The sequence below is a fragment of the Mesoplodon bidens genome, assembly GCF_964165515.1.
Source record: "Mesoplodon bidens genome assembly, chromosome: 16".
NCBI lineage: Eukaryota > Metazoa > Chordata > Mammalia > Artiodactyla > Ziphiidae > Mesoplodon > Mesoplodon bidens.
In genome coordinates this window covers 56,504,482-56,648,660 of record NC_138173.1, presented here as the reverse complement: position 1 = coordinate 56,648,660, position 144,179 = coordinate 56,504,482, and positions in this window count along the sequence as shown.

The following is a 144,179-nucleotide window of genomic DNA, read 5'->3' as shown; positions in this document are numbered from 1 at the left end:
GTACATTTATAATAATAATAATACCAAACGACAGATTTTTTTTGTACCAATTACTGGTACCAAAAAGGACTTAGAGCTGTATTATCTCAAAGGTGGGTATTTTTAATCTACATCAGTGTGAATATTGCAGCTCTGAGAGGTTTAAGATCACACAGCCAAGAAGAAGCAGAAATGGGCTTTGAGTTCAGGTTTATCTGAGAACCAAGTTCCCGGCAGGCTCTCATCTGCTGGGTACGCTATTTCCTGGTAATAGAGTGAAACATTTTGGTTAGTGTGATTTCCTTACTATTGTCCTTCCTAAAGTATAATCATGCTTCTGGTAGATATAACTATACTTCTCTAAATATTAATTAGTTGTATATTTATTAATTAAATTACTTGGCTCTGCATACTGAGGGAGGTTATTTTTTATGTTATTAAGGAGAATAAATTTATTATATTGTTACAGGGAGGAAAGAAAAAATATTACGCACCTAAAAGTGCAATTGGGAAGAAAAACTTGGAGCTAAATATAATATTTGTCTTGGGATCCAAAGCAATGAAAGAAGTTTTATACAAAGCAAAGTAAGAAATTGATTCTTGGATACATTTCTTTCCCATGCATCTGAAAAGTATCAAAAAGAGCATCTACAAAACAGTCACAAAATCATGAATGATTCCTTAATATTAGATCGAGCTTCTATTTCAGAAAGATTTTTTTTTTTTATGCAGGAGTGGACGTTTGGATTATTTCTAGTCTTTGGCCATTAAAAGTAAAGCTGCTATGAACATTCATATACATGATATTATCAGGTTTTAAAATTTTTTTGGATTATTCATAGTTATTTTATAGAAACCCAACTGGTTTTTGAGTGTTGATTTTGTGCCCTTTAATGTTGCTTAATTTATTTATTAATTTCACAGGATTTTTTGTGGAACCTTTCGGGTTTTCTATGTATAGGAGTACGTCACATGTGAACAAAATATTTTTTACTTCTTTCTTTCCAAATTGGATGTCTCTTGTTTCTTTTTCTTACCTAAGTGCTCTGGCTAAAACTTCCAATACTGTGCTGAATGGAAATGGTAAAACTGGGCATGTTTGTCTTATTCCTGATCTTAGAGAAAAAGCTTTCGGTGTTTCAACACTAAGAATGATATTAGTGGGACTTCCCCGGTGGTCCAGTGGTTAAGACTCTGCACTTCCACTGCAGGGGCCATGGGTTCAATCCCTGGTTCCTGAGGGAGGCTATTTAGATGAGGATGCCCTGTTGTATTTGGCAGAGGACATCCAGACCCAGGAACCCAAATATCACTTCGTAAAATGTGATTAGATCTTGGGCCAATGAGGCAATGCAGGCCGTATATCTAGGGAGGAAAACTTTGGTGACCAGAACAAATATAAGAAGATGTCTTAATTCATGACTGACAATGTGATGATGTAACTTGAGAATGTTTTATGGAGAGTTTTCTCTCTTGTTGAAGTTTGGTTCAGCTCAGTATGATGTTGGGTCAAATTTCAGTATGAGGGCTTCCCTGGTGGCACAGTGGTTGAGAGTCCGCCTGCAGATGCAGGGGACGCAGGTTCGTGCCCCGGTCCGGGAAGATCCCACATGCCACGGAGCGGCTAGGCCTGTGAGCCATGGCCGCTGAGCCTGCGCGTCCGGAGCCTGTGCTCCACAACGAGAGAGGCCACAACAGTGAGAGGCCCGCATCCTGCAAAAAAAAAAAAAAAGAAAAAAAATTTCAGTATGAGATGTGGAATGATATGGTGAAGAAGAGTGGGGAGTCCAGGGTAAAACTGCCCGAGTTTGAATTTCAGTTCCATTATTTACTAGTTGAGCATGTTCCTTCAACTCTCTGTCTCGGTTTCCTCATCTGTAGAATGTGGATAATGTCCAACTCATAGAGTAATTGGGAAGATAAAAGTGAGATGATCTTGGTGGATATTTTTGCCTAACAGAGGAAGTACTCAACAAAAGTTGATAATAATTGTTAAAACTACATTTCTTTATTATTATAGTTACAGAGAGTGTTGGATGAATATGGTGATTCCAAGTCAGCTGGATGTTTCTAAGCATTTTCTTCAGCAGGTGTAGAAAGCTTAACAAATGGTTTTTCTCCACTATAGAGAAACGTCAAAGAACAAGAGTCTGGCATGGAGTTCCCACTTCTTTTGCAGGAGCTAAAAAATAGACCCATTGTGTCTTGCATTCGCATTTTCTGAGAGGTTGAGTGTGTTGGGAACTACATCTTCCTGTGTTTCTCCCTTCCTCTCCTGCTACGACCAAACTCACAACCTTTCTAACATCAGATGGGTAGGGTTTTTTTTCTCACACCGAGCAATTCTCTCTGATAGCAGCTGGTGTCCTCCAAGTCAGTTCAATCCTGACATTGACTGGAGTTAGTGCAGACCCCACAAGTGAAGGGCTCAGCCCCATGAGACTGCCCCCCACTTCAGATACCAATCGCAAGTTGTAGGTCCCCAGGTTACCCACCACTTCTGTTCAACTTGGCTAAAAGTTTGAGGTGCCTATGACCCACCTCCTTGAATTTGATCACAATCTTCCCTCAACTTCTGCAAGGGATTGTTTCTAGGACCCCCAGTGGATACCAAAATCTGTGGATGCTCAAGTAGCTTACATAAAATGGCCTGGTACTTTCATGTAATCTAGGCACATCCTCTCCTATACTTTATTTTTTTTTTCGCGGTACGCGGGCCTCTCACTGTTGTGGCCTCCCCCGCTGCGGAGCACAGGCTCCAGACGCGCAGGCTCAGCGGCCATGGCTTACAGGCCCAGCCGCTCCGCGGCACGTGGGATCCTCCCGGACTGGGGCAAGAACCCATGTCCCCTGCATCGGCAGGCGGACTCTCAGCCACTGCTCCACCAGGGAAGCACCCTCTCCTATACTTTAAATTGTCTCTAGATTACTTTTCAATGTAAATACTATGTAAATAGTTGTAAATACAATGTAAATAGTTGCCAGCACGTGGCAAATTCAAGTTTTGCTTTTTTGAACTTTGGAATTTTTTTTTCCCCTGAGTAATTTTGGCCAGTAGCTGGTTGAATCTGTGGATGCTGAGCCCATGGATGCAGAACCCATGGATCAAAAGGGCCAACTGTATTTGCTAGAACAGCTCATAGAACTCAGAGAAACACTTATTTTCACCAGTTTACTGTATAATAAAGGATATGATAAAGGACAGAGATGAACAGCTAGATGAGGAGATACCCCGGGCAAGGTCTGGAAGGGTCCCAGCACAGGAGCTTCTGTCTCCATGGAGTTGGGGTATGCCATCATTGGGTGTGTTCACCCATCTGGAAGCCCCTTGTACCCCATACTATTGGGATTTTTATGGAGGCTTCATCACATAGGTGAGAAGGATTATTATCTCAATTCCCACTCCTCTTCCATCTCTGGAGAATGGGGGTGTAGGGCTGAAAATTCCAAGCTTCCAGTTATGGCTTGGTCTTTCTGGTGACTAGCCCCCATCCAAGAGCCCACCAAGCCCACCTCATTAGAACAAAACACACTGTTATCACCCAGGAAATTCCAAGGGATTTAGGAGCTCTGTCCCAGGAACCAGAGTCAAAGAATTCATCATCCTTTTTCCAACTCTCCATTGCCCACCCCACCTCACATTGCCATTGCCATGCTGTTGTGCCTCCAGTTCATTGTATGTGTATTTTCATTCTCAGTGGTGTCAGATATTTGTTCCTTTCTGACACCAACCTTGGCACACACCTTACTTTGGATCTATAATGACTACAGGTCATGTGTTACAAAAAGGCTTATTGCATGGTCAGAGAAGTTGCTTTGGTAACTTAATTGTTTCCCGTATTTTTCATAACCTAGTTTAATACTGTATTAAAGATGCTTTATTTACTTTACTATGTCAAGATGCTTTCTTTCTCTCATGCTCAAATCCATTTTAGGGTTATTTTATGCATTTTGGGGGGCGATACTTTTTAAAATGTTCAGTAGAATTTCATTTATTTTGATTCTTTGAAAGTTGAGCAACAGTAGTTCTTCAGCCATTTCCAGATTTGCAGAGGTATTTAAAAATAATAAGTTAATTTTTCTAAAAGTACTTTATAATTTGGAACTTTCTAGTTCATACATGGTTCCTTTCCTTTTTTCCCCTTCATTTGAGTTAGTGTAATTTATTTTATATATGCTTTGATAACAGACACATATATGTTAAAAGATATTATTATTATATTATTACTCCATATATTGTGTTAGTGTTGATCATTACTAATAATAATCACCAACATTTATATGTAAGATATAGCTTGCAATTGCATCTGCCTATGATGTTATTATTTCCATTTAGCAGATTGGGAAATGACGTTAAGTGAGAGATGACTAGCAAATGGCAGGGTAGTCATGTCAAGCTGGACCTTCTAATTCCAAAATGCATTCTTTTTGCAAAATACCACATTGTTGGGTTTTTTTTGAGAGTTACTGTACTTACGTATAGGTAAAAATAAGTGAATCTTATGGGGAACTGTGAAATCAAGATTACCCATTATCTGACTCATTCTTTCATAAAAATGTAATATGCATTTCTGGGCTCACATTTCATATTGTGCCAAGTATGTACACGCTTATCTTCTACAAGGGTTTTAACCTTGCTTTTCTAGTCTTAAGATTAAGTGCTTCTTAATTTCTCCTCCCCCTTCCTTTGGTTTTCATATAGTGGAGATCTGAGGAACTGTAATCTGTGATCTGTGACCTTGAGCAATTTTCATAACTTTTCTGAGCTTGTTTTCCTCTTTGGATATAATACCACAGTGAGTATCTGTGAGGATTTGATACAATATGTAAAATACTTTGGAATGTGCCATACAAAAGTCATTTAATATTATTGTTGCATTCATATTCTATATTATTTACCGGGTTGATTTATAAGAGTTATGGAATTAACAATTTTTATGTTAATCGCAGAATAATTCATTGCATCGCTCCAAGTTCAAACATCATTCCGGAGCTTTTGATCATTGGCTGAAAGGGATCAGAGAGGCCATTCAGTGAGCTAATTAATTCGTTGACTAATCCCTTAAAAACTGTCATCCATACTTTAGTTGAAATGAAGAAACCAAGCTCAGAGAAGTGGTGAATGATTTGAAGTCACAGAGCAAGTTAAATGAGAGAAAACAAACAAACTTAGGTCTTCTGATTCCAAACTGTTGGGCAGCATCCTTAGTGAAATAGCATGGATCTGGAAAGCACATGTATCCTGGTTCAGAGGCAACTCAATTAACATGTTCACATTCAGGCATTTTACACCTATTCCCAGGGTGGGGGACTCACAAGTGTCCCACATGTAAGGTTGTTTCTTTAGAGACTAAAACAACTTCCCAGATATATTAACCTGGACACCCTGGTCCACTCTTAGCTGTTGTAACTACTTCCTGAGAATCAATTCCTGGTATCAAAGGCTTTCCTAAACCTAGACACCAATTATCTAAAGACAGTGTAAGCAGTGCTAGCACCTTTCTCTTCATATTTAGGATAGAAAAGTGGTTTTACATAGAATTCATAAAATTAGCCTGAAGTAAATATTTGGATTCGTCCATGAAAGTTCACCCATGCATTGAAACTGTTTATGCAGGTGACCTAGGGATTTGACGCAAATAGCTTTAAGGGTCACAATACAGAAACTCTCATGCATGATTAGCTGTCCTCAATGTTTTAGACAAATAAATAGAAAATAATGCCAATTTGCTTCTGTTTACTTTGAGGCCAAACTGATAAACTTCATAAGGAGGAAGAACGGATTTATTTAATAACGTTCAGGAGTTTGGTGCTGTTTCATCAAAGTTGTGTAACACTTTTCCCTTGTCGTAATATTTGTTTGTATATTGGGGGACCTCTTTTCAGCATTCTTGGAAGCCGATTCTGTTACTGGAACACTTAACTCCTTTAATTATGTTGATGAATGCTCATTCATGACGTCCATCACTGGCTTTAAAATTCTCGTAAGAGGTGCATTTTGTACTGTATACGTGTCTTTAACAAGATTGAATGCAAGAGGCATACAGAGTAAGGGTGATAGACTTTTAAAATCATGATTACTGTGAATGGCTTCAGTCTTTTAGATAGTTCTCTAAAGGGTTTTTCTGTGACAGGTGAAATTCCAATCAAGTGAAAAGGTGATCTTTTAACTCAGCTACTGTGGGACATATCTTAAAGGTTTTTTTGTTTTTTTTTTCCCTCCACAAATCTTTACAAAGCTTGTGAATCTGCATAGGGGAGAAACATTTCCATGGAAAACTTGTTCAAATGACAGATTTTTATGGTCTAGACATTCCAGAATTTCATAAGATTTACAAGTCTCCAGTAAAATGTGGTAGAAAAACTTATAAAACTCCAGTGGCTTGACATGAAACATTTTCATGGAGTGGAAATCAACCTGCTTTGATTAAAACACAGTTCAAAGGAGGTAAACCAATGTCATGTAACAGATTTAGTTAAAATAGTGCCTTTTCATCATCCTCCACCATCCCTTTCCATTTCCTTCTCATCAGTGGAAAATGGTGTATTACAAAGAAGTTACTAATTATTTATTTATTATTTCCATGATCCTGCAACTGTGTCCTTGTTAGGTATACTAGGAAGGAATGTTGCTTCCCTGAAATAGTATCTTGTCAAGCACATACCTGTGCACACACATGCACCTTTTAGACTTTCACTTGGGAGAGAAGCAATGTATAGATCTCACTCTAATTTAGGGAAGTGCATTTATGCCCAATTTAAATGTAGTTTCCACGTTGGGTCATAGGGGCGTTCTCAGCCAAGATGAATCCTTTCCCAGTGTGTGCTGTGAGTTTGGAAACAGGTGTAGGAGATACAGTTGGTTTCTGTTCTTCTTGGTCAAAGTCATAAAAATTTTCTTCTGGGGGATGGGTGTGTGGGGGTGGTGGCACTGGTGGTGAGATGTAGATCTTTCAGTCTTTATGTCTGTACCCTTGGTTGATTTTTTTCTTGTTTTTTGCATTTCGGCAGAGAAGATGTTGTGGCTAAGAGGCTGAACCGAGAGAGGTGCCATCAAGAGTTTTAGTAGGTTGAGAAGGAAGCTTGTCATTAAAGTTAAGGTTGTCAGGCTCTTAGAATTTTTCCTACAGTAATAAAGATTTCAAGAAATTATGGTGTGCCAAAATGCCAATTATTTAGGGAGTGATATATAGTTTTCTAGTAAGCAGATTTCTCTTGAATACTAGCCACACCACCCTTTTCCAGGATCATGGCACCTGTCAAATCAAGTCAGTCATCTCAAGGTTACTTCTTTTTTTTTTTTTGCGGTACACGGGCCTCCCACTGCTGTGGCCTCTCCCGTTGTGGAGCACAGGCTCCGGACGCACAGGCTCCGCGGCACGTGGGATCTTCCCGGACCGGGGCACGAACCCGTGTTCCCTGCATCGGCAGGCGGACTCTCAACCACTGAGCCACCAGGGAAGCCCTTTCAAGGTTACTTCTGAGCACAGAATCAGAGCACTGAAATATGGATGGTCTACTGTGGTTCTGTGTTTAATTTTTTTGCTTTTTCTTCTTCCAGTTTTATTGAGATATAATTGACATACAGCACTGGGTAAGTTGAAGTACAGCATAATGATTTGACTCACGTACATTATAAAATAATTACCATAATAAGCTTCATGAACATCCATCATCTCATATAGATACAAAATTAAAGAAATAGAAAAAAATGTTTTCCTTGTGATGAGAAGGATTTACTCTTAGCAACTTTCATGCATGTAAAACATCTGGCATACACCGTGATTCTTACACTTTAGTGTGTCTGAGAATCACCTAGAAGGCTTGTAAAACACAGATCAGTGGACCTCATCCCCAGAGTTTCTGCTTTAGTAGGATGGGAGTGGAGCCCAAGAATTTGCATTTCCGACAAGTTCCCAGGTGGTGTTGATACTGTGCTCTGGAGGTCCATTTTAAGGACTACTATTTTACAGCAGTAATGTGTTGCTCAAGTTGTATTACAGCTTTGTGACTCATGTCTCCTTTGTCATAGAGTATAATTCTCCAATGACTAGGATACTTCTGTCCACCAAATGAAATTATTTCTCACCTCAGATGATATTTGATAAGCACCAACAATCTCTTTTTTTTTAACATCTTTATTGGAGTATAATTGCTTTACAATGTTGTGTTAGTTTCTGCTGTATAACAAAGTGAATCAGCTATATGTATACCTATATCCTCATATCCCCTCCCTCTTGCATCTCCCTCCCACCCTCCCTATCCCACCCCTCTAGGTGGTCACAAAGCACCGAGCTGATCTCCCTGTGCTATGCAGCTGCTTCCCACTAGCTAGCTATCTTACACTTGGTAGTGTATATATGTCAGTGCTACTCTCTCACTTCGTCCCAGCTTACTCTTCCCCCTCCCCGTGTCCTCAAGTCCATTCTCTATGCCTGCATCTTTATTCCTGTCCTGCCCCTAGGTTCATCAGAACCTTTTTTTTTTTTTAGATTCTGTATATATGTGTTAGCATATGGTATTTATTTTTCTCTTTCTGACTTACTTCACTCTGTATGACAGACTCTAGATCCATCCACCTCATTACAAATAACTCAATTTTGTTTCTTTTTATGGCTGAGTAATATTCCATTGTATACGTGTGCCACATCTTCTTTATCCATTCATCTGTCGATGGACAGAGGTTGCTTCCATGTCCTGGCTATTGTAAATAGAGCTGCAGTGAACATTGTGGTACATGACTCTTTTTGAATTATGTTTTTCTCAGGGTATATGCCCAATAGTGGGAGTGCTGGATTATATGGTAGTTCTATTTTTAGTTTTTTAAGGAACCTCCATACTGTTCTCCAAGCACCAACAAACTCTTATTAACCAATACCTTTCCTATATCCGCCATCAAATATAATATTATTGAGAGACTCTACTTCCTCGATACATTACAGTGTAATTAAGATGATTAAAACTTTCTTTAATAATTATTAGATGTCAATTATGTTCTTCTAAGCACATCTCTTTGGTGCTTTGCTTTGGTTGGTAACTGGATTTCCTAGGTAGACGTTTGGGAATCTGCTTTTTCTCATTAGCAAACAGCTTACAAACCATCTCCTTAAGATGAGGCTATTTCTCTGATAAGCAATCTCTTCTATAAGGGGTTCTTTCACTTACTTCAATTCCAGAAAGTGGCCTTTTTTTCTGACCCTGTCCCCCAAATCAAATGCGGTGAAGTCTTTGTAGTTTCTAATGTGCATTTATGATGAGTAATGATATCTCACAATTATTTAGGGCTTATTATGTGTCAAAAGTTACTCTAGACACCTTGCACATCTTAACTCATTTAATCTTCACCACAACCAAATGAGGAATGCACTTTTATTATCCCTACGTTAAAGATGAGAAGATGAAGCCAAAGAGAGGTGAAGTAGTTTGCTATGGGTCTCACTGATAATACATGGACCACCCAGGATTTGAACCTCAGGGTTAGATATTTGTTTGTTGGTTGTGGTTGGTCCTCCCCAATGTGGGTGTTGAGGAGGGGAGCTTCTCCTCAGTCATTCTCCATAGTGTTGGGCCTCCATTGCTGCTCTGCAAGTTGGTCCTGCACAAAGGAAGCAGGACAAGAGGTTGAGAGCAGCTGAAACTGTGCTGTTCTCAGGTCACCAAGTCGTGTCCACTCTGGTGTGGGCTCTACCATCGGGAGTGGGCCTTCTCCAGCTTCACACATAGTATCTGTATAGGTTAGTGCTGATTAGAAAGGAACTCTTGCTCTGCTTTCCTGGGAGGGAAACCAATGAGAACAACATTTTGGGTCCCTTTCTGGCCTTCATTTCTCTGTAGAAGACATTTTAGTACATCCTTGCTGGTGTCCGGCTGTTCCCGTGACGGGGGAGGTGGTGACGAAGTTAAATTCAGGGTGTGTGTACGGGTGGTGGAATTAGAAAGCCTAATTGTGGCCTCACATCTAAGCAAAGTGTCTTAGGTTGGGTTCTCCAGAAGAAGAGCCTAGGAGAGATGTGAGTGCATGTGGTTTATTGAGAAAGTGTTCTCCAGGGAAACGCATCAGGGAGCAAGGGAAGCAGCATAGGCAACGGGGAAGACTTGAGCAAGGAAGAATGTGGCCTCGGGTCAAGTTTACCTGATCCACAGGGGAAGACCCTAGCGCACAGAGACCACTGCAGAGCTACTTCTCCTTGAGACAAAGGGGTGGAAGGGCCGCCGGGGTGGGGAGGGAGGAGGGAGTGGTGGGCTCGTAACTTCCCAGGTGAAGTGACCCCGTCAACTGAGGACAGCTCTTCAGATTAGGGGGGCATCTATGCAACACTCACAGCAACTGAGGGTGGGTGTACTGGGCCCTGAAGGGGATCTGGGTGTGGTAGCAAGCTCTGTTTGTAAATTTAGCTTTAATAGAAATAAATATCTGGATTGTCTTCTGTTTGACTCGTATATCTACTCTACAGATATAGGAGGGAAAGAGTTGTGATTATCACTCTAAAACTCCAGCAGTAGGCCACCAAGCTTCACTCTGCATTAATACCAGCTTGAGATGGCTTAGTTATAGATAAATCACACATTTACTGAAGCTTTTCATTATAGCACTGTAGGATTGAGTTTGTCTAGAAGAAAGAAATGAAAATAATAATTCGTTTGCTTTGATTATTTTTTTCTAACTAATGAAGGGTATGGCTTCTAGTTGCACGTTGTAAAAAAGAGAACAAGAGAAGTCAAAGTAGATATATAAATGGTACTTTTGGCTACTGTTGTTGAGATTGCTCTAGCCATGAAGCCTCCATGAAGACCTCACAACATATTAGAGAATATCCAGTCTTTAGAGAAGAACAGAGATAGATTTAAATGGACATTCAGATTCCACTTAGGAAAAGTACTTAATCTCTGAGATTCATTCTCTTCATTCATAAGATTGTTGGGAGACGCAATAAGATGTTGTATATGAAGCTTCTCTTACAGTCCCTGGCACATAGTAGGTGCATAAAACATAAAAAACACTTGTTCAATAAAGATTTATTGCCTGGACTACGATAATACATGCTGAGCAATGCACTAGGCACTGGGGCTGTCAGCGTGAATACAACACAGTCCTTTGTCCCCAAGTCTAGTGAAGGAAAAAGACACATGAGTAAATAATTACATTAAGTGGGACAAAAGAGGTGTAGCTTGGGGAGACCAGATGAGGAAGTAATTGCCTGAGGGAAGTCCAGGAAATCTTTGCAGGGGAGAAAAAAATTGAGTTGGATTTCACAAGATGGGAACAAGCTTGCTAAAAGGTAGAGGAAACTGTAGAAGGCATGGATGTGTGGAAAGTTATGTGGTATTTGAACACTATATAAAGGGTCCCCAACAAATAAATATACAATAAGAGTTTCTCAGAACTCTGTTTGGGGTCAACCTGATGCTCATACCTCTTGCTATAAACCAATACCCACATTCCATTTTGGTCCTATAAACTTTTGAACTGAATGATTGTTTACTTATGACACATTATTTCCATCCCCAAACATGATTTCTGTAGGTATCAACGGTCATGATGATAAAGATTGATGATAAAGATTATGAAGATATATATAATTTAATATGGGTGTATTGGATACAGCAAAAGTGCATCAAAAAATTGATATGTGTATTTTGTTTAATTTGTGTTCATTGAAATGCAGCTTCCATGATTTGGAGACCCCATGTTTATATAAATATGGAGTTGGAACATTTAAGAAAAGGCTTTTTTTGTATTATATAGCATTCCTAATATATCTATATAAATCAGTACCTCCTGTTTTGGGATAATTTAATTTGAGAAGATTATGGCTTTAAGATCTTTTAATCACTAAGGTGGAACAAATATGTATCAAGCACGTAACATGTGTTAGGTGTATCACAGTATCATTCAAGCTTTTCAACATTCTTGACAGATATAATGAGCAGTCATTACTGTTTGCCTACCTACCTCTACACTCATTGCTAACAATACTCTGATTTGTTCAGATGTGTGGTGGAGTAGATCCCTTTCCTAGCCATTGGGGATGAACAATGATACAGCCATAGTGCCATGTCTCTTTACCAGTGATTGGTTTAGAGGTGGACATACAACCCAGTTCTGGCCAGTGGGACCTGAATTGACATCTGCTGGGTGCTTCTAGGTAACATTTTCCTCTTGGTGGGAAGACAAAACTGCATAAGGGAAGTGCTTCTCACCTTGTTCCAGCTTTGGACATTTTCATACGAAAATATAATTCTTGGAACCACTTTAGCCATCTTGAGATCATGAGGAGGAAGCCAAGGCAATTGCAGAGACCAACTCAATTTCAGAATACTTTAGCTGCAGAATCAACCCTGGAGCTTACCATCTTTGGACTGTGTGATATATTAGAAAAATAAGCCACAATTGTGTGAGCCAGTTGTAGTCAGGTAATCCGTTACTTGCAGCCCAAAGCATCCTAATTATATATTCCCATTTTACAGGTTATGTCACTGAGGTGTAGGAGGCCAAATCATTTATTCAAGATCTTACTGATATTGAGCAGGGAAGAAAAACCAGGTCTGTTGAAATCCAAAGCCCGGTCTCTGTGTCTTGTAAGAAAAAAGAACTTAAGTTAAAAAAAAAGTCTTTTCTTTTCCTCACATATTGAACTCTATTTCATTCATTTTTTTCCCCTGAGGAATTTTCAGCAAGTACCTCTTGTCAAACACCAGGATAATGAAGCAGTTCAAAAACACATGGATGTTCCATTAAACAGCTTTACTATAGAATAGCTAATAATTACAATTTATTGACAGTTTGATATATGCTTTGTGCAAAGTGCTTTCCATGCATCATTTTATTCTTGCAACAACCTTGTGAGGTAGGTTGTTTCAGATGAGGAAGATGCATTTCTGCAAGGTTAAACTACGTGCCCAAAGTCACACAGCTCACAGAGGCAGAGCCAGGATACAAACCCACTTTTACCAGTGTGTTTAACCACTGTGCTATACTTTGCATAGCCCTATAATTCTGCTTGACCTAAGCTATCTGAAAATCTTGAGAAGAAAATAAACAGTTTTCCCAGCTTGTTTCCTGCTTTTACAAGGCAACCACGCTGCCAATAGACATTTCTGCAAGAATACATTTTACTTTTGCCAGGACAAAAAAGGAATTAACGTAATGTGGTGCCCAGCTGTTTGCCAATAAATTATAGCATCTTAGGTTGGAAGAGATTGTAGCAGCCATCTTGTTCAGGTTTTCTTTCCCAGACTGGCCTCCCCAAGCAGAGGTTATTCAACCTTTGTAGAGAAACTTCCACTGATCTTGTAATGGCTCACCTCGGCATTGCTCCAATTGTTAGAGAACTCTTCCTTTTTATTGATTTTCTTTTTTTTTTTTTGTAACATCATTTTAGCAATTCTAGGTCTATCTTCTGTAGAAGTAGAAGCTTTGACATCACAGAGATCTGGGATGATATCCTCCTGACTGGAATATTGTTTATCCTTGCCCAGTTCGAGTTTGCCTCTTATTAAGATGAACAAGAGCATCTCTAATACTATAGGGTCAAAGTAAGAATTAAAAGAAAGGCTCACAGCTCTAGTACAAATTCCCAAGGGAATCTAAGTGATTTGGTTAGACGCTATTACTTTTTTTTTTTTTTTTTTTTTTTTTTTTGCGGTATGCGGGCCTCTCACTGTTGTGGCCTCTCCCGTTGCGGAGCACAGGCTCTGGACACGCAGGCCCAGAGGCCATGGCTCACGGGCCCAGCCGCTCCGCGGCATATGGGATCCTCCCAGACCGGGGCACGAACCCGTATCCCCTGCATCGGCAGGCGGACTCTCAACCACTGCGCCACCAGGGAGGCCCTATTACTTTTTTTTTTTTACAACTTTATTGGAGTATAATTGCTTCACAATGGTGTATTAGTTTCTGCTTTATAACAAAGTGAATCAGTTATACATATACATCTGTTCCCATATCCCTTCCCTCTTGCATCTCCCTCCCTCCTAGCCTCCCTATCCCACCCCTCCAGGTGGTGACAAAGCACCGATCTGATCTCCCTGTGCTATGTGGCTGCTTCCCACTAGCTATCTACCTTACGTTTGGTAGTGTGTATATGTCCATGCCTCTCTCTCTCTTTGTCACAGCTTACCCTTCCCCCTCCCCATATCCTCAAGTCCATTCTCAAGTAGGTCTGTGTCTTTATTCCTGTTTAGGGGTAAAACTTTTGAAGCAAGTGACCTCATAGGTCACTCACTGGATAGGAGATAGTTTGCCTATCTTTGTATTGGGTGCCTTGTTGTGCTCAAGGACCAAGTGTCACATGATAGAATGTCCTATTTTAAGAGTATGTCATGGATGTACCTCATCAGAGACTTCACGTCTTTTAGTTACCTTCTGTAGAGGGCCTCAGACATTGCCGTAACAGAGCGTAGAGTCCCGTCTGGTACCCACACTTAGTTTGGTATATAAGTGCTCAATAAATGTTAGTTCATTTGACTCTTTCTTATTCCACTAGCCAGGCTTTCAAGTTCTTAGAGACGGCGCTCACTCAATTCAATTCAGCAAATACTCACTGAATGTACTGGTTTGAATTAGTTTCCTAACTCTGCTGCAATTCCCCCGATTCAGGGATGCATCTTCCAATTCTTTAGTCTTATTCTGTAGCCCTTAGATAATGACAGATTCCAAAGGGGACAAGCCTTCAACATTTGACAGCCACCCCAGTTGATTCCAATATACCATTACACTGAAATTTTCATTCTTCAATGAGGGAAGCAGAATTATGTCACTAAGTTATTTTTGGGCCTCCACAATTTCTAATAGCCTTCATTGGATGATGAATGGCTGAAACTTTTAAATCTAGTAGAGGTTGCATTGGGATACTCTGGAGGCTTTTGACTGGCTTTCTACCCTTCTACATTTTCTGTTGCCATAGTTGAGACCTGTGTCCTAAGCTAGCTCAGCTTCTAGTCTAATTGTCAAAGTTTAGTACATATAAGAATGGGGACATTTTGCAGATTCCCAGACTTCATCCCCCAAGGATTCTGATTTATATGGAGCCTCAGAGTTGACTTTTTAAAATAATAATCCCCAGGTTATATCATCATTTTTGAGAAGCATAGAGCTAGGGTAAATATAAGAACCCTTAGATTGTCAGCTCAGTGATTTTCCATGAAAGTAACCTTGCTATGGGCTCAGCAGTGATCATCTTCCTGGATTCAGATTCTGGCCTCTTATTTCTTCCTTGTGAGAAAATACTTGCTTTTTGCCCCAATGTTGACCCTTGTCTTGTAACTACTTCCCCCCCAACACACACCTCTCAGAAACTGGGAACTTGGCACTGAATCCCAGTCCATTATGATTAGGTTCATATTCTCTGTACTCACTTAAGATATGGGGTTCTGGACCCAGAATAAAGTAAAGAGCAGGTAATTGATTAGATGAAGATGCAAAGGCAGAATGTCTGACTTGGTGTGGCATCTCCGGTGTGATAAAATTGAACCAGAAACAAAGTAATTGAACCACTGGCACCATCCCTGCAAGTTGTTTTCCTTGAATTTTTCTTCATTACTCAAATTGCTCTTTGGGTTGCTAGCTCATTTGACCCTTATTTTTGGTTTTATGGCTCTGTTTTTTGAGTGTGTAAACTCCCTGACTCTCTGGCCTGACCCTGTACCACATCTAGACTATGTCCTAGTTTAATGTTCTATCATGTATTCCTATTGAAAACTGATATAATGATAATAATTATGGTGGTCCTGCTACTAATACTACTAAATATCTATAGGGTACATATTATCAATATATGTTTTACATTCACAGCAAATATCTGAAGTAAGTCCTATTTTTATTCCAAACTTTAAATAAAGAAACTGAGGTTAGAGTTATACAGCTGTTAAGTGTTTGAGCCAGAAAGGATATGCAGGCGGTCTCACTCCCGGAGCTGTGCTCTCATCAAGCACATTACGTTGTTCATTTCCATCACTACTATACCTGCCATTCCTCACTAAGTGACAAAGCAGTCTCCAAAAATCTTCCTTTTTCTTTAATGTATATGGTAAATGGAGATAGGGGATGAAAGTTCCCAATAATTCCTTTTTGGAACTCCTTGAGCACCACTGAATTTCAACAAAATTTTTCCCCCAAAGAGCATTTTTGAAACCATGACATTCCCTGTTATCTCTCCTAACTAGTGAGATCATCCCAATGATTCTGGGGGGGCTTCATTGCATTTTATCAGTGGCGCCTTTGTTGTACAATTTCCACTTTTGCTCTTGAAGATACAATAAAAGATTTATGTCTGATGGACTATGATGTGGTTTGCATCTAAGAGAAAAACAATTCCTTCCAAAAAAATACCATATCCCCAAATGATTTCATAATTGCAAACAGTGTTGACGAGCTCTTTGGCTTAAATCAGTTTATAACATATTTGCTGTGTTTTTGTGTAGATATGTTTTGATGTGCTTGCTAAGGAAAAATAATTAAAACCCCTCTGCCATTTCTAATTGAGAAGAAAGAAATGTAACCCATTAGTTGATGTCTACCATAATAAGATTTTTTTCTCCCTCATTTCATTCCAGATTTGTTTCAAGGATTAACTTGCATTAAATGGTTTCAGGTCTGAACGTCAACCATGTTTCTCATTATTGGAGATCAAAATGGCTTAATTCCCTTTGTGTGTTGGTGCCACTAAAACACAAGGGAATCTTAAAAGTACAAACTTCTGATAGAAGCACCACATTTTCCTCGTCAATCTGCCCAGCAGAGCTTGTGTTTTTCCTCCATTTACTGCTGGAAAAATGCTGCGTACTGACAAGTTTTGGTGTTCTGGTGTCGTGCACAGGATAGGCAAGACTTACTTTGAATCTAGTTACTGTTGTATTTTCAAATATGTTGATGTGAACTTTGCTTTCTAATGCTCCTTGAGTCAACTATTGTCCTTGATCTTTAAACAGAATGTGGCCTTCCATCTAGTGGGATGGTAAGGACTAGCATCTAGGTTAATCCAGGCTCTGGATTTAAACAGACCTGACTTTAAGTTCTGATTCCACCACTAGCTATATAACCTGGGTCAGTTTTGAAAACTTGCCTTGTCTGTAAAATGGAGCTAATGATAGTACCTATTTATTGGCTGTAGAGTGGCATACAAGAGCGAATGCATGTTAAAACATTGCTGAGCAAAGGAGAACGTGTTAAGTGACCAGTTAGTTCTATTGTTATGTTACCCTATTGTAGAGACTATTACCCAGAGTGTTGTATTACCCAGGATGAGTTGGAGTCTCATTCCCTGTCCTGGTATCTGGGTTGGCCTCCGTGACTTGATTAGCCAACAGAATGTGGCAAAAGGGACATTCTGGGACTTCTAAAGCTGAGTAATAAGAAGCCTGGCAGCTTTTGTCTGGGTGTCTTGGAATGCTTGCTCTGGGGAAAATCAGCTGCGTGCTGTGAGAAGCTCAAGCCACATAGAAAGGCCATTGATAGGAGCTCAGGTTGACAGCCCCAGCTGAGCTCCTGGTTGTCAGGCCAGCCATGTGAGTGAGTCATCTTGGATGTGCAGCCTTGAAAAGGCAAGAGTTGATTTCAAGGCTTTTGGAGATTCTCTTTCAGTTCTAGCATTTCCTTGTGACCTTGCTAAACTTGGTTATCTGGTTGATTCAAGCTAAACAATTAGACAAAAAGAGAGAATTTGGGGGGCACAGGAGCATAAGGGCAATAAAGAGTACCCCTTTCCTCTGCTCAAGATCAGAACCAATGGAGAGAGAAGACCAAGGAGTAAGGGAGATGGAGACCGAAATATCGCTTTTATGAGAGTGAAGACCGGGCATGTGTCTATGGTTTCCTCATGAAGAACCCCAGAAGGAACTAGGTTTATCTTTTCAACTGGCCCGGGGCACTGACCTCACTCTAGAGGAGCAAAGAACCTGACAGCCTGCTCTCAAGAGGAGATGTCTGGGGTCTTTATGCTCATCTCAGACTCACCAGTCAAGGGGAAGGGGCTGAGGTGTGGAGTGGAGCCAGGAGCATCATACTGATGATCGCCCTCCACCTGGAAGGAAACATCAGGAATGGAATGGGTGCTCCTCTGACAGGACTGTCTACCTCAGTATCTATTGAGTTCAAGAAATAAGTGACCCAGGTTTTACTTTGTGAAGACACAGTTTTTGGTGACAGATTCAGACTGAGGCGTTTCACTTTACTTGTAGGTTAAACTGGTTTGTATCAATGATCTCATTCTTTTCTGCTAAGGCCAGAGAGTCCTGGTAACATCAAGTCCCATGTATTTACAAAGATGGAATTAAGTAAAGACCCTTCCTTCAATCATTCTCTCTTCCATCTTTTCCTAACTACTTTCAATTTATGACCCTAACAATGAATCTTAAATAAACTGCTTCAAAGTCTTCAGCCTAAAGGAACCGATGGGATGGTATTAGCAATCACACCGTTGATCATGAAGTTAAGGACGAAGGTTCAATTTTAGCATGCTTTAGCTTCAAATGGAGGTAAGTTGTTTTATTATTACAAGCCTTGGCACCCTTGCCCTTGTCCGGCTATTTAACAAATGTGTGTCCTTGGTTACCAGTGGAACCCAACTAGGGGGTATAGATAGCTGAGTGTGAGCCTCAATGACTACTCTTCAAACAACTCCAAGCACGTGTCCTATTGACTGGGTGTGGAGAACGCAGGCAGAGCAATCAGGATGCAGATGTTCTGAGGTGTGTTTTCAAGTTATACTTTGCAGGAGGTCTGAGCCACATGCACACACACACACACACACACACACACACACACTTTCAGAGTCTTAGAATCTCACATGTATTAATTCCTTCCTTTCTATGCCTTCACTTGGAGGATCTTCTCAAGATTAGGAGTTCTTGCCTCTGTGCTAAGACTCTTCTCTTACTACTTTTGTTAGAGCACTGATATTGTTGCTTTTTACTTTTGAAAAATTTGTTTCGAATGTCGTACTAGGCTCTGAAGTCTACGGAAGCAGGGTTGAGGCTATCTCATTCAGAGTTGTATATAGCACCTAGTACAGTGTCTGACCCCTGGAGGGGCTCAGCAAATATCTCCTTGAATTGAATTGAATGACAGCTTGCTTCCCAAGGCAGAGGAGTGCAGGCATCCTGGGTTGAGGTTCTGCTTCTAACCATAATCTGCAGACTCAAATACCGTTTTCAGTGGCTCCTAAGATCCCTGAGGAATTAATCACACTAAGCTTCTTGTTTGGAATAACTTCACTGCCAATACACAAGAGCTACCTAGACTTGAGGCTCTCAATACCCCAATGTAAAAAGTCTCATTACATCATTCCTTGAAGTCTCTGTTATGTCCATCTATGTGACTGGTGCCCAGTCCTTCAAGGAAGACTGTAACTGGGACTTGGGCACAAAATGCAAGTGGCACCCAACAAACTCAGTCATCAGGATAAATAATATCTCAATGCTATAGTTTGAAAAATCAAAATTAATGCAAACATTTCATAAAAAACAAAATATCAAAAATCTAAATCAAGACCATTTCAGTATTCTTGATTTTTCTTTTGCCTCTGAAAGGCATTAATTTGTTGCCTCACTCCTCTTGTCTAATCTTGGCCCTGGAGCAGACAGAACCAAAGGGAAATCTCCTTGGACACGACTTTCCTGATTTTCACCCCTTGATTTTGTTTGTTTGTTTGTTTGTTTTTGTGATACGCAGGCCTCCCACCGCTGTGGCCTCCCCCGTTGCGGAGCACAGGCTCCGGACGCACAGGCCCAGCGTCCATAGCTCACGGGCCCAACTGCTCTGCGGCATGTGGGATCCTCCCAGAACGGGGCACGAACCCGCGTCCCCTGCATCGGCAGGCGGACTCTCAACCAGTGCGCCACCAGGGAAGCCCTTGATTTTTTTTTAGCTATATGGGGTGGGGGGAGATGGTATGGGTTTCAGGTAAGTACTAAAAGATAAATGCATAAACAAAGTCATAAATGTAAGAAGTCAAATCTGAACTGTGTGTAGGAGAAAAGATTTAGCAGGACATGTTGCATAGTTAATAATTGAATAACAAAAGGCTGAAATAAATAAAATTTTTAACAACGCTCAGCAATAAGGCTGCAATATTTATTTCTCAGATGAATTTGTATGGCTCCATTTTTATTTGGAATCGATTTTTAAAGGGCTTTTTCTTAAATTCTTCTGAATTCCCATTAAGCAGTACATGAAAAGTTACTTTAAGTGAGAGCAAATGTGGATGAAATCAGCCAGAGCTCCAACTGTGCCTTCATCCCTACTGGAAGAGCTTTCTTCATTTACATAGGAGAATGTGGAGCCAGAAAAGGGGAAAATACAAACATGAAATCTCCAAGAGCCTTTTGGAAACACAGCAGAAAAACACATTGCTTAAGTGGAGAAGCCAAGTGGTTTTCGAGTTTCCTGCAAAGCAGCAGCTTTAGGGGGAGAGTGACCTTCTGGGGAACGCAGTGGCCCTGGCTGGAAGATTAGGGGCTGACGTTTTGCAGGCTGTGGATGGGGGTGGAGAGATTGTGTAACTGTAGTAAAGCGTCTTGAAACTTTTCAACAGGAAAACAAAGTGGGGAAGAAGCCTTAAAGAGAAGGGAAAGCCTCAGGCAGGTTTTTTGGTTTTTTTGGTTTTTTCCCTGTGGAGGCACAGCTGCGGCTGTATCACAGTATTTCCCAAGTGTTTCCTTTGGATCTCTTTACCTGGTGCCAACCCTGTACAACGGAAGTAGAAGAGAGCTGCTTGATAGCAATCGAATCCCAGTCAAAACGCTGAGTTTTCTCCTGGCTACTTTCTGGAGCACAGGGTGGGTCTGATTTGCTTAGAAATGCAAGGGACCTTCCCTGTCTGCCTCCCATCTTCCAGTTCTGGAGGGACAGGCTGCAGGCAAGCTTTCCTGCTGCACCAGTGGTGGGAAGGTGGAAAATCTTGGCTTTCTGAGTCTGAAATGAGATGCAAGTGGACCCAGTACCACAGATCAAATTTTCTATTTTTGGCCTTTCAGCCACAGAAATGCACAGCTATGCCAGAGTAACCTTTTCTCTGGAGGAATCGTCTCATGGCTTGTTGCACATTAAAATCATCTAGGGAGCTTTAAAAATACTGATGCCAAGGGCCCACTTCAATCCTATTAAATTAGATGCCCTAAGGGTGGGAATCATGCATCCAAAATTTTTTTTGAGCTCCCCAGGTGATTGTAATTTGCAACCAGGGTTGAGAAATCGTGACCCAGAGCTCTTGAGCCCACAGACAGCCCTTTTCTGTCCTCTGGGTCCACTCTCCACCCAAAGAGCTCTGTGATCTCCATCAGTGGAAGCTAAGACTCTTTTAGTAGTTTAATTCAGTTCAATTAAAAACAATTCAATTCAATAAATACTTATTCAACTGCTTTCTTACCCTTCATTTCTGATTGTGTCTCCCATGAGAGTGGTGAGAACCATGTTTCTCAAATAAGAGGATGGAGATACTTGAGTTTATCTCATTTTTTGGAGCCATATTTTTTTTTTTTTAAAAACTGTTAAACACGGATTACAAATTTTTAAAAATTATGCATTGGATTTGGATTTTTTTTCTGACACACCACTCTGAACAGCATATGTTTGTACGTATGTAAAACATTGTTTTTAAAACATTTCTTAATTTAAAAAAAATATTTATTTTATTTATTTTTGGCTGCATTGGGTCTTCATTGCTGTGCGCAGGCTTTCTCTAGTTGCGGTGAGTGGGGACTACTCTGTTGACGTGCGCGGGCCTCTCATCGCAGTGGCTTCTCTTGTTGTGGAGCACAGGCTCTAGGCGCATGGGCTCAGTAGTCTCGCAGGCTGTAGAGCACAGGCTCAGTAGTTGTGGTGCACTGGCTGTGTTGCTCTGCAGCATGTGGGCTCTTCTGGGACCAGGGCTTGAACCCGTGTCCCCTGCATTGGCAGGCGGATTCTTACCCACTGTGCCACCAGGGAAGCCCTAAAACATCCATCTTTTAATGTGTTTCTGTATTCAGTGCATGTTCTAAAACGTTGATGTGCTGAGATAAATAAGACAGAGTATTTAGCTTCTGAAGAGCTCCCAGGCTGGTGGGAGACCTGAGATGGGAACAAGAAATTAAAGGATTGTGAACTGCTGTAGCTAAAAGAGGTATGTATAAAAGGATGTTTCAGATGAATTCAGAAGAAGGAATTGTGCCTGGCAAGGCAGAAAGGCTCACAGAGGCAGTAGAGGGGAGTAGCCATTCTCCACGAAGGATTCAGGCAACGGGAGGAGGACGTGCACATTTTGAAGGTGAGAATTAAATGTTTGGCTAAAGGCTACACAGGAAACATAGGAGGAGAAGATAGGGGAGGAACTTGAGGCCTCCCAACTGTCTGTTGAGCTTTATCTGTTGAAGCATTTCTAAACCATTCTTGCCTCAGGGCTGACTTTTAGATTCATAAATTTGCAGCTACACTTGGGTGTGCTGTGGTGGACAGAACACACTAGGTGGATGAGACCATAGCTGGTCTGCTTCTGGAAAGTGATGGACAAGCCTTTGAGGAGGCTCTAGAAATGGATTGACGTGGATTTCATACACTAACTGTGGAACCTTGGACAAATTCCCGAACCCCCTGTAAAGTGGAGATTCTCCTGCTCACCTCATAGGGTTTTTTGTTTGTGTTTTTGTTTTGAATGAAGACTCAGTGTATTAGGTGTTGTGTAAAGTGCTAAACAAACTGCCTGAACATAGGACATGTCAATGAAATGTTGCTCTCCCTGTTGAGATATTGAATTTGTAGTTCCCTTTAATTTTTCTTTGTGTATATTCGGCCTTCCCATTACACCTTCTTCCCAGGTACGTACTCAGAGAGACCATCACCCTGGTTGATGATGAGAAGGGCATGACTTTGGACAAACAATATAAAATGTGTTTTAGGGAGTAGTTACTAAATCACCAGCAAGGAACAACACAGTTCTAGAAGGTTCTCTAATAAGCTCATCAAGTCTCTTTTACTGATAAGTCCATTCTGCTGTCCATTGTGTGTCTGCTTCCAAAATTAAAACCACCACAAAAATGACCAGGCTCAGTCCATCTGCAGCATCACATCTGATCTCTCCATGGCTTACTCATCATTCTTCCTTACACTTTAAGACATGATGAGGAGGATGATATTTGAGAAAGAACTTGAAGAATGCATGGAATGGCTTATGGTTGAGAATAGGCATTCCAGGTGGTCAGATTAAAATAAGTAATGGTATAGAAATATATGTAGGAACAAAAAGTAGTAAAATAGTTGTTTTGCTGGAACCCAAGTTGTATTTACAGGAAAAGCAGAGGAATAGACCTCAAAATTGAAGCTGAGGCTACAAGGATCCTCCGTAGAGATTCTGCCTTGAGAATGAAAATTCAGAAAATTTATGTACATGCTATAAAATAGCTGACATCTCTTAAATAACTTGGCTCCAAATTTGTTTAAAATAATTTACCTCACCTTGTATTCTGTTCTTTTCCTTTCTTTGTATTTATTTATTTCTTCCCTTGTGTCTTATCGAGGGCATTTGGGGTGAGGTCCCAGTCCTGGCTTGCTGAGAGTTCATCTGCTTCCAATGCCTGTTCTTGCTCCACGTAAAGTCACAATCTGTTCCTGGGAGAACATATTCATTTGCACAATAACCAATTGTAATGTGAAAAAGGAAGGATTATAACGTCAGTTGGGCTATGAGTGGCTGGCATGGAAGAAGTCCAGCAAGGCGCAGATCCTGTTTCTGTACATATGTCCTTAATAATAATGAAGAAGTAGGGGGTAAATTATGCCAGAAGGGAGCGGAGTCATTTCTGAATAACTGGTTTTCTGAGGGAGTACATATGATGTCAGCAATTAATTAAGGCCTCAATTCTGTTTTCCTATAAAAATCCTATTTTAGTTGCGGTATCTTTGATGCATCTGCTGGCATAAGCAGGATACAGGCCATAAATAAAAATTCAAAAATATCTCTTTCTTGTAGAACTTGGAAACAGACATTCTGAAATTGAAGGAAACCTACATAGTATCCAGAAGGATCCCGAGATCCTTTCTAAGATGAAGGGCCGTGAAGTCCATGCTAAATCCAGGCCCTGAGGGATTTGACTGGGAGGGAAGACAACTCTGACTGCAAGCAGGTCCAGGATTTATAACTGGACAATTTCAAATCCATGTTGGATGATACGTCAGTGGCAAAGGCATTTCTGGAAGAAATGTTAAGCAGTGTCCAAAAGCGAAGAATTTACCCAATGATGACAGTAAAAAACTTTAAAGTTTCAAGATACTGGTAACAGAGGATGGAAGGTTGACAGGACCAGGCATCACAAAGTCCTTTTCTGGCAACTTTACCTAAAATGAGGACCAATGGGTTGTCATTAGAACTCAGGTGTCCTCTTTAAAAAATAAGCAAAGATACATCCAGAGCGATAGATTATTTGAGCTGAGAGCGACTTGATTGCACATTGAAGCCGACCTCCTATTTTGCGAGGCAATTCATGTCCAGTGATCACTCAGCTAATTTCTATCATAACCAGGGGCAGAATTATGGTCTTGTAAGAACTTTGTCCATGTCATTTTAACGCCCAGCACTCTCTTTATACATGATCCCAAGAGCATCCTAAATTTTGCTGGGTGAGTCCCAAGGTAGGCGTAAGGAGGAATGGGTATGTTACATGACCACTGTGGAAAATCTGACATGTCAGTGTAAACTACTGGGAAGAGCGAGTAGCCAAAAATCACAAAGAGAGTCCAAACGGCGCTGTGGCCAATTCAATCCAGTTTTTCTGGTCAGCTTCATGATTTTGGGGAAACAAAATAGCGATTTTTGTTTGGAAATGTAGAATGGAGTCGAGAATTTCCTCAAAAGCAGAGGAGGGAGATCCTTCTAAGTCAAGGCAGTAGGAATGAAGAGGAGGGGACCCAGATACCCAGGAAGGGAGTCCAGGAAAAAAGGTGGGGAAGTGGGTCCCAGGCCAGCCGGTGGCTCTGGAAGGCAGGTGGTGGTTGTAGTGATGGTGGTAGTGGTGGAAGAGCATTTGAGAAACTCTGGATACTTGTGAATCTCAGGAAGAAGGGGGACAGGCAGAGCCATCCGGGGGTGGGGTGGGGTGTGGAAGCAGGAGGCTTCCTCTGTTGCTGACAGAGCATCCCAAACTCCAGCCGTCAGTCACGTCACTGATGGGATATGAACTCGCTTATGGGATACAAACCCAATGATGTCTTACTGATTCCAGGAGAGGAAAAAAAGATCAAGTTGTTAGAGGTCAGAATTCTTTTTATTATAAAGTAACTCCTCAAAGGTCCATAAATGAATTCTGTTCAGTGAGGGAGACACATCAAGGAAGTATAGAGCTGGAGACTTCCTTTTTTCTCACTATTAATATTGATACATACATACATTTTAAAAAATGTGTCTTCTAGAGCTTCCCTGGTGGTGCAGTGGTTGAAAGTCCGCCTGCCATTGCAGGGGACACGGGATCGTGCCCTGGTCCGGGAGGATCCCACATGCCGCGGAGCAGTTGGGCCTGTGAACCATGGCCGCTGAGCCTGTGCGTCCAGAACCTGTGCTCTGCAACGGGAGAGGCCACAGCAGTGAGAGGCCCGCGTACCGCAAAAAAAAAAAAAAAAAAAAAAAAAAAAAAAAAAAGTCTTCTAGTTCTAAGGCCGAATATAAGGATCAAAAAGTGGTCAGTGGCCCAATTCCTGGAAATCCCCCCCCCTTCCTGAAACAGCTGGAATACTCCTCCCACTCATTAGCCTATGAAATTACCCACCCCTATAAAAACTGACAGCCCCATACCCTGGTGCTGCTCTCGCCTTCTGAGACGGCCCACACTCTGTCTATAGAGTGTGTTTCTCTTGAAATAAATCCACTTACCTTAAAAAAAAAAAAGTTGTCTTCTGATATACTTGCTTCACCATAATAACAAACTATCTTAATATATAATAATAATAATAATCTGCAGGCATCCATGTATCAAAATTATTTTCAGAGAATATGCTGGTGGAGAGGCTCTCCACAAAAAATATTAATAATGAAGAGCCTGAGTTCTAGAACGGTGGTTTTTATGAAGATCCTGTTTACTTAAGTTCTAACCTCTGCCTAGTTACAGAAAGACTGAGAATTCTCAGCAGTTAGTGTTCTTGGCAATGATCTGGGGAAGTACAAATGCAGCATGGGTCAGCACAGAAGGTAGACAGGAAGGAGGTAGTGACCAGTAGGCAGCATCCATGAAGGATATAAAGAGAAATATGACCTGGACTCAAAGAGTTGCCACCACCTTATGCTAAGGGCTCATAGTGAAGGCTAATAAGATAAAAACATACCTATACTGTATGGTTTCTCTGAAGGATTTGTTAGTATTATTAAACACATATATAAACAGTTAATTGACTAATAAATAATATTTATTTCTTAAGTAGTTTCTTTTTATCTCCTCAGTGAACACTTTTGGTTGTTGACATCAAACTCTGAGTTATAAGAACTCCTGTCAAAGGCCTGTTGGAAAGTTCCTTGAGACCAGGTGGATCGGACTGGCCCTTTAGTCCAGTTGTAGATGCCCACGGTGGGCAGACTGAAGAAGTGACCCTCTTACCAGGATGTGCTTGAACAAGGCCCAGGACATTAAAAAAAAAAAAAAAATCTTGCAATTACACTTTTCTACCACTAGATGATATGCACGTATAAGCAAGATGAAAACCCTCTTACCTTTCCTTTCTGCATCAGTCAGTGGCCACAGTGGTGATAGGTAAGTTAAGGTATCCAGAATTCAATTCCAGATGTTACTAAGAAAGAGAAACACAATATGAACATGAAGAACTGTCAACACTGATTAGGTAATAAGTGTGATCATACCAAACTTATCAAACACGTATCCTTTCATCTAGGGGCCATCAAAGTTTACCACCTGCCTATGGGCCAAATCCAGTTTACCACCTCTCTTTGTAAATAAAGTTTTATTGGAACACAGCCATGCTCATTTGTCTGGGACTGATTTTGCTCCACAATGACAGAGGTGAGTATTGAGACAGAGACTGCCTGACTTGTAAAACTTAAAAATATTTCTATAGGGTCCTTTACAGAGAAGTTTTCCAAGGCCTGGTCTAAATACATATAGGTCATACTAACTCATTTAATCTTTACAAATCTATGGTTGTGGGTATGTGTTATTACAATTTTTTTTAATTTAAAATTTTTATTGGAGTAGAGTTGATTTACAGTGTTGTGTTAGTTTCAGGTGTATAGCGAAGTGAATCAGTTATCCACATACATATATCCACTCTTTTTTAGATTCTTTTCCCATATAGGTCATTACAGAGTATTGAATAGAGTTCCCTGTGCTGTACAGTAGGTCCTTATTAGTTATCTATTTTATATATAATAGTGTGTGTATGTCAATCCCAGTCTCCGAATTTGTCCCTCCCCACCTTACTCCCTGGTAACCATAAGTGTGTTGTCTACATCTGTAACCCTATTACTGTTTTGTAGATAAGTACCCTTTTTAGATTCCACATATAAGTGATATTGTATGATATTTGTCTTTCTCTTTCTGACTTACTTCACTCAGTATGACAATCTCTAGGTCCATCCATGTTGCTGCAAACTATTTGTTTTACAGATAAAGAAAGTGATTAAGGACACAATGAATCTTGGCACATACGTTTAATGACTGTAGCAGACATACATGACAAAGGCTATAAGTATTGATGTACACCATGCTTGATACTCTTGGGTTTGTGTAAACAAGATGAATAACAGTTGGCTTCAAAGTTGTGGGGAACCAAGAAAGAAGAAATTAAAATTATTGCAAGGTCAAGCCAGACTTCTGTGTGATCCACAGGTAGAAATGTATCTGGAATTGAGTAGCTGCCCGTGAGCACTTTTTCCCGACATGACACTTATTCTGAACATATTGTAAGAAACTCTTTTGACACAATAATTCATAAGACTGAAGATGACTCATCAAATGAAAACAGTGCTTAACTTGTGATTGCAACATCCATGGTCAAGTGGAGAGACACAGAAAGAAGGCAGTCAAAGGAAGTCTTCTTCTTAATGTCTTAGTTTTCCCCCAATCAAAGGGGGTCTTTGCTCCTTCAGTGCTGGGTATACTTGGGCCCTCAGGATATCTGCTGGGGATGGTGGAAGCTGGGAGTGGGGCTGGGGAGCAGGGTGGTATTCAGCTTTATAATTTCCTAGATTCCTAGTCATCCTCAGGAAGGTCTTTCCCAATAGTTTATAATATGCAGTGAAGTATTGGGATAACCCCTGATGGTTCGTTCCACATTTGTGATTACTGATCTTTCTTCCTTTTTTTTTTCCTCCTGAAGAGTTTAGGTAACTAACTGCCTCAGAGTCATACACCATGAGGCGGAGAGGGGAGAATCAGGAACTGGGTGAACCTACTTAATGCTTTGCCCCACATGAGAGATGGGACCATATTGCCTAGATTCCAAGGGTTTTCCACATGGACATGCCCCAAGCTCCTTCTCTCCCCTCCCTTTGCTCCAAGAAGACTTCTTCTATTATTCGTCCACATTTTGATGTCCTCTTTTCTTAGGATAGATACCCCATCATCCCTACAGAAAAGGAAGGTGCACTGGACTGTTCCTTCCACTCAATCTTTGTTGACTCTAAGAAAGGGTAGGTGCTAATGTTTGGTGTCTCCTTGGGGTGAGCTGGGGGTGCGAGTGGTGGAGGGTCAGGGAGGGGAGCAGGAAGGAGACACTCTGAAGCCTGGCAGAGGGAAGTGGGGAAAGAGCAAAGGCTTCTGTATCAGGGAGCTACTGTTTTCTCCTAAAGAGTCTGAAATAAACAAAGCTTCCTGTAATAATAATTAATTTTCTTCTAAAGAGTATCCTATCTGAGTTACACGAGAAATTTATATTCCTCCTAATGACATAGCTGGGAACCCCTCCCCCTTCCTGTTTTTGTAAAATGATAATCCCAACCTCATTACCCCAATGGAGCTTTTGCCCCAGTTTTCATTACAGAATGAATGTCCCAAGTCCAGCTCTCTTTTCTTTAATATACAGGTATGTATATATGTAGGTTCAAATGTATGTATGTATTTACATATTTACAGTTGAATTTTGGTCAGGACAGGGTATGTGGGGTAGTGTTAAGCTGAAAATTGATCAAGATAATCCGGGCTTTTGGAATTTAGGAAAAGGGAAAAGGCTGAGTGATCAGACACGGTCTTGTGACAGGTAAGTGAGTTAGGTTCTGAGGGAATTTGGATATATAAAGGAAGGGGCATTTTAGACTATGTGGTGGAGAGGCAGGGGTATGGGCTTGCGTGTGGGCACTTTGGGAGAAGATAATTCTGGTAAGGACTGAATTTAGGAGTTTAGAGCTATCAGGTTAAAGTTTGAACTGGATCTCACAGTCCTGGAAAGAACCAGGACTTTTGAATAGAGAATTATCACTGACTATGAACATTTCAAGGGTAAAACCATCATGTTTACCTTTTCTTGTCAGTTTTTAGCTAAGGGACCACTGACGTGTGGTCAGGTTTCAGCCAATTTCAAGCGAATAAATGCACAGCAGTGATATTTTAGGAAAAGTAATCTGGGGACTAGGTATGGGATGGATTGGAGAGGACAGACAGAAAATAGAGAAAGAACAAGAGTGAGTGCAAAGACATACACATATTACTTTCCTTCACCAAACGGTCCATGTAAAATGATCAAATTTTAAATCTCATTGCTAGTACCACAACTGTAGTTGGAAATGGCTGAACACGAATCAATCATCACAACAGTAACTGTAACCAGAAATAGGAAATGTTTCATAAAAAGTCTATCTGTTTCACTTTTGACTACGTGGCCATGTCTTACTGTGCCCAGTTTAGGATATTTCACAAGTGCATCATGATGAAAAAAATTAATCGGGAAAGTAGATTTTGTGTTTGCCTCAATCACAATCATTTTCTAATTAGTGTGAGGAGTAGCTTATTTAATAAATATTATTTCTTTTTATTCTTACCATCTTCAGATCTATATCTGAGACAGAAATTTTTTTTTAATTTACTTGTTTATTCAATGAAAGCCAGATAAGAAGACAGGGTTAAGTCTGAGTTATCAAAATAAGTTTTCTTCAATTCTTAATTCCTTATTCTGCCCCTGGTACTAGGTTGATGTGTTTAACTAGAAGGACTGACTTTCAAAATCTCTGTGTTATTGGGTGGAGAAATAAGGGCCCAAGTCCATCCCTGGTTACGTCAAGTGGTGTCAAATTTGGCTTGCAATTCTCACTTCCTGTTGACTCCAAGAGAAAGGCTGCAGTTGGCGTCTAAAAGTGAAAAACATGAAGCTCTGAGACCGGTCTGAATTACTAATCACTACATGTCCTGTTCAGTCTAACCACTCTCCAAGCGATTAAATGAACCGGCCAGGTCAGTGACTCAGCTTCTGAGGGGGTGGCCAGCAGTCCGAGCTGATCTGCACATCCCTGGTTTCACTTCCCAAGGTTTGATCCAGAGCTGCCTCGGAAGGGTGATTTCCCCTTGGAGCCTGTCTCTTTGGGGACAGAAGGACAGACACTGATGATGAAGTGTATAGTCTGCTGGAGAAGGGCCATCTCACCAGGAGTCTTTGGCGGGAAAGAGTTGTAAGAATGTCGTCTTTCATCAGCTGGTGTCACTCTTTGGAACCAGTCACAAGTAGCTGGGTGTGGTAGGGTGAAGTTGTCTGAAGTCTGAACGAAGAAAAATATATTGAGTAGGAAACATGAACTTTTTTTCTTTTTTGGCTTAACTGTCAGTAGATACAGTATTCCCTTGTTTGTTTCAGTAACTACCAAAGGTTCTTGAAGACGTCACCATTTTAGAGTAGTGTATTCATTCGCCTGGTTTTCTAAGTGATTAGCTGAACTTTGCTGCTTTTATGAAGCTTAATGTCCAGTTACCATAAAAAAGCAGCACATGGTCAGTGGTGGAAATAGGGGTGGGATTGTAAGGGCCACATGGGAGTGCAATTCCAGGAACTCCCGGCCTCCTATGCAAATTAGATTAAGCTGCTCTGCTGGCCTGGGCTCCCAGAGCAAAGAATTCCCATTCCCACCTCTTTTTTTTTTTTTAGCATTGTCTCCTGTGGGAATTAGGAAATCACTTTCAATTTATTTCAGCTACTGCCTGTTTTAAAAAAGGACATCACAGGCCTGAGTTTGTCCACCTTGCTTAAGAAAACTCCTTACCAGGTAACCTCTTAAATATTTAAAAAGAAAGAAAAAGATTTTGAGATCCTTAGGAGAAAATACTGTAAGTAAATCTCAAAGTCCTATTTTCTCCGAAAGGAAGTTGAGTCTTTTGACTGGCTGGTGCCACCATCTTCTTCAGGCGATTTTCATACTTGGCATAAAACTTTTAGTCGTTTCTCATATTACCTTTGTTTGGATTAGTTAAAGCATGATAACTTGACAACCCTCAAATGTGAGAACTTGAGAAAGGGAGGGTGGCGGGGAGGAAAGAAGCCCTCCAGCCAGCAAAGCTTTCTTTAAAACTTTTTTTAAAAAACACGAATATTTCTCAAATACAGGGACTGAAGGTGAACTTGAAGAATACATGCAAAACCACAACCTAGATTCTCTGAAAGTGGCCATTTCAGAGCTCTCTGGAAGGAATGTGTGAGCATGTGCACACCAGAGAGCAAACATGCAAATCAATTCTTTCCCAGGACACCCCAGTGCTGCTGCTTTATCTGCACAGATGTGCTGTGAGCCTCGCAGATAGCATCTGTTTGTTCTATTTATGGGGGAAAAAAAGCATGTATTTGTGAGCTTGGCAGGAGCACAATTTTCTTTTTGGATCTTTGATTCCATTAGAATTTTTGAAATTTCACATTTTGGAACAAAAGAATTTGAGTCGTTGGCCATTCTAGGTGCTGTGTAATTTCCTCTCCCATTTATTTCTTACCTGCTTCTCCTGCCTCCCAATTTCATAGAGGTAAAATCAGGGTAGGGGAGATGAAGAGACTTGCACAAGCACATAGAACATTTATTCTTAGTTTCATTCATCATGATTTGTTTAGTCATTAACCAGATATTTATTGAGCATCTGTTATATCCCAGGCACTGTGCAACATTCTAGGACCCAGTGGTGAGCAAAAATGTCACTGTTCTTGTCCTCATGCATTTTATAGTTTACTGGGGGAAATGTACAGAAATAAGAATAATCACACACAAATATACATCTTCTTCTGTGACAAGTGCTAATTATTGCCCTAAGAGCCTAAAATAGGCACGTTTGAGATGGTCCAAGAGGTAACAGAAGGTTTCCTTGAAGAAATGATGATGCTTCTTAAGCGACCCTTAAGAAGGATGAGTATGACCTAAGGAGGCATATAAAGGAAGGGTCTTCCTGGCAGAGGGAAGGCTGAGAAAAGACCCTGCAATGGATGGAAACATGAGAGTATGAGAACCAGAAAGACGGTCAACGTGGCTGAAGTGACGAGGGAGGGAGAGCAGGAAGGAGATGGGCTGAGCTCTGAGTCAGAGCCAGACATCACAGCACACTGTGGCTCATTTTGAGCTTTGTTTTAGGAGTATTGGGAAGCCCAAGTAGTGAGCAATGGGAGGAGGGTAAGACTGGGTGAGGAAGACCATGGGGGGCTACTGCAGTAGTCCAGGCAACAGGTAACAGAAGCTTGGTCTAAAGTAGTGAGTGGTGGAAGAGAGGGGAAAGGAGTAGATGCATTCAAGAGGTATTTATAATGTAAAAATGATAAGATATGGGGAGGGAGGGAGTAAGCAGGGGCAAGGATGACCCTAGGCTTCTGAGTGGGACAAATGGATGGATGGTGGTATCATTCAGCAAGACAAGGAGAGCTAGAAGGTGGGGGTAAAGGCATCATGATAAGTTTATTTTAGGAAGTGTTGAAGTTAGATGGGAAGTTTTAGGTTGACTATATGGGTCTGGCCCTCAAAGACAAGGTCTGGGCTGGAGATAAAATATTTGTGAATGAGTTGTTTAAAGTTTTGACACTGATGTGATTTATTCCTCTTGAGTATCTTTCCAGAACAACATGTCTGTAAGTAGGGATAAATCAAATGGTTTTGGACACCAGGCTAAGTGAATTGTTGAACAACTTATTTTATATGACAGGGATTTGAAGGACTGTTGGGAGGTAGGTCTACTGTGGATGAATTAGGAGATGTATGGTTTCAAGTATATCAAAAGCTACCCCTGAGCCCAAATACCCATCTTTTTCCCCTTGACCTGCCAGAGGGCCTAATATTGCTAGCGATCATGTTACTCTTTAAGGAATTCTCATTTTATTTGGCTTAGAGTGATAAAACTTTAGTAAAAGTTGTCTACACCAAACTTCTCACTCAAAATGAGTCTGCTTTACAAAATCTCTAGACATAGGGCCTCGGCTTGAACGTGTATGTCTGTGATGGGGAATCCAATATTTGGCAAGACAGTGCCGATTTTTAGGTCTGTTCCAAAAATTCTTCCCTGTATTGATCTTCTCATCTAGCATGACACAGAACAGTTCTCCTTTTCCCCAGAGCAGACAATCAAGTGGTGTTAACCCATCCATCATCACTATTCTCAGCTCAGCTGCCAAGAGATGAATGAGTTAGATTCAACTGTCACTGAAGCCCTTCGATAGACATCACCTCACTTAGAGGTCACAACAACCCTTTGAGGTATGTATTATTCATCTAGAAAGAGAGGAGGAAACTGATTCTCAGAGTTAAATGACTTACCCAGTGATGTCACACAAGTAAAAAGCAGAGCCAGGTTGTAAATCCAAATATTCTGACTCCCAGTCCAGAGCCCTATGCAAGCTGCCTTGATAATTTGGGTTTGGGCTCTGTGCTGACTTCTAAAGGTAACACATTAGGAAGGACCAGTGACTGATCAGCTGATAGCACTGAGGTGGTGCTTACCCACCTGACCCTTGTGGACTGAATGATGCCTGCCCGGTACTTGACCTTATAACCTTATGTATCTTTAAGAACTGGATAGAATGCTCATCTTCACTTTTTTTTTTCAGATTTCACTCCGTATTAGTTAAAAACAATGATCATGTATCCCAAATATATTTATATGTGTATCTTTGGATTCAGTACAAATATGAACATAACTTTTTTTTTTTTTTTTGCGGTATGCGGGCCTCTCACTGTTGTGGCTTCTCCCGTTGCGGAGCACAGGCTCCGGACTCGCAGGCTCAGTGGCCATGGCTCACGGGTCCAGCGGCTCTGCGGCATGTGGGATCCTCCCGGACCGGGGCACGAACCTGCGTCCCTGCATCGGCAGGTGGACTCCCAACCACTGCGCCACCAGGGAAGCCCTATAACTATTTTTTTTAATTAATTTTTATTGGAGTATAGTTGCTTTACAATGCTGCATTGTTTCTACTGCACAGCAAAATAAATCAGCCATACATATACATATATCCCCTCCCTTTTGGATTTCCCTCCTATTTAGGACACCACAGTGCATTAAGTAGAGTTCCCTGTGTTATACAGTATGTTCCCCTCAGTTGTCTATTTTATACATAGTATCGAATATAAGTTTAAAAAACATAAAAATATAAATGGAAGTCATAATATTTTCTTTTTTCACCCCAGTGAATCATCTTCATGGATCATCTCTGTCTGCTCCCCCTTGAGGGACCACTGAAATGGATTCGGGGGACAGGACAGGAGAAGAGCCCAGTGTGACAGGCCATGGCTAGTTGGAGTACACCACCTGGGGAACGTCTGGAAACATTTCAGATGTGCTGACGGCGAGCTTTCCTCTCTGTGCTGCCCAGCTTCAGCTCGGTTTCTGCTAAGATCTCTCTGGAGGTTCACAGTGGGTGAAGGGCCCATTGCCCTGGTCTGTGTTGTTTGTCCTTGGCTTTAATTGCCACTTGTGTCCTGAGCTATGTGGTAATAGCACTAATAGCTAACATTTGTTGACTGCTTACTATGTGCTACTGTGTGAAGAGATTTACGCACATTACCTTCATTGATCTTGTTACAACCCTGTGAAGTTTTGCTATCCTCGTTTCACAAATGGGAAAACTGAGGTGCGGAAAGCTGTGACTTACCCACAGGGGTATGTCTAATCAGTGGTCCAGCTGGGATTTGAACCCAAGTCTGTTCTCCACCAAATCACTCATTCTTATCTGCCGTTCTGTACTGCCAGTAGGATTAGGGTTGAGATTCCTGATAGTGATCTGGAAGGATTTCCAGCACGAAAAGTGACTCAAATGGGAAGACTCATCAGTTGCACAGACCAAAAGGTTGGTCTCCCATCAGGTGTGGATAAATGAGAGGAAGCCGTCAGCTTTACGGAAGTGCAAATGTGCCAGTGCAGTTACAAATGAACGTCTCCAGTCAAATCTGAGTCCTTTGTTTCGAGATAATCTGGCTCTCATTGTAACCCCCAGCTTCAGGTAGCAAATATATGCTGAATACTTTTCTGGATGAGACCACTGGAGGCTGTAGTTGTTGTTTAAGGCACCTGAGTTCCATTACAGACTATACATGGTTTAACCTAACATTTAAGTGTTTGAATGTGTGTGAGAGAGGTGTCAAGGGGGGTCCAGGAGTTTTCTTCATTATCTGCCAGAAGGCTTCAGCCTAGTGGAGTCAGACATGGGTTCGAATCCTCACTCTGGTATATACAAGCCGCGAGAACTTTGGCAAATTATCGTTCTTCCAGTCTTAATTTCTTCATCTTTAAAGAGGAGATAATAGTACCTGCTTCAAGGTGGTACTGTGAGAATTAAATCCTATACATACACAGTGCTTGGAGCACAGTAAGTGCTCAAAAATTGGTAGCAGGTATTGTTCTCGGTGACCCTGCTTTGTCTAAGAAGAAGCACTGATGGATTGTTGGTGGCGTTAAGTCCATGTCCTCTGCTGTGTTGGTGATGTCCTATTTGAAAATGAAAAGGAATTTTTTTCTGAATCTCCTCAGCATCTTGCTGCCACAGAAAAAGAAATCTGTTTCCAGAAAGAGAAGCAAGAGCTGGAGACACTGGAAGTTTATGGACTGGAGAAGGCGGCTCCGAGAAGAAGAGCATTCTGGTGATCAGCGACGCGCTCCTGAGCCGCCCAGATGTGGGCCAGATGCTGCAAATCTGTAGAGACACGTCGGGCTCAGTGACTTGTGACATGACTTTCATCCATGTGGGCATGGAGGATATTGACTGATCTCACTCCGATTATTAAGAGTGACTTCAGGGCTCTGGAAACATGGGTGTAGGAGGCTGGGACTCGAGGGGTAGTCTTGACAATCCTCCCAGTTGAGCAGAAGGGTTTCTGGAGTTGACAGCCCTGCTCTGGGGATACATGTCTACTTCACATTCCTCGCCCCACACCACCCATAGAAGAGGGCTCAGCAGGAAACACTGAGGGTACTTCAATGGGAAGTGATTTGCAATGTCTGCCTTTGCAGAAATCATCTCTAGTGACTTTTATTTGGTGTTATTAAAGATGATTTTGATGTGATCTTAACTATAGTGATTCTCCCTATAATCACTTTCTCTTTAATCAGCCTGTATGGCCCCTTTTCTAGCTGGAATTTCACTACACTGCTCAGCCTTCCATTCCATGCTTTTTAAAAAATATGAATACTTTATTTATTTGTGTAATTGAACTATAGTTGATTTACAATATTATGTTAGTTTCAAGTATGTAGCATAGTGATTCAGTGTTTGGCAGATTATACTCCATTATAGGTTTATTACAAAACAATGGCTATAATTCTCTGTACTATATAGTATACCCTTGTTGCTTATCTATTTTATATATAGTAGTTTGTATCTGTTTATCCCATACCCCTAATTTGCCCCTCCCCCTTCCTTCTCCCCTTTGATAAACACAAGTTTTTTTTCTATATCTGTAATTCTGTTTCTGTTTTGCATATATATTCATTTGTATTACTCTTTAGATTCCACATATAAGTGATAATATACAGTATTTGTCTTTGACATGTCACTAAGCATAATATTTTCTAGGTCCATCCACGTTGCTGCAAATGGCATTATTTCATTCTTTCTCATGGCTGAGTAATATTCCACTATATATATATATACACTACATTTTTGTTTTGATAAGCATATTTTGTTCTTCTAAATGGATAAGGATGGTGAAAATTTCTCTTTTTATGTTTGGCATTAGTAGAGACACATTAATATACCTCTTTTTAACTAAGGGCTAAATGCAGGAGCTGAAACCTGGACACAGAAAACAAAGAGTTGATCGTAACTGCTTCCCTGCCTTCAGTTTTGCCCTCTCTGTTCCCTGGCCAGTTCTCTCTACTGCAGCCATAGTGACATTTCTACTTTCATCCCTACTGTGTTCATTATTTATTGCTGCTGTAACAAATTACCACAGACTCAGTGGTTTAAGAGAGCACACATTCATTCTCTCACAGGTTTGTAGGTCAGAAGCCTGACATGAGTCTCAATGGGCTAAAATCATCATGTTTGCTGAGCTATGTTGCTTTCTGGAAGCTCTAGGGGAGAATCCTTTTCTTTGCCCTTTCCAGCTTCTAGTGCATATTCTTTGGCTCATAACCCCTTCTTGCATCTTCAAAGCCAGCAATGTTGCATCTCTCTGGCCATGCTTTCATGTTCCCATCTCCCTCTGCCCAGAGCTGGGAAAGGATCTCTGTTTTTAAGGATCTATATAATCAGATTGACCCAACCAGTTAATCCAGGATAATCTTCCACCTCAAGGTCTTTAACTTAATAACATCTGGAGAGATAACTTTGCCATGTAAGGTGACATATTCACAGGTTCCTGGGATTAGGATGTGATACATTTAGGTTTTATTCTACCTACAACACCTACCAGTCTGCTCCAAGCCCATCATCTCTCTCCTGGACAACTGCAACTTCTTCTTAAGTGGTTTCGTTTTGTACAACCTGTTTTGCACCTTCACCTTTTGTTATTTCTCTTCCCATTCACTCTGATATAAAACCATACTGGCCTCCTTGCTGTTCCTTGAACACATCAAGCACAGTTCTGCCCCAGGGCCTTTGCACTTGCTTTTCTCTCTGTCACAAAGACATTTTCATGACTGCCTCCCTCAGGATTCTGTTCAAATGTCACCTCTTTGGGGAGGAGGTCTTTTCCTGGACAACTTATATAAGTGAGCATCCTTTCCCCCCACTTTCATCAGACTATTCTTTGTCTCATGTTCTAACCTATTGACTCATGGCAGATGATATATATTTTTTTCTCTTTTCCTTCAAGTCTTTATTTCACTTTCATTTTGAAAGATAGTTTCACTGATTATGGAGTTCTAGGGTGACAGTTTTTTTCCAATATTTTATAGATATAACTACACTGTTTTCTGGATTGTATTATTTCTGATGAGAAGTCTGTTATTTTTAATATTTTTCCTTCCAATATAATTTTTTTTTTTTTTGTCGTATGCGGGCCTCTCACTGTTGTGGCCTCTCCCGTTGCGGAGCACAGGCTCCAGACGTGCAGGCTCAGCGGCCATGGCTTGCAGGGCTAGCCTCTCCGCGGCATGTGGGATCTTCCTGGACCGGAGCACGAACCCGTGTCCCCTGCATCGGCAGGCGGACTCTCAACCACTGCACCACCAGGGAAGCCCCCTTCCAATATAATTTTATGCTTCTCTTTGGTATTAATTTTCAGAGATTTAATTATCATTTGCCTTGATGTGGCTTTTTTTATGTTTCTTTTGCTTGAAGTCACTCAGTTGCTTGGATCTGTGGGTTTATAGTTTTCATCAAAGTCTGACATTATTTCGTCAAATATTTTTACTGCCTCCCCCTTCTGAGATTCCATTTATACATATGTTAGTTCACTTAATATTATATCACAGTTCCCTATTCATTCCTTTCCCCCATGGTATCTTTTCTCTTTTATTTCATGTTGTATAGTTTTATGGCTCTATTTTATATCCTCTACTTCTGCCATATCTAATCTGCTGTTAATCCCACCTGGGTTATTTTTCAACTCAGATATTGCTATTTTTATTTCTATAAGTTTCATTTGTATCTTTTCATATTTTCCACACCATCCTGATCATACTTAAATTTTCTCTACTTCTTGAAACATAAGAAGTCCATTTATTATAGTTGATTAGCCTCCTTGATTTTTACTAAGTCTATCATTTGTCATTTCTGGGTCTGTTTATATTGATTGATATACCTCCTCATTATGAGTCATATTTTTCTGTTTCTTTGCATGACTAGTAATTTTTGATTAGTAGATTTTGTGAATTTTATATTGTTAGCTGCTGGATTTTTTTTATCCCTTTAAATAATTTGGGACTTCTTTCTAGAACACAGTTATTTGTTGACAGTTTTGTTAAGGGAAACCTAGAGCAGCCTTTAGTCTAGGTTTAATTTGGCCCTACTCCTGAGAAAATATTCTCTAAGGACTCTATTTAATGCCGTGTGTGTTAGGAGTTCTTTCTATTCTGGCTGGTGAAAGTAGTAACTCTTTTTCACACTGTATTTTCCCTGAAGATTATTTTAAATGCTCCCTTTCTTTCTTTGGCCTTTATAGTTTTCTCACACGTATGTGCTAATCAGTAGTTAGCCAAAGACTCCAGGGTCACTCTCTGCCACTGTGCAGAGCTTTTTGAGTGAAGCTCTCCCCTCCCCAGTACTCTGTATCCAGAATATTATCCACCTGGGGCTCTCTGAATCCCAAACTCTATCTATACAACTCAGGGAGACTGCTCAGCTCTGTCTGGGTGCCCAGTCCCTATGCTGTGGCCAGTATGTGCTCCCCAGGTATTAAGATGGGTCCCTTGTAGGGCTTATCTTGTTTGTTTCACTTCTCTCAGACATGACTATCCTACAGTACCAGTTGTCCAGTTTCTGAAAACTGTTGATTCTCCTATTTTATCTGATTTTTTAGTTGTTTAAGCTGTTTAATTTTTTTGTCTTTTATTATATTTATTTATTTAATTTTATTTTTTTATACAGCAGGTTCTTATTAGTTATCTATTTTAGACATATTAGTGTATACATGTCAATCCCAATCTCCCAGTTCATCTCACCCGACTCCCCCCCACCACTTTCCCCCCTTGGTGTCCATACATTTGTTCTCTACATCTGTGTCTCTATTTCTGCCTTGCAAACTGGTTCATCTGTACCATTATTATAGATTCAACATATATGCATTAACGTATGGTATTTGTTTTTCTCTTTCTGACATACTTCAATCTGTATGGCAGTCTCTAGGCCCATCCGTGTCTCTACAAAAGACCCAACTTCATTCCTTTTATGGCTGAGTAATATTCCATTGCATATATGTATCATGTCTTCTTTATCCGTTCTTCTGTTGATGGGCATTTAGGTTGCTTCCATGACCTGGCTATTGTAAATAGTGCTGCGGTGAACATTGGGGTGCATGTGTCTTTCTGAATTATGGTTTTCTCTGGGTATATGCCCAGTAGTGGGATTGCTGGGTCATATGGTAATTCTACTTTCAGTTTTTTAAGAAACCTCCATACTGTTCTCCATAGTGGCTATATCAATTTACATTCCCACCAACAGTGCAAGAGGGTTCCCTTTTCTCCACATGCTTTCTAGCATTTCTTGTTTGTAGATTTTTCTGATGATACCCATTCTAACTGGTGTAAGGTGATACCTCATTGTAGTTTTGATTTGTTTGTTTGTTTGTTTGTTTTTTTAATGTTAGCTTGCTTCCATGTCCTGCAATGAACACTGTGGTACATGGCTCTTTTTGAGTTATGGATTTCTCAGGGTATATGCTCAGTAGTAGTATTGCTGGGTCATATGGTAGTTCTATTTTTAATTTTTTAGGGGACCTCCATACTGTTCTCCATAGTGGCTGTATCAATTTATTTTTCCACCAACAGAGTAGGAGGGTTCACTTTTCTCCACACCCTCTCCAGCATTTATTGTTTGTAGATTTTTTTGATGATGGCCATTTTGATTGGTGTGAGGTGATACCTCACTGTAGTTTTGATTTGCATTTCTCTAATGATTAGTGATGTTGAGCATCCTTTCATGTGTTTGTTGGTAATCTGTATATCTTCTTTGGAGAAATGTCTATTTAGGTCTTCTGCCCATTTTTGGATTGGGTTGTTTGTTTTTTTTGATATTGAGCTGCATGAGCTGCTTGTATATTTTGCGGATTAATCCCTTGTCAGTTGCTTCATTTGCAAATATTTTCTGCCATTCTGAGGGTTGTCTTTTCGTCTTGTTTATGGTTTCCTTTGCTGTGCAAAAGCTTTTAAGTTTCGTTAGGTCCCATTTGTTTATTTATTTATTTTTAATTTCCATTTCTCTAGGATGTTGGTCAAAAAGTCTCTTGCTGTGATTTATGTCATAGAGTGTTCTGCCTATGATTTCCTCTAAGAGTTTGGTAATGTCTGGCCTTACGTTTAGGTCTTTAATCCACTTTGAGTTTATTTTTGTGTATGGTGTTAGGGAGTGTTCTAATTTCATTCTTTTACATGTAGCTGTACAGTTTTCCCAGCACCACTTTTCTCCATTGTATATCTTTGCTTCCTTGTCATAGATTAGTTGACCATAGGTGTGTGAGCTTATCTCTGGGCTTTCCATCCTGTTCCATTGATCTATATTTCTGTTTTTCTGCCAGCACCATATTGTCTTGATGACTGTAGCTTTTAATATAGTCTGAAGTCAGGGAGTCTGATTGCTCCAATTCTGTTTTTTTTCCCTCAAGATTGCTTTTGGCTATTCGGGGTCTTTTTTCTCTCCATACAAACTTTAAGATTTTTTGTTCTAGTTCTGTAAAAAATGCCATTGGTAATTCGATAGGGATTGCATTGAATTTGTAGATTGCTTTGGGTAGTGTAGGCATTTTCACAGTATTGATTCTACCAATCCAAGAACATGGTATATCTCTCCATCTGTCTGTATCATCTTTGATTACTTTCATCAGTGTCTTATAGTTTTCTGAGTAGAGGTCTTTTACCTCCTTAGGTAGGTTTATTCCTAGGTATTTTATTCTTTTAGTTGCAATGGTGAATGGGATTATTTCCTTAATTTCTCTTTCTGATCTTTCGTTGCTGGTGTATAGGAATGCCAGAGATTTTTGTGCATTAATTTTGTATCCTGCAAGTTTACCAAATTCATTGATTAGCTCTAGGAGTTTTCTGGTAGCATCTTTAGGATTCTCTATGTATAGCATCATGTCATCTGCAAACAGTGACTCTTTTATTTCTTTTCCAATTTGTATTCATTTTATTTCCTTTTCTTCTCTGATTTCTGTGGCTAGGCCTTCCAAAACTATGTTGAATAATAGTGGTGAGAGTGGATATCATTGTCTCCTTCCTGACCTTAGAGGAAATGCTTTCAGTTTTTCACCATTGGGAATGACGTTTGTTTTGGGTTTGTCGTATATGGCCTTTATTATGTTGAGATAGGTTCCCTCTATGTCCACTTTCTGGAGAGTTCTTATCATAAATGGGTTTTGAATTTTGTCAGCAAAATTGTCTGCATCTACTGAAATGATCAAATGGTTTTTATTCTTCAGTTTGTAATATGGTGTATCACAGATTGATTGATTTGTGTATATTGAAGAGTCCTTGCATCCCTGGGATAAATCCCACTTGATTATAGTGTATGATACCTTTAATGTGCTTTTGGATTCTGTTTGCTAGTATTTTATTGAGGATTTTTGCATCTATATTCATCAGTGATATTGATCTGTAATTTTCTTTTTTTGCAGTATCTTTGTTTTTTTTTTTTTTTTTTTTTTTTTTTTTTGTATCAGGGTGATGGTGGCCTTGTAGAATGAGTTTGGGAGTGTTCCTTCCTCTGTAATTTTTTGGAAGATTTTGAGAAGAATGGGTGTTGGCTTCTCTAAATGTTTGATAAAATTGACCTGTGAAGCCATCTGGTCCTGGACTTTTGTCTGTTGGAAGATTTTTAATTACAGTTTCAATTTCATTACTTGTGATTGGTCTATTCATATTTTCTATTTATTCCTGGTTCAGTCTTGGAAGTTTATACCTTTCTAAGAATTTGTCCATCTCTTCCAGGTTGTCCATTTTATTGGCATAGAGTTGCTTGTAGTAGTCTCTTAGAATGCTTTGTATTTCTGCGGTGTCTGTTGTAACTTCTCCTTTTCCATTTCTAATTTTATTGATTTGAGTCCTTGCCCTCTTTTTCTTGATGAGTCTGGCTAAAGATTTATCAATTTTGTTTATCTTCTCAAAGAACCAGCTTTTAGTTTTATTGATCTTTGCTATTGTGTTCTTTGTTTCTATTTCATCTATTTCTGCTCTGATCTTTATGATATCTTTCCTTCTACTAACTTTGGGTTTTGTTTGTTCTTCTTTCTCTAGTTCTTTTAGGTGTATAGTTAGATTGTTTATTTGAATTTTTCTTGTTTCTTGAGGTAGGATTGTACTGCTATAAACTTCCTCTTAAAACTGCTTTTACTGCATCCCATAGGTTTTGGATCATCATGTTTCTGTGGTCAATTGTCTCTAGGTATTTTTTGATTTCTTCTTTGATTTCTTCAGTGATCTCTTGGTTATTTAGTAACATATTGTTTAACCTCCATATGTTTGAGTTTTTTACTTTTTCTTTCCCTTAATTTATTTCTAATCTCATAGCATTGTGGTTGGAAATGTTGCTTGATATATTTTCAATTTTCTTAAATTTACCGAGGCTTGATTTGTGACCCAAGATGTGATCCAGGAGAACTTTCCATGTGCACTTGAGAAGAAAGTGTAATCTGCTGTTTTGGGATGGAATGTCCTATAAGTATCAATTAAATCTGTCTGGTCTATTGTGTCATTTAAAGCTTGTGTTTCCTTATTAATTTTCTGTCTGGATGATCTGTCCATTGGTGTAAGTGAGGTGTTAAAGTCCCCCACTATTATTGTGTTACTGTCAGTTTCCTCTTTTATAGCTGTTAACATTTGCCTTATGTATCGAAGTGCTCCTTTGTTAGGTGCATATATATTTATAATTGTTATATCTTCTTCTTGGATTGATCCCTTGATCACTATGTAGTGTCCCTCTTTGTCTCTTGTAACATTCTTTATTTTAAAGTCTATTTTATCTGATATGAGTATTGCTACTCCAGCTTTCTTTTGATTTCCATTTGCATGGAATATCTTTTTCCATCCCGTCACTTCCAGTCTGTATGTGTCCCTAGGTCTTAAGTGGGTCTCTTGTAGACAGCATATATACGGGTCTTGTTTTTTATCCATTCAGTGAGCCTGTGTCTTTTGGTTGGAACATTTAGTCCATTCACGTTTAAGGTAATTATCGATATGTATGGTCCTAATACCATTTTCTTAATTGTTTTAGTAGGTCCTTTTCTTCTCTTGTGTTTCCCACTTAGAGAAGTTCCTTTAGCATTTGTTGTAGAGCTGGTTTGGTGGTTCTGAATTCTCTTAGTTTTGGCTTGTCTGTGAAACTTGATTTCTCCATCAAATCTGAATGAGATCCTTGCCATGTAGAGTAATCTTGGTTGTAGTTTCTTCCCTTTCATCACTTTAAATATATCATGCCACTTCCTTCTGGCTTGTAGAGTTTTTGCTGAGAAATTAGCTGTTAACCTTATGGGAGTTCCCATGTATATTACTTGTTGTTTTTCCCTTGTTGCTTTTAATAATTTTTCTTTGTCTTTAATTTTTGTCAATTTGATTACTATGTGTCTCGTTGTGTTTCTCCTTTGGTTTATCCTGCTTGGGACTCTCTGCACTCCCTGGACTTATATGGCTATTTCCTTTCCCTTGTTAGGGAAGTTTTTGACTATAATCTCTTCAAATATTTTCTCTGGTCCTTTCTCTCTGTCTCTTCTCCTTCTGGGACCCCTATAATATGATTATTGGTGCATTTGATGTTGTCCCAGAGGTCTGTTAGGCTGTCTTCATTTCTTTTCATTCTTTTTTCTTTATTCTGTTCTGTGGCAGTGAATTCCACCATTCTGTCTTCCAGGTCACTTATCCATTCTTCTGCCTCAGTCATTCTGCTATTGATTCCTTCTAGTGTATTTTTCATTTCAGCTATTGTATTGTTCATCTCTGTTCGTTTGTTCTTTCACTTTTCTAGGTGTGTGTCCTTTAATTCTTCTAGGTCTTTGTTAAACATTTCTTGCATCTTCTCAACCTTTGCCTCCATTCTTTTTCTGAGGTCCTGGATCATCTTCCCTATCATTATTCTGAATACTTTTTCTGGAAGATTGCCTATCTCCTCTTCTTTTATTTGTTTTTCTGCGGTTTTATCTTCTTCTTTCATCTGGTACAGAGTCCTCTGCCTTTTCATTTTGTCTATCTTTCTGTGAATGTGGTTTTCGTTCCACAGGCTGCAGGATTGTAGTTCTTCTTGCTTGTGCTGGCTGCTCTCTGGTGGATGAGGCTATCTAAGAGGCTTGTGCAAGCTTCCTGATGAAAGGGACTGGTGGTGGATAGAGCTGGCTGTTGCTCTTTTGGGCAGAGCTCAGTAAAACTTTAATCTGCTTGTGTGCTGATGGGTGGGGCTGACTTCCCTCCCTGTTGGTTGTTTGGCCTGAGGTGACCCAGCACTGGAGCCTATAGGCCTTTTGCTGGGGCTAATGTCGGACTCTGGGAGGGCTTATGCCAAGAAGTACTTCCCAGAACCTCTGCAGCCACTGTCCTTGTCCCCACAGTGAGCCACAGCCACCCCCTGCCTCTGCAGGAGACCCTCCAACACTAGCAGGTAGGTCTGGTTCAGTTTCCTATGGGGGTCACTGCTCCTTCCCACTGGCTCCTGATGCACACACTACTTTTTGTTTGCCCTTCAAGAGTGGAGTCCATTTCCTCCAGACCTGTTGAAGTCCTGCAGTCAAATCCTGCTAGCCTTCAAAGTCTGATTCTCTAGGAATTCCTCCTTCCATTGCCAGACCCCCAGGTTGGGAAGCCTGACGTGGGGCTCAGAACCTTCACTCCAGTGGGTGGACTTCTGTGGTATAAGTGTTCCCCAGTTTGTGAGTCACCCACCCAGTGGTTATGGGATTTGATTTTATTGTGATTGCGCCCCTCCTACTGTCTCACTGCGGCTTCTCCTTTGTCTTTGGATGTGGGGTATCTTTTCTGGTGAGTTCCAGTGTCTTCCTGTCAATGATTGTTCAGCAGTTTGTTGTGATTCTGGTGCTCTCACAAGAGGGAGTGAGCGTATATCCTTCTACTCGCCACCTTCAATCTGTTTAATTCTTAATTAGAAAACCCTGGATCATTTGCTGTGGGCAGAATTTGGGCAATTGTTCATTATAAAAAATCTGAAATGGAAATTTTGGTTTGATTTTTATTTCTCTGACTACTAGTGAGGCTGAGTTTTCCCCAAACATGTTTTGTTTTTATTTCTTCTTTCCTGTGTAGACACTACCCATTCTCTACTTTCTATTGGTTTTTCTCTGTCCCAGAGGCCTCCACAGTGAAAACTTTTGTTTCTTCTGTAGTTTGGATAGATTTATGGGACAATTTTTCATGCTTAATTTCCAGTGCTCCCTCTGTCTAGCAAATGGGGATCTCCTTTCAGATGAAGGACTTTTATGCCTTGAAGTCTTCTTAGAGAGGTTTTTGTTTTAGTTTGAAATACTTACGGGTAGAAAAAAGCATCAGTTATTGGTTTTTCTTCCCATCAAGATCAAATGCCAGGAACAATGCCTAATCACTGAACTTGATTTCTTTTAATTAATTTTGGTTCTGAAAGTATTTTGGCAACTAAGTCTAAATGAAAGGGAGATGAAAATATATCATGTAATGCATCCAACATGTTAGAGAGTGATTAATGAATGCTCTGCTATTGAAGCCTTTTGGGAAGAACTGATGGATGAACTGAGGACAACTGGGAACTTTACTAACTGTAGTTTCACAATTTAAGCACTGGCCTAAATCTTATCTGAGGGATGTTAGTGGATTTATTGATATAGAACAAGTCATTGAGTTACCATTACTCAAAACTGCCCTTGATTTTGCTGTATATGAAATTATCATCGTTATAATGACTTTTAAATTTACTATCATATTAGGGTCAGTCACTAAATTTTTGTTACACAATGATTTGAACTCCTGATAGATTTTGATCATATCTGTAACACACAATTTAACTGTCTCTTCCGTAAGTCCAGAAATTATATTTTCCCTTTTTAATGTCTCTACAAAATGAAATTATATTCTAAGAGAACAGTTGGGGTAATGCAATTTTCCCAGCTTGTATGGTGGCTTCATATTAACGTCAAGATTGGACAACTTGTAATTTTCTTCATCTATGTAATAGAGAACAGTTCCTTAGTGATGCCTTATTTTCACTGATACTTTATATGTTGTTTATTTATTTTTATTTTTGAGGGGGAGAGCAAAGTGTCAGGATATAACACACTTTTCTTATCTTTCCAGTTGGAGAGTTAGATCTGGTAGCAAGATAGATGGAGATCAGTGGATTGTGTCAGTTCTTTTACTGATAAAGTAAGTTGGAGTACATGACCTGTATGCCTTGGCCAAGGGAGTTTGCTAATAGATCAACCCTGAATAGACAAACTACATCCACTTCCCCTTCAGTCTATGACACAGCAGGAAAAGTTCAGGTCTTCCCCAAATTGTAGCTTCTTACATTTGGTAGGAAGATATTTAGGAAGAGAGGAGATAGGAAAGGGCTAAGAGAAGCATGCCCTAGTTTTCATCCCAGAGCTACTAATTACCATTGATTACTTAACCTCCATAGCCTGTTTCCTTATCTGTGAAACAGGATAATACTACCTGCTCATCTTATCTGATTGATATGAAAATTCAGTATGATAACACATATGAATGTGCTTTTTGTTTTTTTCCTTTGTGGTATGCGGGCCTCTCACTGTTGTGGCCTCTCCCGTTGCGGAGCACAGGCTCCAGACGCGCAGGCTCAGTGGCAATGGCTCACGGGCCTAGCCACTCCGCGGCATGTGAGATCTTCCTGGACCGGGGCACGAACCCGCGTTCCCTGCATCGGCAGGTGGACTCTCAACCACTGCGCCACCAGGGAAGCCCGAATGTGCTTTTTAAAAAGTAAGTTATTCCTAAATGTGTTTCTGGTGGCCAGTTGTTGCTAAATGACAAAAATCTGCTTGAAGAATATAATAGCAATGTAAATAATATCAGCTACCCTTTATGTATGCCTTTTCATATCAAGCCACTGTGCTAAGGGCTTGACATGCATTCTCTCTACATTCTCTTAACACATATTCTCTTTAAATGTTTTTTTCTATTTTCTGTATAAATTCACCATAAAAATTATAACTGCAAGTTATTCTTATTCTCAGTTTACAACTTGAGAGGACTGCTTCTTCTCAAATAAATGTTAAGTTTTTGCTTTAACTCCTTGCAAAGCTTTCCAAGAGTTTGTTGCTTTTACTTCTTGGAAAAGGAAATCTTAACACCTCAGAACTCCTCCACAAGAGAAAATGGGGGCAGAATCTTGCCTTAAGTCTTCTCATCACTAAGGTTTCCACTGAAGACAAAAGTGCCTGTAAGGGGTATAAGAAGTGGACTTTGGGAGTGAGATGACTGAAGGAGAGAAGTCATGTCCTGTGTGTCAGCATATGCTCAGTGAAAGCAAAGAAATCTCTCCCCTCCCATCTAGCTCCTTTGCTGTTTCTTTGCCCTCTCTCCCTCTCTTCCACCGGGTTTGCATGGGCAATGGTCCTGGCTCTAGTCCCCTGAAGGTGGAAGGATGTGCTGAGCCTTGGCTATACTCAGCTTCTGGCTGGTCTCACTCTGCATCTTCTTTGTTCCCCTCCCTGCTCTCTCCCCAGATTTGGGCCCCAAGTTACACTGCCCATAAGGGCAGGACGACCTCTTTCTTCTTCTCCATTGTGCTTGGGGGAATTAACCACAGTAGATGCACTCCGTTTTGGCTTTGCCTCATTAAGAGGTCTCTATGGATTAATTCCCGAGAGATCAAGTCTCATTACTTTACTGTGGCAAAGTGAAATTAGTGCAAAGTAACAAGGATCCAGATTAATGTGACCCCAGGAAATAATCCATAAAAAACTTATGAGGCCTTTAGCAGGCTGTAAATTGGATTTCAGACAGGGTCAGGGGAGGGGAAAGAAACATGTTAAAACACAATCAGTTTTAATGAATAGAGCTAATATTTTATCACTTCCAAATAGAAGAAAACACCAGAGTAAATAACTCTGAGAACCCAATGGCAATATTTTCTAATGTGTAAATAATTGAAATTGTGATTATAATCCTAACTGAATTTTTCTTGCTTTATGGCTGCTAGGAAGTGTATTGTTCATTAAGCATCACAGAACTCTAAATCAAAAGAACAAAAGAGAAGGGGAAGGCAAAAGAAAGAAATGAAAAAGAAAAATATCTTGTCTGGGTGATCAGTTGTCTGGCTTAGTCTATAGGCAGGAGAATATGTGGTCTTCAGCTTTTTGCAACAAAGCAGTCAGGCTGTTGCAAAGATATATCCCTTCACAGGTCATAGCAGTTGTAGCAGAGCCTTAAAAGCAAATAAACAACTCATTAGTTGTCCATATAATGTTTTTCTGGGATAAAGAAACTGACTTTGAAAGAGGGGGAAAATTGTTTGGAGACTGATAGGATACCAATTTCTTCCTTTCCTTTCCTTTCCATTATTTTCTTTCCTTTTTAGCAATAACAGGAATGGTGATGTGACAGGCACTTTGTAGTGGTACCCAGAAATCCTGTGTCATCGGGTGGTTAAGAAAGGGTGTCTTGGATATTTTACAGAAATAGTAAACATAATTCTAAAATTCATTTGGAACTGCAAAAGACTCCAAGCTGCCAAAGTAATCTTTAGCAAGAAGACCAAAGCTGAAGGCACCACACTTCTGGATTTCAAAGTATATTACAAAGCTATAGTATTCAAAATAGTATGGTACTGGCATAAGAACAGACATATAGAGCAATGAAACAGAATAGAGTCCAGAAATAAATCTGTGCATATATCGTCAATTAATCTTCTACAAAAGCAGCAAGAATGCACAATGAGAAAAGAACAATATCTTTAAAAATGATGTTGAGAAAACGGAATACCTACATGCAAAAGAATGAAATTGGATTCTTCACATCATAAACAAAAATCAACTCATAATGGATTAAAGGCTTGAATTTAAGACCTGAAACTGTAAAACTCTGGGAAAAAGCTGCTTGACATTGGTCTTGGCTATGATGTCTCAGATATGACACCAAAACCACAGGCAACAAAAGCAAAAGTAAACAAATAGGATTACATTAAACTAAAAAGTTTCTGTGCAACAAAGGAAACAATTAACAAAATGGAAAAGCAACCTATGGAATGGAAAAAAAATTGTAAACCATACATCTGATAAGGGGTTAATATCTAAAATATATAAGGAATAAAACTCAATAGCAAAAAAACAAATAACCTGATTAAAAAGCAAGCAAAGGATCTGAATAAACATTTCTCCAAAGAAGATATTCAAATGCATGAAAAGGTGCTTAATGTTACTAATTATCAAGGAAATTAAAATCAAAGCCACAATGAACTATCACCTCTTACCTGTTAGGATGACTATTATTAAGAAAAAAAAGATAGCTAGTGTTGATAAGGATGTGGAGGAAAGGGAACCCTTGCACACCATTGGTGGGAATGTAGATTGGTACAGCTATGATGGAAAGCAGTATGGAGGTTTCTCACAAAGTTAAAAAAAGACCTACCATATGATCCAGCTATCCCATTTCTGGATATTTATCCAAAGGAATCGAAATCAGGATCTTGAAGAGATATCTCCACTTCCATGTTCACTGCAGCATTATTTACAATAGCCAAGATATGGAAACAACTTAAATGTCCATTGATGGATGATTAGATAAAGAAAATGTGATATACAGATGCAATGCAATATTGTTTAACCTTTTAAAAAAGGAAATCTTGCCATATATGACAACGTGGATGGACCTGAGTAACATTGCTAAGTGAAATAAGCCAGACACAGAAAAATGCACTGTATGATTTCACTTATGTGTAGAATCTAAAATAGTCAAACTCATAGAAATGGAGGATAGAATGATGGTTGCCAGGGTCTAGAGGGAAGAGGAAATGGGGGAAATGATGGTTAAAGGATACAATTTCAGTTATGTGAGTTAAATGAGTTCTGGAGATGTACTCTATAGCATGAGCCTATAGCCAACAATACTGTACTGTATACTAAAAATCTGCTAAGAGAGAAGACCTCAAGGGGGGACAGCGGGAGGAAAATTTGGGAGGGGATGGATGCACTTATAACTTTGATGATGGTGATGGTTTCGTAGGTGTATACTTATCCCCAAACTCATCAAGTTGTATACATTCAATATGTACAGCTTTTTATATGTCAATTATACCTAAATAGTTAAAAAAAAAAAAAGGATGCCATGGTAAGCCTTGTGTGTCATGTGCCCTGAGACCTTTGAGTCTATACAAATTATTGCACCTCTGTGTTTCCCTAGAGCCTAACTCTTACTCCCTTTGAAGTCTGCCCACACAGTGAACTGGCTCAGGGTCAGGTGGTCTCAGGCATCCTTGTGGAGATGAAAGGGTGCAGCAAGAAGAAACCTGGGTGGGTTGGTTTGGCCACCAGGAAACCAGGCCCATCTAAGGAGGATACAGATGACCTCGGGTCAGGGGAGCACTGTAATGAGTTTGAAGTTTCAGGGCACCCAGGCACGAAGGCCAAGGGTGAAGGGTTTGCCCTGTAGGCTCCCACGATCCTGCGTGAACTGCAGACAGGAGCTGTCAGTGCCACATGTTAATCCAAAAAGAGTCTGGGCAGGGAACGAGAGGCAGGTTTCTAGTGTCTAAAGGGACAGAGAAGTTCAGGCCCAGCTGCTCAGCCCTACCTGCCTGGGCAGTCATTTCAGGTTAAATGAGGATTTATACCTTCCCTTGATTATTAGTTTAATGCAATACTTTAATATAATTCTAATCTTTGATGGAATTAAGAAAAGTCTCTGAAAATACCTGGAATAGTGAACAGGTAAGAATAGCTAAGGCAGTTTTGAAAACCAAGAGTAATGAGGGATAGTTATTCTGAAAGTTAACAAAACATATTATAAAACTATAATAAGTAAAGCAATATGGTAGACAGAAAAATAGATTACAATGGAATGTTTGAATCCAAATTACAGAATATTTGAACACTTAATATGTGGTAAAGCAGAAAACCCAAATTATAGGGAAGGGAATCATTTAATTAAAATATTGTTGGGAGGAAATTGCTTTGTCATTTAGAAAAAAAAGTTAGTTGAGATTCTCAGCCCTTATACAGAGCAATTTCCGAGACAGCATATGAGTTTGTGTACGTTTATATGTTATGGATTGACTTGTGTCCTCCCAAAAGATATAACTTTGTTTACAGCAGCCCTAGGAAGCTAACACTATGTATTTAAATATATGTATGTATATAATTATAGTATTTTTAAGGTTGATTTGCATATTGAAGTGCTAAAACTAGCTAATATAATTTGATGAGGAAGCTTGAATGGTACTTTGCCTTAACAGGTTTTTTTTTTTTTTTTTAAATTATTTGTTTAATTTTTGGCTGCATTGGGTCTTCGTTGCTGTACGCAGGTTTTCTCTAGTTGTGGCGAGCAGGGGCTACTCTTCCTTGCGGTGCGTGGGCTTCTCATTGTGGTGGCTTCTCTTGTTGCAGAGCATGGGCTCTAGATGCGTGGGCTTCAGCAGTTGTGGCTCGAGGGCTCTAGAGTGCAGCCTCAGTAGTTGCAGTGCATGGGCTTAGTTGCTCCGTCGCATGTGAGATCTTCCCGGACCAGGGCTCGAACCTGTGTCCCCTGCATTGGCAGATGGATTCTTAACCACTACACCACCAGGGAAGCCCCCACCTTAACAGCTTTTAAAACATTTTCTAAAGCAGTGATGATTAAAGCAAAAAGACTAATAGATCATTAGAATAGAATGGAAATTTAATGTATAAAACTATAGGAGGAGAGTAAGGATGTGAACAAGCAACTCAGTCTTTTCCATGTGGACTTACCCAGGCTACTTCAGAATGTGGTGTCTGGGTTCTGTGAGCATCCTGAGAGAATAAGGCGGAAGTGTGTGACATTTTTTGACTTAGCCTCAGAAGTCATACAGTACCTTTTCTGACACACTCCATTGGTCACTGTAGTCACAAAGACCTGCCCAGGCTCAAAGCAACAGAGCATAGACTCACCTCCTTTATTTTTAAACCTATTTTATTGCAGTATAGTTGATTTACAATGTTGTATTAATTTCTGTTGTACAGCAAAGTGATTCAGTTATATATATATATACATATATATATATATATACATTCTTTTTCATATTCTTTTCCATTATGGTTTATTACAGAATACTGAATATAGTTCCCTGTGCTATACAGTAAGCCCTTGTTGTTTATCCATTCTATATATAATAGTTTGTGTCTGCTAACCCCAAACTTCCAATCCAACCCTGCCCCACCCTCACCTCCCCCTTGGCAACCACAAGTCTGTTCTCTATGTCTGTGACAGACTTCATCTCTTGATGGGAGAATGGCAAAGTTCTAGGAAAGCATGTGCAATGGGAAATATTGTCGCTACTGTCATAGGAAAATAGTCGGCCACAATTTGGGACTTGGGAAATCCTTGCCCTCTCCATATGTAAACTGTATTGACTATAATTGACTTTGCTCTCTGGGTTTCTTGGATTGGTTCTCACATTTGCTTCCCTGAACTCTCACTGCACCCTTTGCTTCCCTATCATTATCTTGGGGCAAAATTCCTGGACACTGGTGATAATTTTATTTTGTGAGGCATTTTGGGAAAAAATTTGAACTTAATTTCCAACAGGGTTAAAGTGGTTGTAGAATTAGACCCAAATATAACAGCACAAAACCTCAAATGTAAGGCACTGAGTTTTTGGTAGTTTCAGATGATACAAATGTGAGGAATTGTCAAAGAAATTGTGAGTATGCACACAGCCATACATGCAACCTTCCAGGTATTCCTAGGTGTGGAATGGCCACAAGAATCTTGATCTCTCACCACATTATTTTGGGGGTTCAAGTCAAGCTTGGCTTCACAAAACATATTTCAGGGCCATGTTAAACCTGTCGACTAGAAATTGACAGCTCTATGGCTTTAGCATTGAGAAATTCCTTCTGTTCTTTGTCCTGGGACTCCCTCTTCCTCCCCCACTCCAATCCCTACATCCTGTCACCTATAGCCTCTCTAGGGTCCTCAGATAATGTAGAAGAATAAAAGATAAGTCTGTCTTATAGAATTTGAAGAAGTTGCTGACTTCAAAACTCAGCCCTGTATCATGAGAATCAGTTAGATCACGTACAGCCTCAAGTTAAGTTCAAAGAAGCAAACTTCGACAGAAGTTTATGTAAAGAATTTTCATTGTTCCTACATCACCATAGCAACCATATCCTATAACAAATAGCTGATGTTATCCGAAATGAACCTGCAAAAATAACCTTAACTTCTAAGTGGGGTTCTGATAATCTCATATAAGTGATTTCATAGCCCATGATACCCATGGGCTAATTAGCACTTGATAACTGTTATTTGGATGGAGGTCAGCAAATCTTTGATACCAGAGGTATTGCTCAGTCCTTTCTATGCCTTAATACCAATAAATACAGTCAACTCAGCCAATGTGGAGATGGCATAGAATTTCAGTTTTATTTATCTTATGCTTCAATAAAAAATAAATGAAAATAGAGGTACTACAACATTTTAGATAATGGAAGAACCACTATCCAAAGGGGAAAGGTGTGTGTGGCTAGGTGGGTGCTAGCATGGTCTCAGGACTCAGTGCCTGCACCTATAGAGGATCAATATACATTCACTGAATAATGAAATGAAGGAAGGAAGGAATTGGGATTATGTTAATAATTAACTAGATTATGTTAAATAACGAACTAGAAGAATAGAGTGCAATAATGCATTATTGCATTCTATGCTTCAGTTGGTATTTTGAAGGAAGAGTCCGTTTGGAATCCTTTCCTCCTTGAGTTCACTATATTGGATAGATCAATTTGTTCTAAAAAGACTGCAAATTCTGTTTGTGGTTTAACTTTGAAAAATTCTCCTTTTTGGTTTAGAAGCACCTGGATGACGTTTTGGAGTTTGTTCTTTTTTTGCATCTGATGCCTCCATGACTGATTCCAGGTAGGCTTAGCAAACACATTTCAGAATTGAGTGAAGGAAGTTGTTAAGATTATATTCAACTCATATCTAAACAGAGGGTGAGGAAATGCAATTGCAGGAATAATAAAAATGATGAAAAAGTCCTTACACAGGACTTTCCCAAGGCACTTGGGACACCGAAGATAATCATTAATGCTTATTAAAGTCCTATGGGGTTAGGAATGGGGCAAAGAGTATTAACTTGTTTTATAGGGGAAATGAAGCAAGAGAGCTTTAATGAACTCCCTCATATCAAGCAGTAATTATGTAAAAAAAATAAAGTGTAAAGCACCAAACTCCTTTTTCTCAAGCCCTTGCTCACCAAAGCATAAGACTGCTCCTGAATTGCGGTCTCAAGTAAATTTCAGCAAGCTTCAGACTTATCTTTTTTTTTTCTTTTTTTAAAAAACATCTTTATTGGAGTATAATTGCTTTACAATGGTGTGTTGGTTTCTGCTTTATAACAGAGTGAATCAGCTATACATATCCATATATCCCCATATCTCCTCCCTCTTGCATCTCCCTCCCTCCCACCCTCCCTATCCCACCCCTCTAGGTGGTCACAAAGCACCAAGCTGATCTCCCTGTGCTTCGCGGCTGCTTCCCACTAGCTATCTATTTTACATTTGGTAGTGTATACATGTCCATGCCACTTTCAGTTTGTCACAGCTTGCCCTTCCTCCTCCCCGTGTCCTCAAGTCCATTCTCTAGTAGGTCTGCGTCTTTATTCCCGTCCTACCCCTAGGTTCTTCATGACTTACCTCTTTTACCTTCATACCTTGTGCCTCAGATCAGGTGTTCTAAGCCCTTTTTCCACTGTGCAAACCCCAGCCCTCTACTTCCTTCTCTCTCAACAGAGGAAGTTACTTCCTACTTCACAGAGATCCTTCCGTGAACTCTCAACCTACTTCCTCTCTGACTAAAAATTTGTTTTTATCTTCACCCATTTTCTGCTCATTCCTCTTCCTTGTTTCAGTCTCATCGCCTTTCACAGTCAAGTGCATCCATTCCCCTCTGGATTCCATGCATTACAGCCATCTGGCGGGGGGTGGAGGGCAGCAGGGGCTTTTCTGCCACCCGCCACCCCACCCCTACTTCTTGCCTCCTGTCTTAATCGCTCCTCCTCCCTTAGCTCTTTCCTGTTAAGCTGAGATCAGGCTCAAAGCTCTCCTTCCCTGAAAATACTTTTCCTTGGCCCTGCTTTTCTTTCACGTGACTTCTCCATCTCTCTCTCTACCTGGGATTGCTAAATTTCTGAAAAGAGCAGCCTGTTCTTATGGGTTTCTTTGCAGTGATCATTTGGGCTGCTCTTGTTTTCCCAGGGGCGGGGGGCCAGCAGGAGCTTTGGAATCAGACTGCCTGGGTTCAATCCCAATGAGAGGAAGACTGGCCTTATCACTACTCTGCTGTTGACTGGGAAAAAGTGATCATTCCTTTAATACTGCCTTTTCAAGCACCAATTTATACTGCTCTGCACTTTACAGGAGCTCTACTTGGAGAGATAAATTGTTTGATTTTATTTTCAAATTTGAGCTCCTGTCTGATAAAAAGACTTGCCTTTCCTATAAAATCAAGCATGTATATTGTTAAGGAGAAGCACATTTTTTAAATTTAGATTTTTATTTTAATTGGAAATGAGGAAAAGAAGAAGAACAACTACCATGCATAGTGAAAAATATCTGTGCATAATGGTTGGTTACCATTCACAGCTCTTCAGCCTTTTCTATTAAAAATCTCTATACAAACAGTATGGGATGGTCACTTCAGTCTGTGGGAAAGCAATTTTCTGTAGACTTCATGGTAAGGGTAAGGCAATCTTACTTCAGTACTTACCTGCAGGTCTTACAAGCATTTCTTTCCTACGCATGGTTTAAAATCACTGATTTGATAGGTAAGAGAGGTCTAAATGTATCAGGGAGATTGTTGTAGAAAAAAACATGTGCTCTAAGTGAGGGGAGAGGGAAAAAAGAGCAAAGGGCTAAGAACAGTTACTGGTAGTAGTTCTTTGGGTAAATAAAGCACTGTGATGCTAAAAATGAAACTTGATATCACTTATAACAAGAGACTGTCAATCTAAAGATACCAAAAAATGGAAGAGGACTTCAACTGCTGCCTCTAGCTGGTGGCCACCAGACAGACATCCATTTCATTCATACAACAAACATTTATGGAACACTTTCTAAAGTAAACACTTGGAAGGCAGGAGTGAACAACAGAGTTTTTGTGCTGAATGAGTGCATGATGTAGGGCATGAGACAGATAAATATCAATAGTTTATGGTGATAAATGCAGTGATCCAGGTTTCCCTGCAGGTGTGATGAACTGATACAGACACAAGAAACAGGGCAAGTATCCTGGTGGAGGTGCTGACTGGGCTGTACTTGGAGGAGTAACCCTATCATGGAGGGGTGGGAGTGGAAAGGCATTGCGGAGAGACAGAAGGGAGAAATTGGGGAGCAAAGAGTCAGAAGAGTGGAGGGCGCAAGATAGGGATCAGAATTTAAACGATGTTGAAATAACACCAGTGGCAATAAAAAATGGGGGTAAAAATACAAATAAAGAATTAAACTTTGCAAATAAAAGATTATAGCTGGGAATGGGAAATGTAAACCATGACTTAAAAACCCCTGGGAAGAGGATTGTAAACCAGACTGTGTGTGGGTCTGAGTGACCTTGACCAAGCACAGTAATTCTAAGAGCCCAAAACTCTTTAAAAGGTCTCTCAGGCTCCAGATCTCAACTATACCATGTACTTGTGTTTCACGGGAAACCACTTTCTACCTATGTTTATTTTCATCTTTGTTCCTCGTGCCCTACCGCAGGGCAACAAAGACTAGATATGCCTAGTGAAGAGTGAGTTTGGTTTGGTCTCTAGATATTCCTTCTAGTCACAAGGATAGATGTGGAATGCGCTAGGCTGTGTTTGCTTTTTAGGTAGAAGTCTGGAGTGGCTCTATTTCCACCATGCCCCTTGAATTTTTCCTGCAGAAGTTATGACTCGTGGAAATGATACCTGATGCTTTCATGATCTCATGTGGCTCACCTTTGTAAAAGAATTCTCATAGTGAAGCTGGCAGTTTTATGAAGAAATAGACAGTGTGGATAAAGAAACAAAGAACTACTTTTTTTTTTTTTTTTTTTTTTTTTTTTACCAGTTTTACAGGATGTGGAACAACTTATACAATGCTTGGCAAATATTTTTAAACATGGCACTGAAAATGAAAAAAAATCCAGCTTCTGAGAGGGTTATTTCTTTTCTTTTCTTTTTCTGTTGTGTATTTGCTCTGTTGAAAGAAAGACTTAAGAGCAAAACTGAGAGAAGAAGCTGTATTTCCTCAGCCCTTGTTATGTTCTACTTGTTTTCACATATGTTATTTCACATATGTAACATATCCAGTGAGGCAGCAAGTAGTATTATTCCCATTTTCTAGAGGAGGAACCCCCCAAACCAAAAAGATCAAATAATTTGTAGAAGAGTAAAAGAGCTGGGATTGTAGGTCTTGCCTACCTGAGCCTAAAGCTTCAACTTTCCCTACTGTACCAAGTTACAGCAGTTTGGGCCTCCTTTTATGCTCATAGGACCCTATCCTTCCTCCTTTGTCAATAAAAACGTTGTACTTTTCATTGAAGTAAAATATGCCCCCAGAAAAGTGCACATGTACCTTAGGGGTATAGTTTAATGGATTTTTCACAGACTGACACATCCGTGAATTAGCTCCCAGATCAAGACACAAAGGATCACCAGCATCCCCCAAAGTCCCCTCATGTCCCAGCCCAGTTGGGAATTCCCATATCCAGAGTAATCACTATCCTGACTTCATCATAGAGAGATTTCGCCTCTCTCTACTTTATACACATGGACTCATGTAGTCTTCTGATTCTGGCTTCTTTCCCTCACATTGTTTGTGAGATTCACGCACAAGATTCCAAGTCATTGACAACTGTTTGTTCTCATTGCTGTGTAGTATTCCATCGTGCAGTCACACCCCTATTACCCACTCCTTTGTTGCTGGGAAATTGAGAACTTTCCTGTGTGGCGTTTGCAGTACACAGAATAATGATTCCCCCAAAGATGTCCACATCCTAATCCCTAAGGGTATGCTACTTGTGGCAAAAGGGACTTCGCAGAGGTGATTAAGTTAAAGAACTTGAGAGGGGGACGTTTCTTGGGTTATCCAGGTGGGCCCAATGTAAGCACAAAGGTCCTTTATAAGCGGGAGGCAGGGGAGGCATGTCAGAGACGAGATGCAAAGATGGAAGCGAAGGTTGGAGTGGGACGCATTTCTTCCTTTTTAACAGAGCCGGAGCCGAGGCTTTGCCTGCGCCCCGCCCACCCGCTGCAGCCGCTGCTGCCTCCGCTCTGGCTTCCGCCCTTGTCCCCGCCCCCCCGCCGGGCGCAGGTGAAAGGTCAGTCAGAGCGGCGCCCCGCGCGACCTTACGCTGTGGCGTCTCCCGGCAGCCACCGCGGTGACTGGGCGGCAGGTTCCTCGCGCCTGGAGCTTCACGTTCTCAGCTCTCTCCAGCCCGCCCGCCCTCCGTGGTCACTCGTGGGATACATTTTGAAGATGTGTTTTGAAGGTGCAATCTAAGGATGGCAGTTGGCCTCCGGAAGCTGGAAAAGGCAAGGCAACAGACTTACCCTTAACTCCTCCAGAGCTTGACGCCTTGATTTTTTTACGCCATAAGACCCCTTTAGACTTCTGCCCTAGAGGACTATACGATAGTACATTGGTGGTGTTTTAACCCGTGAAGTTCATGGTAATTTGTTACGGAAGTAATAGGAAATGAATACAGGGCTATTATGGGTAGAATCACTATGAACATTCTAGTACATGTATTTTTGTGAACATACAAACACATTATTGTTGAGTATATATCCCCAGGAAGGAGATTGCCAGTCACAGGATATGCATGTTTCAGCTTTAGTCGATAATGTCAAATGTGTTTCCAAAGTGATTATACCAATATATACTCCCCACTAGAAGTGAGGAGAGTTCTGGTTACTTCATACCTTTGCCAACACTTGGAGTTTGCTTTTTTCATTTTGGAAAATTTGGGAATGTGCAGTGGTATCTCTTTGCGGCTTTCATCTGCATTTCCCTGATGACTGATGAGGTTTAGTACTCTTTCATGTATTTCTTGGACATTTGAATTTTTTGTGAAGCGTTTGTTCAAGTCTTTCGCCCATTTTTTCTTCCTACTGTCTGATTATTTTGGCTGCAGAATTCTATTCATCTCTGCTTTCCTGAAACCATACTCAATGCTTCATAATTCTCTTTCCCTGGTCTTTCCCATTTTTCTAACTCTCATTTATTTAGTTGCCCCAAGAGAAATGCATCATAAGCTGATTCAGACCTAGTCATGATTCACTGTTAAAAGTTTGTGAATATCTCTTTTAGAGCTTTATGATTTCAAAAGAGGAGTTTGGGTCTTGTCTGTGCCAGCATCTATGCAGCCTCTTAACCTAGGCCTGCATGATAAGGCCTAGCAACTCAGCATTTAGACCACTTGGGGCTTTCCACCAAAAAGCAAAGTCTGACACACAGCCTCTCTTCTCTGTAGCCAAATTTGACTGTTAGCAAGGAGTTAGAAAAAAGCTCAATGGTTTATGGAATTCAGGTTTTGTGGGTGACACTAACATAATTGTTGTCTTTCAGTTGCTTGTGTTGCCTTTCAAGAAGGAAAGTTTAAGACATTCCGTATTTGGCATTTAATATATACATTGCCATTCATAGGTGCATGCTTTTAAATTAATTTTAAATTGACAAAGAACATTGACTCTTTTTGGTGTACAGTTCTTTGATTCTTAACACATGTATAGATTCATGTAAGCATTGCCACAGTTAGGACAGGGTGGAGATCCATTACCCCAGACAACTTGCTTGTGTTATCCCTTAAAATGACATCCTCCTCCCACCTGTAACCTGGCAACCATTGATTTGTTATCCATCTCTATAGTTTTTGTCTTTTTGAGAATGTCATAAAATGGAATTTTACAGTATGTAATCTTTTGAAACTGGTTTCTTTAATGTAGCATACTCCCTTTGCAATTCTTCCAAGTTATTGCATGCTTTTTATTGATCCTTTTATTATTCCTTTCTGTTTTTCTATTTCATTGTACAGATGTACCAACAGTTTATCTATTTACCAGTTGATGGACACTTGTGTTCTTTCCAGTTTTTGGTAGTTATACTGCTCTCAACTTTTCAGCACAGGTTGTTGTGTGAATATAGCTCTCGTTTCTCTAGGGTAAATGCCCAGGATGAGTGTACTAACTTTATAAGAAACTGTCAAGCTGCACAATTTGCACTTCCGCCAGTAACACATGAGTGTTCTAGTTACTCTGTATCCTAATCAGCGCTTGATATTGTCAGTATTTTTTATTTTAACCATTCTAATAAGTGGGTTTTAATTTGAATTTTCCTAATGGCTAATGATGTTGAGCATCTTTTTTGTATCGTCATTTGCCATTTTTATATCTTCTGTTCATTTTGGTGAAATGTCTGTTCATTTTGCCTATTTTTTAAAAAAATGAATTGTCTGCTTTCTTAGTAAGTTTTGAGAATTCTTTATGTATTCAGGATACAAGTCCCTTGTCAGATATATATGACTTATAAATATTTTCTTCCAGTCTGTTATTTGTCTTTTAATCCTCTTAAAAGTGTCTTTCACAAAGAAAATATTTTAATTTTGATGAAAACAAATTTATCATTAAAAAAATTGGATAGTGCTTTTGGTGTCATACTTTAAGGCTCTTTGCCTATGTCCAGGCCATAAAGAGTTTGTCCTGGAAGTTTTATAGATTTACATTTTATTTAGATGTATAATCCATTTTGAGTTAATTTTTGGATAACATGTGAATAAACTTGTGTTTTTAAATTTTTTGCTCATAGATGCTCAATTGTTCCAAGACCATTTGTTGAAAAGACTTTTTTTTTTTCATTGAAATGTTTCTGCACCTTTGTTGGAACAGACCATATTTATGTGAGTCTATTTCTGAACTCTCCATTTTTTTCCCATTGATATAATCCTTTAATCCTTTCACCAATACCATACTCTCTTGCTTATCGTGGCTTTATAGTGAATCATAAAATCTGTGTAACATATTCTTCTTTCTTTATTCTTCTTTTTCAAAATTATTTTAGCTATTCTAATTCCTTTGCCTTACTATATAGATTTTAAAGTCAACTTGTCTATATGTAAAAAAAAATCCTGCTGAGATTTTGATTAGAATTGACTTAAATCTATAATTTAATCTGAGGAGAATTGATATCTTTCTATGTTGAGTCTTCCAGTCCATGAGCATGGTGTGACTATTTATTTTGGTCTTCTCTGATTTGTCTTATCATCATTTTGTAATTTCTAGTGTAAAGACACTTTATGTGTCTTGTTAAATTTATTCCTAAGTATTTTATTTTTTGGAGTTGTTATAAAGGGTGTTTAAATTTTTTTGTTTTCCAATTTTACATTGGTAGTATACAGAAATAGGATCAGTTTTTGAGTATTAATCTTGCAGCCTGTGACCTTGATAAATTCACTTATTAATTTTAGGAGTTTCTGTTGATTCCTTGAGATTTTCTATTTGGATAATTATGTATTTCATCTGTGACTAGAAAGAGTTTTATTTCTCTCTTTCCAATCTGTATGCCCTTTATTTCTTTTTCTTGCATTACTGCACTGGCTGGGACTTCCAGGATAGTGTTGAATAGGAATGATAAGAGTGCAAATCCTTCTCTTATTCTTGTTCCTGATCTAAGAAGAAAAGTACTCAATCTTTCATCTTTAAGTATAATGTTAGCTCTCAGTTTCTTATACATCCTATTATCAGGTTAAGGAAGTTCCCTTTTGTTCCTAGTGTGTCGAGAGATTTTATCATTAAGGGATGTAAAAACACCCAAAGTGTTTTCTATCTTGGTGAATGTTCCCTGCGAACTTGGGGAAAGAAGTCTATTTTTGAAGACATTTTTGGATAGATTATCAGCTGCTGTTGGGTGGAGTTCTACACACAACTAGATCCAGTTGGTTGATGGTGTAGTTCAGTTCTATATCCTTGCTGATCTTCTACCTGCTAGTTCTATCTACAGAAAGAAGAGTATCAAAGTCTCCAGGTATAATTGTGGATTTTCCTATTTCTCCTTTTCCTTCTGCCAGTTTTTGCTTCATGTACTTTGAAGTTCTGTTGCTAGAGACATGCACATTTTAAAATTGTTATGTCTTCTTGATGAACTAACACATTTATCATTATGTAATGTCTCTGTAGGTGCATGGTTTCACTTAACCTTTTCATCTGTATATGGAATCTGAGAAGAATGTCTAGGGCATCGTGGATTCTTGAACGTAGACTTAGTCCTGATTATGTTGTGCTCTTTCTGTAAAGCTAATTTGTAAAGGTCTTGACTCTTTTTTTTTTTTTTTTGCTGTACGCGGGCCTCTCACTGTTGTGGCCTCTCCCGTTGCGGAGCACAGGCTCCAGACGCGCAGGCTTAGCGGCCATGGCTCACGGGCTTAGCCGCTCTGCAGCATGTGGGATCTTCCCAGACCAGGGCACGAACCCGTGTCCCCTGCATCGGCAGGCGGACTCTCAATCACTGCGCCACCAGGGAAGCTCAGGTCTTGACTCTTTTCATGTTAGTTGAGCCAATAGCACCTGCTTGGCTATGTCTTAAATATAGAAAGGTTAGAAGAGCTTGTCAATGAGAATCTTTTAGTATAGTGAAGTCACAGACATTTGTTAGGACAAATGGGTTACTGCTTTTTCTCAAAAACTGTAGGGTAGGAATTATCTGTTTTTGAAAGACTTAAGTTTCATTTTTCAGATTGAAAAATGGATGAGTGGATGAAGACTACTCCCAGGATCCTTGTCCAAGGGTTTTCTCCTTTGGTTTTCCTGCATCTCTGCCTGAGAAGACAGGCAGAGTTTCTAGGAAAGAGAAAATATCTATCTGTGAAGTGAGGGAAGCCAAACCTAAGAAAGGTTTTTTTTTTCTTTCCGTGGCAGCCTTAAGTTTTGGTCACTCACTTCCATTGCACTTCTGATAGACTGGTGATCTAATGGTATGTGGCAAATAAAACAGTCTCCAGCCCGTTCCACTTAACTCATGGCTCAGCAATGGAAATGACACAGTGCCAGTTTTTTCTGAAGCAACCTTTCCTTGTTCCTAGTCTGCCTCTCGAGCAGGAAATGACCATCCTGGAGAGCAACATGGAGATGATGCAGCGAGAGGTTAGGAAGGGAGGAAAAAGGAGAAAAGTCTCTGAAAATATTTCTCTTGCTTCTTCTTATATCTGTCAGGCTAATTATGCTTAAACTAAAATAATAGATGGTCACCAAATTGAATACAAGCCTGAAACCTATTTTCAGGATTAAACTACTGGGGATTAACTGCCTGAATAGTGAACTTTAGTTTATAGCATCAGCATAGCCCTCGAATGAGTTATGGACTTGTACTCACTCCAGAACAATCTGTTACCCTCCACATAACAGAAAATGCCATTTATTGCAATTTGTGCAAACTATAAATCAGTACATTATTACTTAGAGGCATGTAAGCTGTGGCTCTACTGCACACTCCTGCGTTTGGTAATGGTATGTGTGTTTGGGGTTGGGGGAGGAATATGGATTTTCTAAGTCTCCATTTGAGCACTTGCAAAGATTCTCAGGACAGTTAATGGGGGCTGCTGTCTTCTTATATTGCAAAGTGGCCTCTCTGTTCAAGCATTCCTCTGGGTCTCAAACAGATACTGTCTCAGATAATCAACCTTTGTGGAGGAATTGATTGTATACACTCTGGAAGGACGTAGAGTCTTTTTGCAGAGATTCCAACCCTGGCTGTACATTAGAAGCACCTGGGAGGTGGGGCAGACTTGGAAAAACATTGATGCTTATGCCAAACCCCAAACCTTACAATCAAAATTTTGCGTGACACCCGGACACCAGACGTTTTCAAAAGCCATCCGGATAATTTTAATGTGCAGCCAGGGTTAGGAACCTGTGCTCTACAGAATAGGAAGAGGAAGAAAACAGAAGTTGTAGAGGGAGGATAGCTGTGAGCTGTAATTTTCTCAAATCAAGGTGGAAATGCATCTTGGGTGTTTCAGATACAAGCAAATCCACAGGCTGCTGCTTGGCGTGTTTCTGTGCACACCCTGAGGAGTGAAAAAAGATAAAATGAAGTGTGCCTGACAAGAAGTAAGGGAGTACTAAATCCTTATGTTCTCCCTTAAAAATGCAGGTAACTAATAGAGACCTAACGTGCAAATAAGCATGTACCAGCCTTGCATAAAACTTTTTCCCCTTGGCTTGGTCCTTCACACAGTGCCTCCTGACTCTTTTTACATCATGGTACCCCGAGAACATATTTGATTTGCACGCTGAACTGAACAGCTGAGGCTGCGGCCCAGCTGCCCCAGAGCTGAGGAGTCAATATCTGGTGGGAAACGGGTGCGGCATTTTGTCCCTGGAAGACTGGAGCGTTTGCAGGAGTTTCGAGGTATTTGCTTTATATTTCCGCTTTTCCTTTTGTTTTTCCTTTTGTGGTTTTGATGATTTTCCTTTGTATTATGCTTATGTTCTCCTCTTTTTGGTTTTTGTGAATGTATTGTATGTTTTTGATTTGTGGTTACCCTGTTTATCAAGTATGTTAACCCCTTCTTGTATGTACTTGCTTTAGACTGGTAGTCATATAGGCTCAAACACTTTCTAGAAAAAAAACTACATTTTATTACTCTCCTCCCCCACATTTTGTGAGTTTGATGTCCTCTTTTACATCTTCATGTTCATCCTCTTGCTATTCATTGTAGCTATCATAACTTTCACAGAAATTTTTTAATTTTTTAAAAAAAATCTGTGTACTGGCTTATTTAGGTGATTTACTTTTTTTTCCCCCTTTCATCCTACCTGGTTATGTGGAGATCTTTCTTGTCCTTTCAGGTGTTTGAGGTTTGCTGCTAGTGTTCAGTAGGTGTTCTGTGAGAATTGTTCCATTTGTAGTTGTAGTTTTGATGTATTTGTGGGAGGGGGTGAATTCCATGTCCTTCAACTCTGCCATCTTGATTGGCGCCATTAGGTATTTCTTGACTAGAGTGTACCCCTCAAGACTATTTTCATTTTACCTACAGCAACAATGAGACACTGGAAACCAATGAGATGGCTGGCAGGATGGAGTCTGCTAAAGTGAGTTATCTTTATGTACTTCTGTTTTATGCCATGTTGGGGAAGGAGTGTTGGTGAGACTGGCAAGGAGCCGGTGGCAGAGCTGGTGGTGAGAACCATTGGGTAGAGGCTGCAGGGAGTCTTACTAGGTGAGGTCTACTCAGTCCCCAGAACCCATCCTCGGCAGTCAGTTGGATGAAGCATAATAGCAGGACCACTGGACAGGGAGTCAAGACAGCTAGATTTACTCCCTGGCTCTGTCGCAAACCAGCTGCGTGACTGTGGACAGCAGCCAAATCCAAGTATCAAATTGGGCCCAGCCAGTTCAGGAAGCTCTTTCCTCTGAAGTCTCCTTAAAGATGCTTTTCTCCTTTGTTCTCAAAGACAAGACTGTAAAGACTCATTGAGAATGACGGGCTCATTCCCCTCCATGAAACAACACTTGTACAAGATTTAGTAGAGAATTAACCTAAGCAAACGCTTATTTAATTTTCATCCAAGTATCCAAACAGAGGCACTTTTGAGAGTGAAAGGCAGTGCTACTAACAATTAAGTTGGAACAACAGATATTGACTGGGATTTTCATAGACCAACCAGGATGTGTGGCCACCCTGCCTCTGACACTATTACACTTCTGTAGTCACCTGTCTAACTTTCCCATCAGAATGTGCTCTCTCCAGGGCAGGACCATGACTTTTTTATCTCTGGATCCCCAGAATTCTGTACAGGGTCTAGGACACATTAGGTACTCAGTAGATACTTGGTGCATGAAAGAACCTATGAATGAACTAGTTGGGGACACATTGGGTGACCTTGAGCAAATCACTTGAGCTCTTGCTGCCTCTGGAAAATGAGCAGTAGACCAGTGATCTTTAAGTTCCTTCCAATCTCCCACCCTATGTGTCTTCCTGTCTTGGGCAGTTTCTGCTTCTATCCCCCATCCTCCCCCTCATCTTGGATGATGGAGATGTGCTCTGTGAGCACCAAAGGAAAGCCCTGGTCCTGAGTTGGAGCTGATGGTGAGATGCCTGCCCTTCTCTGAGCCCAGGGCAAGGTCTCTTCACGTCTGTGGGAGTATGAATGGCTGAAAGGAGAAAGAAATTAAGGAAACCATGCCTGTGCCTTTCTAATTTATGGTTAGGTAAAAAAAAAAAGGCATGGAGAGGAGGCTCAACAGTGCCAAGGTCATAGAATAAATTGGTGACCGGGATAGGAAGAGCCTCAGATGGCTATTTACTTAGGGAGCTCTTTCAACCTGAGCTGGGGAGATGTGAGCCCAAGGAGCTCCTCAGCATAAGCACAGGGCAGCATTCTTGTCAACAGCATCCCTTTCAGGGAATCAGAACTGCAGTCAGATTGAATCATGAACTAGATTAGCCACATTAGAGGTTTAGCTACAATATATTTCAAAGTTAAAACACAGGCTGTGGCAGTGGTATCAAAACCTGTAATTTCTGTTGCAAATGAACAGCATGAAAAATGGCCCCTGGCTACTGGGATAGACAGAGGAATATGTGAGTGAAATAACATGGCAGTTATGTCAAAATTGGAAGAATAACTATATTCCAGAATAGTAAATTATTATCACGGCCTAACTGGTAGAGTAACCCATAAGGTAAGAGAATGTGTTTGTATTTTTTTTTGGACCTGGATAAAATTACATTGTCAATTTTGTTTAGTCCCTGTTTAAATCCTGAACATTCATTTTGAAAATATGTGTGGAACATAAGGTGACATTTGGAAAAAAAGAATAATTTTCAAAGAATACTGATCCCATTAGTTCTTATATTACAGATGCTGATGAATTTAACTTCTGTAGTGTTGCTAACACATGGAAGGCATAAAATGGACTTTCAGCTACCTTGGGTTTTCAACAATGTCTTAGGGAAGTACCTGAGCTTTATAAAATGCTTTTTGGGGGCATACTATGGTATCAGGTTGCATGAGCACAAGTCCATGGAATCAGAAATTTCTAGCTTCAAGTCTGAGGGCCATTTCTAATTGATTGAGTGACCTTATGCTACCAACATAATTGTACTGAGCCCAACTTTTCTTATCTTTAGAATGGGGTAGTAATACTTTTATTACAGGGCCTCATAAAGATTAGAAATTACAATATGAGTGAAGTATTTAGCATAGTACCCTTCATATAACAAGACACTCTGTAAAGGAAGACTGATATTATTATCATCATTATTACTATTTAATGTTATACATGATATGAATCTTTTGAAGTTAATTATTAATTAACTCAGAGGTTAAAGCAAATATAGTGAGTTTACTATGCTGTTTTACATATTTAACTTTTGTGCATGTTTGATTTGACTCTGACAGTGGGTTATTTGTGTGTATGGTGAGTTAACTCATCTTTCCAAAGGTAGCACTTTAAAAAATTTTTAACAAAGTAAGCTGTAAAATTCTCCTAATCTGATGGAAAATACAAGTATATTTCACCTTTATTTATTAAAATATTATTTACTAAATATCAGATATTAAAATATAAAATATTTAAATGTCATTTTATATCCACTGTTAGCTTTAAATAGTCATACACGCACACACACACAAAATTTATTTATTTATTTATTTATTTATTTATATTTTATTTTATTATTATTTTTAACATCTTTATTGGAGTATAATTGCTTTACATTGTTGTGTTAGTTGCTGTTGTATAACAAAGTGAATCAGCTATACGTATACATGTATCCCCATATCTCCTCCCTCTTGCGTCTACCTCCCACCCTCCCTATCCCACCCCTCTAGGTGGTCACAAAGCACCGAGCTGATTTCCCTGTGCTATGCGGCTGCTTCCCACTAGCTATCTGTTTTACATTTGGTAGTTTATATATGTCCATGCCACTCTTTCACTTCGTCCCAGCTTACCCTTCCGCCTCCCCATGTCCTCAGGTCCATTCTCTACATCTGCGTCTTATTCCTGTCCTGCCTCTAGGTTCTTCAGAATAATTTTTTTTTTTTAGATTCCATAAATATGTGTTAGTATACGGTATTTGTTTTTCTCTTTCTGGCATACTTCACTCTGCATGACAGATTGTAGGTCCATCCACCTCACTACAAATAACTCAATTTCCTTTCTTTTTGTGGCTGAGTAACATTCCACTGTATGTATATGCCACATCTTCTTTATCCATTCATCTGTCGATGGACACTTAGGTTGCTTCCATTTCCTGGCTATTGTAAATAGTGCTGCAGTGAACATTGTGGTACATGACTCTTTTTGAATTATGGTTTTCTCAGGGTATATGCCCAGTAGTGGGATTGCTGGGTCATATGGCAGTTCTATGTTTAGTTTTTTAGGGAACCTCCATACTGTTCTGCATAGTGGCTGTATCAGTTTACGTTTCCACCAACAGTGCAAGGGGGTTCCCTTTTCTCCACACCCTCTCCAGCATTTATTGTTTGCAGATTTTTTGATGATGGCCATTCAGACCAGTGTGAGGTGATACCTCATTGTAGTTTTGACTTGCATTTCTCTAATGATTAGTGATGTTGAGCATCCTTTTATGTGTTTGTTGGTAATCTGTATATCGTCTTTGGAGAAATGTCTGTTTAGGTCTTCTGCCCATTTTTGGATTGGGTTGTTTGTTCTTTTGATTTTGAGCTGCACCAGCTGCTTGTATATTTTGGAGATTAATCCCTTGTCAGTTGCTTCATTTGCAAATATTTTCTCCCATTCTGAGGGCTGTCTTTTCATCTTATTTATGGTTTCCTTTGCTGTGCAAAAGCTTTTAAATTTAATTAAGTCCCATTTGTTTGTTTTTGTTTTTATTTCCATTACTCTAGGTGGTGGGTCAAAAAAGATCTTGGTGTGATTTATGTCATAGAGTGTTCTGCCTATGTTTTCCTCTAAGAGTTTGATAGTGTCTGGCCTTACATTTAGGTCTTTAATCCATTTTGAGTTTATTTTTGTGTATGGTGTTAGGGAGAGTTCTAATTTCATTCTTTTACATGTAGCTGTCCAGTTTTCCCAGCACCACTTATTGAAGAAGCTGTCGTTTCTCCATTGTATATTCTCACCTCCTTTATCAAAGATAAGGTGACCATATGTATGTGGGTTTTCCTCTGGGCTTTCTATCCTGTTCCATTGATCTCTATTTCTGTTTTTGTGCCAGTACCATACTGTCTTGATTACTGGAGCTTTGTAGTATAGTCTGAGGTCCAAGAGCCTGAATCCTCCAGCTCCATTTTTTCTTTCTCAAGATTGCTTTGGCTATTCAGGGTCTTTTGTGTTTCTATAAAAATTGTGAAATTTTCTGTGCTAGTTCTGTGAAAAGTGCCATTGGTAGTTTGATAGGGAGTCCACTGAATCTGTAGATTGCTTTGCGTAGTATAGTCATTTTCAAAATGTCGATTCTTCCAGTCCAAGAACGTGGTATATCTCTCCATCTATTTGTATCATCTTTCATTTCTTTCATCAGTGGCTTATAGTTTTCTGCATAGAGCTCTTTTCTCTCCGTAGGTACGTTTATTCCTAGGTATTTTATTATTTTTGTTGCAATGGTAAATGGGAGTGTTTCCTTAATTTCTCTTTCAGATTTTTCATCATTTGTGTATAGGAATGCCAGAGATTTCTGTGCATTAATTTTGTATCCTGCTACTTTACCAAATTCATTGATTAGTTCTAGTAGTTTTCTGGTAGCATCTTTAGGATTCTCTAAGTATAGTATCATGTCATCTGCAAACAGTGACAGTTTTACTTCTTCTTTTCTGATTTGGATTCCTTTTATTTCTTTTTCTTCTCTGATTGCTATGGCTAAAACTTCCAAAACTATGTTGAAAAATAGTGGTGAGAGTGGGCAACCTTGTCTTCTTCCTAATCTTAGTGGAAATGGTTTCAGTTTTTCACCATTGAGGATGATGTTGGCTGTGGGTTTGTCATTTATAGCCTTTATTATGTTGAGTTAAGTTCCCTCTATGCCTACTTTCTGGAGAGTTTTTATCATAAATGGGTGTTGAATTCTGTTGAAAGCTTTTTCTGAATCTATTGAGATGATCATATGATTTTTATCCTTCAATTTGTTAATATGGTGTATCACATTGATTGTTTTGTGTATATTGAAGAATCCTTGCATTCCTGGGATAAACCCCACTTGATCATGGTGTATGATCCTTTTAATGTGCTGTTGGATTCTGTTTGCTAGTATTTTGTTGAGGATTTTTGCATTTATATTCATCAGTGATATTGGCCTGTAGTTGTGTTTTTTTGTGACATTCTTGTCTGGTTTTGGTATCAGGGTGATGGTGGCCTCGTAGAATGAGTTTGGGAGTGTTCCTCCTCCCTCTGCTATATTTTGGAATAGTTTGAGAAGGATAGGTGTTAGCTGTTTTCTAAATGTTTGTTAGAATTCACCTGTGAAGCCATCTGGTCCTGGGCTTTCATTTGTTGGAAGATTTTTAATCACAGTTTCAATTTCAGTGCTTGTGATTGGTCTGTTTCTATTTTCTATTTCTTTCTGGTTCAGTCTGGGAGGGTTGTGCTTTTCTAAGAATTTGTCCATTTCTTCCAGGTTGTCTGTTTTATTGGCGTATAGTTGCTTGTAGTAATCTCTCATGAGCCTTTGTATTTTTGCATTGTCAGTTGTTATTTCTCCTTTTTCATTTCTAATTCTGTTGATCTGAGTCTTCTCCCTTTTTTTCTTGATGAGCTTGTAATAGTTTATCAATTTTGTTTATCTCCTCAAAGAACCAGCTTTTAGTTTTATTGATCTTTGCTATCTTTCCTTCATTTCTTTTTCATTCATTTCTGATCTCATCCTTATGATTTCTTTCCTTCTGCTAACTTTGGGGGTTTTTGGTTCTTCTTTTTCTGATTGCTTTAGGTATAAGGGTAGATTGTTTATTTGAGATTTTTCTTGTTTCTTGAGGTAGGATTGTATTGCTATAAACTTCCCTCTTAGAACTGCTTTTGCTGCATCCCATAGGTTTTGGGTCATTGTGTTTTCATTGTCATTTGTTTCTAAGTATTTATTGATTTCATCTTTGATTTCTTCAGTGATCTCTTGGTTATTTAGTAGTGTATTGTTTAGCCTCCATTTGTTTGTATTTTTTACAGATTTTTTCCTGTAATTGATATCTAGTCTCATAGCATTGTGGTCAGAGAAGATACTTGATACGATTTTAGTTTTCTTATATTTACCAAGGCGTGATTTGTGACCCACAATATAATCTATCCTTGAGAATGTTCCATGACCAGTTGAGAAGAAAGTGTATTCTCTTGTTTTGGGATGGATGTCCTATAGATATCAATTAAATCCATCTTGTTTAATGTGTCATTTAAAGCTTATGTTTCCTTATTTATTTTCAGTTTGGTTGATCTGTCCATTGGTGAAAGTGGGGTGCTAAAGTCCCCTATTATTATTGTGTTACTGTTGATTTCCCCTTTTATGGCTCTTAGCATTTGCCTTATGTATTGAGGTGCTCTTATGTTGGGTGCATAAATATTTACAATTCTTATATCTTCTTCTTGGATTGATCCCTTGATCATTATGTAGTGTCCTTCTTTGTCTCTTGTAATAGTCTTTTTTTTCAAGTCTATTTTGTCTGATATGAGAATTGCTACTCCAGCTTTCTTTTGATTTCCATTTGCATGGAATATCTTTTTCCATCTCATCACTTTCAGTCTGTATGTGTCCCTAGGTCTTAACTGGGTCTCTTGTAGACAGCATATATACAGGTCTTGTTTTTGTATCCATTCAGCCAGTGTATGTCTTTTGGTTGGACAACGTTTAATCCATTCACATTTAAGGTAGTTATTGATATGTATGTTCCTATTACCATTTTCTCAATTGTTTTGTGTTTGTTGTTGTAGGTCTTTTCCTTCTCTTGTGTTTCCTGCCTAGAGAAGTTCCTTTAGCCTGTGTTTTAGAGCTGGTTTGGTGATGCTGAATTCTCTTAGCTTTTGCTTCCCTGTAAAGCTTTTAATTTCTCCGTCGAATCTGAATAAGATCCTTGCTGGGTAGAGTAATCTTGGTTGTAGGTTTTTCCCTTTCATCACTGTAAATATGTTCTGCCACTCCCTTCTGGCTTGCAGAGTTTCTGCTGAAAGATCAGTTGTTAACTTTACGGGGATTCCCTTGTTTGTTATTTGTTGCTTTTCCTTTGCTACTTTTAATATTTTTTCTTTGTATTTAATTTTTGATAGTTTGATTAATATGTGTCTTGGTGTGTTTCTCCTTGGATTTATCCTGTATGGGACTCTCTGCACTTCCTGGATTTGACTGACTATTTCTTTTCCCATATTAAGGAAGTTTTCAACTGTAATCTCTTCAAATATTTTCTCAGTCCCTTTCTTTTTCTCTTATTTTCTGGGACCCCTATAGTTTGAATATTAGTGTGTTTAATTTTGTCCCAGAGATCTCTGAGACTGTCCTCAATTCTTTTCATTCTTTTTTCTTTATTCTGCTCTGCAGTAGTTATTTCCATTATTTTATCTTCCAGGTCACTTATCTGTTCTTCCTGCCTCAGTTATTCTACTATTGATTCCTTCTAGAGAATTTTTAGTTTCATTTATTGTGTTGTTCATCATTGCTTGTTTACTCTTTAGTTCTTCTAGGTCCTTATTAAATGTTTCTTGTATTGTCTCCATTCTATTTCCAAGATTTTGGATCATCTTTACTATCATTACTCTGAATTCTTTTTCAGGTAGACTGTGTATTTCCTCTTCATTTGTTTGGTCTGATGGGTTTTTATCTTACTCCTTCATCTGCTGTGTATTTCTCTTCTCATTTTGTTTAACTTACTGTGGTTTGGATCTCCTTTTCACAGGCTACAGGTTTGTAGTTCCCGTTGTTTTTGGTGTCTGCCCTCAGTGGGCAAGGTTAGTTCAGTGGGTTGTGTAGGCTTCCTGGTGGAGGGGACTGGTGCCTGTGTTCTGGTGCATGAGGCTGGATCTTGTCTTTCTGGTGGGCAGGACCACATCCGGTGGTGTGTTTTGGGGTGTCTGTGACCTTATTATGATTTTAGGCAGCCTCTCTGCTAATGGGTGGGGTTGTGTTCCTGTGTTGCCTGTTGTTTGGCATGGGGTGTCCGGCACTGGAGCTTGCTGGTCAGTAGTGGAGCTGGGTCTTAGCATTGAGATGCGATCTCTGGGAGAGCTCCTGCTGATTGATATTACGTGGGGCCGGGAGGTCTCTGGTGGTCCAATGTCCTGAAGTCGGCTTTCCCACCTCAGAGGCTCAAGCCTGACAGCCGGTCAGCCACGAAGACCCTGTCAACCACATGGCTCAGAAGAAAAGCGAGAGAAAAAAAGAAAGAAAAATAAAATAAAATAAAATAAAGTTATTAAAATAAAAAATTAAAAAATATATTATTAAAATAAAATAAATAAAAAGTAATAAAAAAAAGAGAGCAACCAAACCAGTAAACAAATTCACCAATGATAACAAGCTCTAAAAATGAAGATAAACATAAAAATCAGAAACTGGTCAGTCACATACAGCAAACCCCAAGTCTACAGTTGCTCTCAAAGTCCACTGTTTCAATTTTGGGATGATTTGTTGTCTATTCAGGTATTGCACAGATGCAGGGTACATCAAGTTGATTGTGGAGATTTAATCTGCTGCTCCTGAGGCTGCTGGGAGAAATTTCCCTTTCTCTTCTTTATTCACCCAGCTCCTGTGTTTCAGGTTTGGATTTGGCCCTGCCTCTGCATGTAGGTCGCCCTCTGGCGTCTGTTCTTAACCCAGACAGGAGGGGGTTAAAGGAGCGGCTGATTAGGGGGCTCTGGCTCACTCAGGCCGGGGGAGGGAGGGGTACGGAGTGCGGGGCGAGCCTGCAGCCTCAGAGGCCAGCGTGATGTTGCACCAGCTTGAGGTGCTTGAGGTGTGTTCTCTTGGGGATGTTTTCTCTGGATCACAGGACCCTGGCAGTGGTGGGCTGCACAGGCTCCTGGGAGGGGAGGTGTGGTAGTGACCTGTGCTTGCACACAGGATTCTTGGTGTCGGCAGCAGCAGCCTTAGCATTTCATGCCCATCTCTGGTGTCCGCGCTGGTAGCCGTGGCTCTCACCCATCTTTGGAGCTCCTTTAGGCAGTGCTCTGAATCCCCTCTCCTTGTGCACCCTGAAACAATGGTCTCTTGCCTCTTAGTCAGTTCCAGACTTTTTCCCGGACTCCCTCCCGGCTAGGTGTGGCGCACTAGCCCCGTTCAGGCTGTGTTCACACAGCCAACCCCAGTCCTCTCCCTGGGATCCGACCTCTGAAGCCTGAGCCTCAGCTCCCAGCCCCTGCCCACCCTGGCGGGTGAGCAGACAAGCCTCTCGGGCTGGTGAGTGCTGGTCAGCAGCGATCCTCTGTGCGGGAACCTCTCCGCTTTGCCCTCTGCACCCTTCTTGCCATGCTCTCCTCTGTGGCTCCGAAGCTTCCCCCCTCCACCCTTCGTCTCCACCAGTGAAGGGGCTTCTAGTGTGTGGAAACTTTTCCTCCTTCACTGCTCCCTCCCAAGGGTGCAGGTCCCATCCCTATTCTTTTGCTCTTTTTTTTCTTTTTTCTTTTGCCCTACCCAGGTACGTGGGGGAGTTTCTTGCTTTTTGGGAGGTCTGAGGTCTTCTGCCAGTGTTCAGTAGGTGTTCTGTAGGAGTTGTTCCACGTGTAGATGTATTTTTGATGTATTTGTGGGGAGGAAGGTGATCTCCACATCTTACTCCTCTGCCATCTTGAAGGTCCTCCTAAATTTATTTATTTTGAGAATTGCATGTTTATCCTAAAGACAAGGCAGGCAATAATGTGATTGAGATCAGGGCTTTGGAGTTACACAAAGCTGGGCTTGATTCGTGGCTTTTTTTCTTCCAGCCGTGTGACCTTAGCCTAAGCCTCTGTGAGCCTCAGCCTTTCTCATCTAGGAAATGAAAGCAATATCTACTACAGAATTGTTTAAGGATTAAACGAGATACTACCTATAATTGCTTGGCATGGTACAGTCTACATAATAGTGTTTGTTATTAAAAAAGTTACATGGGGCCTGAAACTATAATTTGATCAGAGGGAAGAAATATTTATAGGGTTATTTCATATAGGGAAATCATGTAAATATCCAAACAGTTCTTACAAGGTGGTTTGAAGAATGGATATAATTTCTGTGTAGGCAATGGGATCTTTCGGGTCATTTTCATGACTGGATGGGATTATTCACTTAGTGTTACAATACATTTCATAGCTCCCAAAACCAAGACAGAAAGAAAAGCAAAAGTGAACATTATACCTGGTTAACTGAGTAATATATATATTAAGGAGAGGTGAGACCAGATAGTTTTTTTTTTTTTAGAGAAAACTTATTATTTTTATTACCAGCAAGTAAGTGTGGTCTTGGGCTAATGTTATAGGTAGACTTAGTTTGATTCAGTGTAGTATAGGGTCAAAGCATTTTTCACAACCACTATTCCAGTAGGAAAATGTGGGTATGATAAAGAAGTGGGGCTGGGATTGGTAAATGTGAGGAAAGCTAGTGAAAAAGGTGTGGTTTGAGTGGTCATTTTTATAGATCAGCATATGTATAGAGATATGCTTTGCTGTCTGAGGATTTGAAAAATGGTCTACTTTGTCATCCAGTAATTTTGGTTGTGGGTCTCTTATTTTTGTTAAAAACCCTCAAATTCAGCAGTTTGCACTGGGTGTCCCCCTTGGCAAATATAACACATTGCCGTAATTCAAGTCGTATTCCGTCAACTCTGTGGTTTCAGGGAGCCCATACATTTCAAATTTATTTCCAAGGTCACGAAGCCATCCCCTATGGCAAGTGCAAAACGCCTTTGATGTGGTGGGCACAACATCTGTGCAGACAGACACACTTAACTCATGCAGCGCTTTGATTTCTCATTTTGGTTGAGAGGTAAGGTTTTTGAACTTGAATACGTTTAATGTTAAGTCACATCAAACAATTAGGCAAATGGGCCTTGGAAGTGGAGATGGCACTCTGGCTACAAAGTCCGTCCTGGGACACCTGACAAGGAGAAAGAAGGACTCCTGCCCTGTTGTTATCACCATCATCTTGGATTATGTGCTGGCAGTAACTCAGAATCAGCTCCTGAAACACATGTTTAACACTGAACTTCAGAGCTCCCAAATCTGTCTCTCCTCTTGGTTTCTGAGTTCAGTGAATGGCACCAGCATCCACTCAGGTGGCAGTGCCAGAGCTCTGGTGTCATTCTTTTTTTTTTTTTTTTTTGCGGTACGCGGGCCTCTCACTGTTGCGGCCTCTCCCGCTGCGGAGCACAGGCTCCGGACGCGCAGGCCCAGCGGCCATGGCTCACGGGCCCAGCTGCTCCGCGGCATGTGGGATCCTCCCGGACCGGGGCACGAACCCGCGTCCCCTGCATCGGCAGGCGGACTCTCAACCGCTGCGCCACCAGGGAAGCCCTGGTGTCATTCTTAAATCATTTCTCTCCTTCATTTCCATCTCCATCTCCATATCCATTGGAGCCCCAAGACTGGTTAATCTTAAAGTTGCTCACATCTGTCTAGCACTGCTTTGTTCTCATCTCTTGCTTGGATAATCACTACAAGTCTCCTGATTTCTTTCCTGACTTATAAGCTGCCTCACTCTTATCCTTTTCTGTTCTGTAGCCGTGATGAAATCTTTAAACTACTCCCTTTCTTAAAGAGTTTTTATGAGTTTCTGCCTCCTCCTGGATAAATAAGGTCCATCTTCTTTTATCTGACCTTTAAGATTCTTCTCAGATCTCAGAGAGTCTCCTAGATGGGGGTCCCCAACCCCTGGGCCAAGGACTGGTACTGGTCCACGGCCTGTTAGGAACCAGGCCACACAGCAGGAGGTGAGCGGCGGGCGAGCGAGCGAAGCTTCATCTGCTGCTGCCCACCGCTCCCCACCGCTCCCCACCGCTCCCCACCGCTCCCCATCACTCACGTTCCCGCCTGCACCATCTCCCCCCACCATTATCCATGGAAAAACTGTCTTCCACGAAACTGGTCCCTTGTGCCAAAAAGGTTGGGGACCGCTGTCCTAGTATATCCCTGACCACCTTGCATCCTGGGTCTATGCTGTTGCTTTTGGATAGAACATACTCTTCAGCTTTCTGTCTTGGCTAAAACCCATTCCTGTTTTGGGGCTCAGCTAGGATATAATTTCCTCTGCAAATTATAATTTCCTACCCTGGCACCCCAGACTCCAAGCCAGGACTGAGTTAGTGAGTCTGCCCCTGCGCCTTGCACTCAATTTCTGCTCAGGACTTCTTAGGTGTATCCTAATGCCTGGTCCCTGGTCCACATCACCTGCTGACTGTAAACTCCTCCGAGCAGGGAATTGTTCCAGGACCCAGTAGAGTGGTACATATTCAGTTTTCAGAAAATATCTGTTAAATAAGTAAATGATTTTAAATCTTCCACTCTGTCTCCCTGCAACTAAACTCCAGACCTTGATATAGGTTTACCTATCCATCTGCATCTGTGCTGGGCATAGGAAAGCTTCCTTTATAAAAATGCCACTGGCAAGTTAGGTTATTTTGATTGAATGAAACATTATTAAAAGATATTGGAGCATGAAGTTCCTTCTCTAGTCTGCAGGTAGTGGAAGTGGAGCAGCACTGATATATAGCTTCTTATAGAGAATAAGCAGGTGGAGGAAGTGCTGGGAAAGCAGGCCCAGTGGAAAGGATGCTTTATGCACACATCCCTTTCCTCTTCCCAGTTTATAGATCTTTTCTGAATCGTGGTATTTCTCTGGGTGATAAGGGAATTCATTTGTCATGTATACTAGTAATTTTCAAGTGCTGTCATTTATGAAAACCTGGATAGGCACCAATGGGACTATAAAAGAACATGGTTCCTGCCCCAAAAGGTTTTGGAAGGTTGAAAAGATGAGATTTTAATAGAAGTGTCAATTAGAAAGAGTCAAAATGGCATTTATTAAATGGTTGTGACAGTTGAGGTGGGAAATGCTGAATAGAAGAGATGCTACTTGGTAACAGGGCAAAAGAACTGTAAATTCCTCAATTACTGCTCCTCCACAAAATGAGAACAATTTGGGCACTGGAAAAAGAGTGGACTTGGAGCCACATGAATTTGTGACTCTGTCACTTTTTGGAACAAAACTGCAGGACCTTTCCAGTTGGAAAGGCTGCTTGATCATGCTGATCCTAAATTTTCTGATTAAAAAATGGGGATAGGACATACTTTATTAGGTTATCATAATATAAGACCACATGTGAGTTAAAATAACTCATGTAAACATCTCTAACATTATGACTATTTACTTAAATGTCAGGGTTCACAGTATACTGGAATTGCTAACTGCCTAAGAGTTAGAGGAAAAACTTAGAGGAAAGTCAAGCTTTAGAGTAAGATTCAAGTATCAGTTGTCCAGGATCCAGGAGGCAACACTGTTTGCAAAGAAGGTAAGCAGGATGGAGCCATCACATAAGGGGACTAGGAAGGCTATGTGGGGGCAACCAGGCATATGATGATTAGGGCAGATGCCAAGTCAGGCACTACCAAGGCTGGCCAGGAATCCAGGAAGAGAATGATCTTCTGTATTATGTATTGGGTTGGCCAAAACGTGCCTTCGGTTTTTAAGTAAAAATAAAAGACACAATTTTCAGTTTCACCAAGAACTTTATTGAACAACGTATTCATCCTTTTGTTCCACTGCCTTCTGCCACTTTTCAGGAACCTTCATAATTCCATCTTCCCAAAACTTTTAATCTTTTTGAGCAAAGAACTGTTCCAGGTGCCTTTTACAGTCTTCCAGGGAATTGGAATTTTTTCCATTAAGAGAATTTTGTAAAGACCTACATAAATGGAAATCTGAAGGTGCAATGTCTGGTGAATATGGTGGATGAATCAGAACTTCCCAGCCAAGCTTTAACAGTTTTTGCCTGGTCATCAGAGAAACATGTGGTCTTGCGTTATCCTGATGGAAGATTATGTGTTTTCTGTTGACTAATTCGGGACACTTTTCGTCGAGTGCTGCTTTCATTTGGTCTGACTGGGAGCAGTACTTGTTGGAATTAATCGTTTGGTTTTCCAGAAGGAGCTCATAACAGAGGACTCCCTTCCAATCCCACCATATACACAACATCACCTTCTTTGGATGAAGACCAGCCTTTGGTGTGGTTGGTGGTGGGTCATTTCACTTGCCTCACTATCTCTTCCATTCCACATTACTGTACAGTATCCACTTTTCATCGCCAGTCACAATTTGGTTTAAAAATGGAATGCTTTCATTATGTTTCAGTAGAGAATCACATGTGGAAATACGGTCAAGAAGGTTTTTTTCACTTAACTTACGTGGAACCCAAACATCAAAGCAATGAACATAACCAAGCTGGTGCAAATGATTTTCAATGCTTGATTTGGATATTTTGAGTATGTCTGCTATCTCGTGCGTGGTGTAACTTTGATTGTTCTCAATTAATGTCTTGATTTGATCACTATCAACTTCAACTGGTCTGACTGACTGTGGGGTAGAAATATCCAGCAGGAAACTTCGCAAACCACTTATGACATGTTCGATCAGTCACAGCACCTTCTCCATACACTGCACAAATCTTTTTTTGCATTTCAGTTGTGTTTTTACCTTTCTTGAAATAATAAAGCATAATATGCCACGAATGTTGCTTTTCTTCTTCCATCTTCAATATTAAAATGGCTACACAAAAATTCAACAAGTTTGATCTTTTTTTTTAAATGCACGCTGACATGACAGCTGTCACATACTATCTAACAAAATTGTCTTGAATGAAGTTAAAGACATCTAAGTGCTACTAGGGCTAGCTTACGGAAAAAACCAAAGGAACCATTTGGCCAACCCAATATTACTTACTATGTAGGCAGAATTCTAATATAATCCTCCATTGACACATGCCCTTGTATAATTCCCTCCCCTTGAGTTTGGGTGTGATTTGCAAATATGATGGGATTTCTTTCCTGTAATTATATTGTATGGCAAAAGGGATTTTTACAGACATAATTAAGGTCAACTGAGCAGTTGACTTTGAATTGATCAAAAGGGAGAATATCCTGGGTGGGTGCAACCTAACCAGGTATGCTCCCCAAAGCAGCAGCAGAATCCTGCTGGCCTTGAAGAAGTAAGGCATCATCTTTTGAGATGAGTGAGCCACATGTCAAGAACCTGTGCATGGCCTCTAGGAACCTGAGCAGTCTCTGGCCAACAGCCAGGAAGAAAATGGGGACCTTGGTCATACAACTACAAGGAAATGAATTCTGCCAACAACCAGTAAGCTTCGAAGAGAATCCTGACTCTCATATTAAATGACAGCCCTGGGAAATACCTGGATTTCACCCTGGTGAGACCCTCAGGACTAGGCTAAACCTGTACCCAGACTCCTGACCCAAGCAATCTGTGAGATAATAAATTTGTGTTGTTTTTAGCTACTAAGTTTGTTCTGCAGCAATAGAAAACTAACGTGCTTACTCTTCCTTGTCTATTCCACACAGAACTAACTGATACATCCTTTTAGCTCCCATAGCCTTCTGGTCACTCCTTAGATAGAGCACCAATCACCTTATTTTGTAATGTTGGGTTATGGCTCTGTTTTTCCATGAGCTCTTTATGAGGATATATCTCTTTACAGAAGCTAAGAATAGTGGGAAAACTTCAGTTCCTTAGGAATCAAGGAGACCTATGCTCTATTCCTGGCTCTACCGATTAATTGCATGAATTTTGAACATCTCCAAACATTGGATTTCATTTACAAAATGCCAATAACATCACTACACCAGTGGTTCTCAAAGGAAAACAATTTTTGCAATCCCCAGGGAACATTTGGTAATGCCTGGAGACATTTTTGATTATCCCAACACAGAGTGAGGGATGCCACTGGCCATCTGGTATATAGAGGCCATGGATGCTATTAAATGTCACATAATGCACAAGACAACCCCTGATTACAGAGTATTATCTGGCCCAAAATGTCAACAGGGTTGAAGTTGAGAAAGCCTTTATTACCCTAATAATATTATCATAAAGACTGTAAAATTGGGGCTTCCCCGGTGGCGCAGTGGTTGAGAGTCCACCTGCCGATGCAAGGGACACGGGTTCGTGCCCTGATCCGGGAAGATCCCACATGCCGCGGAGCGGCTGGGCCCGTGAGCCATGGCCGCTGAGCCTGCGTCCAGAGCCTGTGCTCTGCAACGCGAGAGGCCACAACGGTGAGAGGCCCGCGTACCGCAAAAAAAAAAAAAAAAAAAAATAGAATGTAAAATTGTTTGCACAGTGTCTGTTTTCTGTGGGGAGGCTAAAATTCTCTTTTGAGAGGACTCTCTAAATTATTGGAAGTACTTTCATAAACTACACATGTGCTTTCACTTTCCCTATATGGTCCTGAATTTGTCTTCTTACCTCTTTCTCACTCTCCCAAATCATCACATGCCTTAAGAGATGTTACAAATAGGAGTTTCTTGTGCAAAAAATAGCATGCAGCCAGAAAATAGTTTGAGAACCATTGGCTCTAAAACATAGTACTAAATAATTCTCTTTTCTCTTTCTGAGGTCTGTGATTTTGTCTGATCTTTAACACATACCTAGGAATATCATCAAATGCTCACTAAATGCCCAAATAGATGAATGCCCTTTTCTTAAAAAAATATTTTGAAATTTTAGCATTTTTCTCTTACTATGTTGTATTTTGAAAATTAAACCTATGGTAAAAATGGGGAGAGAATGAAATTGCAGTTGGAAACCAACTGTTACATTGAACCATTGATTTTACATTTCTGAACCTCCTCTAAAGGACATATTATAGTAACATTTTTCTCATAAAATTGCAAGAATTAAAGGAAAGCTGGTAAACTGCTCCCATCTTTCAAGATTCAGCTCAAGTCTCAGCTCCTTTGGGAGAACTTTGGTAACTCCCACTGTGACCATACTGTTCTGCTAAAGGAATTCCATCCCCATGTCAATTATTGCACATATTTATAGCACATTTATTTCTTTGCACTTGTGTTTCCTCCACTTGAAAGATGTATGGGTCATTTTTTAATTAAACTTGAAAACTTTGAGATAATTATAAATTCAAATGTTGTTGCAAAAAATAATACAGAAAGATCCCATGTGCCCTTTACCTTTTCTCTCAAAGGTAGTATCTTACGATAGTACCAAATTACAACCATGATATTGAGTACAGCCAAGATACAGAGTATTTCCATTACTACAAGGATCCCTCCTGTTGCCTTTTTACAGTGATAACGACAGCCCTTCCACCCTAGCCCCTTCTTCACTTCCTGGTGACCATGGTTCTGTTCTCCATTTCTATAATGTTGTCATTTCAAGAATGATGTATAAATGGAAGCATGAAGTACATAACCTTTTGGCACTGGCATTTTTTCACTCAGTACAATTTTCTGGAGAGTCGTCCAGGTTGCTGTGTGTATAAATACTTTTTATTTTTTATTGCTGAGTAGTATGTCATGATATGAATGTCCTAGAGTTTATTTATTCACCTACAGAAGGACATCTGGGTTGTTTCCAGCTTTGGGCTATTGCGAATAGAATTGATGTAAACATTCATGTGCAGGATTTTGAGTTAACTGGAGTATAACTCAAGTATAACTTGAGTATAACTTCATTTCTTTGGGATAAGTGCTCAAGACTGTTGCTGGGTATTGTGGTAGTTGTGTGTTTATTATTTTAAGAAACTGCCAAACTATTTTTGAGAGTGGGTATAGCATTTTACATTCTTGCCAGCAATGTATAAATGATCCATTTTCTCCTCATCCTTGCCAGCATTTGGTATTCTCACTGTTTTTTATTTTAACTATTCTGATAAGTGTGTAGTGATATATCATTATTGTTTTAATTTTCTTTTCCCCAATGTGTCATGATGTTGAATGTCATTTCATATGCTATTTGTCATATGTGTATTTTTTTAGTAAAATGTCTGTTCATGTCTTTTGCCCATTTTCTATTCAGATTATTTACTTAAAGTTGAGCTTTGAGAGCTCTTTACATAGTTTAGATACTAGTCTTAGACTTCAGCTTGTCTTTTCATCTTCTTCACAGGGTGTTTCAAAGAGTAAAAGTTTTATATTTTGATGAAGTCTAATTTACCAATTTTTTCTTTCATGATTTGTGCTTTGTTTTTGGTCAAGTCTAAGAACATTCTTCCTAGCCCTATATCCTGAAGATTTTCTCCTATATTTTAAAAAATGTTTTATAATTTTACACTTTACAGTTAAGTCTGTTATACATTCTCAATCAATTTACAAAGTGTGAGACTTAGTTTGAGGTTAAGTTTTTGCCTATGGATATTCAGTTGCTCCAACAAATGTCTTTTCATTTGTTGAAAATATTTTCTCTCATTCAGTTGCTTTTGCACCTTTGTCAGAAATCACTTGGGCGTATTTGTGTGGGTCTATTTCTGGGTTCTGTATTCTGTATACTAGGCATATTTGTGTGAGGTTATTTCTGACTTCTCTGTTCTGTTTTATTGATCTGTGTGTCTAATCTTCTGACAATACCACAGAATCTTGATTATTGTAGCCATATGATAGGTCTTGATATTGGGTAGATGGTTCCATTTCACTTTATTCTTATTTTTCAAAAATGTTAACAATTCTAATTCATTTGCCTTTCCAAGTAAATTTTAGAATAATCTTGTCCATATCTACACAGTATCTTGCTGGGATATTAACAGGAATTGTGTCAAACCTGTGTATCTTTTAGGGAGAACTATATTTTTACTACATTGAGTCTTCCAGTACAGGAATATAGTTGTATCTCCATTTATTTAGATCTGCCTTGGTTTATTTCATTAGCATATTATAGTTTTTAGCATATAAATCTTCTAAATGTTATGTTAGATTTACACCTGAGAATTTCATTTTTTGAGTGACTGTAAGTATTACTATTTTTTAATTTCAGTCTCCATGTCTTTGTTGCTAGTATATAGAAATAAAATTAATGTTTTTGTGTTTATCTTGTATCTTCCTATCTTGCTGAAATTACTTATTAGTTTATATGAGGTTTTTGGGGTAGATTTCTTGGGATTTTCTATGTAGACAATTAGGCAATCTGCAGGTAAGGGCAGGTTTACCTTTTCTAATTTTTATGCGTTCTATTTCCTTTTCTTATCTTATTGTATTGGCTAGAACTTAACAGCAGCATATTGAATAAAGGCAGGAGAATAGACATCATTGCCTTGTTCTTTATCTTAGGGGGAAAGCATTCAGAATGTTACTATTAAATATAATGTTAGCTGTAGGTTTTTTATAGATGCATTTTATCAAGTTGAGAAAATTTTTCCTCTACTTCTATGTTTCTGAGAGTTTTGTCATGATCTAATGTTGAATTTTATCAGATACTTTTTCTGCATCAATTGATATGACCATGTAATTTTTCCTCTTTAGCCAGTTAACAGGGTGGATGTCATTGACAGATTTTCAAATATTGAAATAGTCTTGTATCTTGGAATAAACTCCATTTGATTGTGGTGTATAAGTCTTTTTATATATTGCTGAATCTGCTTGCTAACATGTTTTTAAAGAATTTTTACATCTGTATTCATTAGGAATATTTTTACTATTTTTGATTGGTTTTGGTATCAGGATAATATTAGCTTCATAAAATGCATTGGGAAGTATTCCCTCCTCTTCTATTTTCTAGAAGCAATTTTGTTGAACTTGGTTAAATCTTTTTTAATGTTTGGAGTATTTTCCAGTGAAAACTTCTGGGCTTGGGGATTTCTTTTCTGGAGACTTTAAATTATGAATTTGATTTCCTTAGTAATTATAGAGCTATTCAAAATATTTTATGTGAGTGTATTGTGGTAGTTTGTATTTTTCAAGGAATTGGTTCATTTTATATAAGTTGTCAAGTTTATGTGTTTAGAATTTATAGTATTTCCTCATTATCCTTTTGATGTCTGCAGATTCTGCAATTAGGACCTTTTTTTTTTCATTCTTGAGATTGCTAAATTTTGTTTTCTTTCTCTGTCATGACTCCCCAGGGGGGGATGGAAGTCCAAGCTCCCCACTTGGTTTCCACTGACACTTTGGCAGAGATCTAATGGGGATGAAATTCCTGGCCCTCTACTCTGCCGTCCTTCATACTACCTTGGTGAGAGGGTTGTTTGTGAGGGGTGGGGTGCCTTGTTACAGCTAGGTAAGGGTAGAAGTCTAGGTTTCCTGTATTGACCTTTGTTGCCATGGGTGAAGGTGGGACCACTTTTATTTTTTTATTTTTTTGCCCATGTTTGGCTGGAGTAGACTGGTTATTGTCTAAAAATTTTCTGTTTTGTTAGGATGCCTTTTGACTAGACAGGGAAGGTTTTTGATGTTTTCATTTTTTTTCTGAGCCTGCCGGTACTCCCAGATTGCTGGCTTCTTCAGTTGTAAGTCTGGGGTATATGAGGGAAAATGAAAACCCAAGGAACTCACCACTGTGTCCTTCCTTGTGTTCTGAGGTCCCTAGTTGGTCTGCTTTATTCTTTCTGTGTTTCAGAGTCATTTATGCTCGTTTTGTATATGAAGTCTAGGGCTTTTAACTGTGCTTAGTGGGAAATTGAGAAAAGTATATTAACTCCATCTTCCTGAAAATGGGAGTTAAATAGTACTTTTTATTATTTTTCTTTTAACTGTCAGTACCTATTGGGGGGTATTTAATGAAGTTTAAAAGAGACAGTGGTAGATAAATTATTTTAAAACTGTAAAGCAGAAAATATTGTTTTTCCATTATTTTTTGATATTATAGAAATTAGGAAAGCTTCTACTTGTTACTAATGATGGTGGGTTTTAAGATTGTTTTTGTTTGTTTCCTCATTTGATTTTATTGGAGTTAACTCTAGCGAAGTGGAATAGTCATGATGGGACAGCACAAAAGGAAACAAATATCATTAACATAGATGAGCTGATGCCAGAGAGACTGATAACCATTTCAAATTGCCGGGTAAACAGGAAGTCCAGGAAAAATATGCTTAATGAGCACTGTTCCTTTTGAATTAAGGCAAAATTATTGCTTTTGTATTAATATAGATCTCTCTATTTCATCAGTAAATGTTTCAGAGACTGAATTATTGTGAAGAAAGGATGTCACTGAGGGGTGGGCAGTCATGTGACCTGGGGGACGCTTTAATAGGTCAACATGTGACATAGCTGAGACAACGACTGCGAATTGCTATTCTGTTGAGAAAAGAAACACAGCAAGTTTGACTTTGTGGAATAATTAATACTTACCTGAATGGTTGTCTGTAAAGCAAATTTCGGTAAGTTGGATTCCATTTTTCCGTTTGGTTCCATTGCATGTTTAGAGTTAAATCCTCAGCATGTATAGTAGTCACATCACAGTCTAAAACTTTGCTTGCCAAAGAGCCTTCCCTGACCACACATGGCCCATACCTCTCGTATAACATTCATCCCGTGAAATCTGGAATAATACCTGGTTATTATTCCAACTTAAATATTTTCTTTGAAAATCTGAGCATTAATTTCATGAAACCAGTTTTCTTTTTGTAGTGCTTTCTCTTGACAGAAGCACGTCCTTAAATTGAAGTATTTGAAGCGTCATAAAATGATTATATGCTGTCAAATATTTTGGTTCAGTATTAAGAGTCTCTATTTTTTTTCTGCTTTTCTATATAGTTCACAGAACCCCTCAAAACAAACATCTTCCTTCAGTTCTTTCTTGCCTTTCATTGTCCATGTCTTCTTTCTACCTCCTACCTCCTTGGTAAGTTAGTGGGCTTTTATTTTTTTCTGGGAAATTCATAACTCTGTTTCTTTTGATATACTTTGCATTTCACCATCAACAAATGGACCTTCACGATAAGGAAAGTGTCACAGGTATATTGATTATCACCCTTTCCTGAAGGTATAGTCTTGGGTTCTCTTCCTGGCCTCAGTGAAACTAGCTACCTGGTCATGATTCAGAGCATTGGGCAGTCATATAAATCAGCAGCATGAAGTAAGTGCAGCCACATTCTGAAGTTAATACTTCAGCTCATGTGACTTATATTGACTAACAGGCCAATTACCATTATTCTCCTTGCCTAGCATTTTCTTTCACACGTTGTTCATCTAGCTTAAATGTTGCCTTCATGGGAAAGTCATTGCCTCTGTTAGGTCATTTTTCTTCTATGTGTTCATAGCATTTATTATTTCATTCATTCAATCAAAAATATTCACTGTGTACCTATTATATGCTAGGAGTGATTCTAGCTTTGTATACTCCAGCACTCTGCCCGTCTCTTTGTGAATAATTATTCAGATTCGTAGTCACCTAACATCTATTGAGCACCTACTGTTTGGCAGACTTTGTGCTATGTAGGTTCCCTTGCATTGTGGGCATTTTTGCTTTTAGTTGCTTCTTTGTACAGATTGTGTAATTCTTAACAGACTTTGAACTCCTAGAGGGCAGAAACAGTGTTTTATACACTTATGGTGATGTTGATAGTGCCTAGTATGTAGTAGGTACTTGGAATATATTTGACGGATGAATGAATGGATTAAAAAAATAAGCAGGGCTGACTTCGGTGGTGGAGAGAGGTATGTGTGTCATTGCACGTGAAAGGGCAAGGTTGTCTCTGCTTCTGGCATCTGTGACACGTCGATTCCATCACAAGCAGATCCAGCCAGATTGACTCTCCTCGGGCATAAAGATGTTTTCCCTCAATCAGATTCTGTGCCATTTACTGTATACAACTTGAGACCAAAGTATGCTCCCCTGATGAGCATGACATTTTATTTGCATGCACATAAGCAAGTCAGGGTGTTTAATTTGGAAGTGCAACCCCACTAAGAATGCATTTGTTTTTATTTATTTAGAAGCTTTGTTTGGATGGGCACATGGGGGTGACCTAGGACATGGAAGCTTGGAAAAACTGATGAAAGCTAGATCTCCCTTGAAGACTGCATTTTGAATGAAAACATGTAGCCTTTAATCACCCTCTGACCTCTTTTTGCTCTTGTTCCAGAACATTCCCCCAGGCCTCTTCAGTTCTTTTGTTTTGATTTCTATGGACTGGGTATATAGGCCTTTGGTGTTTAAGGAAAGTTTTCTGGTGGTTAGGTAGAGTATGTTTGAAGGGAGTTTACTGATGGTTGGTGGGATATGTTTGAGGGTCGCTTGCAAGGACTGACATGCTCAGATTACTAACAAGGAATAGCTGTCACACTCCTTCAGGTGAAATTTAGCTATTACCAATCCATCAAGGTAACTTTATGCTGCCTCAAAAAAACTGGGCTGATTTTTTTTCTGATTTTCTAAAAAAAATGTCATGAATGTGGCGGGTGGAACAAGAGGTTCCGTTTTGCTTCGTTGCAAAGTTGCCTCCATCCAAGAGTGAGGCAGCCTGCTCTTAGTTTGTTAGGTTACAAGTATTTCCTTTGTTGGTGGAAGAGTTGAAAAATAAAATAAGAAGAACAAGAAGAAGTCAATTTCTGTTTCTCGTATCCAACAACATTGCATGGTATCTTTATTTAATGGATGAATATATACCTCACAGGCTTCTTATGTGGAGAGATTTGACATGGGTAATGAAATAAGAAACCCAAAGCAAACACCGAGTGAAGGAAACGGTTAGTTTAGCACAGTCCCAAACGCCACCCAACTATTGCCTTCATTTCAGGCAGTCAACAGAGAAGGTGGCCTCTTTCTCCCTCAGGATATCTGTTCATTTTATAATTAACCAGGAAGAAGAAAATTTTTCTGAAGCTTTTTTTTTTTTTTTGCGGTACGCGGGCCTCTCACTGTTGTGGCCTCTCCCGTTGAGGAGCACAGGTTCCGGACGCGCAGGCTCAGCGGCCATGGCTCACGGGCCCAGCTGCTCCGCGGCATAAGGGATCCTCTCGGACCGGGGCACGAACCTGTGTCCCCTGCATCGGCAGGGGGACTCTCAACCACTGCGCCACCAGGGAAGCCCTCTGAAGCTTTTTTGATTGAGGGCTTGTAATTTAAATGGAAGCTACTGCTTTCAGGATTAAGCACATTGCAAAGAAATATCTCACAGCTTTTAGTTTTATAAAATTTGTGTTCACTTACACTTACACAAAAGATTAACCCTATTGGTTTGTGCTGTTTCCTTTTTAATGCCAACTTCATCACACACAGAAACACCTGAATTTAACTGCAATGTAGGGGGTAAAAGCAGATAAATTCACATATACGCAAGGACCCTTGAAAATGTTTTTCTTGTTTTATACCTATGAAAAGTGATTTATAACCAAACCAAGGAAAACCTCAAGTTACCAGTGCAGTGAGATTTATTATTATTACCCAAAGTCAAGTAGGTTGTAAAGATTATATTTTATTCCAAGATTCATCCAAATCACACTGGTTTGGAAATCACCTTAAACTTTAATTTTTCATTTTTTTTCCATTTAAACCAACACTTTGTATTCACTCTCATCTGCAGAAGTTAAGGTAATTTCAGTAGTGCTTTTGGTTTGTAATTTTATAGCTTACTTCAATGTTGTGAGATTGGCTTACAGAACTTGCTGTGCAATGCTTCCACAGTTTTCTGACTTTTCTCACATTGCTGTTGAGATGTGTATATTTTACATTCCGTGTATGTCCCTCAGGAAATATGAATGAAGTTGGTTAATTGCATTTACTATTTAGAAGACAATAATTATAATATCTACTTTTATATAGTGCTCTAGTTTACAAGGCACTTTCACATAATTATATCATTTGATCCTTAAAATAGTCCTTTGATGTCAGCAAGGAGGATATTATTATCTTTATATTAGAGAGGAAACGGGTTCAGAGGGGTTAAATGGCTTGTCTGAGGTCACATGATTAGTAAGAGGAAGAACTAGGATTAGAGGGTGTGAAGTCAGAGTCCACAGCTGCCCAATAACCGCAGTGCTCCTCCATTCTGCTTTGGACCAGAACCCAAGGAATAAGGTGATTTTCTCTAAAAAGGGTTCTTATTGCATGGTACCAAAGACAAAGTATATTCTCTTGAAACTGCCTCAAAAATACTTATAAAGCAGTAGAACAGCAACTATGAATAGTGTACTTAAAAATTTAAGGGTACACTTTTAGGGAGTATTCATGAGGGAGAGTTTACTGTAGAAGACAAGTTTGGAAATTACTGCTTGAGCATATTGTGTTTGAGTCCTCTGAGAAGCAGACACCAAGACAGATAGGGTTAGACGTATAAGAAATTTGTTAGGGAAATGCCTGGGAGGGCAGAAGTGCAGGCAGGGAGCTGGAGGAGGTGGGGAGAGCCTTCAGATCATGATGGAGGTGTGATGCCTGGGAAGGAGAGAAGGAAGGTGCATTGATGGGTAGATAGGAAGAGTCTCAGATTGCAGTCCAGTTGTAAGGAAGTTTGCATTCAAGCTGACCGGGAGCTCTCAAACCAGAATCTCCCATAGAGAGGTCCTCTATCTCACAGGATAGGGTCTGTGTTTGTAACCCTGCTGGGCTCAGCCACTGGCTGGGAGTGGCCTGTGGGAAGCCCCAGCATGAATGTGGTGAGGGAGTCAGAGCACAGCAGCTGCAACCAGTCAGCCAATTAGATTCCCCACAGCAGGAGATCTGAGGGTGCACTTTCACAATCACCATGGATTTGTACAACATTCATTTCCCACTTCTTCAAGAGTAAGGAGTAAACAAAAATAACAGCAAATATTCTTGGCAAAATGCAGGCACATTAGGAGTCAAATTAGATGCTCCATTATCACCATTAACAAACTGGCCTCTTAATATAAGGGAAGGTTAGAAGAATTCTGGAAGACTTAGATTTTGGTTTTTCAAAGGTTCTATTTGTAATCCTTTTTGACAACCAAAGCGCATGCTCTGTGAAGGCAAGAATGGTGAGCTTTTTTTTTTTTTTTTGGCTAACACAGGCACAGTGCCTGATCCGTAGTAAATGCTCAGCCAATTATTGTTGAACGAATGGGTAATTACAATTGAAGGGAAGGGGCATATTGTCATTTCTGAATGTTTTTCATTTCTACAGTATTTGAATGACATCTGAAAGTGTTTCTTTCTTCAGCTTGTTAACAATGTTAATAAGCTAAGTTCCTGGAGTGGAGGTGGCTTTGGTCTAAGAAATCATTAAGGTCAGCCTTCTCTGATCTAATGACCTTGGATCTGAGGACGTGGGTAGCTGACTTGACCTGGTATAGCCCCTCCCTCTGCACATTAGTCTGCAGATGGCCAAGTGTATTTGTCTAAAATGGCTTGCACTTTCTTAGCATCCTTGTTTAGGCAGAGGCACTAGGAATGGCAAAGAGGAGATGAAAACTCTAGATACATAGGTGAGGCCGTTCCACATTTGCAACATCAGTAGTAATTCAGTACTTAAAAATAATTTGTTCATGAGTTTCAGGTTATGTCAAGGTTTATTTGTGTGGCATCCCAGTGCATGTTTCTGTCAATAAGACTCCTGATTCCCCAGGCCCTTTGGACACCTTTGATTCTTCCTTTCTCTCGTATCCAACTAGTCAAGGAGTACAGCCAGTTCTTTTGTCACTTATCTGTTACGATCTTTCCTTCTGTTTTAGGAAACATTACTTGAGCGCCCTGACTACTATGAATAACCCTGATGGGTTTCCTTACCTCCAAGGGCAAGGGCTTTCACCCACATGTACAGTACAGGTTCTCCGTATCCTTGGGTTCTGTATCCCCAGATTCAACTGATCTTTTTTTTTTTTGCTTGTAATTAAAACAAATTTTTTTTATTGGGGTATAGTTGTTTTACAATGTTGTGTTAGTTTCTACTGTACAGCAAAATGAAGTTTCCTGTGCTATACAGCAGGTTCTCATTAGTTATCTATTTTATACATATTAGTGTATATATGTCAATCCCAATCTCCCAATTCATCTTTGATCAAAAATATTTGGAAAAGTATTCCAGAAAGTTTCAAAAAGCAAAACTTGAATTTGCTGTGCATGGGCAACTATTTACATAGCATTTACATTGTATTTACAGCTATTTACTTGACATTTACATTATATTAGGTATTATCAGTAATCTAGAGCTAACTTAAAGTTTACAGGAGGACACATGTAAGTTATATGCAGATACTATGCCGTTTTATACGAGGGACTTGAGTATACTTGGATTTTGGTATCCTGGAGCCAATGCCCTGTGCATACTGAGGGATAACTGTACATAAGTGTCATGTGTACTTGGACTTCAGTCTCAGATCTGCCTCGAGCTGGCAGTTGACTTTAATGCAGGTCATTTACCCTTTTTCAGCTTCAATCATCTCATTCATAAAATGAGGATAATAATTGAAGTGGACTTGAAGTGAGATAATACACAGAACGCAGCTACTATAGCACCTACAGATGATGGTTTCTTCCTGTAGCCAGGAGACCCACGTAGAATCCCTGACACCACTGTCTAGTTAATCTTCTAAAAGGATAATTGCACCTGTCTCTTTAAGTCAACTCTGTTGCCTTTTTTGCAAACATCTCCTAAGGTGTGAGGTCAAGGAACCACAGAACAAATTTCAAGTTTATCAGACTGCCGTTCAGTGTCCTCTACAAGCTGCTCTTTTCCTAACTTGTTAATGACATCCTCTGTTATTTTCTTAGAGAAAATCTCCTGTTCCAGTTGAGAAATAAGTTTGCTCATTTTCCCTTTTATGCCACATGTGGGCACACCTCTGAACCTTAGTCACATCTCTGTAGAGCTGAAGTTGCCTTTTCTTCAAACATCCCAACCCACAGCCCACAGTGATCCTAATTCCATTGCTTGGCATGTGATCCAAGGGACTGACCTCTCTGGGCCTCCGTTTCATTATCTGCAAAATAATGGTGAATAATCATCACAGCCTAACATTGTAGAGATTAAATGAGATAAGATATGTGAAGCACATGGTCAGTGCCAGGCATATAGCAGGGACTTACTAAATATTAACCACTGTTATTATACCTGCTTCGTTTCTGAACTCCTCTTCACTCACTGTCTAGGCATCTGTGACCTCAAACCAAACTCTGATGGGCCACCCAATATGTACATATATATTTTCTCTATTTAATTTTACTGAAAGTACAACTTTTTAACTTGAGTCCTAAGTGATGTTAAAATTAAGTCTGCTATCTATTTGGGAATTAACATAGCTTGCAAAACATCTTGGTTCATCTTTTTTTTTTTTTTTTTTTTTTTTTTTTGCTGTATGCGGGCCTCTCACTGCTGTGGCCTCTCCCGTTGCGGAGCACAGGCTCCGGACACACAGGCTCCGCGGCCATGGCTCGCGGGCCCAGCCGCTCCGCGGCATGTGGGATCTTCCGGGATAGGGGCACGAACCCGTGTCCCCTGCATCGGCAGGCGGACTCTCAACCACTGCGCCACCAGGGAAGCCCTTGGTTCATCTTTTTAGAAAAATTCTCAGTCTTCTTAAATGAATTTTTCCATGTTTGAGGACAGAGGTAATGTTTTTTGTTGTTGTCAAAGACAGAGCTTTTTGTTTTAACGGTATAGTTTACATAGAGTAAAATTTACCTGTTTTAGCATGCAATTTTATGAGTTTGGGCAGCTGTATGTCATGTACTCACCATCGCATCAAGGAATAGAATGCTTCCATCATCTCCCTCCCCACCAAATTACTTTGTCATCGTTTCTAGTGAACCCCTCCTGACACCCAGCCTCTGACAACACTGATCTGTTCTCTGTTCTATACTCCTGCCTTTTCCAGAATGTCATATAAATACAATCATAAAGCACATAGCCTTTTGAGACTGGCTTCTTTCACTTAGCATAATGCATTTGAGGTTCAGCTATGTTGTTGCATGTATCACTAGTTTGTTCCTTTTGTTTGGTGAGTAGTATTCCATTGTGTGGATATAGCACAGTTTGTTTACCCACTTACCAGTTGAAGAGTATTTGGGTTGTTTCTAGGTTTTGGAAATTATGAGTAAAGCTGCTTGTAAGCATTTATGTACAGGTCTGTGTCTGATCATAAGATTTAATTTCACTTGTATAAATAACTAGTATTTATACTAGTTGTATTTTGGGCTCATATGCTAAGTGTATGTTTAACTGTATAAGGAACTGTTTTCTCGAGTGGCTGTACCATTTTCCCTCCCATCAGTAGGATATCAGAGTTTAGTTGCTCCACGTCCTCACCAGCACTTTTTATGAAGAGAGTACTTTTCACATAATAAGCACTGAATGTATTAAAAGAATTTTTAATCTATGTTGCTTACGGGTAATTCCAATGCTCTTGCTATGACCACTATCTCAACAACCTCTCTTCTGAGTTAACTAACTCCTGAATATGACTCAATTTCTTTCTGGAAGCCAGAGCACCTTTTCATTAAAAACACAATATTGGGTTTGGCAGTTGAAGAGGCCACATAGGTTTTATGCTTCATTAGAATAAAACTCAAAAACCAAACACAATAGGCAGGGGGATGAGGATTAGTAATCTTCCATTTCTAGAGAGTAAAAGAATCCTCTGTATTAGTTCAGTTGAAATGGGATCCTGCTTTAGCTCACTGTCTGTCCCTGCCCCCAGGCAACCGCACATTCTCTGGTTGCCTGATTGGACCATTCACAGTATTTCCTGTGAGCAGCTTCTTTCTGAGGCCAAGTAACCGCAGTTAGGGGGGAGGTGGGCAGAGAGAAGTAATGAAGCACTAACTAGGTGCTAACAAAGGGCTCAGCTAAGAGGAGAGAATGTGGAAATGTGATAATGAAGAACTTCTAATTATGTTTCAGGGGAAACAGAATCTTTAAGAAGCCCTACATTGAAAAGGTCATTAAAAGAAACAGAGGTTCATGGATATGAGAGTTAACACCAATCTGCTGGAGTGGGTCGGAAAGGCAAGTGAGGGAAGGCTCTGGTGATTTACCTGTATTCATAGTCATGAGTGAAACACAAACGAATTCATGGAAACCATCAACCACTTCATTTAGAAGGGGTGATTGCTTGGCCCAAGACATAGGCAGAAAATTAAAAACAAAGCAAAACTAAACACAAACACAAACAAAACCATATTTCTGTTAACTTCTTGAGCAAGCTTGAACAATTTTCACCAGGTTCTTGTGCCAGTCATGCCTCTGTGAAAAGAGATGGGAAGTATTTACTGATTGCTTTATTCTAAAAGCAAAAGAAGCTTAAGAAAAAAAAAGATTTAACACTATAACCATGGTAAATAGAACTAGAATGGAAGAGGTCAAATGGTGTAGCAGATAGAACTTCTGAATGGGGATTAGAGAACCCAAGTCCAAGACGTGAGTTTGCTGCCAACCAGCACTGTGATCTTGGGAGACACTTATTAATCTTCTTGCATCTCTGTTTCCTTGTGAATAAAATCAAGGTATTTGAGTGGCTGCTTTTTAAAATCCTTTCTAGCTTCAAGACCCCATCATTCTAAATAGTAAACAAAATGCAAATGATTGGTTTTCTTTTTGGAAATACTTTTCTATGGTTTTTGGCTAGAGACTTAGGAGGTAGTCCTAGTTCCCATCGTTTACGGTGTTGGGAATCCACTTATAAGAATTGTCCCTTTAAATTGTCTTAAAATTCTGATGCATGTTTCATGGACGTTTGAAGTTGTGAATCTTGTAATTATTTCCTAAAGAAATTTCAGGACTCTATTGTTGTCTGTGGGCAGATCAGCCGACGAAAACCACAAAGCAACCATCCTGAGACTTAACTGGAATGCTGTGCTAAAACGATTTTCCATTTTCATTACAACTGCCATAAGATTAGAGGTACGTCATAGCAATTTTAGTTTTTCCTATTCCTTATTGCCTCATATGTTCTGTGAATTACAGGGGTGTGTGGTATTTCCCATGTGCTCTGATTTGATTTACTGCTCCTTGCGGTTGGGTTTTTACTAACCTATGAACAAGGAGGGTGGAACAAGAAACTGAAACTCCTGATGGGGGAAAGGTCAAAACAGTACTGAATCTGGGATAAAGAAGGAGTGTCAGAAAGCATCGATGACAGAGTTGCATTAATTGCCACTGCTCTCTGAGCCTTCTCTTCCCCTATGTTTGGATAAAAGCTGCAGAGGCAAGAGTATGGGGATCAGGATCCCAAGAACAGTGGCTAAATCTCCCTCATTGAGCCTTCGTGAACGGGACTTGGATGACACAGTGGGGAGTCTCCCCATTATTAGGAAAAGTGCCTTAATGCAGAGGATCAGAGTCTGTTATATTGACATCACAGCCAGAGGTGTATCAAGATGGAAAGGGAGACAGAGAGTTAATTCATTCCCATTTAGGGAGTGCTTTAGGCTTAATGACCACATCATGATATATTCACTGAGTTGCAGACATCAAATACATTTTTGCTTACAACACTTTAGATGCCATTTTGTTATAGATAAACTGATCAAATCAATAGTTAATTAAGTGATATATCCTTTTACTGAACGACACTGGCAAAACCAAATGAGTCAGATTACATAAGAATGTTACAAATTTTCTTTTTCACCTTGAGGCATTTAGTTTTAGGTACAGTAATAGACAAATTATTATAATAAAACTATTGATTGGGATTATAGCAGGATGCAGTACTAGTCACAGGCTAGGCATTTATGAAATACTTATTAAATAGAACCTTTTTTAATACTATCCACCACCTTTCAAAAGATATCTTGTACATTTTGTCTTTTCTGATCTATTAGCAGTGTAGTGGAAAGAATCCTGGTCTCATAGCTATTACCTGTGTGATGATTTGGATTAGTCATTTTAACTTATTCAGAACTTATTTGTTATCATTTACAACAAGAGTCAGTGAACTGTGGCTCCCAGGCCAGACCCAGCCTGCCACCTGTTTTGTAAATAAAGTTTTATTGGAACACAGCTGCTCTCATTCATTTACATAACACTTGTGTCTGCTTTCACCTACAATGGCCAAGGTGAGTAGTTGTGACAGAAACCATAGGGCAAAGCCGAAAGTATTTCCTCTCTGGCTTTTTATGGAAAAAGTTTGCTGATCCCTGGTCTACAATGTGAGAGAGATGGGTCAGTAGCTTTCAACCTGTTTTAAACTTGTGAGACCTATTTTTCACTCTAATATATAAAATAGACAAACCAAAGTTTCTGTGGTTGAGGAAGTGGTTAGGGTTGAAGGGATCCACCCAATTTGGCTCTGCCTGCCTCCTAAGTTATTGCCAAAGACCCCCAGGGCTCCAGTGTAAAAAACCCTCTGAAGAAGTCATCTCCAAGGTATTTTACAGCTTTGGAACTATACATATAGTTTCTTATTTTTTCAGCATATGTGGAAAAGTAGACTTCAGTGATAGATTTACCTCTTGTTTCTGATCTTCCATTCTAAGGCTGTGGCAAGGCTTCATTTGTCTTCAAGCCAGTTTCAGTTGGTAGGACTGTGGGGATTCGGCAGGTCTTAAAGTCTCCATGTTTCTTAGAAAACTTTGGTATACTGATAAAAGAGAAACTAAAGCTACACTTCAAAAACAGACCCCAAGGGTAGAAACTATCAAAGCATAATGTCTCAACTGTGATATGCAAGTTTTCCTTTCAAAGCATGGACCAATGGGTAAATTGTTTATTGGCATACACTGTAAGCCAGCTTTTCTGATGATGGAGGCAGCAAAGGAATTGGATGTGGTCTAACAGCATAATGAAGTCCAATTCTGTTAGTGTTTATGGAGTGCCCACAGGGTGTGGGCTATTGTATTTAACAAGGTAAAAACCTCTGTGATGCTCATTTTCTCATTACTGCATTTCTCAGGCCTATTTTGCCTTCCCAGATAACCTGGAAACATTCAGTTCTTTGGAGCAAGTCCCCAGTGAAAGATATATCCTTATCCCTTGACTTTTTAGTTTGTGAAGGAACGAAAATGGTAGTGAGGTAGGATGGGGTAGAGGAAAGGAATTAAGAGCTGTGGACTGTCTGATTACATGTCTCGCGCTGTATTCTCATAAAAATTTTCTCTTTTCTTTCTCACAACTATTTAGAGAGCAGGAATTAAATGATAAAAATGTGAAAACAGCAACTTCCCAAAGTCACCCAACAAATAAGTAATAGAACAAGGATTCCGAGTCTGGATGCTTAAATGTATCCAATTGTAGTATCCATTAGCTCTGGTTTAAATACTTAAAACACATAATATATATGCATGTAAATATTCATATGATTAAATATATCAACAACCACATTAAAGTTGGAATTGTCATTCTGAGCTCATTCTGAGCGCATTCTGAGCGCATAAGACAGTGTTAACTTTGCATCGTTAAGTTGTCTGTATGACTTGGGAAATGATCTTAGTCTTCAGTCCAAATAGATAATAGGGGGTCATCTCAGTGAGAGATCAAGAAGGAGAATATATCCTTCTCAAGACCAGGAATGGGCAACATTTTCTGTAAAAGGAACAGACAGTAGGTATTTTATGCTTTGTGGGCCACATGGTCTCTGTTGCCTGTTCATTTCTGCTGTTATAGCACCGTAGTAGCCATGGCCATGAACACGGGTTCGTGTCCCAGTCTGGGAGGATCCCACATGCCGCGGAGCGGCTGGGCCCGTGAGCCATGGCTGCTGAGCCTGCGCGTCCGGAGCCTGTGCTCCGCAACGGGAGAGGCCACAACAGTGAGAGGCCCGCGTACCGTGAAAAAAAAAAAATAGAGTGAATCATTTCTTGTGTAAACAACAAGTGGATGAGATTGGAAAAAAATTAATCTAATGGTCAGGGAGGGGAAACATCCAATATTAATACATGCTGTAATATATATATTATAATATCTATTCATATATTGAAACCTCAGATATTACCAGAGGGGCTGGAAGGTAGGGGAGATCAGTGATTTGGAATAGAGACACTTGATATAGGATCATGATGACTGGGAAAGCCTTCTGGATTTGGTTATTAAAAGTTTGATAGTGACCATCAATGTAGTACAGTTTCAATGGACTCAAAGGAAAAAAGCTAGGCTTACATGGTTTAAAGAGAGAGGGGAGGAAATGCAGGCTCCTGGGTGCACAGACCTAGGAGCGCTTTCATTGGATTGCACGCACCAGAATCCTGAGCAAAGTCCACCTGACAAGATGGCCCAGGAGAGGAGAGGGCAGTTTAGTTTACAATTTAAAAAGGGTAATGAGAGTTTTAGAAAACTTTCGAGTTTCTAGAATTTAAACTTAGTGGTTGCCAGCCCTGAAGGATATAATTCCTGTAAAATATGTCCATTGAAAAGTATTGCTCCAACTTACTTGTTAAGACCTCTCAATTTCTAAGAAGATGATTCCATAGCTGAAAAGTACTTTGTATGCTAAGAGGTGCTGAGTGTAAACATTATCTGAAGGTACAAGGGACTTTTCTACCAGTGGTTTCATCCATGTTCAGTAGACTTTATAGCAAAATCCTATTTCTTAATTCTTTTATGTTCCCTATAGCTGCCTGTATATAGTGGGACTGTCCAATCTAGTTTAGACAAAGAAGAAACACACATAAATATAAGCTAAAGGCTGAAAGCTAGATCTCTTGAGTTGATTTTGGTTCTTAAGGGTTGTGGAGCTCAAAGGCAAGAGCAAAGAGAACATTTCTTTGAGAAGGCGCCACTGTGGTCTACGATATTTTACAGATCCATTTGGCTTTTGCTTTTTGCATAATAACCGTCCATTTATTTTCCCATTTGTCTAAATGTACACATTCATATGGTTTACTTTATACATAAGAAGATACCACTCCCCCTTACCCTCCATCAGTATGAAGCAATGAAGAAAATCTGTTTGCCAAATGAAGAATTTAAGAGATTTTCAAAAGGGGCATTAATGAATTGGTAGTAGCTCTGGAAAAAAAAAAGAACGGCAATTTTCAAATTAGTAAGTTTCCTCTTTGCTCTTCTCCAGAAGATCTTAAATGGATTGTCCTAACCTCAAGCCAGAAAATCCACTTTTCTCTTTAATATCCTGATTATCTAGTAAGTCCTTGCTTCATTACTTATTCTGCTGTTCTATCCTTACATTTTCGGACAGAGCCACTTCCATAGGAGTGTCAGGATAGAACTCCAGTATTTCAAAGGAGCTCACACATAAGCTGTGGAAAACCTGTTCTGCAAAGATAGAGCTCTTCTCCTATTACCCTTGTCATTGACACTTAAGCAGAGCTTGAGAAATTATTAGACATTTTTCACTTGGAGATTCTTAGGTAATAAGATAAAATACATAGCTGGAATTGGCAGTGACCAGACAAAATAAAGAAGTAACTAACTGACCAATCACCAGAGTAGCTAATTACCCTAAAACAAGTTTCCATTTTCTTTGATGAATTCTCTCTGGCTCTGGATATCTGATTAATTACGGTGTGTAAATCGAAACTAGCTCCTCAGAGGTGAGAAGCCACTAGAAATGCTCTTATAAAATGTTCAGTGAATTCTGTTCCCTAAATCATGAATTGCTGCTTAATCACAGGTTACTTTTATTCAGCAGTATAGAAAGGAATGACATAATAACCCTTTGGAAATTGCTGAGACTGCTTATTTTAACATATATGTATAAAATAAAATATCCTTCCTAAAGACATCTTTGAAACCAAAGATCTCAATTCTGTTGCTTGATTTAGTTTTTTTCTTAATACAAAATTTTTGTATTTTATACTGGTGCATAGTTGATTAACAGTGTTCTGTTAGTTTCAGGTGTACGGCTAAGGGATTCAGTTATACATATACATGTATCTATTCTTTTTCAAATCCTTTTCCCATTTAGGTTATTACAGAATATTGAGCAGAGTTCCCTGTGCTATACAGTAGGTCCTTATTGGTTATCTATTTTAAATATAGTAGTGTGTAATTTAGTTTTAAGAATAACCCCTTCCTCAATCCCCAGTGTTCTGCTTGGTTACCAGTATTTTTTGTTTGTTTGTTTGTTTGTTTTGGTTACTTTTCATGTCTATAATCTGTATCTTCCTCAAACTATTGTCTCATTTTCTTCTAGTTTGTTCTGTAAGTTACTATTAAAATATCAAACTTTTCTAAATATGACTATAAGATTTGGTCACCTCATAACTATAATTGTCTCCCAAATTGAGGATTGGGGGTGAGGGCAGCAGAGGTGGGAGTTGTGGGAAAAATAATTAAAAAAAAATTTAAAGAAGATCACATTTACGATTGCACCCAAACATTAAATGACCTTATTTTATTATTTTTTTATCAAAGCATAGTTGATTTACAATGCTGTATTAGTTTCTGTTGTACAGCAATATGATTCAGTTACACACACACACACACACACACACACACACACTCTCTCTCTCTCTCTCTCTCTCTCTCTCTCTCTCTCTCGGGAAAAAATTTAAATGGTTGTCTTATCTCTTTAGTTTTTGTTATTTAAAAAAAAGTTTGTATTTTAGGAGTAGTAGATGAAATGGAAAAGGGAGCAGGAGGTGTGGAAGGAACTTTGAGGCACTCCTCATCTTCACAGAAGAGCATTTCAATGAATAATTTCCAACACACACACAAACAAAACAAAAAACCTAGAATGATGTTCTGATTTCCTATTTCTGTTCTTCCCATGTTCTTTGTTGTACTTTGCCCCTCCACAAATGCTTTCCAAAACTCACCTTTAAATCCTCAGGATGTAGAATGACATGCCTACAAGACGAGACAGAAGCCATGAGTGAGGACAGGCCAAGTGTGGTGAGTTCCAGAGCCAACGCCCCTCTAGAGGAAGCAACAGTGATTTGGGAGGAATGTGAGCCTGGTGTTCCCAGATCTCTGTCTTTTCCAAGAAAATCTGGAAATCTGGATTTTTTATGTGAAATTTCTTGAATTTTGAATGCTGGAGACTAATTCAATTAAAGGAAAAACATTGCATGGGCCAGTGGCACACACATGCAGGCCAGATTGAGTCTTCAGGCCACCACTTTGCAACCTCTGACAAACGTAGTATTATAGGCTTTGGCTAGATCCCTGCTCTTGGGACTTCATTGCCACCAAGAAGGAGAAATTGCTGTTCATATGCTTTGATTTTAGTATGAAAACAGAATGAAACTGACAAACTCAGAAGTACATTTATTTGCATGAGAGATCAAACTCTTGTTCATTGTCTTAGTGAGGAGAGAAATGTGGAATTATATATCTATTTAGGTTTTTTTTTTCTCCCAGGAGCTATTTTTAAAAAGTCTTCATTAGCTCACAGAAATACTTTCTAATTTCACAGAGACCTACAATTTATACATTTTTAGTTTTATATCAAGGAACTAGGATCAGTCAAATACACTTTCATTTTTTTAACATATATATTTAAGTAAGGTGTCAATCTTTAATTATACACTTTAAAATATGCACATTGTAAAAGTCTTGGCTAATGTCATCATTAAACAGAGCTAGACTCTTTTTGGTGTGTGTGTAAAATTTATACTTGTTTTGGTTCATAAGACAGCCATCTAGAGTGATTAAGAGTACCAGCTTTTGGGTGAAAACGATTTGAGTAAACAGTGGTTAACAGGGTAACTTTGGAGTGAGAAAAACTTGAGTTTGAATCCCACTTTTTTCACAGTATGTCCTTGATTAAGGAGCCTAACATCTTTAAGCTTCTGTATTTACCATTCACAGTGTTAGCAGTGTGACTTGAGCGCTTCGTAGCTACTGGATGGACAGAGACTTGGTGAGCGGTTAGGATGAAGGCTTTGTTTCAGGAGCAACTAACAATGTGGGGCTGGTATGTGGAACCAGATAGTGGAAGATCTTGAATACCTGTGAGAAGTTTGTCGTCTAGGGTCCAATTTTAGAGTCCAAGTTGGAATCTAAGTTTGTAGATGAGCGTGAAGGATAAAAGCATTTGAGTAGGGGGCAACCTTGAGAGAGAGGGTGCTTTAAGCAGAGTGACTTAGCAGCAGTGTCTGGGCCGGATCAGACTCGGCGGTAATCCACAGGAAAGATGCTAGCCGTCTGGATTAGATCATGATTGTGGAAACAAAAAAGGAGAAATGGGTTTAAAAGATATCACTAGATATGACTTTCATATGAATAGACTCGATATGACATTCTTGTGTTTTTGGAGAAGGTACACTGCAGCAAATATAAGAATTTCAGGGTTATTTTAAAGGTAATTTATGGTTGGTGAAAGAGAAAGGAGAGCTAAGGCCTGAGAACTGAATAATGTCTGAGGTTAGGAATCGAGATGGGAAAGTATACTAGAGGAAATGGAGAAGAAATAAGAAGTTTGAAGAAGAAACAGTATTCTAATGATAATAGTTATTTTTGTTTAAACATTTCAAGATGCTCTTATATCCCTTATATTTTTAATGTTCTTGATATGATAATCCATATCTCACTTGTATCTTCTAGGAATACAACAGCTTTCCTCTCCTTGTACGCATATACCAGTTTTATATGCCATAGGAGCTGTCTCTCCTAAGAGGTTTTCATCTCTTGGCTTCATATTATATGCCTGTCTTTGAGTTGATGTGGGGTTATATAGATGAACAAGATCAAGAAAAGTCACAATCTGATGTAAAATATGATACTTCATTTCCTTGTCCATTTTGTTTGTATCTAATATCAGCAAGGAGTCACAGGCTATTTCATTTTTTTCCTTGATGAGTTGTATGATTTTATTTTCCTTAATTAGTTGTATGAGTTTCATTTTGTTAAAAATATGGCTGTCAGCTCTTGCAGGGCTGGGACCTTCTTCTGTTGTTGCTTCTACCCAGTAAAATTTTATATTATGCCTTATGATCTTGTCTCATGAAATATGAAATTGAACTGTGAATAGGTTTTTGCTATATTTTAAATGGTACTTTTAATTTATTTTCCAAACAGAAGTGTGTCCTTATCACTCACTCTATTATGTCCTGTCCTACTTAGTACAAACTATAATAAGAGATGAGGTAAAAATTTGAAAATGATTGATTAGTGTTTTCTGGATGTTTAAATTTTTATTTAACATTATTTAATTAATTAACATATTTGTTCATTCATTTACTCTTGTCTCTGTCCATTTTAAATATGGCTATAGATTAGGCCGCAGTTTCCTCTGGCTTTCTTTCACATCAGCTTGACATCACTCATCTGATAGTTTGAGAAACGAGTCTTTACAGCACTCCCTTCCCTTCTCTATCTACTTAGCTCTAATTTTATGTTTTTCCCATTTTCATGTATTTGTTTCATTTTCAAATGTCTCATTTAAAAAAATTGTTTTATTTTTTTCTATTTTTAGTTTTTTAAGGAACCTCCATACTGTTCTCCATAGTGGCGGTATCAATTTACATTCCCACCAACAGTGCAAGAGGGTTCCCTTTTCTCCACACCCTCTCCAGCATTTATTGTTTGTAGAATTTTTGATGATGGCCATTGTGACTGGTGTGAGGTGATACCTCATTGTAGTTTTTTTTGTTTTTTGGTGTTTTTTTTTTTGCAGTATGCAGGTCTCTCACTGTTGTGGCCTCTCCCGTTGTGGAGCACAGGCTCCGGACACTCAGGCTCAGCAGCCATGGCTCATGGGCCCAGCCGCTCTGTGGAATGTGGGATCTTCCCGGACTGGGGCACGAACCTATGTCCCTTGCATCGGCAGGTGGACTCTCAACCACTGCGCCACCAGGGAAGCCCCCTCATTGTAGTTTTGATTTGCATTTCTCTAATGATTAGTGATGTTGAGCATCCTTTCATGTGTTTGTTGGAAATCTGTATATCTTCTTTGGAGAAATGTCTGTTTAGGTCTTCTGCCCATTTTTGGATTGGGTTGTTTGTTTTTTTGATAGCTGCATGAGCTGCTTGTATATCCCACTACTGGGCATATACCCTGAGAAAACCATAATTCAAAAAGAGTCATGTACCACAATATTCATTGCAGCACTATTTACAATAGCCAGGACATGGAAGCAACCTGTGTCCATCGACAGATGAATGGATAAAGAAGATGTGGCACATATATACAATGGAATATTACTCAACCATAAAAAGAAATGAAATTGAGTTATTTGTAGTGAGGTGGATGGACCTAGAATCTGTTATACAGAGGGAAGTAAGTCAGAAAGAGAAAAACAAATACCGTATCTAGCACATATATGTGGAATCTAAAAAAAATATATAGTTCTGAAGAACCTAGGAGCAGGACAGGAATAAAGACTCAGATGTAGAGAATGGACTTAAGGACACAGGGAGGGGGAAAGGTAAGCTGGGATGAAGTAACAGAGTGGCATTGACATATATACACTACCAAATGTAAAATAGGTAGCTAGTGGGAAGCAGCCCCATAGCACAGGGAGATCCGCTCGGTGCTTTGTGACCACCTAGAGGGGTGGGATAGGGAGACGCTAGAGGGAGGGGATATGGTGATATATGTATACGTATAGCTGATTCACTTTGTTATACAGCAGAAACTAACACAGCAATGTAAAGCAAGTATACTCCGATAAAGATGTTAAAAAAAATTGTTTGGTACCATTTTGATTTCCTTTTTGGTGTCTTGAGGCTTGCTTTCCTTTCCTTCTTCCCTTTGGTGTGATTGAATTTAGTTATGGTCCTGGAGGATGGAGACTGTTTGTGGCCCCAAAGCTCAAGTTTGCACAAGTGGACAATAAATGCGTTCAGCACACAGATATTGAGCATTTTTTTGAGTGTGAAGCCCCAAGTTAGATGCTGGGATACAAATTCAAATAAGATGTTGCTCGGGGTCTCTGCAAACCGAAACTCCAGTAGAGAGATGGGCAAGTACGTCAGCAGTTGTATAAGGGATGGCAAGAGCTCTTCTAAGAGCTGCAGAGGTTGGGAGTTAGGGAAGGCTTCTTGGAAGAGGCAGCTGTTTTTGAATTTTGAAGGATAAGTAGGTGTAATTAGAAGTGATACAACCTGATCTTAGGTTGTATTAGTGGATGAAGAGATGAAGGGAGGAGGATAAGAGAAATATTAGGAAGATAGGCTCTGGAAGACTTATGACTGACTGACTGTTGGGTGGTGGAGAAAGAGGAGGTGAAGGACGCCTCTGAAATGTCTACCTTGGACTACTGGGCAGGAGGTGGTACCTGTTGGGCAAATAAAGATGAATGGAAAAGGAATAAGTTTAGAAAGAGAGGTGATGATTCCAGGAATGGTCATTGCTCCTTTATCTCTACTCCTTCATAGTCATTCTTCTTCCTACTGGCAGAGTATTTAACTGGAAGGGATACAGCCTTGAACTCTGATAAAAACGTGTGGCCACCTAGTGGTACATTCCTTCCTCTTGAGCCTTACACGGTGGGGGAAGGAGGCCAGGACTGGGAGGGGGAGCATGGGGATGAGGGACCCAGATCTCCTCCAAGGAAGGACTTGCTGCCTCAGTCCTCAGTCATCTGGAATGACTGAGCATGATGCAGATACAAAAATCGAGGCATTCTCACCACGGGAGGTACTCTGGTGGAAAAATTCTTGCTCTAGAGAGCTCTGCTAGGTTGACCAAGGCTCTGTGGGATCTATCATGCAATTTGATTTCCTCCTCTGCCCCATCCTGTTTCTTCTTTTTCCCTTCCTAAGTGTGATTTCTAAGAAAAATCTTGTACCCCAAACTCCTTCTTAGTGTATGCTTTTGGAGAAGCCAATGTGTAACACATTTCCCTGGAGAGTTTTCAGAACTCTCAGCATTTCTGGGTTTGCTCAAGCTCTCTTTCCCCCTGCAGTTCTAGAAGGAGAAGGGGGTCAGGGAATGTATCCTAGAATATAGTGGAGTAAGGAGCTGCAATTATGTCCCAATTGTTACTGGCCTAATAGGGTGAGGTGAGGTTGCCTTAGCTTGGGAAGAAATGAATCTGAGAAAACAAGTGAGCAGTGAATTTTATGATTGGGTTAAAGGTACTTCCGATCTCCAAGAGGGCTTTAGTTTAAAACCAACAGATTGCAGCAGTTGTCCTAAATGGGAGCTTCCTTCAAATAAAGAATATCAAAGAAACCATGGGAAAGTTTGAAGCAAGTTTAGTTGCTGTGAACTGGAACACTTTAATCTCTTATTAGATGAATGCAGAGTGATAATAATATAATGATACCTTGCATTTAGATTGTGTATTTATTTTCCCCAAGACATTCCTAAAGCACTATAATGCAGTATTTTTTCCCCTTACTTCTGACTTTTCCTCAAGTGGGGGAAGGAAGAATAGAGGTAATTGAATCTTTAATAGCTAATGTCCCATTTTTTGATTCAACTGCTTCCCTAATCCACTTGTATTAGAGCTATGAAATACTAATAGAAATGATTTTCCTTCCTGTCCCTTTGGCAGTCTAGGGAAGGCTGTCAGAATAAGAAATGAGATGGTTTGTATGAATAGAGCAATGCAGGGTTGTATGGATAAGGAATCTGCCTACTGAATAATCTACAAACAGAAAAATCTACACGTTGATTGTCAGACATTGATACCGAGTCTTAAAGTCTTATCGTACTCATTAAGAAGCTATCATTATTGATCTTTGTGTATCTTAGCAGTGTGCTCAGCAGGTATTCTGCTAACATTTTATATATACTATTTAATTTATTCCTCATGATATTTCTGGGTGGTATTTTTCCCCTTATTTCAGAGAGTGAAAAACTCAGACTCCATTCGAGTGGTTGAGTAAGAGGTCCAAGTTCTCAGCTGGTAACAGACAGTGCTGGGATTTGAGTCCAGGGGATGTTTCATTCCAGAGATGGACCTTCTAACTACATTGCTTACTGCCTCCCTAACGTGGAGCTCCCTGATCTGCAACTGCTATACTGACTCTACAGTTGGAACGATGGAGTGTGTGTGTGTGTGCACACGTGCGTGTGTGTATGTGTGGCAGGTTGGGGGTTGGAGGGGAGTCTACTGAAATAGCCCCTGAGAGTACAGCCTGCTGAATATGCTTAAAATTAAACAGCTTCACCAGCAGAACCCCAGGCTCCTACTGAATATTCCGTGTTTCCAAACTCCCCATTCATGGAAATCTTTGGCTTTTCCAGTACAACTCAGGGAAGAAGATTTGACATCTTCAAGGATGCAATCAAAAAGTTAAGGAATAACAAACAATAAACATTGCACAACTATGCTAATTCATGCCCCAAAGGGAAGACAACAGGAAAAACCTAGAGTTTGCCAAATGGATAAACAACTGAACTGGTAGAGACAATTAAGACTTCAAGATGATAAAAGACTTGTTATAAACAATGGGAATTGGAAAAAAGAAAGTTGTACTCAGCCAAATCTCTCAGATATGTGTAAGCAACTAACTCCCAGTGAGATAGATGGATGCACCTGTTTCTTCATTTTAATGAAGACTATTTGACTTTGCATGTTCGCAGGGCTCTCTGTATTAAAGTCCTTTTCTGGTTGGTACTGATGAAGCAACTCATAAAAGAGTCAAATGCTTACACTGCAAGCAGGGCAAGAAGTGGGCTCAAAATGGAAAGCGCATGGCTCAGTTTGTCTTGGGTTCAATACCTCCTCCCTTAGTCCCTCATGGGAGGGAAGGAAGCATGCATAGAATGGCTGACCCTATTTTTGGATTCCTGCTGGGCCATTATTATTACATGTTTGTTCAATATTGTTATCCTAGGAGCAATCTTCCCTAAATTGCTACCTTCTACATCTGATATTATTTAGAACAATGTACAATTAGCCACATTTCTGCATGAAGAACTTTTCTTCAAAGCAAACATGATAAACTTTGGTAGCATGGTACCCCTACAAATAATGCTTGATTGAGGCTGCTTAATTTAGTAATTTATTTATCAGCTTAAATGATCCCAGTCATCTTTGCATATGTCAACATCCATTTGTTTTGTGAATATATTGGGGTCAAAATCAGCTTCTCATTCATAGGAATATTTATCTGTACCCACAGATGCATCTGAGTGTGCAGTTGATATCGCCTCATGCTAATCCATAGAGAAAAATGTTCTCTCTAATTAAATTGCTTTTATATTCTTACTGGGAGATATGTTAATTTGTATTGTTCTGATGTAATTACTTTTGTTTATTTTTGTCTCTCCAACCAGATTTTGAACACTTAAGGGTAGAGAACAAATTTTCTATTTTTTTATAACCTTGTCTCTTTTCCCTATCCCAGTCATGAGTAACTGCTTTTAAAATTTTGCACCCTGCAGAAATAGGTGCTAAATAAATGTTTGTTAGGTGACTTGGTAGATTTGTATATTCAGACAAGTAGGTAAATAGCCTTAGAGGTATAGCCTAGTTCCAAGTAGGTTGAGTTTTAGAAACCAATAAAAGTGAACCTTTGAAGATTTTGGTGGCCAAGCAAGGTTCCTCTGGTATTCCCCAGGATTGATGACTGTTTCTAGCAGAGGTGTAGTCATCAGAAGAAGCAAGTTTAGCAGCAGGAGTGGAGGAGGTGGGACCTACCTGGTGAGTCCATAGAATAGGTGTTCTCCCAAGACTCTTTCTCCTAAGCATCTCATGGTTTTACTTCTGACATTTCAATTATGCATTTTTCAATTATGCTTTGCAGCCTCTGTTGACTTTTCATCACTATCCTTTCTACTGTCCCATTCTCATATTACTTTAAATCTGTGGAAAGGGTGCCATTTTTGTAGAGTGTGCCTTGGTGAGAAAGCGTTTTCCTCCAGCCCCGTCTTAGAGGTCTCCCTATGGTTTTGTGTTTCCCCTGGAATTATGAAAAGTGCACTCTAAAGGTGAAGTTGTATAGTTTAGAATGCATAGGCCACACATCTTCCATACCTTGTTAGGGTAACCCACGCCATCCCCCCACCCTCTTCCCATTCTAAGTGACTTCTGGGCAGGTCCTTTTTTTTTTCAATATTTTATTTTTTCAAAGATTTATTTATTATTTATTTATTTACTTAATTTATTTTTGCCTGCGTTGGGTCTTAGTTGCAAGACGCAGGATCTTCATTGAAGCATGCGGGATCTTTCATTGAGGCACGTGGGCTCTTCGTTGTGGTGTGCAGGCTTCTCTCTAGTTGTGGCCTGCAGGCTCCAGGGTGCATGGGCTCAGCAGTTGTGGCACGTGGGCTTAGTTTCCCGACCAGGGATTGAACCTGTGTCCCCTGAATTGGAAGGCAGATTCTTTACCACTGGATCACCAGGGTGGACAGGTCCATTTGAAACTAGTAGAGAAAAAAAAAATCATGGGTACAGCCAGCCTTTGCTGATTGATTATTTCATACTTGTGAAACAATTTTCTCTACCAATTATGTCTTTGCAGATGAAAGAAGCCATTTAATCTAATGACCATAATAATTAATTTTCATCATGAAACAGATTGGTTAATGATGCTGAAGCCTAGATTTCATTATGGAACTAAAACATAAAACTTGCCCACACTCCCAGAACATAATTTTCAAGTTTGTAAAATCAGGGAGTAAATGCAGTCATTACTTTTCTGATAAAATCAGCTGAGGCAAAGTTAGGGTGAAAGTGTGAAGGGCTATACCAGAGTTTTTTGTTTTTGTTTTTTGCATCAGCTGCGATTCTCAAAAAGGAGCTCCTGGGCTGCGGCAGCAGCAGCATTAGTTGGGAACTTGTTAGAATTGCAGATTCGTGGACCTCACCCTAGAGCTACTGAGCCAGAAACTCTGGAAGTGGGGACCTAACCATCTGCATTTCCACCAGGTGGTCCTGTTACGGCTCAAGTTGGAGACCTACTGGTTTAGAGAACAAAGGAAAGATTTCAACACTGGCTTTCTTGTATTTTTAGAGTCTCTTACTTAAGGTATTGGGTGCTATAGGCCTTTCCATATTTGGAAGGACCTCCACCAAAAAACCCAAAAGCAATATTTGTTATGCTGGAGTGAATTGTGTACCATTTGGGATGTTAGACGGACAAGCCAGAATTCAGGCAGAGATTTGTAATTTGGGTTCAAGGGACTCCCCTAACCACCAAGACATCCAATAGGTAGAATTCAGTAGATCTATAATCCCAGTAACATTGTAGGCAATTTTTAGTATATTTATTCAGTTTTTGAACAAGTACCAATATTTATAGAGCAGCATTTTGTGTCAAGACCTGTTCTAGATGCTGGGGTTTTAGCAGTGACTGGAAAGACAAAATCTTTGCTAACCTTCTAGAGTGGAGAGGCAAGCAGCAGCAGACAAAAACACAAGTCTATATCAGCATGTGAGATGTCGTGCTGTGAAGATAAATGAAGGGTGATAAGGGGATAGAGGATGAGTGGGACGTGAGGGGCTGCTGGTTTATATAGTTGATCAAGGAAGTTCTCTAAGATGAGCAGGCATGTCAACAGTGTAGGAGAAAGGCAAACAGATATTTGGGGAAAGAGATTTCAGGCAGAGTAAACAGAAAATGGCATGCAGTTGGTGTGTTTAAAGGAAAATAAATTTGGCTAAACTCATAAAGCTAATAATGAAGCCTAAATATGCTTGGCTGGTTCCACTATGCTGTACTGTCTCTTACTAGATGTCTCTGGAGGATTGTTATCTGAAAAGACCTGTGTCCATATATGCTTGATGACAAGACTTGTGGTTTATGTGATGGCAAAGCTACTATATTATACCCCAGGCTGGGCCTTTTGTTTGAACTGACCAGCTGAGGTTGTTCTTTTGGATGTATGACTGACTCGGTCACTTAAAGTCATGGTTATATAACTCGTGATGCTCTTCGGAGAGAGAAGAGGAAAGAAACAGAGCTTCCCTGTCATCCATGGTGACATAATTTTTTAAACTGCCATTGATTGAGCACTTGCTATGTTCCAACACCTAGCTAAGTAAATGACCCAGATTTTCTTTAAAAACTCATTTTTGTTTTTGGTAGTGATCGGAATATACTAGTCTGTGAGCTCCACAAGGGCAGCAATTTTATCTCTTTTCACTCTTGAATTTTCCTGGAGCAATGCTTGGTCACAGTAGACACACAATAAATATTTGTCCAATGAAGGAATGGAGTAATTTTTGTAAGTCATACAGCTAACAAGTGACAGAACTGGTATTTGAATCCAGTCTGTGTGATTGCAAAGCTTTAACTACTGTTCTGCACCATGAGTTAACCTGGATGGAATGAGGGGAAAAGATGGAATATGGAGGTTGAACATAAGAGCAGTGTGGAAGAAGCAACTCATCTGAAGCTATTAATAAAGAAAGCAGAAGTAGCGGGTCTTCTCTCCTCATGGCTGAACTTGTCTTAGACTTTCTGGGGCTAAGCAGAAAACTGTAACAATGCCAATTCTCTGCCCTCTAAAAGAGCAGACTGGCAGGACTAACTCTCATGGAATAATTAGTCAGCAATACAATAAATTAAGTAGGATGGCATCTCATTTCATCCTGTCTACTCTAGAGCTTGCCGTCTTTGGAATCGCAAACATGAAAATAACAAATTTCCATGTTGGAAACTGAAATTATATCAATATGAGAATGACCCTCATGCTGGTTTTAATTGGTTTCATTTAATCCAGATTGCCACCATTTCTAATTTGCTGAAGCATGCTGTTCAGATACAGTGCTGGATGGATGTGTGGAGAGGTGTCTCCCCTCCCTCCTTTCCCTCTCTTTTTCTTTCCCTTACTTACCCTCCTCTTTTCTTTTTTTCCCTTTCCTTCTCTTTCCCTCTCCCCCATCCTTCTTTCTCTCTTACTTTTAAAATTTATTTTTCTATTTCCAAGTTTGTGATTGTAACCTTATAACGTTGGTGTGGATAACACAGACGTAATTGTACCCACTTGACACGTGAGAAAAACTAAGTCATTGCAGACATTATGTAATTTGTGAATTTTGTGGTGAGGATGGAAAGAAACCCATATTTCATAACTTCAAATACCTTGTGCTTTTTGATAAAAGTCCCAAAGTAAAATCTCAGGTTCGACCATGGGTAGCGATTTACAGTGTATAATGAATAATGATGCATTTATTAAAGTGAAAGTGAAAGAAAATGAAGGCTAGCTTGGAAGTCCTAGGGTTTTAGGAGCCTTTCCTAAAGGTAGGATTATATTAAAAAACATATTTTTGTGGGATTAGATGAACCATGCATCGAGGGTGCCTATCTTTAGGTATCATTTCCTGCCTACCCTTGAGTAAGAATCATTAGGTTGGTTCATTGTTCTGTTTTGTTTTGTTTGTTTTTGCCAGTAGGTGATACTAGCAGTGTTTATAGTGTTTGTGAACCTGTCTTGATAGGAGGAAAAAAGGCATGCTTGGGTTTTTGGGGGGTTAAGTAAACTCTTCAGACTCTGGTCAACCAGGAACCTTCAGCTGGAAGCGTTTCCTTGGGTTCTGTGGTCTGCCTGCCAAGAACACAATCTCTAAATGGTTAAACGTTACTGTTTAAAGAGTTTTGGTTTTACAAAAGAAGAAGGAAAAAAAGGAGGGCACTCTTGTAATATTTCTTTTCCCAGAGCAATTAGATTACCAAACACTTCTGATAATGTGATAGCCCGCACCGACTCATTTTCTGGGGAACATGCTTTTAGATCAGAAGATAACTTTTCTCAAAAGATGTTTTGGTAATGAAGCTGTGTTTGGGAGAAGAGCTGCAAAACAAGCTCATGGCTTCTCTTGTCATTGTCCTGATCCTTACAAGGCTGAGATTTCTATAAGTAGGTAAGTCTTGTTGGAGACAATGTCCCAGTATAGCTTGGGGAGAAACAAACAAGCAAACAAACCTGTCAGATAGCTGAGATACTTGAAGTGGACCACAGAAGGTGCCAGGAGGGTTATGTTTCAAACGTGTTTTAATATGAAGCATCTGAGTTGTCAAAGAACTTCGTTGATTTACAGGCAGGTGGTGCAACACTAACTCTAATTAAAATAAATGATACCATTAATATGAAGGGGAGTGAACACGACCACCATCTCCTGTTCCCCTCATCGCCCTCCACAAAGCAGAATGAGAAATGAGACACGACCACAGTCTCACCGTTGCCTAGTTTGGAGGCAGGGTTAGGCAAAGTGGTGAAATTCTGAGCTGAGGACTTCACTGCAGACCCCAATTCTTGCATCCCAAGGGGCTGAGTTGGAAAGGAGCCCTTGGCCGTGAAGACTGTCACTCAAGCTGCTGGAGTTTTCATTAGTTATTCTTTAAACCCCACCATGTTATGTCTTTTTCTTCTTCATGCATTAATAGAGTTAAGGATTATTTGCTCAGTGCTAAAATTTTTAGTTTTGGTCCAAACTGGAATAATGCTCCTCTTTCGGTATCCTCTTGCTGGTGGGTGGGCAGGCAGGGGGCATTCTTATTTGCCTATCTGGCAGCACTATTGTGAGTTATATTTATCGACTGGAAACTTGGCAAGGCTAATATTTTTTCTTAGTAACAAGACATTACCCTCAATTTTTTACGTACATGACTCCACAGCAACCAGGTGGAACATACATCATTAGCTCACTGAATAATGAATATATTTTAAACCAGGACTTAAAGCTGTTCATTTATAGTATATTAAACCCCTCCAAAAAAGTTTAATGTAAGCCCAGCTTTCTGCAGTAGAATTAACTAAATCAAAATGAGACTTTTTAAATTTTGGGGGTTTTTTGGTCAGCTTTATTGAAACTCATTCCACTTTCCAAGAACTAAAGATTAGCATCCTGTCTTGCCTGTTTGGAATTACTTACTGTCATCTGTTTCAGACGTTAAAGAATGTGATTTAATATCAGCAATAAGGCCTTTCTTCTTCATTTGGCAGGTGTTAATTATTTAAACAGTACTCATTTTAATTTGTTTCCATCACTCTTTTGAGTGATTTGCTTTACAGGTTTCATTATGTGCATTTCTTGAAAAATAAAATCAAAAGGAAGGCAAGCTGTAGCCTTCGAACTGTACCGCGCACTCTATCTATTGATAGGTGGGGTGAAGCAAGGCTGCATTTCATGTATTATGATCTTCATGGTCTCTGCTGATGGAATATAATATACAATACATCATTTTTATCTTCTTTATCATAAACAGTTGCTCTAGGCACAAAGCCTCAGGTTCCTGCATGCTAATGATCCTGGCTGACTGGGGTAGCCTTTGCATTTCCTGATCTGTTAATTAGGAACGAGCCACAGACAACCAGAGCGATTGAAAATATAGGGGGGGGGACATTTCTCCCTATGTAATCACTCCTGTCCTGCATTTTGGGTATCATCCTCTTTGTCAATTCCTGCTGCTTTTTTCCCTCCAGCTAAACTGGCTGCTCCTCCGTGATGACTCATGTTCTAGAAAGCCCCGTGCTTGTGTTTCCCCCAGTAAGGTGCTTGTCAGAGCTTCCTCTGCTCAGATGGCATGGCCCTGTGTGTGCTCGTATGGAAAATCAGCTCTGCACTGGGCAGAAATGCTGGTGTCACTTAAGTCAGGTACTAGTCTAAGTGCTTGATAGAGAACTTTTTCAGGAGACTAACATCTAAATTTGAAAAGCAGAGGGATAAGGAGAAAGAGAAAACGCTTTCACAAACCCTCTGGGAAAGGAGAAGCTGACAACCCAAGGCTTTTTTTCACTTGTACACAGCGAAGAAATTTCATCTCAGTGTGAAATGGAAAAGGTGGGTGTTTGTTTAGATTGAGGCCATTCGGTAATGATTTTAACACTCACTGGAATCTCTTAGCCAAAGTATTCCAGGGACAAAGTCTGTAATGAACACTTCTCCTCCCAATTAAAGTTTCAGTCCCAATGAAAATGTTACCTGATGCCCTCAGCTTATTTTCAGTTTTTCAGTCTTTGCTCTGTTTTTACCTTCGTGATTGGTGGCCTCATTCATCATTTTCCCAGTGAAAATTGTTCTTCCTTTGGCAGCCAGGAACAAAACCAAACAGGCTGATCTTCTTGCTTAAAATCAGGTTCATCAAACTCACTGACACTTCAGATTTGAGGTCTAGAAGGTCGGATTAATTTCTGGATGAAGTAGCTTCATTTTCTTGAGTGAATGGAAGAGGAAGTCATATGTCTTTGTAAATAAAATGTTAATAAACAAAAGCCTTAAATGTTTCAGACATGACTCAGTTATCTAAGTTAACTGTTATTCCGGGAGCTGTTTTCCAAATCTCTGAGATCACTTTAATTTTGGTGATAGAGGGATACCTGTGGATGAAGTGGTGGCAAAAGTATGTAATGTGAAGTGCACTTTGTAATGAAAAGCACGATAGCCTCTCTTGTCATTCTTCTCCACGTGTCCACAGAGCCTGTGAAGGCAATGTGTGTGGCTTCACTGGAAATCATCACAAGATTTGGGAGGGGGATGGAAGTCCACATAGATGAGGAAAAGGATGAGAACTAAGGTCTTTGAAAACATTTCAATGATTATTCTTTTGCTTATTCATTTATTCAACAAATGTTAACTGAAGGCATATTCTGTGTTACGGCGAGAGTGCGGATGGGATACGTGTTTAACTGAGAGAGGTCACAATCCAGTGGATCAGACAGACCTGTGAACAAAGAATATTAATTGGCGTGTCACATGAACCATATCCGCAGTGTTCCATATGAGCCAAGAAAAGAGAGATGCTCATATTCTGGGGAGTTTGGGAAAGCTTTCCCGGGCAGGTAGTATTTGAGTTGGGTATTGAGATATGAGCAGGCATTCATCGTGTAGAAATGCTGATAGGCTGGGGAGACTGGTGGTGGAGGGCATTGCAGGTGGAGAGGAGGAGGGAGCTTGGGAGAGCACTGATGAAAATGTCAGAGAGGGCTCAGGTGGTCCAAGGCCATGCTAAGAAGTTTATTTATTATTTTTTCTCCCAAAGTGAGTGATCCTCCAAAAGGGAGGGAAGCAGGGAAGAGTCAGCATTAGAGGAGAGTTTTAGAAGATCACTATGATGACTGAAAGGAGGACATATTCAACAGAGGAGAGCAAATGAAGATGGGAGACCAATGAGGAGAATTAGAGGAAATCAGGAAAGGAGATAGTGACCTAAGCTAAGGCATGGCAATAGGTGTTAAGTCAAAAAATGTGAAGGATCTGAATTGTATTCCATTTGCAAGCTAACAAGTTTGTCTGCCACAGTTTTACATACAAATACCCGACAGAACAGAGAAGACCCAGGATTAGTGACAAATGCTTTATTACAGCAAAAACAGCGCCAGAGCAGCCTGCATGAGTTCCCCACGCCCCAACCCCCACTGGGTGACTAGCCCAGGAGGTAATGGGGTGCACCACAGGAGAGGACCCCACCTTTGAGTACACTCTGAACTTTTATAAGGTCCCTAGCAAGTCTTCTCATCTCCCCTCCAGAGAGAGAGATTATTCATTATCAGGAGAGAGAGGAAAGGCATCTCTAGGTTTATACCCTGGAGTGTAAATAAATGCCTCTGGAGAGATGCATCTCTGAGTCTCTCCAGAGGGATGCACAATCTCTAGCTTCCTAGGCTGTCAGCTGTTTAAACATGTCCTTTGCTCAGAAGACCTACAGTGTACAAACGTGGGAAATCCATGCAGGATTGTTTCTCCACACGGAAATGGAGAGGAAGGGTTGAATCAATGACATTTATGGAGAATTGTCAATAACGAAACAAAACCAAACCCTGGAAGCTGATTAGATGGGGCAGACAGAGGTTGGGGAGTGAGGCTGAGGGAGGCTTAGGTGTGACTGAGGTTCCTGATTGGATAGATCTAGTGGTAGGTGGGGGGTAAGAGAGGAGGATTTTTTTTTGTGTGTGTTTTTTTGTGTGATGGTGGTGGTGGATCAGGGGTGCCGATACAAGGCACAAGTTAAATGTTTAGAGGTTGGTTTGTATAAATTGACCACACCTGAAGATACCATAGGGTTCTCTGAGAAGTGACTACTTTTTTTTGCATCATCTGCCATTGCACAAATAGTAGGACAGGAAAATACAAATAGTAGGCAAAAGGAGCCAAAGTTCCAAATGTCATGTGGACTCATTATTGTTTTGGAGGGGAAGGTGGCTGTGGTGTCGTGGCCATGTAGGAAGAGCTAAGAGCTGTATAGTACGTACTCTTATTTTGGGAAATGGGCTTCAAGGGGAACTTGAGCTTGCCTAGGGTAGAGCTCCGCAGAGCAATAACTCCTGCAGAGCAGACCCTTGACAGGCTCTGGACAGGTGAGAAGTAAAATGACATAGGGTGGGAATTGCCCAGTTCTTTAAAAGCTTCTCATGAGCTGCTGTAATGGCAGAGACTGGGAATCCTGGAATGCATTTTTCATTTTTTATGGAGAGGGTACAGCAAAGTGTGGTGGAGAGAGCACTGGACCAGGAGTTAGGAGGTCAGGGTGACAGTCTCAGCTGCATCATTGACTATTCACAGAGGCCTGAGAAATTGCTAGGCTACTTGAGCCTTTTAATCATCTTTAAAATGGGGAGAAGATTGCCTTCTGTGTTTTGCTGATCAGGTGAGAATATTTCATAAACTGTGACCATCTTGCAGTTGTAAGTTATTTCCACTATCAGAACCATCGCCAATCTGAATTCTACAGACATTCAGTGAAGGTGCTTCATACGTATTAGGTATTTGAGTAAAAGATGTTGATGATAATTTTTTCTTCTCTTCTCTCTCTGTATGAGAGACCATTTTCTTTCCCTTTTCCAAAGCTTCTGGGATGGGTAATCATGGCTTTTTATGTGTGTATGTGCCTTCCTCTGTTATATATGGAAAGTTCTAGAAAGCTTGTACCTAAATCAATATAAGGCAAATAGAAAATTGCATTGTAATTAGATAAGAAAGTGTCTTATCATCCCTTCACTGGGTTTAAAATATGAGAGCCTCTTATGGAAAAAAATTAGAGGTTCTTTTACCCTGGTTGAGGTTTACTTTTAAAGAGAAGCCTTCCTTTTCTTTGGCGTCTATGGTATTTTAAATACAATTTTATTACCCATGGTATCAAATAACTGTATATTATCCAACGTGCAAAAGGTATTCTGTCTGGATTGTTATTAAAATGTCAATTATTATTACATCACTCTAGGGCTGGATATTTAATCTGAGAAAATAAACTAAGTATGTACCCTCCTCCTGCATTACAGGGCTTTGGGTTCTAACTTCCTTTCTGGTATATAACTACTGGCTGCTAAATACATGAGACTCTACCTGATCCTAATGTAATATATCAAATCCTTGTTATAACTTGTCTTCAGAAGTTCACATGCATTTCTTCTTTGGTCAGTTTAAAACATTACAAACTACCCTTTATCTTTAATTATTGCTCTTTTATATACTAATTGCACTGGGTGAGTTTATAATTTTGGTACTAGCTTGACCTTTTGAATCCATGCATTTTATTTCAGCCTTGAGCACCTAGTGAAGGTGGGAGATTGAGAAAAGTTCGGTTTGGCTTCCCAGGTGCCATAGATGATATCTAAGATAGCTCCATTCTGATGTCTGGAGATTACAAGAAGAATGGGGAAAAGGTTGATGAGAGGAGATAGAATACTTTTCAGAGAAGTATGGAGACACATAATGTTAGCATTGCAAAGATTCTAAGAGATCCCTTCATCCAGAGTGACAAAGAAGTCACTCAACTGGACTTGTGAAAGCAGCTTTTTCTGAGGAGCAAAGCTGGGTGAAATCCTCTTCCTAGTTGAATCTTGTATCATCTTTGCTCCCCAGGTTGTGTTCTTCCTACCGGAAGTTTGAGAAAGAGCTCCAAAGAGGGGAGGGCCAAGGGGCAGAGAAATGTCGACTTAGGGAAGAGGTGTTAATGGATTTTAGCTCAGATTTCATTTCATGGAAAAGAAACCAGTGAGTGTTACGATCTCCTAAATGTGACTAGATTGCTTAAGAACTAGTGAAGATTTACAAACTCCTTGAGTTATTTCCTCTGAACTTCAGTAGATTTTTGTACAGTTCTTCCAGTTTAGGGCATGCTGGGTTGAATAATAAATTGGTGATTTTGCACTGCTCTGTTTCACACCTGTTAAGAGTTAACAAATTGCAGCTATTTTCTTTGAAAAACACTTTTCAAATAATTTAGATACTGCCCTGCCTTGGAGTTACAAATTCTTTACACTTGACTATTTGTTAGAGTTGTGAGAATAATCACCTGAGTTCAAAACACCTGGAATTCTCATCAGTTCTTGGGAAACACTGCCACCATTGTCCTTTGGGTGGTTTGAGCTAATGGTAGAGTTACTGTGCAATACCCTTTTATTTGAGACTAATAAATTCATAACATCTTTAGAAAGTATGATGCTTACCCATTGGACACTTGCATGTACTCAATAATGTCTGCATTTAAAAAGGAGAGAAATGGGACTTCCCTGGAGGCACAATGGTTAAGAATCGCCTGCCAATGCAAGCAACATGGGTTCGAGCCCTGGTCCGGCAAGATCCCACATGCCGCGGAGCAACTAAGCCCGTGTGCCACAACTACTGAGCCTGCGTTCTAGAGCCCGCGAGCCACAACTACTTAGCCTGCGTGCCACAACTACTGAAGCCCACGCACCTAGAGCCCGTGCTCTGCAACAAGAGAAACCACCACAATGAGAAGCCCGTGCTCTGCAACAAGAGAAACCACCACAATGAGAAGCCCGTGCACTGCAACGAAGAGTAGCCCCCGCTCGCCGCAACTAGAGAAAGCCCGCGCGCAGCTACGAAGACCCAACGCAGCCAAAAATAAACAAACAAACAAACAAATAAATAAGAAATAGAAGGTGTGACACACAAAAATAGAGAAATGGAAACTTTCTTCTATTGCTAATAGAAGAAAGCATCTATTTACGCGTAAGGGCTATAGCTACAATATCTCTTGAGCAAGATTATGCAGTGTGTGTTCTGTGTGTATGTGTGTGCGCACACATGTATGGATGTGAATGAGCATGTAGTTCTGTAAAGAGAAAACAAAGCGTGGAAGGTCTGGAACCTGGAGGCGCAGATGTGCAGGGGGGTGTATTTGGTTGTAGGTGAGGACAGCTTCTCTCTAGCTCATTTCAACATAACAGGCGGGAGACAGCATAGCTGAGTTTCCCCAAATGGCTAGTCCTGTAGCCTATCTTTTTCAATGTCACTGGATTGATCGATCATTAAGATGCCTCTCTTTTTAAAAAGAGACAGCCTACTGACAAGCAGAATGGGTATTTTTAAAAAAAAATCGAAACAGGGAAAGAAGCCAGACAGACTGAAAGAAAACGATTTAAAATATTATTTTGGAGAACATCACTACCTTTTGCTAATCTTTTAATTCTGATAAGTAGCAATGATTTCATTGGTGGACAAATCTCACTTCCTTGATAAAGCCTCCCCTGTCTCCTTGATGGGATCTCTTCTCTTGCTGATGTCCAGGGGCCTCTATTGTCTGTATCTCTCACTTGTCAGTGAATCTCATCTTGATTTGATTTGATTTTTGCTCATCATTTAAATTTTTTGTCACAGTTTGACTTTGTCTTTGCTGGTAAGTAGCTCACAAACTAGTTGGGGATAAGACTCTCATGCATCTGTGTTTGCTTAGCATAGTAACTTAAACAGGGTAGGTGATAAAAAAATGTTTGTTGACGTGACTGCTGGTGAATAACTTCAGTAGTTAAAGAAGCAGTTTTGCTCCTTTCCACAGCAGTAAACAGCCATTAGTTTGTAATTGTAAGGTTGCCTAAGGCCCAGTTTTCAGCCTAAAAGTGAGTGTGAGCCATCTATCAAGGAAACAGAAGTATTGAGCACAATAAACATTTGGGTGTACATTTGGCCTGGAGGAAACTTTTTGTCTATTTGTATGGCCCAAATTCTTCAAATAATGACTTATTCCTTATTCGCTGTGTTTATGTTCCTGGTTATCAAGGAAATCTAAATCTAATCTAAAAAGGCAGAAAAATGCACTCTAAGTGTAGACTAATGGTGAGGAAAATGCAAGGATAATTTTGAGAGTGTCTCTTAGGAAAATATCAGTAAACATTCCAACGTGAATCCAGGGCTCCAGGACTTAGATCTTGGGGTGAAAGCTTGCACTCAGCTCTATCAATGATTAAGATTACAGGTTGTTCTAAGTATTAATGTACTGTGTGCAGAAATACTTCTGCTCACTAGTCTGCCTGCAGTGAAGCGACTGCTACGATCCAGTGTGCCTCCCGACCCTAGGAAGTTTCAAGAATTCTTAATCAGTCGATTTCATGTTTTTAGGCTAATTCCATTTCCTAGTCTGAAGACCGAAAGAAAAACATGAGTGCTTAAAAAAACAGCTTAGGATTCTTGCTTTTATCTTAGAGAATGTGATTATTAATGGCTATTTTAGAAGTGCTTTTATATTTGGAGGCATTTTTCCACTCTTTTCTTATTCATGTATCCTGAAGCTGCACCCAGTAAATCTCCCCTTTCTTCCAGACTCTTCCCTCTTGCTATTTCAAACCCTCAGGCAAGCCTTTCATCCTCCTTCTGTATGCCACAAGATAGACAAGCTAGTTGGAGGCCTGCAGCTTTTTGTGTGTGTCAAAGGAAGGGATCCAGACTTCTTTAATATGGCAGCACCCATTGGTCAATCCACTTCACTCCTTTCAGTAACCACTGACCACCCCCCAAAGTCCCTTGCCACCTCTTTCCTTGAAACCAAGGCCCAAGGAGGTCAGACAGCCTCTTTTGCTTTGCCAAGCATCACTCAGCCTCAGCTGAAGTAATGTTTACATATATGATCATTCCATGCCATTTAAAATATGTAATGGATACTGTGAAAACAATAGGCATATTCAAGCTGCAACGCTGTGGACGAATGGGAGAAATATTCCAATACTCATATCAGAGCCTAATAGGTATAATTTTGCTCAAGATAGAGTAATACGCAGCAGCTTTCCCCAGACTGCTGGGTACAACAAAGAAGTGGTTGTCAACCTTTTCAGAATCAGATGTTAATGATATTTTGTGTCTTTGTTGAGTCTGTGGAAAGCAGCTACTGCACCTAGAAGGGAAATGACTTCCATACCGACCGCCCTCAGCCAAAGTCATTGGGACTGGGAGAGCTGGACTGAGTCCATATTTACATTTCAGAGAGAGGTGTGAAAGAAGATTTCAAGACAGAATCGACTGAGCTGCCTCCCACTTGCCTTCCCCTATGTTCAATCTTATCAATGCTATGAGGGGTCTTATTATTTCCAACATATAGAAGGGGAAAATGTAATGTAAACAAAGGGCTGATGTGTTTTGGCAAAGGAGGGAAGTTTTTCTGCATTTCGTGTATTTTTGGAAACCCCTGAAATCCCAAAGTCATACATCTTCCAAGGTTTGGAGGAGCGTTCATCCAAGCATCGTCTGTACTCAGCAGCTTGGAGAGCAGTAACGTTGCTGCATCTTTTGTAGTAAGCAGATAACTACTTGGTCTCTTTCTCTGAGCTGGTTGTAAAGAGCTGCAGCCATCAAATAGTTTGCTTTTCACATCTTCCTAAACCCCCCTTTTGTACCATCGCAGTCTGTCTTCAACAAAATTCTATTTTCATGTGTTTTATGAAAAAGTCTTAGTTCTCATTTCAAGTCCGCCCAAAAAGTAGGGCCTCTCAGTACTCTGTTCCAGCTGCTGGGAATCTGGCCACTCTTTTTGACGAGATACATATAATTTTAATTTAAATCTTTAGACACTGTATAGCTAAGTATTGAGATTCTGACAGACTCAGCTCTGAGGGTCAGATTCACTCCGTTCATAGGAATAACACAAGCCCTACTAATAATCTTAAAAGCAGAAATTATACCACAATCTCTTTTTAACACCATGCTTATATTGAAATGCCACTTTCACAGTAATTGTGATATGTCTTTCAATAAAGGCCTTCTGACAGTTATCCAAATTAATATTGGGTATATTTCCCCCTGTCATGTGTGCCCACTTATGAAGACTATGTCAGCTCATCTCTGTAACTGTGAAAATTTTATTATAAAAATTAAATCACAAGCAACATTTCTGCCAATATGGAACCTCTTATGTTTATATATGTACTCCTGTCAGAGTTCCATGTAAGTTCTGAGATACTTTATAAACATGGTTGTGATTGTACAATGTGTCGAGTAAGACATTTTCCAGATTTGGTCAATTAACGGGACTTTGGCGAACCTAATTCAATCATTTCAGTCATTTTGAAGTCTGTTTCTGATTGCCACAGCTTAGTGTCTTGCTACTCCCAAGTATTGTTTGTGGACCAGCAGCACCGGCAGCACTTGAAGCTTGTACAAATGCAGAAGCCTAAGCCCCAAATAAGACCGACTGCACCAGCCGCAATGCTGCTGGCCTGCCGACTACACATGAATAGCAAGGACCTAGTGGATCCTAAATTAGGTGTTCAGGTCATTTTGAGGTTAGACAGCTTTGGAAGTATGTATGCATTTTGTGTGTGTGTGTGTGTTTAGGAGGGAATTTTAAATATGATTAAATAATATAGTAACACCTAAGTTATGTGGTTTCCAAAAAAACCTGTTTTATTTTTTAAGAGTGTGTACTTTTGGCAGAATCTGACTCGTTAATGTATTAATTTATGAATTCCTAATGGTGACTGTTGGAAAGAACATGCAAACAGTTTGTACATTTACAATCAAGTGTTTCAATGCTTTTAATGTAATAATTAAATATCATTGGTAATCTATGATAAAAAACTATTACAATAGCAATAGGTAATATTGATATAACACTTAGTATGAGCTAGGTGCTCTTCTAAGCACTTTACATATATGAACACATTGAATCTTTCTTTTTTTTTTTTTTTTTTTTGCGGTACGCGGGCCTCTCACTGTTGTGGCCTCTCCCGTTGCGGAGCACAGGCTCCGGACGCGCAGGCTCAGCGGCCATGGCTCACGGACCTAGCCACTCCGCGGCATGTGGGATCTTCCCAGACGGGGGCACGAACCCGTGTCCCCTGCATCGGCAGGCGGACTCTCAACCACTGCGCCACCAGGGAAGCCCCCCACATTGAATCTTTCTGACAGCCCTATGAGATGTCTTATTATTGTGCCCACTTTAGAGATGAGAAAACTGAGGCATTGAGAGATAGTGACTTACCCAAGTTCACATAGCTAGAAATTAGAGGAGCAGGGATTGTTCTGATTGCCCTTATAAATACTAGATGGTGATTAAGCAGTGACTTCTAGCTGAGATTGTCTCTTAGAGCCCAGTACACTCTCTTGTTTTACATATGAGGGAAATGGGATTCAGAAAAGCTATGGGACTTGCTTAACATTACAGATAAATTTGTGCCAACTGGACATATATCTCAACCCCTGTATAGATTATACCCTTGAACTTCATAACCTCCCCAGGAAATAGGCAGGTGCCCTGATGTCATACCAGTGACAGCCCCATTTTGCCTCATTGCTTCGAGGAAAGAGATTGGACTAAGTACAGGTGATAACGCTCATACATTGGATGTTTCTTGTGTGGCAGAATCGCTCCCTCTCTTTTTCATGCTTCTAGTCAACCCTGTCCATATGTGTAAGGTTGTACTAATCACTCTGATTTGCATTATTTGTTGACGTGTCTACTTTACACCAAGGCTTGAGAGCTAAGGCCGTATTTCATGCTTCTTTATAACCCTAATAATTACCATGGAATATGACACATGGTAAGCCCTGAGTAGATCTTTGTTATGTGGACAAATGACTGCCCCTTACTGCTGCTTCAGGTATGCAATCCAGATAGGTGTGAGGCCCAGGTGGCTGGGGCAGGAATGGAAGCAAATAAGCCCAACATAAACGTGGAGAGATGGGGGGTATAGTTTCACGGGCTACTGGTGGCGTTGGTAGTGCTGTGTGCATGTAAGAGCACAGTTTAGTGTTTAGGTGGTTGATTATTTCTTTCCTGTGTCTTTTCAGTTTTTCGTTGTAATTCTCAAAGGCTCCAACCCCCTTTCTTTACTTCCTTTGTATAACACCTGGCTTTATACCACATGCAGAGAAGAACTGGTGAATGCCTGTGGGGATCATAATGAAATTGCTAATCTGTACCTTGGAGAATTTACAATATTAGCCTTCTCTGGGAAATGTTCTCCTTGAAGTATTTTATTTATTTAACTAGAAAAATGAAATAAGCACTAGATGAATCCGCTGGTCAGGGTCAGGGGGAATTGTTAAAACATAAATGTTTCAATTTTTACTAGCCTATGGTTTTAAAACAAAGTCACAATTACTTTTAATGATCAAGTGAGTCCTTACTAGTCCAAAGAGTCTGTGGTCAGAGTGTTTCCCAGTTATTTTTAGGGGTCCCCATAGGGTTGGCCCATATGTCCTCGTAAACCAGTCTGTCAGCTGTAGTTATCACTTGCTTCCTGCTTATTTTTTTATTTTCCCTCCTGTTCTAACTTGTATTTATCTACAACCACTGTCTGCCAAGCCCTTGTGTGAAGTGTCATGGACTTGGTGACAGTAAAATGTATTAGGAAAAGCCAGGAAAAGTCATCTGAAGAAGAATGAGAGTCTTACCCTATCAGATTTATTTTTTTAATTAAACTATTTTAATATGATTCACATGTATTTCTAAGAAATAATTCAGTGAGGTCTTGTGTACCCTTCACCTAGTTTCCCTCAGTGGTAACATCTTGCAAAACTATAGTACATTATCACAACCAAGATATTGATAGTGATACAGTCAAAACAGAAAACATTTCTGTTACCACCGATATCTCCTATGTTGCCCTTTTATAACCACATTCACTCCCTACTGTCCCCACCAGCTTCTGAACTCCTAGCAACCATTAATCTGCTGTCCATTTCTGTAATTTTTTTTCATATCATGAATGACATATAAATGGAAACATTTAGTACATAACCTTTTGAGACTGGCCTTTTTCACTCAGTACACTTCTCAGGAGATACATCCAGGTTTTTGTATATGTCAATATTTTGTTCCTTTTTATTGCTGTATAGTATTCCATGGCATGAATATACTATGGTTTAACTATTCACCATTGAAGAATATCTGGGTTATTTCTAAATCTAGGCTAGTACAGATAAGGCTGCTGTGAAATTTGTGTACAGGTTTTTGTGTGTACATAGTTTTCATTGTTTTGGGATAAGTGCTAAGGAGCACAACAGCTGGGTTATATTATAGTTACATGTTTTATTCTTTAAGAAACTATTTTCCAGAGTAGATTTTTCACTGAGTATAGGATTCTGGGATGATAGTTCTTTTAATTCATCAGTTGAAAACTTTTTGGTGACTTCCTTTTGGTCTCTAGGACTTCTGATGAGAAATTTGCTGTTATTAGATTCCTCTCCCCCTCCAATTATTGGTAAGGTATTTCCCTCTCATTGCTTTTAAGATTTATTCTTTGTTTTTAGTTTTCATAAATTTGACTATGATGTGTCTTGATGTGAATTTATTGGGATTTACCCTGTTTAAGATTCACTTAGCTTCTTGAATTTGTAGATTTGTGTCTTTTTGCCATATTTGGGAGTCTCCAGCCATTATTTCTTTGAGTTCTTTTTAGCCCTGCCCTCTTTCTCATTTTCTTCTGGGTCTCTGATGACATAAATGTTACATCTTTTGTTATAGTCCCACAGTTCCTTCAGACTCTGTTAATTTTTTCAGTCTATCTTCTCTGTTTTTCAGATTGGGTGATTTCTGTCTTCTAATTCAGTGATTATTATCTTTATCTCTTCTATTCTGCTCTTGAGTTCATCTATTCAGTTATTGATTTTGGTTCTTATAATTTTCAGTACTTAAACTTCCATTTGGTTTTATTTATATCAACTGTATCTTCGCTGAGATCTTCCAGTTTGTATCTGTTTCAAGTTTACGAGTATAACTCGTTTTAATGTGCTTTGCTTTATTGTGCTTTTCAGATATTGTGTTTTTTACAAATTGAAGGTTTGTGGCAACCCTGGGTTAAGCAAGTCTATCAGTGCCACTTTTCCAACAACATTTGCTCACTTTGTGTCTCTGTGTCACATTTTTGTGATCTTCACAATGTTTCAAACATTTTTGTTATTATTATATTTGTTATGGTGATCTGTAGTCAGTAATTTTTGATGTTACTACTACGACTTGCTGAAGGCTTAGATGAGTGTTAGCATTTTTTAGCAAGAAAATTTTTTAAATTAAGGTATATACATCTTTTAGACACAACACTATTGCACACTTAATAGACTACAGTATAGTGTGAGTAGAACTTTTATATGCACTGGGAAACCAAAAAATTCATATAACTCACTTCGTTGAAGTTGTCTGAAGATTAACACACAATATCTTTGAGGTATGTCTGTATTCATAATTGTGCATTGAAGCCTTTTTATGATGGCTCTTTTAAAAATCTTTTTCAGATAATTCTAACATCCCTATTATCTCAGTGTTGGCATCTATTGATTGTCTTTTTTTCATTCCATTTGAGATATTCCTGATTATTGATATGATGTGTGATCCTTGGTTGAAATCTGGACGTTTTGGGTATTATACGACTCTGAATCTTATTTAAACCTTCTGTTTTAACTGGCTTATTTTGACTCTGCTCAGCAGGGGAAGAGGGAGGAGGTGCCACCTCTTTCCTGCAATGGGAGGGTAGAAGTCCAGGTTCTCCATTGGCCTCCATTGACACTTGAGCAAGGACGGGGAATATCCTGGGTACTACTGAAAGGCATTGGGAGTTCCTGCTGCACACTAGACCTCCATGATACCTCCCTGGCTGGCAGAAGTCAGAGTGCTTCATGATTGCTTGCCACATGGTTTCCACCAACACCACTGGGCAGGGGGCAGGCAGTGCCCTCGTTACCACTGGGTGGTGGTGAAAGTCCTGATTTACTAGTTGTCCTGTGACATTACTCCAGTGCGGAAGGGGCAGGGTGCCTCCTTACTCTCAAGTGTGAGTGGAAGCCAATACTCTCTGCTAGGCCTTTGCTGGCTTGGCTGGGATGTGGGCACAGTTTTTTTTTTTTTTTTTTTTTACCCCCTGTGGTGTTTGGCAGAAGAAGAGAGACTATTGTCTAAAAGTTACATGTATTTTCTAGGCAGCCCCTTTCTGGTCCTTTGGCTAGAGAGACAACTGGCTTTGTTGAGGCTTTCTTTCTTTCTTTTTTTTTTTTTTTTTTAAATTATCTGCACTTGTTGGTATTTCTGGATTGTTAGCTTCTTCAGTTCCAAATCTGGATATATGAGGCAAAAAGAAAGCATAGGGAGCTCACCACTATATAATTCCAAAGCCCCTAGCTACTCTGTCTACTTCTGTCTTTCACTGTCTTATTAAGTTATTTTTATGTATAATGTTCTATGGTTGTTATTCATGTTCATGGGAGGATTAGGGGAAAATATGCCTACTCTAGATAAAAAATTTAGCAAATTGTTCATTCAACCCATTGATTTTTAGTGAATGGTCTTTTGGCTGATTGATGTTTGCTGAGTTGCCCTGGAACTGTTATATCAATATATATGAAGCTCTACCAGGGAAAACTGGGTGGAAAAGTTTGTAAGCATATTGGAGCTGTGCTCTGATATCTTTTGGATAATTCTTCTTGAGTTGCCATAGGAAACTATAAAATCATAATTGCACTCCCTTTTGCGAGAGCACTGGAATCACAGCTAACTGCTGAACAATCATCAACAGGAAGACACTGGAACTCACCAAAAAAGATACCCCACACCCAAAGACAAAGGAGAAGCCGCAGTGAGATTGTAGGAGGGGCACAATCACAATAAAATCAAATCCCATAACTGCTAGGTGAGTGACTCACAAACTGGAGACAGATTATACCACACAAGTCCACCTACTGGAGTGAAGGTTCTGAGCCCCACGTCAGGATTCCCAAGCTGGGAATTGGCAATGGGAGGAGGAATTCCCAGAGATTCAGACTTTGAAGTCTAGCAAGATTTGACTGTGGGACTTCAACAGGTCTGGGGGAAACAGAGACTGCACTCTTGGAGGGCACACACGAAGTATGTGTGCATCACGACCCAGGGAGAAGGAGCGGTGACCCCATAGGAGACTGAACCAGACCTACCTGCTAGTGTTGGAGGATCTCCTGCAGAGGCGGGGTGGGGTGGGGAGGTGGCTGTGGCTCACCGCGGGGACAAGGACACTGACAGCAGAAGTTCTGGGAAGTACTCCTTGGCGTGAGCCCTCCCAGAGTCCGCCATTAGCCCCAGCAAAGGGCCTGTAGGCTCTAGTGCTGGGTCATCTCAGGCCAAACAACCAACAGTGAGGGAAGTCAGCCCCACTCATCAGTACACAAGCAGATTAAAGTTTTACGAGCTCCGCCTACCAGAGCAACACCCAGCTCTACTCACCACCAGTCCCTTCCATCAGGAAGCTTGCACAAGCCTCTTAGATAGCCTCATTCACCAGAGGGCAGGCAGCAGAAGCAAGAAGAACTACAATCCTGCAGCCTGTGGAACGAAAACCACATTCACAGAAAGACAGACAAAATGAAAAGGCACAGAGCTATGTACCAGATGAAGATACAAGATAAAACCCCAGAAAAGCAACTAAATGAAATGGAGATAGGCAGCCTTCCAGAAAAAGAATTCAGAATAATGATAGGGAAGATGATCTAGGACCTCGGAAAAAGAATCGAGGCAAAGATTGAGAAGATGCAAGAAGTGTTCAACAAAGACCTAGAAGAATTGAAGAACAAACACCTAGAAGAATAAAAGAACAAACAAACAGAGATGAACAATACAATAACTGAAATGAAAAATACACTAGAAGGAATCAGTAGTGGAATAAGTGGGGCAGAAGAACGGATAAGTGACCTGGAAGACAGAATGGTGGAATTCACTGCTGCAGAAAGAAAAAAGCATGAAAAGAATTGAAGACAGGGCTCCCCTGGTGGCGCAGTGGTTGAGAGTCCGCCTGCCGATGCAGGGGACACGGGTTCGTGCCCCGATCCCGGAAGATCCCACATGCCGCAGAGCGGCTGGGCCCGCGAGCCATGGCCGCGGAGCCTGTGTGTCCGGAGCCTGTGCTCCGCAACGGGAGAGGCCACAGCAGTGAGAGGCCCACGTACAGCAAAAAAAAAAAAAAAAAAAAAAAAGAATTGAAGACAATCTCACAGACCTCTGGGACAACATTAAATGAACCAACATTCACATTATAGGGTCCAAGAAGGAGAAGAGAAAGAGAAAGGACCTGAGAAAATATTTGAAGAGATTATAGTCAAAAACTTCCCTAATGTGGGAAAGGAAATAGCCACCTAAGTCCAGGAAGTGCACAGAGTCCCAGGCAGGATAAACCCAAGGAGAAACATGCCAAGACACATAATAATCAAATTGACAAAAATTAAAGACAAAGAAAAATTATTAAAAGCAACAAGGGAAAAATGACAACACACAAGGGAACTCCCATAAGGTTAACAGCTGATTTCTCAGCAGAAACTTTACAAGCCATAAGGGAGTGGCATGATATATTTAAAGTGATGAAAGGGAAGAACCTACAACCAAGATCACTCTACCAAGCAAGGATCTCATTCAGATTCAAAGGAGAAATCAAAAGCTTTACAGACAAGCCAAAGCTAAGAGAATTCAGCACCACCAAACCAGCTCTACACAAATGCTAAAGGAACTTCTCTAAGTGGGAAACACAAGAGAAGAAAAACACCTACAAAAACAAACACAAAACAATTAAGAAAATGGTAATAGGAACATACATGTCGATAACTACCTTAAATGTGAGTGGATTAAATGCTCCAACCAAAAGACATAGGCTTGCTGAATGGATACAAAAAGAAGACCCATCTATATACTGTCTACAAGAGACCCACTTCAGACCTGGGGACACATACAGACTGAAAGTGAGGGGGTGGAAAAAGATATTCCGTGCAAATGGAAATCAAAAGAAAGCTGGAGTAGAAATACTCATATCAGATAAATTAGACCTTAAAATAAAGAATATTACAAGAGACAAGGAGGGACACTACATAGTGATCAAGGGATCAATCCAAGAAGAAGATATAACAATTATAAATGTATATGCACCCAACATAGGAGCACTTCAATACATAAGTCAAATGCTAACAGCTATAAAGGAGGAAATCGACAGTAACACAATACTAGTGGGGGACTTTAACACCTCACTTACACCAATGGACAGCTCATCCAGACAGAAAATTAATAAGGAAACACAAGCTTTAAATGATACAATAGGCCAAATAGATTTAATTGATATTTATAGGACATTCCATCCAAAAACAGCAGACTACACTATCTCCTCAAGTGCACATGGACCATTCTCCAGGATAGATCACATCCTGGGTCACAAATCAAGCCTCAGTAAATTTAAGAAAATTGAAATCATATCAAGCATCTTTTCCAATCACAGCACTATGAGATTAGAATTAAATTACAGGGGATAAAACGTAAAAAACACAAACACATGGAGGCTAAACAATACGTTACTAACTAACCAAAAGATCACTGAAGAAATCAAAGAGGAAATAAAAAAATACCTAGATACAAATGACAATGAAAACACGACCATGCAAAACCTATGGGACACAGCAAAAGCAGTTCTAAGAGGAACGTCTATAGCAATACAATCCTACCTCAAGAAACAAGAAAAATCTCAAACAATCTAACTGTACACCTAAAGGAACTAGAGAAAGAAGAACAAAGAAAACCCAAAGTTAGTAGAAGGAAAGAAATCATAAAGATCAGAGCAGAAATAAATGAAATCGAAACAATGAAAATAATAGCAAAGATCAATAAAACTAAAAGCTGGTTCTTTGAGAAGGTAAACAAAATTGATAAACCTTTAGCCAGACTCATTAAGAAAAAGAGGGAGAGGACTCAAATCAATAAAAAGAAGTTACAGTGGACACTGTAGAAATACAAAGCATCATAAAAGAATACTACAAGCATATCTATGCCAATAAAATGGACAACCTGGAAGAAATGGAAACTTCTTAGAAAGGTATAACCTTCCAAGACTGAACCAGAAAGAAACAGAAAATCTGAACAGACCAATCTCAAGTAATGAAATTGAAACTGGGATTAAAAATCTTCCAACAAACCAAGATCCAGGACCAGGTGGCTTCACAGGTGAGTTCTATCAAACATTTAGAGAAGAGCTAACACCCATCCTTCTCAAACTCTTCCAAAAAATTGCAGACGGAGCAGCACTCCCAAACTCATTCTATGAGGCCACCATTACCCTGATACCAAAACCAGACAAAGATACTACAAGAAAAGAAAATTAAAGACCAATATCACTGATGAATATAGATGCAGAAATCCTCAACAAGGGACTTCCCTGGTGGCACAGTGGTTTAGAATCCACCTGCCAATACAGGGCACATGGGTTCAATCCCTGGTCCAGGAAGATCCCACATGCTGCAGAGCAGCTAAGCCCGTGCACCCCAACTACTGAGCCTGCGCCCTTGCGCTCACGAGCCACAACTACTAGGCCTACATGCCACAACTACTGAAGCCCACGTGCCTAGAATTCATGCTGCACAACAAGAGAAGCCACTGCAATGAGAAGCCTGCACAGCGCAACAAAGAGTAGCCCCTGCTCACCACAACTAGAGAAAGCCCGTGGGCAGCAATGAAGACCCAACATGGCCAAAAATAAATAAATAAATGAATAAATGAATAAATAAATAAATAAATTTATTAACAAACATCCTCAGCAAAATACTAGCAGACAGAATCAACAATATTAAAAGCATCATACACCATGATCAAGTGGGATTTATCTCAGGGATGCAAGGATTCTTCAATATATGCAAATCAATCATTGTGATACACCATACCAACAAACTGAAGAATAAAAACCGTATGATCATCTCAATAGATGCAGAAAAACTTCTGACAAAATTCAACACCCATTTATGATAAAAACACTCCAGAAAGTGGGCATAGAGGGAACCTACCTCAACATAATAAAGGCCACGTACGACAAACCCATAGCAAACATCATTCTCAACGGTGAAAAACTGAAAGCATTTCCTCTAAGATCAGGAAGAAGGCACGGATATCCACTCTCACCACTCTTATTTAACATAGTTTTGGAAGTCCTAGCCATGGCAATCAGAGAAGAAAAGGAAATAAAATGAATACAAATTTGAAAAGAAGAAGTAAAAGTCACTGTTTGCAGATGACATGATATGCATAGAGAACCCTAAAGATGCCACCAGAAAACTACTAGAGCTAATCACTGAATTCAGTAAAATTGCAGGATACAAAGTTAACACACAGAAATCTCTGGCATTCCTACACACTAACAACAAAAGATCAGAAAGAAAAATTAAGGAAACAATCCCATTCACCATTGCAACAAAAAGAATAAAATACATAGGAATAAACCTACCTAAGGAGGTAAAAGACCTGTACTCAGAAAACTGTAAGACACTGATGAAAGAAATCAAAGCTGACACTAACAGAAGGAGAGATATACCATGTTCTTGGATTGGTAGAATCAATATTGTGAAAATAACTGTACTACCCAAAGCAATTTACAGATTCAATGCAATCCCTATCAAATTACCACTGGCATTTTTTTACAGAACTAGAACAAAAAACCTTAAAGTTTGGAGACACAGAAGACCCCGAATAGCCAAAGCTATCTTGAGGGAAAAAAAACAGAGCTGGAGGTATCAGACTCCCTGACTTCAGACTATACTACAAAGCTACAGTAATCAAGACAATATGGGACTAGCACAAAAACAGAGATATAGATCAATGGAACAAGATAGAAAGCCCAGAGATAAACCCGTGCACCTATGGTCAACTAATATATGACAAAGGAGGCAAGGATATACAATGGAGAAAAGATAGTCTCTTCAATAAGTGGTGTTGGGAAAACCAGACAGCTACATGTAAAAGAGTGAAATTAGAACCCTCCCTAACACCATACACAAAAATGAACTCAAAATGGATTAAAGACCTAACTATAAGACCAGACATTATAAAACTCTTAGAGGAAAACATAGGAAGAGCACTTTTTGACATAAATCACAGCAAGATTTTTTTGACCCACCTCCTAGAGAAATGGAAATAAAAACAAAAATAAATAAATGGGATCTAATGAAACTTAAAAGCTTTTACACAGCAAAGGAAACCATAAACAAGATGAAAAGACAACCCTCAGAATGGGAGAAGATATCTGCAAACAAATCAATGGACAAAGGATTAATCTCCAAAATATATAAACAACCCATGCAGCTCAGTATAAAAAAAACAACCCAATCCAAAAATGCACAGAAGACCTAAATAGACATTTCTCCAAAAAGACATACAGATAGCCAAGAGGCACATGAAAAGCTGCTCCACATCACTAATTATTAGAGAAATGCAAATCAAAACTACAATGAGGTATCACCTCACTCTGGTTAGGATGGGCATCATCAAAAAATCTACAAACAAGAAATGCTGGAGAGGGTGTGGGGAAAAGGGAACCATCTTGCACTGTTGGTGGGAATGTAAATTGGTACAGCCACTATGGAGAACAGTATGGAGGTTCCTTAAAAATCTAAAAATAGAATTATCATATGACCCAGCAATCCCACTACTGGGAATATACGCAGAGAAAACCATAATTCAAAAAGACACATGCACCCCAGTGTTCATTGCAGCACTATTTATAATAGACAGGTCATGGAAGCAACCTAAATGCCCATCGAGAGACGAATGGAGAAAGAAAATATGGTACATATATACAGAGGAATATTACTCAGACATAAAAAGGAACGAAATTGGGTCATTTGTAGAGACGTGGATGGACCTAGAGACTGTCATACAGAGTGAAGTAAGCCAGAAAGAGAAAAACAAATATCGTATATTAACGCATATATGTGGAATCTAGAAAATGGTACAGATGAACTGGTTTGCAAGGCAGAAATAGAGACACAGATGTAGAGAACAAATGTATAGACACCAAGCGGGGAAAGCATGGTGGGGGGTTGTTGGTGGTGGGATGAATTGGGAGATTGGGATTGACATATATACATTAATATGTATAAAATAGATAACTAATAAGAACCTGCTGTATAAAAAAATAAAATTCAAAAAAATAAAAGCATGGTAAGAATACTTAATATTTTTATAGCATTTCTTGTTTAAAAATACTTTCTTAAATATCCCATATGAATATATGATTCATATTAAAATACACCAAGTATCTCTTTGTGAGCAATAACTACAGTTTAATAGTTGAACAGTTTTAAGTATAACTGATTAAGACAAACCATAGGTTCTTAGGTGGATCCTTGAGAATAAGAAGGGTTTACATAATTAACTAATGCTGAGTTACTAAAGGAAACTAAGTTACGAGATTTCCTTTCAAGAGTAACCAAACCAGTTGTGACCTTTCATTTTCAAAGGCTACTACTACTTCATGTCCTGTCTATAGTAATGATTCAGAATCTTATCGATTTTCCCTGTGACAGCCGACAACTTCCTTGAATTGTATTACATCATAGATTTCAAAGCAGTGACCTATCAACTACATTCAGGGCTCTGTTAGGAGTATTTCATACCATGCAATGTTAAAAATCTTTGAGAATACATTTAAATCAGTGGATTTTACATAATAACAATGATTTTTGTCTTATTCTGAAAAAATTGAGTCATCTAGAAATGATTGATCCACATTCCCTTGGCCAAATGTAGTTTTGAATTGACATCTGACTAATTCTAACTAGTCTCATTTGTGTTACCTGTCAGTTCTAAACGAATGAATTAATCTGAATACTTTTTTAAAAAAAAAATAAGTTTATTTATTTTTGGCTGCATTGAGTCTAAGTTGCTGTGCACAGGCTTTCTCTAGTTGCAGTGAGCGGGGGCTACTCTTCGTTGTGGTGTGCGGGCTTCTCATTGAGGTGGCTTCTATTGTTGTGGAGCACAGACTCTAGGCACGCAGGCTTCACTTGTTGTGGCTTGTGGGCTCTAGAGCACAGGCTCAGTAGTTGTGGCGCACAGGCTTAGTTCCTCCGCGGCATGTGGTATCTTCCTGCACCACAGCTCGAACCTGTGTCCCCTGCGTTGGCAGGCAGATTCTTAACCACTGTGCCACCAAGCAAGTCCAGTTTGATTACTTTTCAAAGATTACTTTTGAGGTAGGCACATTCCTATACCTACAGTAATGTAAGAAAAGAATATGCTGAGATATCCAGAATTGTATCCAAAGATGTTTTCTCATTTAAAATAAGTATATTACAATGTTTCAAGGCTTTCAGTGTAAGAACTAGAACCTGGAATTAATTTATCATCTATTTAGTGGATCTCATAATTATTCAAATATTATCTCATCTTTGTTAGTGCATTTTAAATTTCAGCTACATGCTTCAATGGACAATGTGTATAAGATAAGCTATGTTTCATTAAATGAGATTATAGCTTAGACTCACATCATTGGAGAAATTAACATCTGTTGGCCACTATATGGTAAGCATTGTGCTAAGTGATTGTCAAAATCACCTCCTATCATCTGCCCAAATAACCTAGTTTTCACATTAGGTAGCAGGAGACTAATGAAAATTAAGTGATTTGTCCAAAATCCATGCACAGAAAACAGAGCAAATCTATTTTGGAAACCCATAAACTTCCTTTAAGCCTTGTCTTCTTTATTTCTCTTAATTTCCCCCTCCATTTTAGCTTACTTGTTTACAATTTTTCCTTTATTGGTACTGCACGCCAGTTATTCTTTTCCATGAAACCATCTTTCATGAGTCAAGACTGTTTTTCTTGGAAGGCAAATTGTATAGTAAGAGTTGAGGATATTTTCTGACAGATCTTATATTACTTTTTTTCTACCATTGTTCTCCCAAAAACTCCCTATACATTTCATTCCTTAAAATCCTGTGAGTTTGAACATTTCTGTTCTCTCTGTCATCACTGTAGCATCTCAGAAAAGAATCTCATTCCATATGCTTTCAGGAGCTCAAGGAACCAAAACATGAAAACCTGGAATTTGTCATTACCCATTTGGCCTCTGGTCCCTCAAACCCAGTAGCTTGCCTCCAGGAGAGATCAGTCCTTGACTCTTTAAAAGAATCTCTTCTCTATATTATGTATTTGGTTAATTGGAAAAGGCTGTTTTTTAGGTAAAGGATCCTGCTTCATTTGGATAGCAACCAAGTCAGCCATATGGGAAGGAAAATAATCTAGTGAGTTGCAAAATAAGAAATCATGGTCCATGTGTTCCCTCGGATGGCTTTCTATGGGATATGAGGCTCTATCTCTTTGAGTTTCAGTTTATAGCTCTTTAAATGGGGATATCCTTGGCTCTATTACTAAGATTTGAGAGTATAATAAATATGCATATGATAACTAAATCTCTCTACCAGGAGAAGGAGCTCTTTTGGAGTTTTCCCCTTTCCTGACTACCAAGCAATATTAAATCAGCTGATCTGACACTGTTCACAAAGTTAGGGATTTTGCCTCTTTTCATTTCATGCACTGGTCTATTTATGAACATGTGTTGAGGACATTAGAAGTCTTGGATGATGACCTTGCTGCAGAAACAGATTGGCCAACAAAAGTCAATGTTTCCTGTATTTACTCTTCTATTCCTATGGACTTGTCTTAGACTAAACTCACTTGACCACAAAACACACTACTAAGAAATATGGCAGAGCCAATGACAGGGTAAGAATGAAGGTATCAGTCAAAGTGGGAGTAAGAATTCTATTTATTTATGCATTTCTATGTAACTCTTTCTCTAGAGAACAAAACACCAGAGAAGAGCTATATATTCTCTGCCTAACACTGAGGCCTATGAAAGAGAACTGGGTCTGGAAGAACCTCTGGTATCAGACCAGTTGACCAAGTGGACTATCCAACAGGTATTATGTGTTGTCAAGAAATCTTCTCCTTCCAAAAACAAAACACAACAAAAGCCTTAGTCTTTCATGAGAAGTGGAGCAATGCTTGGTTGAGATTGCCAAGCAATGTATTGGCCAAATTGAAGACTCTGATATGTGTAAACAAATCAAGAGATTAATGAGGTGCAAAAAATGTTATTTCTCTCTGGAAACTACAGGAATCTTAAACTATTGTAGTTGTCATTCAAATACTGAAATTAGGTAGGTGCTTCAAAGGGATAATGCCAATGAATTCGTTCAAATTGTTTCCCTAGAATGATACAACTTTAAGAAATGTCAGGGATTTCATACTCTCCAAAGTGATCTATGTCAGTTCATCTTGTTACTTATATGAGGGTAATATTCTTCTAAGTACAGTGTGAAATTCATTCCCCTGGAGAATGGGATAACCCTTTCTAGAATGATTTAAGTAGGATCATGTTTAGAAGAAAGAGAGTTAATAGACTATTAGCTTGCTTGGGCTTTTGTATTTCTGTGAAACCCAGAGGAAAAACACCAGAGATGATGAGTGGACATGGGACACTGTGGTTTTGTGACAATTTTTTTTTTTTGTCTCCACACATCTTCAGAGAATCTCCATCACTGTACTTAGGAATAGGACCAGAAAATAGACAAGGTTGAAAATGCCATCTGGAGAAATTGCCACACAGGAAGTATAGCTGAACCTCTACAGGAAGTATGGCTTCTTGTACCTGATTGGCAAAGGACCCATAAGTCTATGTGCATTTATTTCATGATCATGTTTCATAGTTGTTCTGGAGCTAATTACTTAGAAGTCTATCTTTGTTTATTATGCATAGGTTTGTTATTTTGCCAAAGTTCAAAATTTGGCCATAATAGACCAATTAGTGAAAATGCATAAAAGTTTGAATAAATTTGTTGGTTATGAAGTAGTAGCAAAAAGTATAATATTAGCCACAAAAAGAAAAAATATCTATGAAAAACTGAAAAGATTTTGTAGACTCTCTTGCACAGAACAGGGGTTGTGTATTCTTTGGGCCCTCTTTCTTGTGTGGAGGCAACCTTTGACCTATAGTCAAATTTTGTCAATTATTTGTACCTTTCATAATTCAGACAAATCGTTACTCTTTGCTGAGCCAGTAAACATCATCAACTTGTTCTCAATAATTTGTCAACATTGCAAGCAAAAGAGAACTTTGACTTCTCCCCTGAAGCATCTTTGACACAATCCAAGGAAATTCAACAGATTTGTTAGTGCACATGATAAAATTGCATAACATCTCAGTCACTTTTAAGGAAACCTCATTAATATACTTCTATTAAGTCACTTGTCCACATTTCCCCTTTTTCAAGAGGGGGAAGATGCATAAGGAGATACAGAAAATGGGTTTCTGTACATTGATTCAGATATTGCTGTGAGATTACAGATACAACATGAATGCCATTGAGGGCTGGTTCCTTCTAATACTGGCTATTTTGCTGGCATGTGAGTGGCCACTGGAGGGGTTAACGGATAGCTACAATTTGAAATATCACATTTATGTGATTTAATTACCTTTAAGTACCTGAAGAACAATTAAGAGATCTGGTCCATCTCTTGAGGTGTTTCATGTAATAAAACATTATGATAGACTTAGGGGTATTGGATTTTATAGTGTCTTTATACTAAACATACCACATCTGTCATCTCTAACTGATAAAGCTAATTACTCAGGTTATTTAAATGTGAAATAATGACCTAATGGAGCTTTACGCCTGATGATAGCCAGGTAGAAGAGAAAAATATGAGTAACAAGTTCCCTGTTCTATGGATAGATGATAAGCAAGACCACATCTTTAAGTTTTTAAAAATTTTAATAAAGCAACAACACTTTACTTGACTTTATCTCTTTTCTCTGGCATCATTACTTGGTTAGGGCAACATTCTGAACATGAGTTTGTAAGGTGAAGAAATTAACATGGAAAAATTTTGAAATTGCGTCAGATTGATAAATTTAGCTCAAACAACTATGGAATACAATATGAATATATTAGACCATCATTAGACATTAATTCATTCTATGCTTATGTGGATATAACAAAACTAGTATCCTCACATAATGGTAGCAAGATGGTATGACTTTTGGAAGGTAACTTGGAAATATGTGTTTGCACCCAACTAATTCCACTGCTGGGATATTATCTTAAGAAAATAGTTCAAAATATGTGAGAAAAAGCTGTGCCTACTAATATATGCATAGCATCATTATTATATACTAGTAAGTAATTGGAAATAAATTAAATGTCCAACAATAAGGTAGCTGATATTATGGCATGTTACCTAGCTATTAAAGTCATAATTATGGAGTCTATTTATCAGCATGAAAAATGCTTACGTCATTTTCTCAAAAAAGACATAGAGATAGACAACAGGCACATGAAAAGATGCACAGCATCGCTAATTATCAGAGAAACGCAAATCACAACCACGAGGTCACCTCACACTGATCAGAACGGCCATCATCAAAAAGTCTGCAAATAATAAATGCTGGAGAGGGTGTGGAGAAAAGGGAACTCTACTACACTGTTGGCAGAAGTGTAAATTGGTACAGCCACTATGGAAAACAGTATGGAGGTTCCTTAAAAAATAGAGCTACCATATGATTCAGCAACACTGCTCCCGGGCATATATCTGGAAAAGATGAAAACTCTAATTTGAAAAGATACATGCACCCCAATGTTCATGGCAGCACTATTTACAATAGGCAAGACATAGAAACAACCTATGTGTCCATCAACAGATGAACAGATAAAGATGTGGTGTATATATGTGTGTGTGTGTGTGTGTGTGTATGATGGGATATTAGCCATAAAAAAGAATGAAATAATGCCATTTGCAACAACATGGATGCACCTAGAGACTATCATACTAAGTGAAGACAGAGAAAGACAAATATTATATGATATCACTTATATGTGGCATCTAAAAAATAATACAAATGAAGCTATTTACAAAATGGAAACAGACTCAGAGACATAGAAGACAAACTTATGGTTACCAAAGGGGAAAGGGAGGTAGGGAGGGGATAAATGAGGAGTACGGGATTAGCAGATATACCCTACGATATATAAAATAGGTAAGCAACAAGGACTTACTGTATAGCACAGGGACCAATATTTAATATTGTAATAACCTATAATGGAAAATAATGTGAAAAAATATAACTTTGCTATACTTTGCTATATACGTGAAACTAACACAATATTATAAATCAACTATACTTCAATAAAAAATGCTTATGTCATAATGTTAAGTGAAAAAATTTATAGAAAACTACATACATACTGTTATTATAAATTTTATATGCTTATTATTTACGTTGTTTAAAATATTTGAAGCAGAGTTACAACTAAGTTAAATTTATGCACAAGAAAACAAATCTGAAGGAAACACGTAATTGTGTGTTTGGAAGTGATTGTCCGATTTTTATCATTTGTAATGTGTTTTAATTACCTTTATAATACAAATTATAATTAAAAAATAAATCCTATTGCATATAATAACTTCACTCCCAATCCACAGGGAGAAATTTAGATAGAGGAAATTATGGAGCTATGAGAAGAAGAAAATTAAAGAAGGTCAAGTTGAAAGTTAATGACAAAGTGGTGGATGAAGAAATACTTAAGGATGAGGAGAGCGTTCTGGTGGGATGTTAGGCAAATATGGACAGGTACCTAGATGGCTTTGAAATTCACTGCAGATAACTGAAAACTGGTGATCAGTTAAATGGGGAAATTAAAAAAAAAAGCAGCTAAAATATATAGTGGAAGCATGATGTGAAAAAAAAATCAGCAACATGGCAAATGGAGAGATAAGGGACAACAAATTATCTGAGTTGCATTCAGCCTCTTGAACAATCTCACAACATCATCTATGAATTTTGGTGAGTGCTGAGCAGCGAGGAGGGTTATCAACACTAAGGACTTGGATTAAAGCCAGAAATTGTCCCAAGGGAACTTGGCTGAGCAGGATCCTATTCAAAGAATTGAAGATAGAAGGCTATTTAAGCAAGCTGTAAAATGTTGAGCTGAATTGGTGGCCACTTGTGAAAGGAACATTCATATTACACCATTCTAACTTTGAGAGAGGAATAGTATCCAAAAAATTGCAAGATAACTTTGAGTTGACCTTGGCAGGAAACAGAACAATGATTGCAATAAAACGTGGTTTTTGAGAAGTCATATCATATTTTAGTTGGTCTGGGGTTTTAAGCTTTAATTTATCTGTCACATGTATCCACATATTATTAATAAGTAATACACATGTATTTACATATGCATATAGAGGGACATGTTTGTTGAAAAGGTCAGTTGATATAGAAAAGATCAGTTGATATAAGAATAAATGTTGCATTCTAAAGGGGAATCATTTGGTCATCTGATGAACTCTATGCCCAGATAGTATGAGTGTTTTATTGTATTATACTGGCTTTTTATGTCTCTGTACTGGCAAACTCAAAAGTAGTCTTATCCTTGCCTCCATTTTCTTACCGTACACTTACTGTTGACTGCTCTTTAATTCCCTGGAATTTGGATTCCATTTTCCCTGCTTCATCAGTGTTTTCAAAAATATCCATTACTTACAAATAGCCATTGGCCTTTCCTTTGTTCCTTTACTTTTTTCCCCTACATTCACAAGCCTTTGGTTTTGTTTAGTACCAGTTGACTTTTTCTTCCAATTG